Raw genomic sequence first — 144179 nt, 5'->3', positions numbered from 1 at the left:
TGACGTTAAGGCTACCCAAGGTGTTCCCATCAGAACCAAACTGCCACTAAAAATAATCAAGTGCCCCACTTTGATGCTCGGACACCATTCTCTGAGCTAGTTCCTCTAAAAGGCACTTTTCTTGAAGGGAGCAGTTACTAAAGTGGCTCCCCTCCCAACTTCCTCATTACCGGTCACGGTAGCAATGCTTTCTTAGAGTCCCGTGTTTGAAACTTGCAAGTTGAAATGCCAAGTTCCACCTCCCTACGTGCCCGTTAGACAGTTTCTATCATATGCTGTCATTTCCATCTCATGTGCATCAGGCACAAGTTCAGCCAGTTCTCCTACGACAGCTCGACTCCGGCTTGCCACACCTTGCAACTTCCTCTGTCAGCTCTGGTCTGGATCCTAAGCACCCCACTCTTCCTGCCTGCTCTCTTTCACAAGACTGCCAGATGAATCTTCCCAGCATACTGACAGCTCACAACTATGCTCCTGCTCCCAGGTCTGCCACAGCTCCCTAGTACCCACTGATCAAGTTGAAGTTGCTCACAAGTGATCTTGCCATAGCCTAGGCAGCGTGTTGTAGTAGAAAGTGCCTGAGCCCAGGTGCCAGATGGATTGGGTAAGAACCCATCTTAGGTAAACTTGATCACTAAGTGGCTGTGCGAAGCTGAGCAAATTATGAAACCTCTCTGTACTTCAGTTTCCTCATTTGTGGAATGAAGATAATAACTCCTACCTACATAGTGATTAAGGATTAAATGGGATAATATACAAAGTGGTCCGAGTGGGTTTCAATAAGAAGAGTAATTAATGCTTATGGAGAGCTTGCTACATTCCAGGCTCTGTTCTGAGGGCTGTACATGTGTTTACACAGGTATTATTATTATCCTCATTTTGCAGAAGAGGATATTGAGGCCAGAGAAAGTGAAGTCACTGAAACCACATAATGAATCAGTAGAAGAGCCAGCGTTTGACTCCAGAGCCTGCACACTCAACTCCTTGCTCCACTGCCTCCCGTTTAGGCTACTTCCCCTTTGCTCCAGCTTTCACCGGCTAACACACGTCCAGCCCATTCCTCCCCATCCATCCAGCCTTCATGCCACATTCCAATCTTCCCTGATGGATGCCATGCTGCATTTTCTCTCCAATCTCACCTGACGTCTTGAAAGGAGCAGCTACTGTATTTTCTCTATACTCAAGTATACCATCTCTCTACTCTGTTTGTCTTGCCCTCACTTATACATCAGCTTGTAATTGTTCTTCAGTTCTTTCTGTAACCTTTTTCTAGAAACTACATCAGAAAACTAGAACACATCCTCAAATTCCAGCATATTCCCAAAAAGACATGTTATTTCCACCAACACCCCAGCTGCCATTACCAAGCCAAATCTCCAGACTTCCATTCCCTTACCCAACAAACCTTTATCAAGCATCCGCCATGTTCATCTCAGTAGATGAAGATTCCATAGGCTCTGTCCTCTAGGAGCTCAGTTTAATGAGGAGATCAAAGTTTATACAGAAAATTTTAAAAAGTTGTGTTAAGTACAAAATCTATGCTGTTGATGGCATCTCCATCTTTGACTCTTCTCACTCTTGCATTTCCCACATCATGTCATTCACTAAGGCTGTCACACTGCCCCTTCCTTTTTGTCTCTGCTGCCACCCCATGGTTCACTTGCTCCCTGCCTTGTTCCTGAACTATTGCAATCACCTCCCAACTTACCTCACTGCCTCATTCTCCTGCCCCTCAAAACCAGCCCACCTGCTGCTGAATAACCTATGTTGTCACTCGCATACTCAAAAACCATAGAGGTTGATGAACTAAGTGCAAAGCCCTGAAAAGGCAAAGATGCCTGGAACTTACCTGACTTTCTATCCTTGCTTTGCTCCATTCCCTCCATATAACGTACACTTCAGCTCGCATACCACACCCAAGAGAAACTCCTTGCAGTTCTCCACAGATGATCCACCTTCCTATTTCCTATTACTCCCTTTGCCTACCCTGACCTCCCACTCTATTAGCTCATTTTTATCTCTGAAATTCAGATGCTCCTCAAAGGTTCAGTTAAGTCATCTCCTCCCTGAAGCCTTCTCTCATTCTCCCACAATGTGTGATAATTCCATTCTCTGATTTGCTCTAGTCGTGCATTTGTATCTCCTTTAGGACATTTGCATTCTATCTTGCACTACAGTCATTTGTATGTTTTATCTTATGGTCTCCACATCTTTAGGACAGTACTTTGTCTTTATCATCTTTGTTCAATACAGCACCTAGAGGATTGCCCCGAGCATAACATGTGCTGAATAAATAATGAATATGCTCTTTACTTTTTGTATGTGATACAGTAGGAGAAACATCTCTTGGGGAGCCAAGAAGAAACGTAAGTTTTTTCTTTTTTATTATCATCTAATCATTTACCCAACAAATCTTTTTTCATCCCTATGCAATATGTTAGGCACTAGGGGTACAAAAATAAAGACACAAAGGCCTGCACTCAATAAACGAACATTCTTTATCAGATAATACAAATAAATAATACAAATAAAATAATAAGACACATGCAAAATAATATCACAAAATTTGCAGAATTGCAAATTTATGGCATTTCTACCACCAACTAGATATGTGATCTTGGGCAAATCACTTACTCTCTGAGGTAAGTGTTGATAAGCATAAAATGAAAACTCATAGGCAGGTTGTGAATTTACGATTCTAACTGTTGTATAGCCTGCTTTGCTAATGGATGGCACTTCCACGTTAGTGCCAATATATTTGCAAAAATTATTAATGCTAATTAATTTTGGGGAAATCAAGTAAGCAGCAACTAAAGAAAGGTAAAAACCAGCAGCTGAAACTGCTAACTAGACAATGAGAAGAATGAATTATACGTGATTCACCAGCATCACTAGACAAATAAACCAGTGAAATTTAAGACCATGAAATGCAGGTATGTATATCTGGGCTCCTCCTCCAGCATGCGCCTGAAGGCTGCTGTGCAACGGCCCCCTCTGCCAAACCCCCAAAAATGGAAATTAGATCACCCTCCAAAGTTCATGATTTAAACTATTTAAAAATTAGTAATCAGAATAGACATGTGTTTTGTCACCTTAAAGAGTGTCAACGACGCCCAGATAAGCAGAACTTGCCGTATACAGATGGTCCCTGACTTACCATGGTTTGACTTAACAATTTTTCGACTTTAAGGTGGTGCAAAAGCAATACACATTCAGTAGAAACCATACTTCGAATTTTGAATTTTGATCTTTTCCTGAACTAGCGATATGTGATAGGATACTCTCTTGTGACGCTAGGCAGCAGCAGCAAGCCACAGCTCCCAGTCAGCCCCGCAATCACGAGGGTGAACAACCAATACACTGACAACCGTTCTGTACCCACAACTATTCTGTTTTTCACTTTCAGTACAGTTTTCAATAACTTTTTTGAGATATTCAACACTTTATTGTAAAATAGGTTTTGTGTTACATGATTTTGCCCAACTATAGGCTAATGTAAGTGTTCTGAGCATGTTTAAGGTAGGCTAGGCTAAGCTACGATGTTTGGTAGGTTAGATGTATTAAATGTATTTTCAGCTTAAGATATTTTTAACTTACAATGGGTTTATCAGGATATAACCCCATCATAAGTCAAGGAAGATCTATAATACAATTGAAAACTCATCTTTTTAAAAAATGACTCAACAACAAAAGTGGTCATCACTCGTATAATCAGAGGAAAGTGAAACTATAGGGGCAAATGTGGACAATGCTTACCCAAGCTCTCTCCAGGTGAAAGGGAGTCTTGACCAGCAGATTTTGAGTTTAACATCTCTTGGCCAAGGCTATTCCTAAAATAGAGGTGAATGTCCCACTTTACCCCAGCATAAAACATACAGGTTATTTAATGGATGCCTCTAGCTCTGATTCTGTGCTCATCAAGCCTGGGTAATGATTGACTTGCTATAAGGTTTTTCTGTTGGAATAGAATATAATGGTAAAGCTGATGAGTATTTTGCTTTCTGGAACTGTTGTCTTTGTCATTGGAAATTCCTATGTCATTCTCTCATTGACACGTCACTCTCATTAGCTGATTAATATGAGTCCTCACCTAAGAAGCAGATGTCCTCTCAGTAGGCTCACCAAGTCAAGTGTATGGACTTGAAAGGCTGAGGTCTAAATCGCAGACCTTGGAAAATTCTGCTGCAAAGGCAACTTGCAGGAGCTCCAGAAAGACAACTGGATATCCTTCTCTTAGCGACTTACTTCTCCATCACACATGCCATGTACCTTTTCCCCCTAAAACTCTTCTAGTTGGTACTTAAATTAGGTAAGGACCACGTTTCCTTTTCCATGGAGCCTAGTCGGGAACAATGCTCTGGGGGGCATGAGAGATGCTCTTCCCTGGGCTCCCATATTATGCCACAAGTATTTACCACACGAGTTTGGAAATGCATGTGTGCAAGTCAGCCTCCCCTCTGTGATGTCAGCAAGGACTTCTTTTTGCTCATCTCTGCATCCCCACGCCTGGTGCCTGACCCATCGAAAGTATTCAATAAATGCCTGGGAATGAAGCAATCGGTGAGTATCATCAAGAACTTATTGAGGATTTACACATGCTAAATTTAGCACTGCAAATAGTGTCCTTCCTATTCTCAAGCAAAATCAATAAAAAACTTAAGACCTAAACTGTGAACCATGATTTGGTCTTAGGTATGGATCATTATCAAAGGAAAAAAAGACTCAACAACCAAGAAGTAATTTTAAAACAACAAATTCTCTTTTTCCATTTCTCAAACACTGGGAAAGGGAACCCCAGTCCACAGCAACAATTCATAAAGCCCCCTTCTTTTCATATGGTAACTTCCCATCACACAAGCTCTCTCATGCACATCTCTTCTTCAGATCCTCCCACCAAAACTCCTCTCCCAAATCTAGTCCTCAAACCTCACTCCTTGAATCCCTCCACCTTTTCCCTTGATTCTGTATCACAAAGGCCCAAAAGAACTGGTCGGGCAATGTCAAACCTTGCTTGAAATGTAGAGAAGGAAAAAAATGAATAAGCAAAACCAGAGCCATTCTTCATAGGCAATGAAAGAGGAACACTTTGAAACTATCATACATTTTAAATCCTGGCCCACTCATGTGTAGATCCAATTTAAAGGTGACAAAATAAATAGTAAAACAGTACAAAGAAAAGAAAGTGTTTAAATTTTTTAAGCATCCACAATGTTTAAGAAACTTGTGACACTCAATCACAAAATATTTATTGAGCACCTACTATAAGAATTGCTATGGAAAGGATATTGTGTCAGAGGTACCCAAGACCACCCCAACGTTTGGACATTCACTAGAAGAACTCACAGAGCTCAGCTTATTATTGCACTTACAGCTAGGATTTCTTACAGCAATGTAGCAAGGAAACACAGCCACATTGTAAGGAGAAAAGACACATGGAGAGTCTGGAGGATTCCACATACAGACTTCCTTATGGTCTCTCCCTCTCATGAGAGGTCACATAGAGAACACATCCCCCGGCAACCAGAATGCAGCAACATGTGTGCAATGATTCAGCCTAGGGAAGCTCTTAGAGACTCAGTGCATGAGGTTTTTATTTGGGGCTGGTCATATAAGCACTCTCTACCTGGCACGTAAAAAAATGCCAGACACCCAAAAGGGAAGCATAAACTGTACTGTTTGCACAAAACCCTAGGCACAATGAACCACACTTATCAGTTAACTGTTGACTGAGAGCACTCTGAGAACCAAATTCCTAGTGTAGGCCTAGGGCCAACCTTGCAGGCAGGCCTTTCTAAGGGTAGCAGTCTCAGGCCTGCTATGTTAACTCTTTTCTATACAGATACAAAGACCAAGTTCTTGCCCTTGAGGCAATTAACACTTAGAGAAATAAGATTTATACATAAAACATGCACTGCAGACAATATATGTACTATGCTGGCTAACACTAAAGCAGCATTTCTCAAAATGTCCTCTAGACCACCTTTATCAGAATCACCAGGGTGCTTGTCAACCTAGTGGCTACAACTCATAGCATCCTAAGCAGTAGAAGAATGGAGCGACAGTCAAAGCCACAGGTTCAGGTGAGATTACGGAAGACCTTGAATACCATAACGAGAAATTTGAAGTTGATTGTATAGCCATGGGAAACCACTGAAGGTTTTCTTTTTTCTTCACCCGCTAACAATAAGATCAAAACAGCATTGTTTGAAGATTAATCTGACCACCTTATGTAGAACAGATTGGAAAGGGCAAAGAGAGTAGGCCAAGAAACCAGAACCTCAAAGGGAAAGAAAATGATCGTAACTAATATCTAGGGACTGATCACTAGAGGTTAGACACTGAACAAGGTGCTTCACTTGAGTCCTCACGTCACCCAAAGTAGGTGCTATTGTCCCCATTTTAGAGATGAGCTTGCCCAATGTCACACAATGAATTCAAACCTAGATAGTGTGATCCAGAGCTCGGGCACTCACTTGCTATCCAGCACACATGTGTAATAGAAAGTCAGGACAACAGAGAAGGAACAAGTGGTGAGCCAGTGCCCATGGCAAGGGAGAGGAAGTGATCGTGGGTCACTCCTACACTAATCTTGGCCTTTCCTCCCTTTGGGCACTTTATTCTAAGATGACAGGCAGAAAATCCCCTTCTAAAAATGGTAGAAGATTGAAAGAGAGAACTAAAATCAGAAATTCTCAAATTTTTCTGAATGAAATCAGAGAGGTGAAAAATAGATAGGATGTCACGGCTTCTCCTGGACCCAGATAGACAGTAAGAAACAGAGTAACGTTGCATCTCGATTTAAGAAAGGAGTGGGCAACTGGTGGCATTCTTTTATCTTTAGTATCTTAGAGAAATTGACGCTATTACAAATTCCTTCCTGTTTATTTCCCTTTGACATAATACAACAAAAATCACTTAATAACTGAGCTACTCTCAAGACTGTCATTTTTAAGACATCTAAAATTAACAGTCCAGAATCATCACCTGTCTCATCATCAAGATACATATATTGATTACTTGGTTGTATAACAAGCTTTGGACGTGCTAGACTAAGACACCGACCCCAAGGGCTTTAGAGGACACAGTGCAGTAATTTGCCTGATCAATAAATATCTATCTTGATTCTCCATAAAACCAGACTTAAGCAACAAGACATCACAAGCCACTGTTTACAGGGAGTTATCTATTGCCTCCATTGGCATTAAGTAGGCAGCCAAAAGTCATTAAAAACAAGTTGAAATCAATGTGCCAAAATAACTCAGCCCTTGGATACTGATCTTATCATGTTGGAACTGATTCTAAAATCTTTGTTAGCCATTAACATAACTCCTAAGTGAGCTGCCTGTCTCTCTCTCGTTCAGAATCCCTATTAGCCCATTGAAGCACTCAGAAGTCTGGCCAAGAAATGACAAAGAGGAACAACTTGAACAAAACCTTCAAAGCCCTTGACATCACCCCAATGGCCTGTGGAATGTACCTGCTATTGGGGAAAATTCACTCTGATTCAGGTAACTGACTCAGTTACAGCTTGCTTGAGAATTCTTTTCCCCTAAGAGGTAATGCCAGCAAAAAGTTATTTGTTCATTTATTGATACAGCACTCTGACATGATATAAAAGAATGAAAGGAGACACAACCTGCCTACCAAGAGTCTCATGAGAAAGGTGGGACAGACGCAGATAAAGCAATATGAATACGCACAGGTAAGAATTTTGAACCATGGTAAAAACGTGGGTCGTGGAAGTCGAACGGCCTCGGTTTGAACCCTGGCTCCACTAGTCACCATCGTAAGCAAGTCTTATAGCCCTAAGCCTCAGTTTCCCCTTCTGAAAACTGAGTTAATAATAACACCCACCTCATAGGTGGTTGTGAAGAGTTACTAAAACAATGAACATAGAATGCTTAGCATATAAAAAGAGTTCAACAAATGTTAGCTGCTATTATTATCATAAAATTATTATTATTATATTTTTGTTTTTACTACTATTACTACTCCTCCTACACCGTGGCTTCTCTCATCTATATTTTGCCCCATACCTTAAAGATAAGGAGGCTTCCAGGCTGCATCAAGCGGTCCAGTCCAGATGGAATAATTCATCTCAGGCAGGGAAGCTAGGAGGCTCGGGGTTTATCAGAAATGTCAGAGAAGGATATTACAGAAGGAGGAGATAGCTGTAGAGGGGAGGAAGCATAGCATGGATAAAGCAGATAAGTAAGTTTGCTCGAAATGGCTTCCTGAGCTGAGGAAGGGCACATGTTCACAGGTCATATGATTTTCAGAGCTGGAAAGTGCCTTAGAAATCCTTAAGTCCCTCAAAAAAAAAAATGCAGCTTTTGGATAGCCACGAAAATCTTATGCCTCCTTCTAGTGTTATCTGAAATTTTGAAATAAACTCAGTATCAAGGGGAAAAAAGATGGATGCAATGGTAACTTTGAAAAAGAATTTTGTTTTTGATCTTGAGAGACACGTATTTCTTCCTCGGATCATGTGGCAACAATGTGAGCGCTGAAGCTGCTTGCTCACCACTAGCTTTCGTTCCTAAGTAATGGAGAAAACAGAGCCCAGAGCAGGTTACTCTCCAAGTCAAGCTTCTTTGCTGCTTTATTGTCAAATGTCAGAGGACACCTTCCCTTTGACTCTGATGCACCCTCTATGGGGCCAGGCCCCTGATGACTCCAAATCTCTAATTTTATAGACAAAGGGAGCATGACACTCAAGTGACTGGCTCAAAGCCACCCAGCTAGTTGGCGAAGGAAAGAAACAGGAAGCCTGCTGATGGAGAGGAAGATTCAGAGGAGGAAACAGAAATGACAGCGAGGGCTTAGAATAACTTGCTGAGGGAAAGCAAATGATGTGGGCAGCTGCTTAGATCTGAGCAAGAAAGGGACTTAAGCGAAATGATTTTTTTAGGAAAAGCATTCTTGCTGCTGTACACAGAGCACAGTAAATTCACCATGTCAGATTCCTTCTCTCGGCATCTTTTGCTACCGGAACCTAAAATGATATATCAACAAAAAATATTGAAAGGTAAAATCCAGTTGTAATTTTTTTCATTTGAGAAGGTTTTCTTTTATAATCAGTGCTTAACCCATTTTAGGAATGAAGTAAAAATGAAGTTTTTTCTCAGTTGGTTATAACAAACTTAAAGGCTCAGTGGCTAAAAAAAATCTGTTTTCTTTTTTTCAAAAAAAAGAAAGTTACAAACTGAGCACACAGGAGGTTGGACTTTTCAGGGAGTTCCTCAGTTCAAAAGTCGAATTTTAGTCCTGTGTGCATTAGAGATGTTCTCTTGCTCTGGCTACTTGAAGACACTCTGAGTTCTGGTTCAGCTTAGATTTTCAATTCAAGGAACTGGAGGCAGGGCATCTTCCAGGGAGAGTCCTCATATTTGAACCTTTCCTTCCTTCCCAGTACAGCTGTGTGCATATTGACCTGGCATAGACCTGTGTTCTTGGTCAATTCTCAGCAAATGTTTGATGATGACCTTGGCTTTCAAGACTCAGCTGCCACTCTTAGTTTTCATACCCTTTTCCCAAAAGGGACAGGGAGAAAAAGGAACTTCAAGACTGGAGTTGATTCTGCTTAGCCACTTTCCCTACTACTTATCAAAGGCTTTGCTGGTGGGAGTACTCGTAAAGGGCAACATAAACACACCTGTGTTTGAGTTGCCATCTGCAACCGAAGTTCAATACACTGGTAGCATTCTATGTGCTGACCCATAAACTGCAGTGTTTTCTCAGAAGAAAAGAGAACCGACAGCCCTTTTCTCTTAGAAACGTGGGAAACTGGCAGGAATGATGTGGGGGCTCCAGAGTTTCTATATAGGAAGGGATTGGAGCAGCAATCTACCAAGAAGAGGAACCTTGGGGACTTTGCTTAAAGCTGTGTTTGCAAGCACCCTGCTGTTTATGACACTGCACGTTTATTGGATTTTATCAGGAGAGCAGTAACAGCTTCAGCTGATGGAGCTAATGGAGATGATGGGTAAGCCCCTACATTCAAGCTAACCCCTGGCCTCCAAACGAAGAGTGAACGAAGAGATGAAAGGCCAGAGTGGGGAAAATCTTGGAAAATGATGAAAATCTAATGTCAATGTGTCTACTCTAGTATGAATCTCTGAAGTCTCTCTTAAGGTGTTCAGGTCCCAGGAAGCTTCTCAACACAGGCAGTGAAGGAGTCCAGAGCCTTTCTTGGAGTGATCCAAGCAAATCACACCATACCCATCCTCAGTACATTTTACCTTATTCGTATCCAATGCTGGGTTTGAAAAAAATGAATTATTTTTTTGAAGAGATAATATCATAAGTGGTGCAAAATTCAAACGTTATATAAGAAAATACTGTGAAATATAACACTCCTCCCCACCTCTATCTCCCAGCCGCTCAACAACTGTTACAGTTTCATGAATATACTTCCAAGTATATACATACATGTATTTTTATGGAAAATTCATAAATGACATGTGGAAGAGCCGTTTTCACATTTTTTTTATTGTGATCCACAAAAAGAAATGAACTTTCTCTTCTGTGCCATTGATGTAGCTATCTGTGCCCTGGTACCAGAGTGCTTTCGTCATTCTAGCTTTATAATATGTGTTCATCAGAGTATTCATGTTTCTCATTACTATTCTGATTCAGGATTTTTTCTGATTATTCTTGCTCTTTTATTTTTCTGTATAAACTTTAGAATCAGCTTTTCTGGGCATATGGTCCTTTCTTGCATTGTATCTTGGCACCATTTGCTGTTGTTTATATGTATATCCTTTATATGTATAAAGGATATTGATTTTTATATCTAGCCACACGACTCAATTCTCTTATTATTTATTATTGTTAGCAATGATGTTTCAATTAATTTTCTTGTTTTCTAGGCGCAGAGTCATGTTATTTGAATATGATTATTTTACCTCCTGCTTTCCTATTTGTACATCTCATATTTCTTTCTCTTATCTAAAAAGTTGGCTGGTGCCTCAAGATTCATGTTCAACATTGTGATGATAGTGACATCCTTGTTCTGATTTAATGTGAATGCTTCTGTTGTTTGCCCATTAAACAGGAGCTGATTTTTGAGGTAAAATAAATATGTTGTATTAAGACAATATAAATTGAGTTCTACTTTATGAGGTGTTTTCCATAATCAGTAATGGATTTTACTTTTATAACAAACATTTTCAGCAACCATAAGTGTGAACACATGGCTTTGCTGTTTTAATTTATTAGTATGGTGAATTCTATTAATTGATAGGTTTCCTAATAGTAAACTGTCCTTCTTTTCCTGAAATAAAACTCACCTGGTCATGTTTTATTTTTCTTTCACTGTCACTCTGGATTCTGTTTGCTAATATTTTATTAAGACTTTTGCAAGTATAGTCACAAGAGACATTGCTCTGTGGTTTTTTTTATTGTTGTTGTTGTTCCGTGGTAGACTTTGGCACCAGTGTAATCTATGCTTCATAAAAAAGAAACCAGAGGCTTTTCTTCTTTTTCTGAAAGAGTTTAAAAAGCAAAGGAGTGATTGCTTAGGTTATGAATAGTTCACCCGTGAAAACATCTGAACCTGGTAGTTGGGGAAAGGGGCAGCCTTTCGACAACTTTCCTATTTTTTTCTAGTGTAATTTATCTCTTTAGATTTTCCTTAGAACTTTATTTTTTTAGAAATTACATATTTTATTCAGCTTTTTAATTTATTTGCATATGGCTGAACAAATAAGTTTCCTATAATCTCCTTTAATTTTCTCTCTCTGTGATTATTTCTCTATCCTTGCTCTCTTATTTCATCTACTTCTGCCTTCTCCCTTTCAAAAATAAATGAGCACTGGGGCCAACCCCATGGCCGAGTGGTCAAAGTTCTGTGCTCTCTGCTTCAGCAGCCCAGTTTCATGGGTTCAGATCCCAGGCACGGATCTACTCCACTCATCAGCCATGTTGTGGAGGCATCCCACATACAAAATAGAGGAAGATTGGCACAGATGTCAGCTCAGGGCTAATCTTCCTCAAGCAAAAAAAAAAAAGAGGAAGATTGCAAATGGATGTTAGCTCAAGGCGAATCTTCCTCACCAAAAAAAATAATAATAAAATAAAAAATAAAATAAACGTGTTGCATCATTTTTCAAAATAGCCAAAAAGTGGAAGCAATCCAAGTGTCCACCTACAGATATCAAATGAAATGTGGTGTATACACACAAGGAAGATTATTCAGACATAAAAGGAAATGATGTTCTGATACATGATACAATATGGATAAACCTTGAAAACATTATGCTAAGTGAAATAGGCCAGACACAAAAGGACAAATATTGTATGATTCCCCTTATATGAAATATCTAAAATAGGCAAATTCATAGAGACAGAAAGTAGATTAGAGGTTACCAGGGGCTGGGGGGAGGGGAGAATGGGGAGTTATTGCTTAATGGGAGCAGAGTTTCTGTTTAGAGCAATGAAAAAGTTTTGGAAATGGATGGTAGTGATGGTTGTACAACATTGTGAATACAATTAATGCCACTGAATTTTACACTTAAAATGGCAAGTTTATGTTTTTTATATATATATATATTTTTTACCACAATTAAAAAAATGATCATTTCAGAGTGACGTCAGCATCATGGCGGAGTGAGCATCCCCCATTGAACTCTCCCCATCTAAGGCACAACAAAAAAGACATTAATATACCAACAGAAGTTTTTCACACAACACAAGGGATGTTTAAGGGACCCACGCAGCCATACATCTGAAGATTGAGGTGCTGGAATCCCCAGAGGAAGTGGAAGGAAATAACAGGAGCTCCTCTCCTTCCCTAAGGACAACGACCGAGACCAAGACCACGCCACTCTCAGAGATGGGGAGAGGGGCAGCCCTCCTCGGGAAAACCATCACTCTCCAAGATCCCTCACAGCCCATGGGGAATTCCCCTATAGAAGGAACGGAACTGCTGTGGGGGTACCTTTGACAAGATAGCATTTCAGGAGAGCAGAAAGCAACAGGGAAGCGAGAAACCCCCGGCAGCATGGAGGCAAAAGTAAGTACCCCTCCCCACCTGCCCGCCTGGTGCTTCAGCACAGTGACCCTGCAGCCTCAGTACAGTGGCACTTCAGATCAACCCTGGCCCCAGTGCCAGCAGTGGCGGCTCCCTGGTGCCCCAGCCCCAGTGGCTCCCGCATGCCCACACCCCAGCCCCAGCTGCATCGGCTCGACCACGCCCCGGCCCCAGCTCCTTTGGCTCAACTGTGCCCTGGCTCCAGCTGCTTCAGCTTTGTTGCACTCAGGCTCCTGCTGCTTCAGCACCAGCTACTTCAGCCCAGCCATGCTCCAGCTCCAGCTTCTTCAGCTCAGCCGTGCTCCAGCTCCAGCTCCAGCTTCTTCAGCCCAGCTGTGGTCCAGCTCCAGCTGCTTCCACTCAACCACGCTGAGGCTCAGCCATGCTCCAGCTCCGGCTTCTTCTGCCCAGCCGTGCCCAAGCTCCAGCTGCTTCAGCCTAGCCGTGCTCCAGTCCCAACTGTTCCCACACTCCAGCTCCAGCTTTTCCCATGCTCCAGCCCCAGCAGCCTCCACTCGGCTGCACTTCAGCTCAGCTGCAGGCCAACCAGAGAGACAGCAGATCGAGGCAGGCACAGAATACACAGATCTTGACCCCCACCCAGTGGCGGCAGGAGGAAACTGCGACTGGATATTTTCAGTATGAGGAAAAATATGCCAACACCATCAGGCACTATGCAAATATTCATTAAATTTCCAGAACAGAAGGAAAATGACAAGCACCCAGAAATCAACCCTGAAAGCACAGAAATGTATAACCTTAATGACAGAGAAGTCAAAATAGCTATCATAAAAAAGCTCACCAAATTACAAGAAAATACAGACAGACAATTCAATGAAATCAGGAATTTCTTCACAAAAGAGATTGAAACTATAAAGAAAAAACCAATCAGAAATCTTAGAGATGAAAAACAATGGAGGCGATAAAGACAAATCTGGAAGCTTTAAGCATCAGATTTGACAATATGGAGGAGAGAATTAGCAATATTGAGGACAGCAATGCAGAAATGCTCCAGATGGAGGAGGAAAGAGAACTAAGACTAAAAAGAAATAAAGAAACTCTCCAAGAAATATCCAACTCAATTAGGAAATCCAACATAAGGATTATAGGTATTCCAGAGGGAGAAGAGAGGGAAAAAGGAGCAGAGAACTTGTTCAAAGATATAACAGCTGAGAACTTCCCAAACCTGGGGAAGGAGCTAGAAATACCAGTGAATGAAATCAATAGATCTCCTAAATATAACAACATGAAAAGACTCTCTCCAAGGCATATACTAGTAAAGCTGGCAAAAGCCAACAACAAAGAAAAAATATTAAGAGTAGCTAAATAAAAAAAAAATAATGTACAAAGGAATTCCTATCAGGCTTTCAGCCAATTTCTCGACAGAAACTTTACAGGCTAGGAGAGAGTGGAACAATATAGTTGAAATCCTGAAAGACAAAAATTTTCAGTCAAGAATACTCTATCCAGCAAAAATATCCTTCAGATATGATGGAGAAATAATAAATATCCCTGATAAACAAAAGCTAAGGGAGTTCATTGCCACAAGACCCCCACTAAAAGAATTGCTCAAGAAGGCCCTCACGCCTGAGGGAAAAAAAGAGAAAGAGGATGCAAAGTTTTGAACAAGGAGAAAAATAGGGAGACAAAGCCAGCAAAATTGCAGCTCTGTATCAGAATAGATTAGCAAACAATTAATTATGAAACCAAAGATCAAGGGAAGGAAAACACCAAAAATAAATATAACCTCATCACTTTAAAGACAAACTCACAACACAAGATGGAATAAGTTGTGACAACAATAACTCAGAAGGGGAAGAGGAAAGGGATCGAATCAACTTAGTCTAAGGAAATAAGAGGCCATCAGAAAATGGACTATCACATCCACGAGATTTTTTTATAAACCCAGTGGTAACCACTAACCAAATAACCAGAACAGAGTCACACATGATAAATAAAGACAAAACTAAGAGAATCACCATACAGAACTACCAAACTGAATTGGTAGTCCGAAACACATGGGATGAGAAACAAAAGAAATGCAAAAGAACCAGAAAATGAGCAATAAAATATCAACATTAAGGCCTCATATATCAATAATTACCCTAAATATAAATGGACTGAACTCTCCAATCGAAAGACACAGAGTGCTGGGATGGATTAAAAAACAAGACCCAAGAATACGCTGCATGAGATGAGAGATGAAATAGAGAATCTGAATAGACCAATCAGAAGTAAAGAGATTGAAACAGTAATCAAAAACCTCCCAAAAAATAAAAGTCCAGGACCAGATAGCTTCTATGGCAAATTTTACCAAACATTCAAAGAAGATTTAACACCTATCCTTCTCAAACTATTCCAAAAGATAGAGGAAGATGGGACACTACCCAACACATTCTACGAGGCCAACATCACCCTGATACCAAAGCCAGACAAGGACAATACTAAGAAGGAAAACTACAGACCGATATCCCTGATGAACTAGATGCAAAAATCCTCAACAAAAGATTGGCAAACTGAATACAGCAATACATTAAAAGGATCATACACCACGATCAAGTGGGATTTATACCAGGGACACAGGGATGGTTCACCATCTGCAAAGCAATCAATGTGATATACCACATTAACAAAATGAGGAATAAAAACCACATGATCATCTCAATAGATGCAGAGAAAGCATTTGACAAGTTCCAATATCCATTTATGATAAAAACTCTCAACAAAATGAATATAGAAGGAAAGTACCTTAACGTAATAAAGGCCACAGATGACAAACCCACGGCCAATATCACACTCAATGGTGAATAACTGAAAGCCATCCCTCTGAGAACAGGAAGAAGACAAATGTGCCCACTCTTATTCAACATAGTACTGGAGGTTCTGGCCAGAGCAACTAGGCAAGAAAAAGGAATAAAAGGAATCCAAATAGGCAAAGAAGAAACAAAATTCTCACTGTTTGCAGATGACATGATCTTATATATAGAAAACCCTAAAGAATACATTGGAAAACTATGAGAAATAATCAACAACTACAGCAAAGTTGCAGGGTACAGAATCAACTTACAGAAATCAGTTGCATTTCTATATGCCAATAATGAACTAACAGAAAGAGAACTCAAGAAGACAATCCCATTTTCAATTGCAACAAAAAGAATAAAATACCTAGCAACAAACTTAATCAAGGTGGTGAAAAATCTATACAATGAAAACTAAAAGATATTATTGAGTGAAATCAATGATGACATAAAGAAACGGAAAAATATTGCATGCACATGGATTGGAAGAATAAACATAGTTAAAATGTCCTTACTACCTAAAGCAATCTACAGATTCGATGCAATCCCTATCAGAATCCCAATAACATTCTTCATGGAAATAGAACAAAGAATACTAAAATTCACATGGGGCAAAAAGAGACTCCAAATAGCTAAAGCAATCCTGAGAAAAATGAACAAAGCTGGAGGCATCACAATCCCTGACTTCAAAACATACTACAAAGTTATAGTAATCAAAACAGCATGGTACTGGTACAAAAACCTACACACAGATCAATGGAACAGAATTGAAAGCCCAGAAATAAAACCTCACATCTACGGGCAGCTAATCTTCGACAAAGGAGCTAAGAACATACAATGGAGAAAGGAAAGTCTCTTCAGTAAATGATGCTGGGAAAACTGGACAGCCACTTGCAAAAGAATGAAAGTAGACAGTCTTCTTTTGCCATACACAAAAATTAACTCAAAATGGATCAAGACTTGAAGGTGAGACCTGAAACTATAAAACTCCTGGATGAAAATATAGGCAGTACACTATTCGTCGTCAGTCATAAAGGGATCTTTTCAAATTCCATGCCTACTCGGACAGGGGAAACAAAAGAAAAAATAAACAAGTGGGACTTCGTCAGATTAAAGAGCTTCTACAAGGAAAATGAAACCAGGATCAAAATGAATAGGCAACCCACTAGCTGGGAAAAAATATTTGCAAACCATATATCTGACAAGGGATTAATCTCCATAATATATAAAGAACTCACACAACTGAACAACAACAGAAAAACAACCTGATCAAAAAATGGGCAGAGGAAATGAACAGATACTTCTCCAAAGAAGATATCCAGATGGCCAACAAGCACATGAAATGATGTTCAACATCGCTAATCATCAGGGAAATGCAAATCAAAATTAGACTAAGTTATCATCTTACACCCATTACAATGGCTATAATCACCAAGACAAAAAACAACAAATGCTGGAGAGGACGTGGAGAAACAGGAACCCTAATTCACTGCTGGTGGGAATGCAAACTGGCACAGCTTCTATGGAAAACAGTATGGGGATTCCTCAAAAAATTAAAAATAGAAATACCTTATGATCCAGCTATCCCACTACTGGGTATCTACCCAACGAACCTGAAATCAACAATCCAAAGAGGCTCATGCCCCGCCATGTTCATTGCAGCATTATTCACTATAGCCAAGACGTGGAAGCAACCCAAGTGTCCCTCGACTGATGAGTAGATAAAGAAGATGTGGTATATATATACAATGGAATACTACTCAGCCATAAAAAAAGACAAAATCGTCCCATTTGCAACAACATGGATGGACCTGGAGAATATTATGTTAAGTGAAATAAGCCAGAAAGAGAAAGACAAACACCACATGATTTCACTCATAAGCAGGAGATAAACTAACACACAGACAGAGAGAACTGTTCGGTGGTTACCAGGGGCAAGGGAGGTGGGGGATGGGCACAAGGGGTGAAGGGATGCATATATATGGTGACTGACAAACAATAATGTACAACAAAAATTCCACAATAAGAAAAAAATGATCATTTCAAAAAAATGAGTGCATCAAACAGTTTTATATAATTTTTCTCAAATACAACTTATAGACTTAGTTGTGCCAGTTTCAAAATTTTTCTAATTCGTTAATTTCTGCTTTTATCTTTACTAATCTTTTATTCTGCTTTTTCCTTCTTATTTTATTTTATAAATTCTAGTATTGGATATTTAATTCACTTAATTTAATTCTTATTTATTGTAAGTATTTAATGATATAAATTTTCCTTTAAGCATTGCTTCGATAAGATCTCATAGTCTCCAATATGTAGTGTTTTAATTTTTGCTGTTTTCTAGATATTCTTCAAGTTCAGTGATGGTTTCCTCTTTGAGACCCAAGAATTATTTTTAAAGTGTTCTTTAATTTTCAGGAGGTAAGGTGGCTTTTTTTTTCTATCTTTATTATTAATTTCTGATTTCATTGCATTGTCATCAGAGAATACTGTCTGAACTGTTTCTATTTGGGGGGACTTACTGCAGTTTTCTGCAATATGTAGTTAATTTTTGTGACTGCCCCATTGATACTTGAAAGGAAAGTATAATATATTTTCAGAGTATACAGCTTGATGTACATCTACCAGAGCTATCTTATTATGTCATTTAGATAGTCCATATCCTTGTTTTTTTTAATCTGTCTGTAGTTAAGAGATAAGAATTAAAGTTTTCTAATATTAAAGTATTTCCATCTATTTCTACATTTCCTGTAACTTTGGCACCATGTTTTTCATGACAATTTATTTATTACATTAAATTTCATCATGAGTTACATCCTTTACTATTATCAAGTGCCCTTTTTATCTAATTTAATGCCTTTTGTTCAGAATACAACCATATAATTAAGATTGCTGCTTTCTCTCTTTCTGTCTCTCTCTTTCTCTTTCTTTACTTGCATTTGCTTCGTAGTCCAACTTCGGCTACTCTAATAAAATACCATAGACTAGGTGGCTTAAACAACAAAAATTTATTTTCTCAGCCCTCAGTTCTGGAGGCTGGAAGTCCAAGATCAGGGTCCAGCATGGTCAGGTTATGGTGAGAGCTCTCCTCCTAGCTTGCAGACTGCCTCCTTCTCGCTGTGTCCTCACATGGCAGAGAGAAAGCTTTGGTATCTTCCTTTTCTTATAAGGTCACCGGTTCTATGAGATCAGGGCCCCACCTTTATGATCTCATCTAACCTTAATCGCCTCCTACAAAACCCTGTCTCCAATAGACAATCACATGGGGGGGTGGTTAGAGCTTCAACGTAGGAATTTGGGGGGACACAGTTAAGCCTATAGCAATGTCTTTGCCCAACTCTTTATCTTCAGTCTTTCTGGGCTTTGTTGTTTTAGATGTATCTCATACATTACACATAATTGGACTTCATTCTTTTTGTAAATTTGAAAGGTGAGTTAGACAACGTAAATTTATCATTATGGTCATATGCTTGGTCAAAATTTGGTATTCACATTTTGTGTTACGATTTCTGTCTCTTGCTTCTGATATTTCGCTGTGTTGTCTGTTTTATATAATGCCAGCTTGATTTTTTTCCCTTAGAATAGTTTGATTTTCTCCTGCATGATAGAAGAATTTTTCTTGGTCATTGAGGGCCAGTAACTTCACTTGGATATGTGTCAATGTTGATCATTCTGTATCAGTTTTTCCTGGGCCACTGTGTGCCCTTTCCATTTGTAGATTCAAGTCTTAAAGTGTTTTACTGGATAATATCTCCAGCCTTCTTTTATTTATTTATTTTTTTTTGAGGTCACATTGGTTTATAACTTTATGTAAGTTTCAGGTGTACATTATTACATTTCAACTTTTGTGTAGACTACATCATGTTCACCACTAAAAGTGTGGTTTCCATCCATCCCCGTACAAATGTGCCCCTTTACCTCTTTCACCCTCCCCCGCCCTCTTTCCCCTCTGGTAACCACCAATCTGTTCTCTGTATCTATGAGTTTGTTTATTGTTATTGTTTTTTTATCTTCCACATATGAGTGAAATCATATGGTATCTGGCTTTCTCTGTCTGGCTCATTTCACTTAGCATAATGCCTTCAAGGTCCATCCACATTGTCCCCAGGCTTCTTCTTAAAGGATATAAATAATGCATATGTTGCAATTCCTTTGTCTTTCATATCTGTCATATTCTCTTGAATCCATTCTAACTTTGTTCATTTCTGGTTTACTTTGCTTGCTTTTCTCAATCTTGTCCACCTATTCTTCACTGATGTCAGCAGCATCTATTCTCCCTTGTGTTTATTCCAATATGCCTGCATTTCCATGATGGCTTTTTCTTTTCTGCTTCCTTCCTGAGTTTTAGAAGTGCTTGTTTCATGTCCTTCTGTGGCATCCCTACTATTTCCCCTGAGCTTTCAACTGCTCTGCTTTGAGCCTCCTCAGTGTTTCATTAAGATCTATTAGTTCATAGTCATTTTTTTGGTCATAATTTTCAACATCTTGGTGCCACTTGTTATTGTGAGAATTCCGTTCTGTCATATATATCCCTGCCCCCTCCCTTCTTTTGACTTGTGCTGTCTTGATATAGAGCCTATGCTGGCTGCCGTTTTATTACTCATCTTTAAATTAAGTACATTCTTCCTGGACTTTGGAGGTGGTTCACATTGGGGAGGGGATGAGCAGTTGCAGGCTAGCAGGAATTCTCCCTGGTTCATTATGGCAAAGCTGTATGTCTGACTTATTTTAGCTTTTACCTCTCTCCAGCCAACAGATATTGGCAGCTAGGGAGCAAGACACAATTCAGCCTCTCCTCTGCCACACCTCAACAAGAGACAGAACAAAGGTGGCATTTCTACATTTTTTTGTAAATTCAGCTCTGCTTTCTCCATTTCTCTGTGGGATGAAATAGGGTCCAAGGATCCAGCCCCCCCCCACACACACACACAGATGCTATTCCTGAGATTCCAAAGAAGGGATCATTGGTTTTGCCCCTCAGAGTGCCATCTACTTAAGAAAATGGTTTCCTGCCAACTTTGTCTGAGATCTATATCCACAAAAACCCCCTCTGGAAGTTTTTCTGTACCCACATTCCTGCATTGGCAGCCCTCCACATATATTTTCATTTGAGAGTTAGTCTTTGAGCTTTATCAAAGGTGAAATTCATATTTCCGTCCTCCTTTTTTTTTTTTTTTTTAACATTTTTTTTTTGATTTTTATTGATATTTTAATGGTTTCTAACATTGTGAAATTTTGGGTTGTACATTTTTGTTTGTCCATCACCCCATATATGACTCCCTTCACCCCTTGTGCCCACCCCCCACCCCCCCTTCCCGGGTAACCACAGTCCAGTTTTCTCTGTCCATGTGTTGGTTTATATTCCACATATGAGTGAGAGCATACAGTGTTTGTCTTTCTCTTTCTGGCTTATTTCACTTAACATAATACGCTCCAGGCCCATCCATGTTGTTGCAAATGGGACGATTTTGTCTTTTTTTATGGCTGAGTAGTATTCCATTGTATATATATACCACATTTTCTTAATCCAATCGTCAGTCGAGGGACACTTAGGTTGCTTCCACTTCTTGGCTATGGTGAATAATGCTGCAATGAACATAGGGGTGCATAAGCCTCTTTGGATTGTTGATTTCAGGTGCGTTGGATAGATTCCCAGTAGTGGGATGGCTGGATCATAGGGCATCTCTATTTTTAATTCTTTGAGGAATCTCCATACCGTTTTCCATAGAGGCTGCACCAATTTGCATTCCCACCAGCTGTGTATGAGGGTTCCTGTTTCTCCACATCCTCTCCAACATTTGTTGTTTTTTGTCTTGGTGATTATAGCCATTCTAACGGGCGTGAGGTGGTATCTTAGTGTAGTTTTGATTTGCATTTCCCTGATGATTAGTGATGTTGAGCATCTTTTCATGTGCCTATTGGCCATCTGTATATCTTCCTTGGAGAAGTGTCTGTTCATTTCCTCTGCCCATTTTTTGATCGGGTTGTTTGTTTTTTTGTTGTTCAATTGTGTGAGTTCTTTATATATTATGGAGATCAACCCCTTGTCAGATGTATGTTTTGCAAATATTCTCTCCCAGCTGGTTGGTTGTTTGTTCATCTTGATTCTGATTTCATTTGTCTTATAAAAGCTCTTTAGTCTGATAAAGTCCCACTTGTTTATTTTTTCTTTAGTTTCCCTAGTCTGGGTAGGCATGTCATCCGAAAAGATTCCTTTAAACCCAATGTCAAATAGTGTGTTGCCTATATTTTCTTCTATGAGTTTTATAGTTTCAGGTCTCACCTTCAGGTCTTCGATCCATTTTGAGTTAATTTTTGTGAATGGCGATAGCACATGGTCCACTTTCATTCTTTTGCATGTGGATGTCCAGTTTTCCCAACACCATTTATTGAAGAGACTTTCCTTTCTCCATTGCATGTCCTTAGCACCTTTGTCGAAAATTAGCTGTCCGTATATGTGTGGTTTTATTTCTGGGCTTTCAATTCTGTTCCATTGATCTGTGTGTCTGTTTTTGTACCAGTACCATGCTGTTTTGATTACTATTGCTTTGTAGTATGTTTTGAAGTCAGGAATTGTGATGCCTCCTGCTTTGTTCTTTTTCTTTAGGATTTCTTTAGCTATTCGGGGTCTTTTGTTGCCCCATATAAATTTTAGTATTCTTTTTTCTATTTCTGTGAAGAATGTCATTGGGATTCTGATTGGGATTGCATTGAATCTGTAGATTGCTTTAGGTAATATAGACATTTTAACTATGTTTATTCTTCCAATCCACGTGCATGGGATATCTTTCCATTTCTTTATGTCATCGTAGATTTCCCTCAATAATGTCTTGTAGTTCTCATTGTATAGGTCCTTCACCTCCTTGGTAAGATTTATTCCTAGGTATTTTATTCTTTTTGATGCAATTGTAAATGGTATTATCTTTTTGAGCTCTCTTTCTGTTAGTTCATTATTAGCATATAGAAATGCAACTGATTTTTGTAGATTGATTTTGTACCCTGCAACTTTGCTGTAGTTGTTGATTGTTTCTAACAGTTTTCCAACAGATTCTTTAGGGTTTTCTATATATACAATCATGTCAACTGCAAATAGTGAGAGTTTCACTTCTTCGTTACCTATTTGGATTCCTTTTATTCCTTTTTCTTGCCTAATTGCTCTGGCCAAAACCTCCAGTACTATGTTGAACAGGAGTGGTGAGAGTGGGCAGCCCTGCCTCGTTCCTGTTCTCAGAGGAATGGCTTTCAGTCTTTCCCCGTTGAGTATGATGTTAGCTGTGGGTTTGTCATATATGGCCTTTATTATGTTGAGGTACTTTCCTTCTATTCCCATTTTATTGAGAGTTTTTATCATAAATGGATGTTGTATCTTGTCAAATGCCTTCTCTGCGTCTATTGAGATGATCATGTGGTTTTTATTCTTTGTTTTGTTGATGTGATGTATCACGTTGATTGATTTGGGGATGTTGAACCATCCCTGCGTCTCTGGTATAAATCCCACTTGATCATGGTGTATGATCTTTTTAATATATTGTTGTATTCGGTTTGCCAATATTTTGTTGAGGATTTTTGCATCAATGTTCATCAGCGATATTGGCCTGTAATTTTCTTTCTTTGTATTGTCTTTGTCTGGTTTTGGTATCAGGGTGATGTTGGCCTCATAGAATGATTCAGGAAGTGTTCCATCTTCCTCTCTTTTTTGGAATAGTTTGAGGAGGATGGGTATTAAATCTTCTTTGAATGTTTGATAAAATTCACTGGAGAAGCCATCTGGTCCTGGACTTTTATTTTTTGGGAGGTTTTTGATTACTATTTCAATCTCTTTACTTGTGATTGGTCTATTCAGATTCTCCATTTCTTCTTGGTTCAATTTTGGGAGGTTGTATAAGTCTAAGAATTTATCCATTTCTTCTAGATTGTCCAATTTGTTGGCATATAATTTCTCATAGTATTCTCTTATAATCCTCTGTATTTCCATGGTATCCGTTGTAATTTCTCCTCTTTCATTTCTAATTTTATTTACTTGAGCCTTTTCTCTTTTTTTCTTAGTTAGCCTGGCTAAGGGTTTGTCTATTTTGTTTATCTTCTCGAAGAACCAACTCTTTGTTTCATTAATCCTTTCTACTGTTTTTTTGGTCTCAATATCATTTATTTCTGCTCTGATTTTTATTATTTCTCTCCTTCTGCTGGCTTTGGGCTTTGTTTGTTCTTCTTTTTCTAGTTCTGTTAGGTGTAATTTAAGGTTGCCTATTAGGGCTTTTTCTTGTTTGTTAAGGTGGGCTTGTATCGCTATGAGTTTCCCTCTCAGGACCGCTTTTGCTGCGTCCCATATGGTTTGATATGGCATGTTATCATTTTCGTTTGTTTCCAGATAGTTTTTGATTTCTCCTTTAATTTCATCAATGATCCATTGGTTGTTCAGTAGCATGTTGTTTAATCTCCACATTTTTGTCACTTTCCCAGTTTTTTTTTCCTGGTTCATTTCCAGTTTCATAGCCTTATGGTCTGAAAAGATGCTTGTTATGATTTCAATCTTCTTAAATTTATTGAGGCTTGCTTTGTTTCCCAACATATGGTCTATCCTAGAGAATGTTCCATGCGCGCTTGAGAAGAATGTGTAGTCAGCTGTTTTTGGGTGGAGTGCTCTGTATATGTCTACTAGGTCCATCTCGTCCAGTTTTTCATTTAAGTCTAATATTTCTTTATTAACTTTTTGTCTGGATGATCTATCCATTGCTGTAAGTGGGGTGTTAAGATCCCCTACTATTATTGTGTTGTTGTTGATTTCTCCTTTTAGGTTTGTTAATAGTTGTTTTATGTACATTGGTGCTCCTATGTTGGGTGCACATATATTTATAAGTGATATGTCTTCTTGATGGAGTGTCCCTTTTATCATTATATATTTCCCTTCTTTGTCTTTCTTAACCTGTTTTATCTTGAAGTCTACTTTGTCTGATATGAGTATGGCAACACCTGCTTTCTTTTGTTTGCCATTAGCTTGGAGTATTGTCTTCCATCCTTTCACTCTGAGCCTGTGCTTGTCTTTAGTGCTAAGATGTGTTTCCTGAAGGCAGCATATTGTTGGGTCTTGCTTTTTAATCCATCCTGCCACTCTGTATCTTTTGATTGGAGAGTTCAATCCATTTACATTTAGGGTAATTATTGAAATATGAGGGTTGAATGTTGCTGTTTTGTCACTTATTTTCTGGTTCTTTTGCATTTCCTTTGTTTCTTGTCCCATTTGTTTTGGACTGCCAATTCAGTTTGGTTGTTCTGTCTTATGATTCTTCTAGTTTTCTCTTTGTTTATCATATGTGGTTTTAATTTGATTATTTGTTTAGTGGTTACCTTGAGGTTTGGGCGAAAAATCTTCTGTATGAGATAGTCCATTATCTGATAGCCTCCTATTTCCTTATACTAAGTCAATTCAGTCACTTTCCTCTTCCCCTTCTAAGTTGCTCTTGTTATACCTTATTCTATCTTGTGTTGTGGCTGTGTGTTTACAGTGATGAGGTTAAATTTATTTTTGGTGAATTTCTTCCTTTGATCTTTGAGTTTAGTATTTAAGTGGTTGCTAACCTATTCCGGTAACGATCTACTATTTCTCTGATTTTGTCTACCTACTTTTCTCCTTACTCCAAGCTTTGTGTTCCCTTTCTCTTCTTGTTTTCAGGCCTGAGGGCCTTCTTGAGTATTTCTTGTAGTGGCGGTCTCGTGGCCATGAACTCCCTTAGCTTTTGTTTATCTGGGAGAGTTACTATTTCTCCATCATATTTGAAGGATATTTTTGCTGGATAGATTATTCTTGGCTGAAAGTTTTTGTCTTTTAGTATTTTGAATATATCATTCCAGTCTCTTCTAGCCTGAAAAGTTTCTGTTGAGAAATCCGCTGAGAGCCTGATGGGGGTTCCTTTGTACGTTATTTTTTGTTTTTGTCTAGCTGCCCTTAATATTGTTTCTTTGTCGTTGACCCTGGCTAGCCTTACCACTAGGTGTCGTGGTGAAGGCCTTTGTCTGTTAATATATATAGGAGTCCTGTTGGCTTCGCTTACTGGTATTTCCTGCTCCTTCCCCAGATTTGGGAAATTTTCAGCTATTATTTCCTTGAATAGGCTCTCTGTTCCTCTTTCCCTCTCCTCTCCCTCAGGAATACCTATAATTCTTATGTTACATTTTCTAATAGAGTCTGATATTTCTCGGAGTCTTTCTTCATTTCTTTTTAGTCTTAGTTCTCTCTCTTCTTCCATCTGGAGTATATCTGTATTCCTATCCTCTAAAGTACTAATTCTTTCCTCCATATTGTCAGCTCTGTTCTTTAAAGATTCCAGATTCTCCTTTATCTCCTCTATTGTGTTCTTCATCTCCATCAGCCCTGATAGGTTTTTCTTTATGATTTCAATCTCTTTTGTGAAGAAACTCCTAATCTCATTTAATTGTTTGTCTGTGTTGTCTCGTATTTCGTTGAGTGTTTTTATGATAGCTATTTTGAAATCTCTGTCATTTAGTTTATGGATTTCTGTGTCTTCGGGGTTGATTTCTGGGTGCTTGTCATTTTGTTTCTGGTCTGGTGATTTCATATATTTTTGCATTGTGGTTCCTGTGTTGGTTTTGATTTTCCTCATCCTGGAAGTCTCTGGTTGCAATTTCCACCTGCCGCCACTGTGTGGTGGTAAAGGGCTGTGTAGTCTAAGCCCCCTGCGCTCTGCCCCAGTTTTTCTGCTGCGATCCGCAGTTTTGTTTTGTTTTGTTTTGTTTCTTTTCCCCACTGCGATCCACGGGCCCAGTCCAGTTTATTCAGGTCTGCCTCGGACCGCTAGATCTGGTCGAGCTGCAGACTCCGGGTTGCGGGGAGGGGGGAGCTCTCTCTTTTGCCCTCTGGGTCCCTGACGTGGGAGGCTTCTCGTTTGCCCCTCTTTATCCGCTCTCTGGGTTGCTCAGATGTTGATGGTAGCCCTGTGGCTCCTCTGAGCCCTCTGTGCGGGAGTTTCCCACTGGCTGAGAGCGCCCGAAGAGCTACAGTTTCCCGCCGAGGGCCGCCCCTCCCCCCTCTCTGGGAGCCGCGCGGACCGGATCGCTGATCTGATGGGGAGGGAGCGGAGTTCTCCTTACCTCTCCCCACTTCCTCCGGGGGCCCAGCACGTTCCGCTCTCAGATGTGCGGCAGTGTGGATCCCTCCGCTCCAGCTTTTGACTGTCTGGGATTCCGTTGTTGGTCTGTGGCTGTTACTTTTGTTGTATTTTGTGGGGGAAGAGTTCACGGGAAAGCTCACTCCGCCATGATGCTGACGTCCTCCGTCCTCCTTTTTTTTTTCTGGCAAATTCTGAGGAGAAGGATAGAAGAAATATCTTTAGTCTGCCCTTTTAAATAGAAGCCCCAGTATTTACAAAAGGTAAAATGAAGTTTAAAGTAAACATAAAGAGCAACCATAAAGCAGAAAAATGTCCTGGAGGGGAACATATATCCTGAGAACTGATCATGGAAGGGAATGGAGCAATTACGTTACCAGTGCCTCAGTGCCTCAATAGGGGATTAGAAGACCAACAAGCAGACTGTGTATATGCTGGTCCCTTTCTGTGAAACTTATTTCCCTTGGACCCCACTGCTTTGCCTTACCCTCAGAATCCTTGGTCTTTAGAATGTGGTCCATGGACCAGCGGCATCAGCATCACATGGGAGATGCAGAATCTCGGGCCCCATCTCAGACTCACAATGGGAATCTGCGTGTTAACAAGATCCCCAGGTGACTCCTATGCACAGAAAGTTTGGGAAGCACCACTGTAGATCTCAGCTCAAGCATCATTTCCCTTCACTGACCCAATCACTTCAGGCTCCTTTGTTAAACACTCATAAAATGTTCCTTTTCTTCTGAGCACTCACTCTGTAATTATACATTTATTAGAATAATTTTTTCTATTCATCTGTATCTCCCCCACTGAACTAGGCTCCACAGCTATCCCACAACCAATCAATCAATATTTGCTGAATGAGTAAATGAAGGTGCACAATACTATATTTGTGTCTCCAAGCATTCTTTTTTTTTTTTTTTGTGAGGAAGATCAGCCCTGAGCTAACATCCATGCCAATCCTCCTCTTTTTGCTGAGGAAGACCGGCCCTGAGCTAACATCTATTGCCAACCCTTCTCCTCTTTTTCCCTTTTTCTCCCCAAAGCTCTAGTAGATAGTTGTATGTCATAGTTGCACATCCTTCTAGTTGCTGTATATGGGAAGCCACCTCAGCATGGCTGAACAAGGGGTGCGTCGGTGCGCGCCCAGGATCTGAACCCAGGCCGCCAGTAGCAGAGCACAGGCACTTAACCGCTAAGCCACGGGCCGGCCCCTCCGAGCATTCTTAGTGCCAGTTGGCACCTCTTCATTCTCCTACCAGCTGCCTTCCTGCATTGAACTCAGCCATGCCTGCATCAGCCTTGAACTCCTCAACCCAGCCTTCTGACTGGCCCAACCAAGTCCCCAGGCATGGCTTTGGAGAAGGCCCTGCCAGAAGAGGTGAGTGAGGAAATGAAGGAATGAATGATATCGCTGAAAAATCCAAGAAATGTAACCATTCAGAGCACAGTTCCCCAACATCTTATATACTTGTAAACAGCACAGAGATCCTGTTACCTGAGTGTTATTCCGGAAAATCTGATCACGATTCCTGTGTGGGAAGGGAAGACGTGCACTGGAGCAGACTCCTAACTCAGCCCCAGTCCACAGGAGTTAGTCCCAGTGAGAGAGGAGGGGCTGGAACAGCAAGCAGTGGGAGGACACTGAGACAGCCTTCCCCTGCTGCCGTGCCCGCACTGAGCTCCAGCGATGGGATCATTCTTCTCGGTTGCCCTCACCAGGTGTAGCTGGAATTGCCATTCTCAGCTGTGGGGGGCTCTTTTGATGAGCAAGGAATGAAAGGTGACGGCTTGAAACTAGTTTCCCTACTTGGATAATTAAACCTTCACTAAATATAGTAGGTTTAAAATGAATGTTCACAACATTGAAACAGAACATGCTGATTCTAAAAATATAGACTCCCTTGCTGTGAAAGTCCTCTCTGGAAAAGCAGACACTGAAGCAAAACAATGATTTCATCCCTCCTGCCCCCCACCCCCCACCCAGTGAGCCAATTTGTTCCAAGATGAGGGTCACTGCTTGGCACGAGGGAAGCCAGAGCTGTTGCCAGACGCTCCATGAAACTCTCAGGAAACTAGAGGTAGAAAGTCAAGGGAGGAGAGGTTATAAGGCTGAATTGCTCTCTTTGTAGGATCCTGCCCAGCACCAAGCAAAGCCAACCAGCACTTGTTATGTGTACTCAATATATACAAAACTCAAGTTCATAGGGGAAGGAATTTTCATTAGGTTGCTTTGCATTGTAGTCCAGAATGCATTTTCTGAGAAAGGAGAGACAGTCAAATGAGAGAAAGTGCCTTCCTTTGAAGAAAGTGTGAAGTTTCTAGGAAGCCACTTTCCATGGCCTCAAAAGCAATTGCATCCAGATCTGAAAGAAGGCTGTTTCCCAGTCAAAAAATTCTCCTTTGCAATTCACCTGGTGTAATAACAAATGGTCAACAGACCTTCAAAGAGTTGCCTTCACCTGGTGTCTCCACTTCTCAACTTGTTCTCTTTTGAACCCACTCCAAGCAGAGAAAAAGTTTGTATCAAGGTCACAGTGTCCCCCATGTTGCTCAATCCAGTGGTCAATCCTCAGTCACGTCAGCAGCATGTGATGTGGCTGATCACTCCCTTCTTGAAAATCTTCACCTTTCATTCATTTGGCTTTCAGCCCACCATGTCCTCTTAATTTTCTCTGACCTCAGTAGAGACAACTCAGCTGGAACAGAAATTCAGGTGTTGCTTATGTGTGACCCCATTTTCAGTGCCCATGAATTCTATTTTTGAAAGGCTTGAATTTTCAGTTATCTTTATAGCAAAACTGTGTATGTGGATATGACAGAATAACAGCCTCTTTTCTCCCAAGATGATATGTGTATCTTCAATCCTTTATACAAGTCAGATCTCTTTCCTTCTATTTTCTAAAAAATAGTAATTAGTCTGAGATGTGTATTGCTGTAAGATATTCTATGAAGCATTTTCACTTCATTTTCTTTTTTACGCAGAAAAAAATATGGTCCAATTCACGGTTTTTTAAGAACAAGAGAAAATCATGCCATGTGAAGGAAGGAGTCACATTCATGGCTCTGTGGCTCTTTGGTTGGTTCAGATATCATAGCAACCCCCTCACCTGGTCTCTTGGGACGTCTTCCTCTCTCTAGCACCCTATACCCACATGAACACTTGATGACAAAAGTTTTAGGCAAGTTTCTCCATCTTCTGGCTAAAAGTTGCCATGCAACAAATAGATTCTATAGCTCTGAATCCTTCAAATTCCCCTTTTTGGCCCTTGACTGATTCTTCCTCAGTGAATGTGAAAACCTCTAGACTGAAGACAAATGTGCTTATATTATACTTACAATTCAGTGTAGGACAAAGGCTATCTGGTACAATATTGATATATGTCTACTCTTAAGTTTTAAAAATCTTAGGACTTAAAGAAAGGCCTAATCCAGTGTCCTCAGTTCTAGATGAGGGAATGAAGGCCCAGAAAGGTTAAGTGATTTGCACAAGGTTTCACACTGGTTAATGCAGCACCAGGACCAGACCAGGCTCTCCTTCAGGGAGACAGTGCTCTTTCCTGTGTTCATCCTCTCCTACAGGGTGCTTGTCCTAGGCTTCACAGAGTTCTGTCTTCTGCTGGGGAATGCATTGTACAAAGCCCCCCATTGTTCTGCTCTTGGTGTCTTGGTTCAATTCTTAAACACTGTAGTCTCTGTTTCACATCTGGTCCGTTAGGTCTCTGTGATTATCTGTGATCCTGCCTGGACTTCTATCCCTTCTAAAGGGATCCCTTCTAAAGGGATTCCTTCTATCCCTTCTAAAGGGATCCATTCATTAACAAAACTTTCAGAAAAATATCTCTTTGGCATTTTTAGAAGTTTAAAATTTAGATTTAAAGGAAGGGAAAAAATAGTTTGACACAGTGGCTTGAAGAGCAGTGTGGGTTGTTGAATATTATGGGTTGTTGAATTTATTTTTTCCAGCTAAAGATAATCAGTGGATTATTTCCTACCATCTTCCTTGGAAAAGTTGACATTCATTTGTTTCTCTAGCACAGAACATATTAACACTCTCAACCGACATCAGTTGACTCTGGGTTAGAACTACAGAGTTGATTTTCTTCAAGGGAGCCATCGAGATTTCTGATTTCACTTTCTTCCTGAGGTAATTTATATTTTTTCTTCTAGCTATTATCTTCTGGGTTTTTTCTGAGTAATATGTTAGCAAATTCCATGAGTTTCAGAATATCAGCCTCATCTATACCAAAGTCTCTAGATTTTCATAATAAACAATCTTGCTGATTCCTTGTCTACTAAACTGCTTTTTACATGAACATGTTTTATAATGAGGAAACTGACATCGCAGATGAACAGAAATAAGATTTCTATCTATTCCCTTCCAATTCCTTGGGCCTAAACACGTCCCTTTCTCCCCATGAAACATTTCCCTCATACTCATAGAGCCTGGCAGGTAGTACCTACCTGACTAACAGAGTAGTTAGTCAGTAAACGTTTCTTATGTTAAATTATTGACTTTTCTCAACTCTTTATCAAACGTAGTCTTCTGGCCCAAGAGGGAACCTGAAATGGTCTTGCCTTGGCTATATGTGTAGAGCAAATAAAGGGAGAAGGCAGGATCTACTACTTATGCTTTTGAAACAAAAGTAATGGGTATGGATTTGTTCCACAACCCCCAAATCCACAAAATGTCATGTTTCTTTACTTTTCCAGATCTAATTCTAATTGGATAAGCACTCTCCCACAGGGTTGACAGGAAATCCAATCTCAGTCATTTTCAAGCCACTGTATACCCTGCCCGCCAATGTAAGAACACCAGGGCTTTTGTAATCCATTTGTGGAAGGGCCTCTGGTCTGGTCCTCTGTCTATCTTGGTCACAGAATCTTGAAGTGTATTTTCCAACCCAAATGGCTTATTCCATAGTGGGCAATTCCTTTATTCGCAGGATCCACCCCACCCCTGGAGTCTTTGCCTTGCTTCTGAAGGCCATAGTGTCTCTTATTCAGTTGGCAGGCACCACTGCCCCGGGTCTCAGCATTCCAACATCCTTCTGAGGTTCAACCTCCCCTTCAACTTTCTAGTCTTCCCTCAGCCTCAATCCAATGCAACAGCTCCAGGAGCACAGCTTTTGTTGTCTATGCAACAAAAGCCTCTTAACTCTCTCCTGGAGAAAGAGGAACTAAGACTTGCACATAAAACCCTCTAGCTACTTTCAACTGGTAGGGATGGAGAATGAGGATAGATGGGAAAAAATCAGAAAAAAACAGTTATTTTCTCTATCTTTTCAGGCCACCACAGAGTAAGCTATTTGCACTGCTTATCATATCCATCCTTAAAGATTTGGCACATACAACTATGAAATTATTTCAGAAGAGAAGGTAGGAAGGATTTTTTTCTTTCTTTTTGAAGAATTGGGGGCAAGTAATAAGGGAGATTTAGGGCCAGGAAAATTCCATTTCAGAGTTATGAAAGGCTGCTCTGCTTCTCCCACTCCACAATTCTCAAAATAACATAAACTATCATCTTTCTTTAAATGGGAAAATGCCACGTTCACAATAAGCTCACTTCATTTCCTCCTCCTTTAGCATTTGTTACATTCTTGACCTGTCCCCCAATTCAACATAATCAAACCAGACTGATTGGGGGAAAATAGAATAATTTTGCATATTCTGAGAGTCATCCTGCATGACATTTCAAGATCTTTCTGGTAAATTACTTAGGAAGTTAGGAAAGGAAACTCTGATTGTTTCAAGAAGTCTTTCACCTTTGTGTGTAAATTTTTTAATCTGCCTATTGTTGTGTGGCCATCTCCAAATGACCATGACTCATTTGTAATCTACAAGTTTATATAACTCAGGAATTTTTTTTTTTTAGTATAAATTACATAAAGCATATTCTTAACCTCTCAAATTTAGTGGGTGTTTTATGTTATGTTTACTTTTTCCATGGGAGCTGAGAAAGAAATCTAGCACGTCCGACACTTTTACAAGAGGTGCTTGTTCTGTATTCTGAATCCAACTCAAATGTTGAAAGTTCAAGAGAAAACACTTAAAAGGAAGTGGTTACAATGCACATTTATGCCACAGATAATGATATTTTTAATATATGTAATATATTATATAATAAATACATAATTTATAATTGCTAGAATTTAATTACTTGGTGAACTTTCAAATAGGTGGCTATTTTTAGGATCTATCAATATTTATTAAAAGGTGAGAAAAGAGTTGCGAGATATTATATTTTGTTCATTTTTTACTATACTTCCCCTTTACAAGCAGAATGTCAGCTGTTTGTTCATTGTCTTAGGAAGGGGTAAATTGAGGCAGAAAACAGACAAGGCCTATGAGATTTCCTGATATTAATTTCTGAAGAGGGGTGGTGTGAGAACTAAACCCTTAAGGCTAAGAAAATGAACTGAGGTCTTTACAAAGTGTCTGAGACAAACAAAAAAGGAAAATAATTTCCTGCCTCACCCTCCCACCACCCCAGAAGAAAAACAGGTTTCCCTGGACTAGAGGAGAGCAGAGATTGGGAGAAGGGGTGTCCTAAAAAGAGGGTCCCTGAGTGATGAGTCTCCAGAAAGAGAGTGGCTGCATCTGCATCCATGCAGGGATTCTGGATCCCTCAGCACTTCAGAGAAGCAGGCAACTGTAATGACACAGCCTCCAAAGTACGGTCCAAACATAGTGGGATGAGTGACCAGAAGTAAACATGCTGTAGAGACAGACACCAGGAATGACTCGGCAGCAACCTACGAGGCCTGAGGGCCCAGGGCCACAGGGGAAAACAGTCACTCTCAAACAACTACACAGGCCCCGATGAGTCATCTTCAACATTAGCAATATTCCCTAGAAACCAGGCTCAGAGTATGAAATGAGAGGAAATGTGGACTCAGGCCTGATTGACATTGTTTTCACTACCCTAGCAGAATGGGGGTGGATAATAAAAATTGTGATGGATTATAGGAAAACACCAATATTTGTGGACTGAGATTTATACCCACTCTGAAGGAAATATTTAATCTTCATAGCATGCTTTTCAACTAAGCAGAGAGACATTTACAGTCTTTATTTCATTGAGTTTATCTATTTTTATTGCATTATGAAACCAGTGCATTATAAGGATGCTTAAAATCTACAAATGTTTATGTAATCACAATGCCCACTTGGAGGTCAGGAGGAAAAGTTTGCTATTTTGCAGATAAAAACACCAAGATATAAAAATTAAAACAGAGCAATTTAGCAATAGAACTGAACGTAGTTTTGTTTCATTTTTTTAATGGATCTTGTGGTCCTCAGAAAGTATTCTAACCGCTATACCATAACATAAGACATCATAATGGCCAAAATAAGTATTATTTTACCATACAGCTCCAGAAAGTCCAGAGACATTTGCTTTCTCTTATTTATTGTACCCACAGGGCTGATATTGCTAAAAATTAGACACAAAATTTAGTAGCATGGGTGGTTGAAATTTCAACATCAGCTGAATTCACAATCTCACCAAGTTTCCCATATGAAACTGAGGGCACCAATTTGGAAAGAATGGAGACCTGAAGTGTGGCATGAGGACATCTGGTTGTATTGAAATGAAATTGGCAATCCTGAAACCCCAAGTCACCCTGAGTCTTCCTTACCAGTGGAAGTAGCTTGCCCTCTTTTGTCTGAAGACATTAGCCCTTCTTTGCTTGAAAAGCCTATGATAACTCACCTGGGGAAGATGACTTGAAAGAGGATGCTCATTCTCTTCAAGACCCACCACAACTACAACTACCTCCTGTAGCCACTTGAACCATAACTAGGGCTAATCCTTAGCATGCGCCAGGGAGTCAGGCACATATCATAACAAAGAAGGAAACTGCTCACTCTCCAAAGGAATTGCAAGATTTTGCTAAATATATTGGCATAAACTTGGGGAATATGTGTGGAAGTACATTCTAAGGTTTGTTAGAACAAGGAGGATGGAATACAACATTAGATTGGGCCAAATTCATTGATATGGGTAAATTTACTAGAGATTCTTGATTTAACGTGTTAGCTTGTGCAGCTAGAAGTGGCTCTAACAATTTATGTGGCTGGTTGACTGAAACTTGGTCTCAACAGTGGTCTACATTTAATGAGGTTGAGATGCCAGGGAATACAAAAGCTTAGGGAGATAAGAATGTTGGAGAAGATTTATTATGTATTACCTGCACATCCACCTCCCAATTATATTCCCCAAGAAAGCCCAGAATATACTTCCTTCATTAAGGCATTGATAAATACATAATTGGGTAGAACATCTATATCCTTGAAAAGCCCTTGATTGCTGGTTTTGTAGGCCAAGTATGACTATGAAGGAAGCTTCCATTGAAATGAGACCCTTGATTTCAATGGGATGATGGGATTCCAGAGGAACAGAAGCCATGAGGCAGCAATTTACCACCAAAGACCAGATGAACACATTTACCATAAAGGGCACCAGGGATGCAATGGTGATCTGAAAACAGGATTTAACAGGAAAAAAACTCTAAGTCTGGTGGCCAAATACCTTGCTTGAGTTGCAACAAAGAATTGGAAGAGGTATGTGGCTAGACTTCTCAGAATGAGCATAGAATAAAGATATTTGTGTTGCATGTGAATGCTTACCAACAGGCATCCACTACAGAAGAGGCTCTTTAAAATAATGCTTTCTGATGTCAGTCATACTCTTTCCCAGCTACCCCAATGCTACTCAAAGGGCCCATGAGCAAAGTAGCCAGAGTGTCAGGGACAGAGGTTCTGCGTAGGCTCAACCACAAAGATTTTTCCTCACTAAGGCTGACCTGGCTACCACTACTGCTGATTTTCCAATGAGCCAACAGCAGAGACCAACACTGAGCCCCTGATATGGCACCATTTATCCAGGGAACCAGCCAGCCACCTGGTAGCAGTTTGATTACATTGGACCTCATCTATCATGGAGGGGATGGAGATTTGTCTTCACTGTAGCAGACATATACTCTGGATATGGATTAGTCTAACTGCCCATAACGCTTCTGTCAGAACCATCATCTATGGACTCAAAGAATGCCTCATCCACCATCATGGTATTCCACACAGCATTGTTTCTGATCAAGGGATTGATTTCACAGCAAATGAAGTAAAGCAATGGGCTTAGGCCAAATAATTAACTGATTTTACCACATATCCCATCACCCAGAAGCAACTGGCTGATTGAAATGCTGAATGGCTTACTGAAGACTGTAACCACACCAAGAGGGAGACAATACTCTGAAAGGATGGGGGTTCTGTTTTATAGAATAAAGTATATGCCTTTAATCAGAGATTTATACGATGTATCTCCCCCACAGCCAGAATACATGGATCTGGGAATCAAAGGGTGGAAATAAAAGTGGCTCTTCTCACTACATAAATAAAAATCCTTTTGCAGAATTTTTCTTCCCTTCTCAGCAACTTTGAGCACTGCTGGTTTGGTTCTCAAGGAGGCAATACTTCCACCAAGAGACATAAATATAGTGCCATTGAATTGTAGGATGATTAATGCCACCAGACCATTTTGGATTCCTTATGCCACCAAAAGACAGAAAAAGAGGGCAACTCTATTGGCTCGAGTGATTGATTCTTGTTACCAAGGGGAAATTGGGGTGCTGCTACACAATCGAGGCAAGGAGGACCATATCTGCAATGCAGGGGATCCTCTGGGGCACCAATAACAAAGGTTAATGGAAAATTATAGGAATCAAAAAAAAAAACCCTGAATTATTGAGAACTCAGACCATTGGAAATGAAGTTTTGGGTCACTCCACCAGGTATAGAATCCTGACCATCTAAGGGCAATGAGAATACAGAATAGACAGTAGAAGAAGGAGGAGGAAGCCATAGATATCAACTATGGCCTCTTGGTCAATTACAGAAATGAGAACTGTAGCAGTTTTACGTATGTTTTCTTTGCATGCTATGTGTATGAGTGTATTTGTATATATTAACCATTTTCTTTTTTCTCTCCTTATTCCCGTCATTATTTTATATATAAGTTGCTGAAGGTAGACTCTGCAATTTAGCCTTTAGGAAAGAGAATACTCAATGGGACTGTGACTGAATTTGAAGAGTAAATAACATAGCCAGCTGAGGATATAAATGACTGTTGAAACTGTGTGTCTCCTCATTTGGGGGAAGTGGGGAGAACTTCTGCATGTCTGTGAAGAACAGAGTTGGCTTTGTGTTGTACAAAAGTTCATATGTGTGTAAAAGGATGCATGTCGAAGCTAAGTAGCCAAAGGAGTTGACTGCCAGTTATTGATTACCTCTCACCTCCAAATCTACCCTTCTTTACCCTAATCTGGGCTCTTCTCCAAACACTTCTCTGTCAGCTGGTGCAATGTTATGTTTTGTTGGTAGAGCGCAAGAGGGACACTGCAAGGTATAGCAGAAGAAGGAACATTCCTTCTCCATTCTTCCTGGTTCTTCTTGCTCCTATGGCATGCCACCAGACCAAATGGCATCTACCCTCCAGTGAGTTTCACCAGCTCCCAGGAAGGGACGTCCTACTGATTTTCACTGTCAACCCAGTAGGCAGTTGGCTTCCCAGCAGTATGTGGGAGACCCAGCGGTACCCACCTTCCAGCAGGTCTTGCCAGACCCTAGTAGGCACTTCCTGCTCATGATGCTGGCCCACTGGCACCCCAGCAGACAGCTCACCACTCACCAGCCCTGACCTACGGCATCTCAAGGAACTTCACTAGCCAGTGGGCCACAGCCTCTCCCTCTCCAACAAGGTCTGGATCTCAGCCTTGCAGAGTGGGTGATGCTTTTCTGAGTTTATCCCTTCCTTGAGTATTCTCCCACAGTCCTAGATGGAGTACCTGCTCCCTACATTTGCTACTCCTGTATTCTTTAGCTTTAATTTACCCCTTTTGTAGTTAATCACATTTTACTAGTTAATAATTCTTTATATCAAATTTTCCCTGTTAAAATTATGGGTGTGATTTCTGTCTCTATACAGGACACTGACTAATATAGTCCCCTTCAGGAAAGAATCCCCTTTAGAAAAGTTCTAATTTTTTCCACAGATGAATTGATAGTATTAAAAAGTTACAGCACCTCAAACAGAACCTTTTACCTAGGAGATGCTCAGTAAATAATTGAATGTTTGCCAACAAGGACTGTTAAGATTTGCCTTTTACAAGATGTGGAGAAATTGGAACATTCATACATGCTGGTGAGATTGTAAAATAGTGCAGTCACTTTGGAAAACAATCTGGCAGTTCCTCAAAATGTTAAACATACAGTTACCATATGATCCAACAATTCCACTTCTAGGTATGTGCCCAAGAGAAATGAAAACATATGCCACATAAAAACTTGTTCACAGATGTTCATAGCAGCATTCTTTATAATAGCCCAAAAGTGGAAACCATCCAAATATTCATCAACTAATGAATGGATACATAAAAGATAGTATATGTATACGATGGAATATTATTTAGCCATAAAAGGGAATGACATTTATATATGCTATAACATGGATGAACCTTGAATGTGTTAGGCAAAGTGAAAGAAACCAGAGCCAGTCACAAAAAAGCACATATTGTATGATTCCATTTGTATGAAATGTCTAGAACAGACGGAGCTATACAGACAGAAAGTTCATTAGTGGTTGCCTAGGGCTGGGGCAGGGGAGTGGGCAGGAAAGGGGACTGACTGCTAATGGACATGGGATTTCTTTTGGGGGTGATGAAAATGTCCTGAAATTAGATTGTGGTGATGGCTGCACAACTCTGTGAATATACTAAAGACAGTGAACTGTACGCTTTAAACAGATAAATTTATGTAAATTATATCTTAATAACGCTGTTTTGAAAATTTGTCTTTTAAAAGTGGCTTTAGTTCTGTAAGCTAAATGTTGCTCAAGATTTTTAATATTTAATTTTATTCCCTCAAATTTCACCTCATTTATTTTAGTATGTAAAATGTTCAGTGAATGAAAATCTTTTACCCACAAAATAAAAAGGACGTTAGACACTTAGCCTTTATCTGCATAATATAAACATAAAATGAATTAAATATAAACATGTATTTATATAAATTAATATAAAGTGAATATAAAAGTATATATAGAATTTTTGATACAGATACGTAACAGCAGATACTATTAGATACAGATATAGAATATCAGATACAAAGTGAATATTTATTTAAAATGAAAAAAGAAATTACAAAGTACAAACTCTTAAAAGGTGATAAAGATCACAAGTGTTACAAAATCTAGAAGAAAATATAATATTTTTATTAATTAGCTGCCTGACACATTTCTAGACTACTTTTATTCCTATACTTTTAGCTGAATATTCTGGTTGCCTTGTCACATGACAATGATTTTTTTTCCAAAATATTAAGAAGCATCTCTTTTGTCCATTGCATGTTCTGTTTGGTTCTCCATAACTATTAGGGGATCATGATTCTGAAAAAAGTCATTAAACACTGCTGAATGAAATATTGCTCATCATAACAACTCATAACAAAAGATGACAGTATTTGTCAAAATCAACGACTCGGTCGTAACGCAGCTATTGCCGACTTTCATGCGCCTCTGCTGACTGTACAAATTGAGCTTTTCTTTACTGTCATTTTCATCTCCCTTCTACTTTTTCACTTCCTGCTGGAGAAGGTCCTGGTTCTCATAACATCGTTACGTCTTCTGTCTTCATTTTTATTAATGATAATCTCTGGTTATCTTGATTCTTTTCCTTGTCTTCCTGATTTTGAGCATTAGAGCGTTTAGTTTACATTGTGACAATAAGAGGGGTTTTGATATTTGGGAGCTTCTGCTAGCCTTCTTTCTTTCAAGCTTTGTTCTTGGCTTCCCCTGCGAATACTTCTTTCATATTTATATTTTGGTATAGTGAATAATTCTTCAATAACATATAATATATAATTAATATGTAATATATCTTATATAACTTATACAACATAATTCATCTGAAATCAAGACATACACAAGAGCAGGAGTTGGCAAACTCTTTAGCAAAGGGTCAGATGGTAAGTACTTTTGGCACTGGGGGCCTTACAGTCTGTCTCAACTACACAACTCTGCTTTTATAGCACTAAAATAGCCCCAGACAATATGGAAATAAACAGGCATGACTGTGTCCCAGTAAAACTTATTTAGAAGTAGGGCAGCACGCTGGATTTGGTCCCCAGGACATAGCTTGCCATCCCCTGCCCAAGAGTAATTCAAGTGCGTTTTAATAAAAGTGCTGACACGTTGTACTGAGCTGCACAATTACTCTTACCACTCACTCTCGCAACAACTCTTATGCTGCCTATATTGACTTGTTAGTGGAGTCAGGAGCTTGGTCACTTGAATGCTTCCTTCCTCTGGCTATTTTAGTGCATTGTTGGTGATAGGATGAGCCATTTCATCTGGAACCACAGGATTTTAGCAGGACAAGGTGCATCTGAAATGCTAAAACTATCCAATGTTTTGGGAAGCATAAAACACATGACTTCCACACACACACTCTTTGTAGTGTGGCAACAAGTTTGGATCTTACATGGAAATTCTGATGAATTCTATTTTGCACATTTCTCACCAAAAAAGAAAATAAATATGTGGTGCATTTGTAATTGATATGTGGCGTTATTGAATATATTACTGATAGAATTTCCATTTTAACTAGAAATCAATGAAAACAATTCTACAAGTCTGGAAACTGAAATAGCTTTCCCACACTAACCTGTGGTTCTCTACATTTCAAACATTGCTACTGGACATACACGCTTCCGGTACCAGACTCCACGTAACACAGTCATATCATGATGAAACCCTGGCTCTATCCTTTCCTGTTACTCTGCTGGGTGGATTGACACAGGCAGCAGGAGGATCCTGGAAGCCATTCCAGGACCAGCACAGCTAGCAATAACTGAGCTCTCTATCTGTACCCGTTTTCTCTGGCTGCTCTGACAAATTACCACACACTTGGTGACTTAAAACAACACACATTTGTTCTCTTACAGTTCTGGAGATCAGAAATGTGAAACCAGTTTCACCGGGCCAGGATCAAGGTGGCAGCAGGGTGCACTGCCTCTGGAGACTCTAGGAGAGAGTCTGTTTCCTTGCCTTTCCCAGATGCCTTGGCTTGCAGGACCTTTCCTGCATCTTCAAGCCAGCAGTGTAGCATCTTGCTTCAGTGGTCACTTTGCCTTCTTTTTTCTATCAGATCTCCCTCTGCCTCCTTGTTATAAGGACACTTATGATTGCATTTATCCATCTATACAGACAGGATAATCTGCCCAGCTCAAGATTCTTAACTTAATCATATCTGCAGTCTCCTTTGACATATAAGGTAACATTCATAGGTTCCAGGGATTAGGACCTGGATACCACTGGGGCCATTATACAGCCTATCACACTACCTTAAATTTATGTATATATATATGTATATATATATATATATAATGTAGATGTCTCACACATAACCCAAGCTAAATGAATGTCCAATTCAACCTCCCATCAGCTTGATTCCAAAAATGCCTGTAGCCACATTACCACTATAACCCAAAGGGAAATATGACCTAGAAGTCAGAGTAGAAAGAGCAGTCTCAACTAATTGAAGTTAAAATATATTACTTTTGCAAGATTTACAAAATCTAGGACTTTGTTATATCAACCCGATTGATCCTCACGACTCTATTATGTTTTATAGATGAAGTACCGTAGTTTCAAAGACTTTGCAAAGGCCATGAACAGAAACTTAAAATGGGACCATGGAAATGAGGGACCCTCTGACTAAAGCTTCAGTAGTTTCCCGTCAATCCTCCTCTAACCCATTATTTACCTCTCCCAGGGTTTTTTGTTTCTGTTTTCTTAGTAGTAAATGAGAAAGACTGCATTTGTGGTCAAAGGCACCTCCATGCAGATTTTCCAGTATTATCTTGTTTATTTTGGTTTGTCTCATTTTTTTTAATTCAGATAAAATTCACATCACCTAAAATTAGTACAACTCCGTCACTTTTCAAACATATGCGGTGTTATGCAAACCTCTAGCTAGTTCCACAACATTTTCATCATCCCAAGAGAAAACTCCATCCTCATGAAGCAGTTACTCCCCATTCTCCCCCTTTCCCAGCCCCTGGCAACCACTAGTCTGTTGCTGTTTATGGATTTACCTATTCCGGATATTTCATATAAATGGAATCATACAATATGTGACCTTTTGTGTTTGGCTTCTTTCACTTAGCATGTTTCCAAGATTTATCCATGTTGTAGTATGTATCAGTACTTCGTTCCTTTTTTTTTTTTTGGTGAGGAAGATCAGCCCTGAACTAACATCCATGCCAATCCTCCTCTTTTTGCTGAGGAAGACTGGCCCTGAGCTAACATCCATGCCGATCTTCCTCCACTTTATGTGGGACGCTGCCACAGCATGGCCTGACAAGCTGTGCATTGGTTCACGCCCGAGATCCGAACCCGGGCCGACAGCAGCGGAGCGTGCGCACTTAACCGCTACGCCATGGGGCCAACCCCTTCATTCCTTTTCATGGCTGAAAAATATTCCATTGTATGGATATACTACATTTTGTTTATCCATTCATCAGATATTGAAGTTGTTTCCACCTTTTAGCTATTGTGAATAATGTCGCTATGAACATTTGTAAGGGTTCTTCACCCAGTTCCAATGTATGGTGTCCCCCTCCCCCCACACACACACGCACAAACACACCCCGCACACCACCAAGCAATTCTCCAACACCAGCTGGGTGTGCTACAATTCAGCTCAATTCTGACACTATCTACCTGGGGATAGCATCAGATTCCACAGATTAAGGGCTCCGTGCTACAAGACGCCCCCTCTCCCCCACTTCAGATGCCAATCACAAATTCAGATTTTCGCCTGTGCTTCTGACCAACCGACTGCAGATTGGAGGTTCCAACAAACCCCTCCTTGGGTTCAATTAATTTGCTAGAGCAGCTCACAGAACTCGGAGAAACATTTTACTTATTAGATCACCAGTTTATCATAAAAGACTATAACTCTGGAAGAGCCAGATGGAAGAGACGCATGGAGCAATGTACAGGGAAAGGGCAGGAGCTTCCATGCCCTCTCGGAGCACGCCACTCTCCCCATATCTCCACATAGTCACTGACCAGGAAGCTCTCCAAGCCCTCTCCTTTTGGGTTTTTATGGAGGCTTCATTACACAGGTGTGATTGATTAAATCATTAGCCATTAGCAATTAATTCAACCTCCAGCCCCTCTCTCCTCCCAGGCGGTCTGAGGTTCCAACCTCTAAACACATGGTTCTCCTGGCAACCCACCCTCATCCTTGGGTGCTTTCCAAAAGTCACCTCATTAACATAACAAAAGACACCTTTATCCCTCTCAACACTTAGGAAATTTCAAAGTTTTTAGGAGCTCTGTGCCACAAACAGGATGAAGATCAAATTACATTTTTTATTGTCAGTCACAATATCACATTCGTGTACAAGTTTTTGTTTGAATAGCTGTTTTCAATTCATTTGAGTATATAACTAAGAGTAGAATTGCTGGTTCATATGATAATTTTAACTTTTTGAGGAACTCCCAGGGGTGTTTGCAATTTAAGCCTTGTCTCTAAGTGTGGAATAAAAAGCAGTTTCTCTTAACACGGTCATGTGGAGTTATTTTGGGAAGAGGCTGGCCAAGAAAGTCAGAGAAGGGAAAATGAAATTCCCTGGATCAACTTCCCGGTGGCTCTCAACCCTGGCTGCACATTAGAATCACTTGGGTAATTTTTTTTCCAAATGGCAATTAAACACTTTGGGAAAACTTGATTAAAAAGAAAAAAACCCTTGGGAAACAGGTTACTCTACCAAACATCTCCCCCAAACTGTTTGAGTGAAACTGCACCAATAAGACAAAACCCTTGTATCATGGTGGTACTGGGGCAGATTCCAGTGTGTAATATCTATCCTGTGTGTCATATCTCCTCTGGCTTTGGGAAGACTGTACAGGAGACTGTCCTGAAGAAAAGTGTTTGAAACTACTCAGAACCATTTGAACTGCCCAGGTGAGCATGCCATAAACATTTGAATTAAAACTATAATTACCAAATGACATCCACATTGGGGATTTTATAATAGCAGGTGGAAGGGGATGGAAGCAGGTAGTAGGAGAACGTTGCCAAAAGGAAGGCAGAGAGGAGCCAAATACAAGCCACTTCACCACATTGTGAGTAGGAGGATATTGTTGAAAACAGGCCTAATAACCATTTGTCCACCTTCTTGGCTCACAGAACCCTATAAAGCAACTTGCCAGCCCCAGGAAGTAAACTACAATATACGTTAAGTCAGAATTTTCCAAGCTGGAAATATGACCCACTTGTGAGCCATAAAACCAATTTGGTGGGTCAAAATCAAGAACAACAAAAAACTATATTTCCTCAATTACTAGACACCAACAAATGTTAAGATACATTAATTTATCAAAGTTTTGTGAGTTAAAATAATACGACACCAAGTATACCCATAAAATTTAGATGTATGTTAATTTTTGAAAAGTAAAAATGTATATCTTAGACTCTAGGCTATAAAATCACTTAAAGACTAGAATCAGACTTTCTCATGGTCTTTGCTATACAATGAGATCAGCAGGAAAGTGAGTCCTGAAAAAGAATAGCTAAATCCATCAGTCAGAAAATTTTCATAAGATGAATCTGTAAAGTACAAATATCGTGGGTGCTTTATATATGTTGTGGATAGAAATTAGGTTTTTTTCCAACTCAAACTATAGTATAGGCAAGTAAGCTAAGTTTTCTACCTTGGACCTCTGGAGCCTAAAAAAAACAGCAATAGCTACCATTTATTGAAAATCGGCTTTGCCATATATCGTGCTGAGCATTTTGGTTACATTAGCTCATTTGGTCCTCCCAACAGTTCTATTATATTTTAAAGATAAAGAACCTTAGGCTCAAAGACATTGAATAACCTCCATATGTTTATAAAGTAAGAAACATACTTCTATATAACTCACAGGCCCAGGAAATCACAATAGAAATTAAAATACATTTCAAACTGACATAATAAAAATAATACACATCAAAACTCATTGGAGGCTACTAAAGCTGTGCTTAGAGGAAAATTTATAACTTTATATGCATATTAGAAAAGATGAAATGCTGAAAATCAATGATCTAAGCATTTATGTCACAAAGTTCAAAGAAAAATAGCAAATTAAAGTCAAAGAAACAGAGTGAAGGAAATAAAGATAAGAACACAAGGTAAAGAAATAGAAAACAAATATACAATAGAGAGGTCAACAAGCAGAGATGGGTTCTTCACAGAGGATAAATAATTTGCCTAAATGACAGAGCTGAGATACCAGCCCAAAGCTCTTTGGCTCCCAAGCCAAGCTCCTAGGCCATCATCTAAAAAGCTACACATAACCTAGCCTGGAGTCCCTTGAAGTGCATATTTCCTTTATTTTTTTTCTTCTTTTGAGGAAGATTGGCCCTGCACTAACATCTGTTGCCAATCTTCCCCTTTTTCTTTTTTCTCCCCAAAGCCCCAGTACATAGTTGTGTATTATAGTTGTAGAGTTGTTCAGCATGAGTTGATGAGCGGTGCGTAGGCCCACGCTGAGAATCTCAATCGGCCAACCCAGGGCCGCCGAGGCAGAACTCGAGAACTCAACCGCTACGCCACCCGGCTGGCCCTGAAGTGCATAATCTTAATAAAAGAAACTCTGACGATTTATAGAAGATAGGACCAAGAATGTAAGCGAAGTCTGCTTTTACAAATAGATTTCAACAGTGAAATCATTCTTGTTATTGCCATATATTTGCAAAGGTTTTTTTGAAGCCCACCTTTTCTATTTTAAAATAACTATCTCTCAAATTATTTTATAGGGGAAAAAACCTGAAAAAATAGTCAATAGCTGCTTATGTGAAGTAATATTTCATTTTTATACTGAATAAGAAACTATTAGATTACTATTTTATACAAGAGGGAGCATTTTGTTAAATAACATGATCTATGAGATTATTCAAATTACTTGGAAAACAAAAACACAGTCCTATAATTGCTATAAAGATCCTAGGTGGCAGGAATTGTATATACTGTCCTGAAATAGTCCCCAAACTCCTCACATAATACACCGAACCCTTCGATATATGACAAGCATTAATGCAATAATTCGCTGCACTGGTTTCTCCATTTCACTTAGGGTGTTTACATACCCATTTCAGCTAAAAATCCTAGTGGATCTTGGAGTGTGGTCTCAGGACCAGCAGCATCAGCATCACCTGGGAACTTGTTAGACATGCAAATTCTCAGGCTGCATCCCAGACCTAACGAATCAACCTCTCCAGGTGGAGCCCAGCAAGCTGGCTTAACAAGCCCTCCAGGTGATTCTAATGCAGGCTGAAGTTTGAGAACCACTGCTTTAAAGTAAGTCGAGAAAGCCTTCCAGAAGCGCCTCAAAATGTCATCTGCAGTAGCAGCTATAGGAAGCTCTCAGGGCTCCACACATCCACAATCGTTGGCAGTTTATACAGAGTTCTTAACAGTTCTGGCTGAGGTAGGAGGTTAATCATCAAAGACGGAGTGTCCGTGGCTCTCACAGAAGACAGGTTCCACTTTGCAAAAATGGGACGTCAACAGCACTGCCCCGCATACTGCAAAAAATGACAGGAAATTTAATGAGCTTATAACACCCAGATATACTAGCCTGAACATTTGATCATTCAGCAGGGTAGAGTTGCCCACCCCTAAAAAAGGACATTAACAGGAAAATAGAAGTAAATGAGCAAATGGAAAAAAACAGTATTTCAAGGACAGCCAATGAGAAAATGACTTGATAGAATAACACGAACCAGCACTTTATCACCAATTATCCAAAGGAGACAATGACTGCATTTACTCATTTATATTTTCCCCTGCCTTGTTCCTGCTTCTATTTTGAGAAGAAAATGAAGAAAAACGTTTCCCCTGAGTTTCTGTAAACTCACGCTTTTTCAGCTAACAATGGTCTAACAGGCTCCTCGGGAGTGGAGAACATCAGTCTCTTAACAGAGTAGAGCAGAACGCCTGCCTTTCCAGCTTTGTTTGCTGTTGTTGTTGTTCCGTTTCGTTTTTATTTTTTTTAAATGTACTTTCTCCATTCCAAATCAGAGAAAAGATTAACCTGAAGTTCTGAGTGAAGCTCCATTGATGATTGGAGGGGAATAAAACGGAATGTGTGTACATTTTGCTATCTCTCCTTCTTACCTGGTTTCTCCCACCACCTCACACTGCGTACAAGTTATTGCACCACTAGGTGGAATTTCCTAAAGGTCAAGGGAGCCTGTGGAGCAGCTAGCGGGGGCTGTAGCAGCTCCCATGTCTCCCCCATGTCAGCCCAGGTGCTAACTCTGTGCCTCGAACTTACAAGAAAAACCTCTCTCTTTTTCATAATTATTCTGTAGTCTACTTTTTTAATTTCAAAGGTAATAATGCTCATTTTAAATAATAAAAGAATCCAAAGATGTATCTATAATATCTATCATGTTTAACGTCAACAAATTTCTAATGGATTTTGTGGGGAAATCTTCTGTTGTGTGAATTTGGGTGAGAAACAGTGATCTGCTTCCTAAAGGATTCGCACATCCTCACCCACAGGTGTCTCGTGCAGGCACAGAAACGCAGCTTGCACCACCCTCCCGCCTGAGACTATGGCATCTAAAGGAAGTGATACAAGACTCCATGGCCTGCTGGTACCAGTGGGGGTAAAAGTCTGATGGTGGTCATGCTGGGAGGGACATCCTAAACCACAGGGCTTTGTGGTGTGACCTCCATTGCCAAGGTCCCTGCGCCTAGTCCTTTAGTCTTAATCTTCCCAGCAGTTCTGTGAGCCCCATTCAGCCCATTCTTTGGAACCTTCTCAATAGTGGCAAATTTTTTCCTTTAAGGGTAGATTTGAGTTTTGAAACAGCCAAAAGGCATTTGGAAACAAGTGATGATACTAATTAATATTGTATATGAACACACACACTCACACACACACAAATGAGATGTGATTACAAAGTTTCGACATTTTCCTGCCTGAAAAAGACAAAGAAAATGGTTCCAAAAATCTCTTAAACAATGGAAACATGGTTAAAATGAGTGCAAAAAGAAAAAATTAGGCTTACAGATCCATAATTTAATTACTTTAAACCTAGAAAATACATCTCTGTTCTGTTCTGCCTACTATTGTATTCTCTACACGTTGACAATAATAACAAAATAGCTTTGTCCCGACAGTACACCTACATAAAGTAACACTATTTGGAAGAGCATTTTTATGACCTTCAACGAAAGCAGATGTTTGAATTGTCTTAAGTTGCTGTGCACTTTGGATACTCACACCTACCCATTCGAGAGTTTCCAGCACGTAGTAGGAGCTGAACACACATTTTTCTTTTTAGTTCTATTCCATGAACCGGGCATTACGTTTCTTATTTTCTCCTGTGATTTTTTTTTTTGTACCAGCTTTATTGAGATATATTTCACATACCATACAATTCACCCATTTAAGTGTACAATTCAATGGTTTTTAGTACATTCAGAGAGTTGTTCAACCATCACAGCTGTGGTTTGCGTTAAGAGGCTTTAGCCAAAGGAAGAAAGGACAGAAGAGGAACTCCCTTCCCGTGTTATATACAAGGCCATATTGTGGTTATTTCATCTGATGCATTATATACAGCTTTGGGGTGGCAAATTCTTTCACTCTACATGGAGATGGCAGGCGGGGGGAGGCAAGGGAAGGCAAAGCAAAGCGATTTACTTATGAAAGCTAATCCAGTCTTCCTAACAAGCCTCCACCCTACTGGGCAATAAGTCAAGATTTGTCAATCAACAAAATTTAAATATATCAGATGCCGTCTTATGTGATGCAATCATGATGATATTTGATTTACAAGTCAGTTAAAGTGAGGAATCATAAAATATATAACAAACACCTACTATAATCATTTTCATTTAAACGATATACATAAATACATACATTTCCTACAATGAGTTCTTTTAACTTGTCAAGATGATATATGGTTTTTCACAACACAGTTCTTCCACTTTTTCATTACAGCATTTGTCAACTCTTGATTCAGTCTAGTACTTAATATATGGTAAAATTTAGGGCTTTATTGGCCACTCTTAGCTCTGGATGTGATTCTATCTCTTTACTTCTCCTCTTTTCCAAACTGAGATCAATCAGTTTAATTCAGAGTGTATATGATTTCTGCAGTACTCATGTTATGGACTGAATGTTTGTGTCCCCCAACAAAACTCATATGTTGAAATCCTAATCCCAGGGTGATTGTATTAAGAGGTAATTAATTTGGGAGGGCTCCATCCTCACGAATGAGATTAGTGCCCTTATAAGAAGAGGTCAGAAAGCTAGCTAGCTCTCTTTCTGCCATGTGAGGATACAATGAGAAGTTGGCAGTCCTCAAGCCTGGAAGTGGACACCAGACACCAGATCTGCTGGCACCTTGATCTTGGACTTTCCAGCCTCCAGAACTACGAGAAATAAATGTCTGTTGTTTACGCCACCCAGGCTATGGTCATTTGTTATAGCAGCCAAACTAAGACAATTCATAATTTTATTTTCCAATAAATCATCAAATTAAATAATCCATTATTTTACGTTTTCCTATAAGTCATTTGTATTTTTAATTGTCTGAGATCAATTAATAAACCATGTTCATGGTTATAGTCTTAAAATTCAAGATTTCTTATAGCAGGAGTTGGCAAAGTTTTTCTGTAAAAGACCAGGTAGTAAATATTTTAGGCCTTGTGGGCCATATGATCATTGTTGCAACGACTCAATTCTGCCTGCAATCAGGCAGTTTCTATGCCAGGATCTGTAATCCTGGACTCTGCACGTAAAGGCTGCTCACACTACAGTCTCTTCACTCCGATCAGGCCTATTCTGGTCCACTGGCCCTTACAGCATCTCTGAGGCTATGGAAAACTCCAGGCATGGAAAAACTACACAAACCCCTGCACACCCAGCACCGCCTTGGGGAGCCAGGAGCACACGTCAGCCTCAACCTTCCAGCTCTCTCCAGGGTTACTCCATGTCATTGCTCTCACACTACACTGGCTGTGGCCCAGAGTAAAGTCTTAAGTTGACTTAGAACTAGAGTCCCTGGCCTCCATCATGCTTCACCAGGAGCAGACCACTAGCTCAAATGTTCTCAGACTCCTGCATGCCTTTCCTGATGTTTCTAAACTCTCCCCATTTGAGGCACAGTCCTATGAAAGGGGAAAGCAAGGACCTTAAGGACAAAAATAGGGACCACTATCCCATGGGACCAGAAAGGTAGGGCCTCTACTTGTTTGAATCCAAATCGTTCTTCGTAGAGGAACCAAACCCTCTAGACTCTGAAAGAAATTCTACATCCAGATTTTTCTCCTGTTTTGGAGCCTTAAAGAAATTTAGAATTCTTCCTTCTTTTGACAAAGTCAAGCTTTCCAGGCTGCCAGCACTATTAAAAACATCCTATGGTAATTAAAAGCTGAATGGTGACTTTTTCTTTGTATTCTTGTTATAAACATCCTAATCCCACTCCTAGTCCCATAATTTCCCATTGCCCCACCCTCTGCTACAGAAAGATGCCTTGGCCTGACCAGGAATAAAATCATATACATAGAATTCAGGAGAGTAGAGTACATAGCATATTTCAAAAAATTTAACTTCTGTTAAATACTTAACTTCCACTAATTGAAGAGAATGAATAAATAAATGAACAAGTTGGAAGGTAAACTTGCATGAGGAAGATTAGGACAGAAAAGAAAGAGACTCAGAGAACACTCAGGAACGCTTCCTCAATACATAAACAAACTCACTGAGATCATGAACCATCTCTAATTATCTGTCCAATATATCCAAACGAATTGAAATCAGGATCTCAAAGAGATATCTGCACCCCCATGTTCACTGTAGCATTATTCACAATAGTCAAGCTATGGAAACAACCTAAAGGTCCATCGATAGATGAGTGGATGAAGAAAATGTGGCATATACATACAAAGAAATTGTATTCAGCCTTAAGAAAAGAAAGAAATCCTGCCATTTGTGACAACATGAATAAACCTGGAGGACATGATGCAAAGTCAAATAAGCCAGACACAGAAGGACAAATACCACATGATACCACTTATATGAGAAATCTAAATAGTCAAACTCATAGAAGCAGAGAGTAGAATGGTGGTTACCAGGCGCTGGAGGGAGGAGGCAATGGGAGGTATTAAAGGGTACAAAGTTCGGTTATGCAAGATGAATGAGCCTAGAGATCTACTGTGCAGCATAGCGCCATAGGTAACAAGAATGCGTTGTCTACTTAAATATTTGCTAAGAGGGTAGGTCTTACGTTAAGTGTTCTCTTCACATACACAAAAATAACAATAAATAAAAAGGGCAAAAGGACACTTTTGGAGGTGACAGATGTTTGTGGCATAGATGCGGTGCTGGTTTCACGGATGTACACTTATCTCCAAACTCATAAAGTTGTATACATTATAAATGTCCAGCTTTTTGTATGTCAATCATACCTCAATAAAGTGGTTAAAAAATAAACTGCCACATTTTATAAAATCTAGGACACCATTAATTTTTGTACCACTAAAAATGTTTAAATGCTGCCAACCATGACACATAATCAATTGAAAGGTGTAATCTAGTTTCAGAGATGCTGAGATATGGAGAAAAAAATGAAAATGTGTGTCTTAGAAGCAATGAAATATGGTAGTAGAGATGACTGAATCCTAAAAACAAAAATTAACTGATTATTTAAAATTATATTGGAGATACCAAAAAAAAAGCGACAAAAGTAAAAAATTGAAACAAGAATTTCTGGAATAATTAAAAAGAAATATTTTCAACACTTCTAACATACAGAATTTACTATAGAAAAATGTAACAAAGATTAGGGTTTTGAAACAAATATTCAAGTGTTCCCAAAATGTCGTAATATTTAAGTGGTGCAGTTAAGAAATGAAAAAGCATATACAACTGGAATAATGGAAATGCCACTAATATCTGAAGAGGTTGCTGAAAAACCAAAATGGCCACTACAGTAGTCCCCACTTATCTATGGGGGGTATTTTCCAAGACCCCCAGTGGATCCCTGAAACCATGGACTATACTGAACCCTATATGTGCTATGTTTTTTCCTATACATACGTACCTACGACAAAATTTAATTTATAAATTAGGCACAGTAAGAGATTAACAATAATAACTAATAATGAAATAGAACAATTATAACAATATACTGTAATAAAAGTTATGTGAATGTGGTCTCTCTCTCAAAATATTTTATTGTACTCTACTCACCCTTCTTCTCGTGATGATGCAAGATGATACAATGCCTATGTGATGAGATGAAGTGAGGTGAATGACATAGGCATTGTGATGTAGTGTTAGGCTTTGCGTCAGAAGGAGGATCATGGAGCCATGTCAATGGTTGGGGATCCAACAAAGGGATGATTCATGCCCCGGGCGGGATGGAATGGAATCTCATGAGATTTCATCATGCTACTCAGAACGGCTCCAATTTAAAACTTATAAATTGTTTATTTCCGGAATTTTCCATTTAATATTTTCAGACCATGATTGACTCAGGTAACAAACCGTGGAAAGCAAAACCGTAGATAAGGAGGGACCACTGTAATAGGAAAGCATAAGACTCTGTCTTACCGCAGAATGACTGGTTCAGGGGGTTCTCAGAAACACAGAGAGCTACTGTGAAAGATGTTTTCTGAGATGCCTACATAAGCTATTAAAAGTTTGATGATCTCTAGACCCAGTTTGTTTTTGCCTAAAGAACAGCAATACGAGTCCCGCCAATTATATCCTTTCCTACCATCTGCAAACCGATGACATGCCTAGTGATAGAAAAATTACCTTATATTGAAAGAATATAAATGAAGCATAAAAAGAACATAAGAATTTTTAAACTACATCACTTTAGACTGAGCTAGCAGAAAACAATAGCATCTAAGTATGACCAATGTTAACTGCTTATAACTCAATTTCCTACTTATATCTACTAGTGGCTATAAAAGTTGATAAAATTGGGCTTTTGATTAAGAAAATAGTCAATGTTGGTAGTGGGAATATTTTGCATCTTTCGGTGCATACGAGGGCTATCAAGTCAAGAACATTTTAATGAAATGAATAATTTAGAGATGCTTATTTAATACTCTCATTTTATATTGTGTCAGTTAAGAAAGAAAAAACACACATAACCTTGGTTTGACTTAACGATAAAACTTGAAACCAGGCATCATGACATGAGTCATTTGATCTAATAGGACAATTTGAAGCTCTGTGCCAGCTCTACCAACCAGCTTCCCAAGCTACTGAAAATTACGATGAACGTTAATAATGATATAAAAAGGGAGTCTGGTTTATATAAATGTAAATCAATACAAAGAGGGGAAAGGAGCATTTATTGTGATGGATGTGTTCACTGAATGTAAAAAGCAAATTATTAAAGATAGAGTGAACAGGAGAAATCTATAAATATCCAGGCTGCCCACAGGAGAAGAGGATTAACCACACGGAAATTAAAGAAAAGCTAAAGGAAAACTCTGAGTTCACATGCGGAGAAAATATTAAAAGGGTCTCACTGCAGGCAACAAGATTAAGGCAATGCATTTGCAGAGCCACTTCTAACATTCATTGAATGTTATGAAATGGAACAGAATAGACCCAGAGGCGTGGGATATCAGGCTGTTGATGGAAAAATAGAAACAGGCAAATAAAAAGATCACTCTTTTAAATAAAGCACAATTGAAGGTTCATCAACACCAACAATTTTTTGCAACCTTGTAAATGCATGCCCTGTGAAAACTTAGAAAGACCCGTGATGTAGCAGCAACCTAAAAAGGATCCAAAAATTAATGCTCAAGAGCACTAAGACCCGGATCCACTGGGCTGGAATAAGTAGAAAAGGAAGCCGCTTTGGAGATGTTATTTGAGAGATGCCATAAAACTCCTCGCTTAAAATAATTCCCCAGCCTGCTCTGCCACAGTTCATGAAATCCCCTTATTACTCACTCCTTTAGATAAAGCCATTTAAGACTCTATATTAAAATATTAGTATTATCTGGACAACATGGAATGGCAAATCATTTCTAGCTGCCACTAGAACCTTATTTCATGCTGGTCCTGCTGAGGAAATGCCTTCTGCCCTCACTTCCTCACTGGTGGACATGTTCTTCAGGGGTCAGCTTAAATGTTAGCTCCTCAGTGACACCTTCCAGATCCTTCCAGCCATCCCGGAAACATTGCCTTTCTGTCTTCTGTGCCCCCTGCACTCTACAGGGCTCTGCAGCACTGGTGTCACTGTCTATAGTTACATGTGGACATGTGCGTCTTCCTCACGGCACTGAGGCTCCTTCAGTTAGATCCACCTTTCCTCCTCCATGATTGCCCAGCCTAGGGCCTGGCATATTGAGGCTCTAAAAAAAATAAATGAGTGAAAGAGCTAATTATTAGCTGGATAGCTAGTTGGATAGCTAACTAGTGTTCATGAAGAAACGCAGGGCAGCCTGGAAAAGTTATGCTGAGGGCAAAGGTCGGCACTGTAGTGGTGGCCCGGAAGCGAGAGGGCAATACTATACAGCCCTGGGCTGTCTCTCAGGCTCCTACAAGGTCTTTCCTACAAAACCGATGCTCAGTAAACACATGAGCACAGCTAAGGAGGTGGAGGGGTGAAGAGAAAAGGACCCTAATAAGAAAGAAGGGACACAGAGGACACAGAAACCAAAAATAAGCCCCCTCTTGCAGAGATTTGATTGGATCAAGCCCATATACCTTGCCTGATGTGACAAGATTAGTGTGGTGACATGGAAGGATAGCAGATAATCAAAGAGGAGAGTCGAAGTTTTGCATTGTCACTGGGTACCTCTCTGAACCTCAGTTTGCTCATCTGCATCTGTCTGCCCACTGAGATTTGAAAGGATTAAGTCAGAAAATATATGTGAATTCACTGTGCTCTACGAATGAAAAGTATCGTTTGTTTTTGTCTAACCAACAAGACAATGTAGGTAAAAAGCCACTTGTTAGCAAAAATAAACATATCATATGCAGGGAGACTGAAGGCTGGCTCTAGCAATTTAGGTTGGCACAACGACTACCAAAAATTCTTGAGTATTTTATCAACAACCTTGATGACAGCTACTAACGTATGACACACAGGCACTGACACTAATGAAGGAAAGCTTTTGTTAGCTATTGTGGATTAAACCAATTGACATAATATAAACAGATGCAAATGGCAGTTCAAGTTAAGTTAGGCACATTATGACAAGCCTAAGGATGAGGACAAAATTTCTTTCAGAAACAAAACCATTTCATCGTGCATTAGCATTGACTTTAAACTTATCCTTATTGGCTTTCTTCTATTTGATACAGAACTGAGCTGCTGATACAAGTGTTCCACTCAGAAGAAAAGAAGAGAAGAGATATATATAGGACAAGAGGCACAAGGCAATAAGAGGCCAAGTGTGGAAAATGGTTAAGGAAATGTCAAAGGAAATTTAAATTTAAAAGGAAATCACAAGGGCCAGCCCCGGTGGCCTAGTGGTTAAGTTCGGCATGCTCCGCTTCAGCTACCTGGGTTGAGTTCCCGGGCATGGACCTACACCACTCGTCTGTCCATGGCCATGCTGTGGTGGCAGCTCATATACAAAATAGAGGAAGATTGGCCACAGATGTTAGCTCAGGGAGAATCTTCCTCAGGAAAAAAAGAAAAAAAATCACAAAACACTAGAATTGGAAGCAACCTTACAAATCACCTAATGCAAAGATTGTTATCTCTACACATAGGATTGGTCTGGCCAACATGGGGCATTTGACATTTTTTTTTTTTAATTCAAATACTTTGTTGTAGGATCTGCACACTCCACTGGCCCCTCTACTCTCAGCAACTTCTCATATCTCCCTGTCTCTAGAAAACATTGGAGTTTGTGACCTCTGAAATCCAATCCCTTCATTTAACTGAGAAGGAAACCAAAGCCCAGAGAGGTTGTGACCTGCTCAAGGTCACTTGCCCAACTGTTTACTGGTAGTGCTACAACTTAAAATCCAAATATTCTGATTTCTAACCAACATTGGTGCTACAAATTCTAGTAGGAAGGACCTTTGGGTAATAATTTAGTTAGACAGTAGAAACTAAGAGGTTGCATTTGCCTAGCAAATACCTGGTGTTTACTTAATTATGATGATTTGAGATGTGGAAGATGAAAGCCTCCCCAGGCCATCCCATGACATCACTGCTGTTGCTAACACACTGCTCTTTCCACCTTGCTGTTTACCTCCAGTAGAATCACTGCTCATCTCAGCAACCTCTAAGATGTTTCCTGGGCTATGCTTGTTTGACTGCTTATATAGCATGTTGTCAATAACAACTCCAAAGGCATTATTTGTAAACACATGTTTTATCCCTGATTTCCATTTCTGCATTTATTATAAAGGGCTTGGTTTGGAGATCAAAAAGATTAGCTTAGTCTGAGGAATGAAAGTAAAATAAGATTTATTTTAAGGAAAGACAGAAGACACGGTTATCCCCATATTGCAGAAGACACCTAAGGTGAGGGGCTAACTTAAAATTATCCTACCTCTGTGGGGTTTTTTTCTCAAAGTTAATTTTGCAATTTCTTTCACTTTAAAATCTAATCTGACATTTATCCCAAATTATCTGCTGCTGCATTTAGATAATTGTTCATTTTTTTACCATTTATAGCCCATTTTTGGAGTAGTTAGTAAGCAATAGAGCCTTCTGGGGCTTTGGGGAAAAATATGGTAATAGAGGAGCCAACATATTACTCACAGTGACTTTTGTTACAATAAAGATGATCGATTTTTAAGTTTCTTCTTCCCACAATTAATGGCTTACTAATTATATCAAATATACTGGACTTTTAAATAAAATCCCTAGTTTTTCCTTTATGGTACAATAATTACCAACACAAGACTGACCCCTACTGGGAACATCTGTCGTTGTTAGATAGATCATGATGTGAAAAGTCAAACAGCCTAAACCAGACACCTCCTAGGGCCTTAATAGATCATCTAATTCAATTCTTTGTGAAAAGCTGAGTGAGGAACTTTATGAAATCAAAACCTGCATCAGCTTTAAGCAGCTATTATGTGTAATTATATTTGGCATTTTGATAAGTAGAAAGTTTTAAGAAATTCACTAATGATGTCAGTATATGTTTTAATGTTAATTATTGCTTCAGATGATTATGAAGAGTTGGAACACTGAAGCAGTATTATCCAATCAGATTTGACCACCCTGTACATTCTATTTACAAAAGTCTTAAAACTTTTTTCTAAGTATCAAAAAGCTTTTAAAAGATTGGAATCTTTAGGACAAATCTGCATATGGACAAAAACCCAAGTTTAATAAAAAATTATGCAGAATCAGTAGACGAGAAGGCTGATTTCATTTGTTGTTTTCCTCTGTGCCTCAAATTATGGTCTGTTTTAAGATCTCATGTGAAGTAGCTTTCAGCCACTTGATTCTAATCTTCAAAATAGCTTTCCCATAGTTTGACTTTTGTGTTTTTTTTTTAATAACTGAGGCTAAAACACACCTGATTTTAAAATATAGATACACAGATATAGATATGAGTAACTGGAGATCAACTGAAATCATGGGCTCTCAGAGAATCACAGACTGCATTTCATCCTGGCCTAACTATTTTTAGCAGTAGACTGTTCTGCTCTCTTGGTAAATTATCACTGAAATATCTGTCACCAGGATCCTTCAAAAGGTCACAAGTTTTTACTGGAAACTGAGCAAAAGGCCCCTTAATTCCCATGTTGGATTAGCCTACGACTGATCGTAAAATAAATGGACTTCAATTTTAAATATCAATTATGGTTTACTTATTTCTTACGAAAATAAAATAAACTTTAGTCCTCTGTTTTTTTTAAAATGAAGATTTATTTGTTTTACTGGAATACTCAAGAAGACTACCTTGTTATTACTATTAGAGAGATGCTGGAAGCAACATGTAAAATTTGTGGGGGGCTGGAAGAAGAATAATTTTTGTTATATTCTCTACAAAAGGCTCTGGATACCATAAGTGTTCTCAGTTTTGAGAGAATATCCCCCAAAAGAGGTATTATAAAGTGACTAGACCTAGCCAAATACATATATTATTTTTTGTTTTGAAATAAGAACAGTTTATGGAAAATATAATTTCTTCTAGATCCTCAAATGAAACAAACAATTCACTTAACAATTCTCCAAGACAGAATCTGCAAAAACTGTAAACAGATTTTTAACAATCTTAGATTCACTAAGGAATTATGAAACTTACATAGCAACACAAATATGTGCTAAACAACTGAAAGCGACATTTTTAATTTTTTGTTGGGCTAGCGCCCTATTATCCCATTATTCTTCCCATTTTATTTCCTCAAATTGAAAGTTTGAACACTAAGGTTAAGTAGACACTAAAACACAAAATAATCCCTCAGAAGTTCCTCATTATACTGTTAAATTAGTGAATATATCCTCCACTTATCCCAGGCAGTATATTTGTTCTACAAAATTAAATAATAAATGCATTTCCAAGTTGATACAAACAAGCAAATTCTCTGTTTATTAATGTGGTACCAGATCCCAACTTTCAAATCACTTGGGTACCCAGGAGTAAATAATTTCTTTAAGGCTCGATAATCATAGTTTATGTTTTACAGTAATTTGTTTGCCTAGAAGACCCAACACACAATGATGCCAAGGTATTATGGTTTTTCGCAGGTTATGTTGTCTTAAGCAAGGAAATGCAAGAATGATTCCAAATGCCATAAAATTATAATTTCCAATGTCTCATTCTGAAGTGAATACTTCAAATTTAGGCAAAGACTATGATGATGGCTATACATACAGTTAAATTGCCTCTTAATACTGATTTTAGTTGGTAATAACACTCTTACTTTACTCCAGGCCTTTAACGTTTGTAGGTTTTTGTTCTTGAGGGTAAAAGTAGAGATGTAATTTAATATAGCCACACTCATATAGTAAAAAGCCATTTTAACTGATTCCTCTTTTAATCATGATAAAAGATTTTTGTGACATTCCAAACATAGAAATATTTAGTTTCCTCATCTTGTACATAAACAGTTCACAAACACTGGCTCTTTTTATGTTACATTTTCTATAAAAATGTACAGAAACTCTCTTCTAGATGTGGGAATCAGAATCAAGCTCCTGGATACACAAAAGCTAAGTCATGACCCATATGTCTATTACATTTGCTAGACCTCAGATATGACTTCCCTGAAGGCAGATGCAGGAATGCAAAGATGTGTGAGAAATCAGAATGAGGAATGGCTGAATTCCATACTCTGCTCACACACAAGGGATATTCAACCTTAAAAATTTGCTGTAGTGGGGCCGGCCTGGTGGCATAGTGGTTAAGTGCACATGCTCCGCTTCAGTAGCCTGGGGTTCTTGGGTTTGGATCCTGGGCGTGCACCAACACACTGCTTGTCAAGCCATGCTGTGGCAGCGTCCCATATAAAGTAGAGGAAGATGGGCACGGATGTTAACCCAGGGCCAATCTTCCTCACACACACACACAAAAAAATTTGCTGTAGTACTCTCAAATTTTCTGTATGGAACACTCGTGATAAATTCCTTATCATAGTCTCTCAGAGCAATGATAATCCTGATGATATTTTCTACTCATCATTTCTAAAAAATATAAGCAATTATACATAAAAACAAAAACTACCTTAAAAATCATACTTACAAATAAAGCAAATACATGATTGCATCCACAGAGCTTCAAAGAAATACTTTGTTTTCATCACTGTTTGTGGGAATTTGTGGGAAACTCAACGAAAAATCTTCAGCAGATATTTGTAGAAAGTGACCAGGAAAAACTGGAAATGAATTTGGCAAAGCTAGGTTAGAATAATGAAAACAGTGCAGATCAAAAAGAAGTTTGAGATCTTAAATTTTAGAAAGTACAGGCTGAAAAATAACATGTGAGCTTATACATAAGTACCTAAAAAGTGCTCACAAAAACCACAAAACAGTGCTCACTGGGAGACAATAAGACATCTTAGTCAGGAGCTCTGGAGTCACAGAGCTGGTTGTGACGGCCTACTAAGTCACTCACAAGCTGGGTAAACCCAGTCTTTCTGAGTCCCAGTTTCCTGAGCTGTAAAATGGACGTAAATTCCATAATAGTGGCTATAGGAATTTAACAGACTAGACATACCTGAAGAAAGAAGTGCTGAAATGGAAGAAAGCCTGAAGAAATTATCCAGAATGCAACACAGAAAGACAAAAATAAGGAAGCTACGTGAGAGACTGAGAAACAGAGAGGACAGAGTGAGAAGAGCTAAAATATGTTTAATTAGAGATTCAAAGGCAGAGGAGAGCTTGTAACAAAGGCAACATTTAAAGTGATAAAAGACCTCAGTCCTCTTATCTAAGAAGACCCACAAATCCCAAGCAGAAAAATCGTTTAAAAAGTGTATCACGTAAACTAGATACGTCATCATAAACTGCAGACTACCAAAGAGAAAAATCTTAAAAAGCAGCCTGCCAAAAAAAGACACATTATCTATAAAGGAGAGACAGAGTGGCAGCTGACTTCTCAACAGTAACAGTAAGAGCCAAGTAACAAAGGAAAGATACTACAATGTACTGAAATAAAATAACTACCAACCTAGAATTCAACATGCAGCCAAAATATCTTTAAAGAATGAGGACATTCTTTATACTGAATTGTACACTTAAAAATGATTAAAATGGCAAATTTTATGTTACATATATTTTACCACAACTTTAAAAAACCAAAAATGTAACACACTGAAAACCACTGACTTATGTACTTTAAATGGGTTAATTGTATGGTATGTCGATTATATCTCAATAAAGCTGTTAAAAAAAGGAATAAGGGCAAAATAAAAAAAGTTTTCAAATAAACAAAAACCAGCAAACCCTTAGTAAGATAAATTCTAAAGAATGTACTTTAATAAGAAGGAAAAAAGTGGTGAAATACCTGTGTAAGTCAAATAAACAAGAACTATATATACTAACCATATAGGTTTAAAAATAATAAAATTAAAACACATAACAATAATACCTAATTTGGGAGGATGTTCTTAGTGCTTTAAGATCCCTGAATAGTCTAAGACAAGAGTAAAAGGTTTTGACTCACTTTAAACTTCGATAAATTAGTATGCAAGATGTAATTTCCAGGGACCCAACAAGATTAGAAACAAGTGCTTAAATTTCAAATTAGTAGAAGAAAACATGAAATTATTTTTTAAATCCAAACAAAGGCAAGAAACTGGAGACAAAGAGTTAGTTAGAAAGCATCAATTAAGATTTATACCTAAATATAGAGTAATTATATTAATTTGTGTAAATGTTACAGTTAAAAATAAAGATTGTTGGGCCGGCCCTGTGGCGTAGTGGTTAAGTTCAGCGCACTCCGCTTCAGGGGCCCAGGTTCAGGGGTTCTGTTCCCTGGCCGTGGACCTACACCACTTGTCAGGCATGCTGAGGTGGCAACCCACACGCATAATAGAGGAAGGCTGGCACAAATATCAGCTCAGGGCAAATCTTCCTGACCAAAAAAATAAGAAAATAAATAAAGATCGTCAAGTTGGGTTCTTAAAAAAATAATCCAAATATACGCTGTTTATAAGGGACACAACTAAAATATAAGAATACTGAAAGATTGCAAACATGCATTATTAGAGATAAGACATTTCATAATGATAAAAAAATGAAGGAGGTAAGAAGGGAGGGAGGAAACAAGAATTGGAAAGTGTATTGTAGTTTTCATTTCATAATAAACTACCCCAGAATTAAGTGGCTTATTTATTATCACATAGCTTCTGTGGGTCAGGAATCCAGGCACAGCTTAGCTGAGTCCTCTGGCTCAGGGTCTCTCATAGGCTGCAATCAAGGTGTCAGCTAAGGCTGCCTTCATCTCAAGGCCCGACTAAGGGAGGATCTGCTTCCAAGATCCTTCACATGGCTGTTGGCAGGCCTCAGAAGATCTGCTTCCAAGCTCACTCACATGGCTGTTGGCAGGCCTCCTGTCCTAACTGGCTATTGGGCAGAGACATGAGTTCCTCACCTGATGGGCCTCTTCACAAGGCAGCTCACAACAGGGTAGCCAGCTTTCCTCAGAGCAAGCCAGAGAGAGTGAGACAGAGGGCAAGTGAGATGGAAGCCAGAATCTTTTTGTCATCTAATTAATCTCAAAGTGATATCTTGTTGCTTTTGCTGTATTCTATTTGTTAGAAGTGTGTCACTAGGTCCAACCCACACTCAAGGGGAGGAAATTACACAAGGGTACAAATACCAAGAGGCAGGGATCACTGGGGACATTTTAGATGCTGTCAACCAAAGAAATAAAAAACAAAAACTCTCATTGTTTGCTTATTATGTGATGAATGTAGAAAATCCAGAAGAACCACACTTGATGTTTAGAATTAATAGGAAAGTCTAGCAAAATTGTTGCATATAAAAATCAGTTTTATACTATATGTAGACAACAAACGGAAAATTTAAATTCTAAAATAACCTCATTTACAATAGGATCAAACACCAAAGTATTTACCAGTTGAATAATAACTGTTGAAAACTAGGGGTGGGCACTATTATCTCTACTTTTACATGTATTTGAAAATTTTGATACTCACATTTTTTTACAGTATCAAATACCTAGGAACAAATCTAACAAAGGTTTGCAAAGAATCTTTGCAGAGAAATTTAAATTTTTTCTCATTTATTCTAAATAAATGGAGGGGTAAACTATGTTTATGGACCGGAAGACTTAATATTGTAAAGCTAGCAATTCTCAATTCCTACAATCCAAATCAAAATCTCAACAGCACGTGTGTGCTAATGTGTGTGTGTGTGTGTGTGTGTAGTTTGCCGAGCTGATATCAAAATTAGAACATAAGGGAAAAAGTCAAAAAAAATATGGAAAAAATCTTCAGCCATATAAATAATGCAAAGTAAAACCATAATGAGATACCATTACACACCCACCACATTGACAATTCATGCTCTGACAATAGGAAGTTTTGGTAAGGATGTTAAGCAAAGGAACTCTTATACCCTGTTGACGAGAGAGTTAATTGGTACAACCAATTTGAAAGTTGGTATTATCCACTCATCGATTTCACACTTAGGTGGTGGTTATATTTTATGATCTCTCCATAAATACGTTATACATTAAAAAAAAAAGTAATCTTAAGAGAAAGAAAACAGTAACATATATTTCCAAAGATAAGCAATAGGAAAGGAGACTCTGTTTGGAGGGCAAATACTGCAGAAAGTAGACTTATCTCTAAACTTTGCTCTAAATAGAATTCCAAGGTCTGAGAATAAATCCTGAAATGAAAAATCTCCCATTACTTTACATATTTGAAGGTAAGGTGGTACCTAAACCAACAGGAATACTTTTATCCATTTTTAAGTAAGCAAAATCTGAGTCATTGTGGGAGGCATTCTGCTACCAAGGAACCGGGGCAGGTCTCAAGTGCAAGGAAAAACTGAGTCCAGAGAGCAGAGTAAGCTGATTAGTGAGCCTTACTCTTAGCTTTTTGGGTAATTGCTCTCAGAAGCAGCCTTCCAGATGCTCCATAATCTAAGTGTACTACAATCTGCAAAAGGGCAGATGCAAAGCAAAAGAAACAGACAAAGCACCCTCCTAAAGGCTAGGACAAAAGCCCAAATCTTGCTTCTTATTTTATCATGGAAATAAATGACTGATGTGAGAACACTGGCCAAGACAATGATGTTTAGCGTTTGAGGATGCTCTCTAACCTACCTAAATAAATGCCAAAAAAGAAACACCATTTACAGTATAAAAAACAGTATTTATTTACATTCCACTTACTTTCAAAAGGATGAGGAAGCTGTGGAAAATATATTTATAAAGGAAGTAGTCTCATTTTACTTAACCCATTTGTGTTTTCCACGAAACAACAAAGATTTGACCTAGAAATGGTATGAGAGACGCAAAGAATTTATCCAGTTCAATTTTCCACCTCTAGCCAAGACTGAAATCATACCATAGCAGGCAGACGAAAACCTACTCCACTTATAGGTAACACCAATGAATATACATGTTATAAAAGAACCAGCTTTAGTAAAATCTGTCATAGCATCCAACAAATCTGTAATAAAGACACAGCCATCATAATATAGGACATTAAGAATCTTTGTGCAACAATGAAAAACACAGAATTTACACAGGAGAAATCACAATTGGCTATTAAGTCAATAGCATCACAGTAACAGTACCCAGTGTCTTTCTTATTCAAGTATATACACTATTTTTAAGACTTGGTTATAACAAAGACATCAGTAACTAGGATGTACACCCAATTATTTTATAAACATCATGAAAAACAACAAATAAAAAAATGAAAATATCCTTAAATTTTGTAACAATTACAAACATGTTAACATTACCACTATATATTTGTCTCATAATTTTTAACTGATTTGTATACTTTAAAAATAGCATTGAGTTTTATAAAAATACTGATAATGGCTCAACATTTTGTGAAGTCAGATAATCCTCATATTTCAGTAGTCTACATTTTCTGTTCTTTCTCCCACCACCACAGTCCTTCTCTTACCACCCATTTACTCAAAACAACAGCAGAGATCTCTAACAGCTACAGAAGTACTACATCCGAAAACTTCTCGTTCTTTGAAATGGTTGGAAAGGGTTTTTCAGTGCCCACATTAGCAGCTGTGGTTTCGGTTTAGGTTTTTCAGGAAACAGAAGTGCTTCACTTTCTGGTGTAGGAAATCGTTCTTGGTAGACTTCAGGGTAGGATTTTTGAAACTAAAAAAAAAAGATCCAAGATGAATCAAAAAAACAGATAAGAGCCAATAAAATTGGGCAATCATTTTAAAATAGGAATTTCTGATCCCATTCTTTCCTGTTTTTGTTTTGTTTTAATGTTTATTGCTTTCCATCAGAAAAGGGAACAAATAAGAAAACAGATCGCAATCAGATTCACTTCAACACAAATCTATTTCTTCTTGTTGAATCATTTGATTCCAATTTCTGTAGATCTAATTCATCTTTAATTTCATCCGATCTTCAAATAAACTTCTCATTTCAGTCATATTTCTTAAAATTTTCCCCACTGCCACTATAAACAGACCTCACTTTAAAAACATTCACGGATAACTCTGACTTGAAAGCAACTTCTGCTCTACGCAGCTAGAGGCAATTCTGGCCTGCCGCATCCCCTCGTCCCCTGGCTCCTCCACCTCAGCCCCGCCAGCTTCTGCCCAGACGGAGAGGACACACCCTATACGACTTCAGGAAAAGCTAAGGGAGAAGCAATATGTTTTCCCTTTGATCTTCACCACTGACCTTCTCCAAAATTACTGAGAAAAACATGATTGAGGGTCTAGAACCCTGGTGCCCTGCGTAAAATTCTATAAGTGTGGTATGACCAAGAAGCAAGCTATGCAGGATTAAGTCTTTAAAAATAAAAACCACTCACTTAATCTTGGGTCCATACTTTAAGAATGGTCAAAGTAAACCCATTTTGAGTTGAAAACTATTCTCTGAAATTAAGCCCTCTCGTCTGACAGGAACTAAAAATTTTTAGTGACGCCTGAGGTAAGAACCCAATTTGATATCGGCTATCTAAAACCAAAGGTTTTTAAATTCTAGACATTTTATATTTGTGAATTCAGTCTGACTTCGCCTTTCAAAAAACTCAAAAGAAATCTGTCCTCATTTGATAGCTTCTCTAAATTTAAAATAACTGTTCCACTAAACCACATCATGCCACATATCAAAATAAAAGACAAATACTAGAGAACAAGCTCCATAAATGAAGAGTTCAGTAACTGTAAAAGGTTACACTGGAGAATAAAGATGTGGGAAACTGATCACAACTGTGTAAATCAATGAGAATTCTGGAATATCTGAACTGAATAATATACTTTCAAAACTGCTATGTCTCAGAAGATGAGATTCATACGAAACCTATTAAAACAGAGAATAAAAAGAAAAAACAATGTAAGAACAGTAGGGAAAAGAAGAAATGACTTATAAAGATTATCCTTTTTACCTGCTTCAGTTTTTTCTTCTTCTCTTTGTTGGAGAGTTTTGTATCCGTTATGACTTCCTCTAACAAGGCTGCTAGGGGTTCCTGGGAGCCATATGCTCTTTGGTATTCAAATTCCTCTGGACTGATTTGACGGCAAAACGATGGGGCAGATAAAGTGATATCCATATCGGCTCCCGGATATTTTATCTGAGGCAAAAGGATTAGTAGTAAAAGGAAAAAGTGTATTTTCAAATAAATTACTAAAATTAGTTCAGATCAAGTACAACATATCTCTTACTAGGAATGCCGTGTCATTCCTCAATTTAATTGGGGAAAATTCTATATTAAAAAGTAAAACTGTTTCCATAACTTCAAAAAAAAATCACTTAAAGCCACAGTTTTAAATATAACATTTTTACCTTTTTAAACCCAAGAGCCATTTTAATAAACAAAAAGCCTTGTGCCCTCTTTTAATAAGATCTGAAATTGAAATATAAACTAAACACATCGACTAAAATGATTCAAAACAGTTAAAATGTTGAACATTTTAGTCTGATGCTCCCTCCCTTGGGGATGGACAGAGGTGCACATTTAGCTCAGCTGTTATGTAGGGAGACCACTGCAACCATCTCCTAATACGGTAATAGTGAGAATCAAGGGAAAACAACAAGTGTGCAGACACTGCACAGAGCTAAAGGGAGAAGCGAGAAATAAGAAGAAAAAAGATACTAAGACCTTGGAATAAATGAGCATTCATTAAAAATCCTTAATTTCAGAGTCCAAGAGGTTCATCTTCTCAAAAATATAGCACCTACTGTTCTGTAGTGGATAAAATTGCTACTATTACATTTACTTCTCTAAGGTTTTTTTTTTCCAGAAGCTACAGTTAAAAATAGATATGTTACTGAGAGGGGTTATTGCATTAAGTACATTCCATGCCTCAACATCAGTTTATCAAGTCAATTAGTGACAATCTAAGAGAGGCAGACCAGAACCATAAGGGAAAGGGGCATACACAGGACACTTCCTTTTTTATTTGAAGCAAGGTCAGAAAAAGCAGGAAAGGGCCAGAATAAAGGGTGAGTGAGGCCCAGGTACAGTGTGACAGCCAGAGGCCTAGGACATGGGAAAACACTAGATACTATGATAAAAGAGTGCAAGAGGAAGAAGAGGGTTGCTGCCAAGACCCATAGAAGGTTGGTGTCAAAACAATGCCTTCTCACAATTTATCCATGCCAGGGTCAGCCCTGAAACTGCCCAAACCAATTCACCAGAACAGTCCAAGGGACACTGTTCATTTTCAGAGGAGCACTGCCCTAAACGTGATATGACATAGGAGCTGAGCAGCCTGTGAGAGAACAGAGATCTATAGGCTCCGAGGGCTAAAGCAAACAATTATTTGGCAATTCGACTGTAAGAAAGGAAATGTAATTGGACAATTGAGTAGTTACTGATTCTATTCAGTGCCATCCCAGTGCCTCTTTACAAGATCATGTTAATCTGCAGTTAAATTAATCATCATAGCTCAGCCTTCTGATCTGCAACTCACAGCAAAGGGCTCAGAGGTATAAGTTGCTGCAATGTATGCCTGTGCTCTGTGAATACACAACCTAGCAAGTATACAGAGCAACACAGTTATTGCTATCATTTTTCCTTGCAGAAATTCAGAGAAGTATTTCTTTTCTTTTTTACATTTTTTTTTTTTAAAGTTTGGCTCATAAAAATATCAGGGGGAGAGGGGGAGACTAAACTAAAACACTAGTGAATATTACACTTTTCACCCATTAAAATGGCAAAGGTATGTATGTATGTGTTAATGATAATACCCAAAGTAGGCTAAAGTGCAAAGAAATGAAGACTTTCTTATACCACTGATAGGAAAGTAAATTGGAACAATCATTCTAAAGGGAAATTCAGCAACATGCAATCAATATTTAAAATATGTTCATGGCCTTTGACCATGTGATGCTGCTCCTCGGAATTTATCCTTAAAAATAATCACTGATGATGGGGCCGGCCCCATGGCCTAGTGGTTAAGTTCAGCGTGCTCTGCTTCAGCAGCCAGGGCTCGGTTCCCAGGCACAGACCTACACCACTGGTCAGCGGCCATGCTGTGGCAGCAGCTCACATACAAAATAAAGGAAGACTGGCATAGATGTTAGCTCAGAGCAAATCTTCCTCAAGCAAAATAATAATAATAATAACAACAACAACAACAACAATAATAATAATCACTGATCAACAAAAAAAAAATCTAGCTATAAAAATATTTATTATTAGGGGCCAGCCCTGTGGCATAGTGGTTAAAGTTCAGCACATTCCACTTCAGTGGCCCGGGTTCATGGGTTCAGACCCCGGGCGTGGACCTACACCACTTGTCAGCGGCCATGCTGTGGTGGCAACCCACATACAAGATAGAGGAAGACTGGCAACAAACATTAGCTCAGGGCAAATCTTCCTTAACAACAACAACAACAACAATATATATATACTTACTGTTATATTGCTAGCAAAATAGGAAAGAAAAAATGGAAACAATCTAAATATCAACCAAAGAAAACCATTTAAATAAATTATGGTATATCCATATTATAGAATACTATGTTACCAACAATAATGATATTGTGGAATAATATAACAATAATGATGATAATAACAACAACAGCAGCTACCAATTGAGGACTTACTATGTGATAAACATTATTCTAAGCACTTTACATGTCTTAAGCCATTCAAGCCCCAAAACAACCCTAGGAGGTAGGTATTAACTATTATTATCCCATTTTACAGATGAGGAAAAAGAGACATCAGCGCAGACGCTGAAGCAGAGACACGTTATACAACATGTCTAAGGTCACACAGCTAATAAAGGGCACGTCAGGAATTCAAACACCATTTAGGTCCAGAGTCTGTGCTCTTGGGCACACTAGCGACGATCAAGAATATTTTATGACATGGGAAATTTTTTTTGTATTAAGTAAGAGAAAGTAACTTAAAAGAGAGAGGAGAAGGAAGGGAGGGAGGGAGGAAGGGAAGAGAAGAAAGAGAGAGAAGGAAAGAAAAGATACAGAAAAACACCTGAAAGACTGTAATTCTGACTGAACATTTGGTGTTACTCAGATAGCTTTTGGTGTGTACTTTCTGTATTTTCCAAATTCCTTCAACATATCAGTTTGATAATTACCAAAAAATAGAAATAATTTTTTTTTTTTTTGTAGGGAAGATCAGCCCTGAGCTAACATCCGTGCTAATCCTCCTCTTTTTTTGCTGAGGAGGACCGGCTCTGAGCTAACATCTATTGCCAATCCTCCTCCCTTTTTATTCCCCCCAAAGCCCCAGTAGATAGTTGTATGTCATAGGCGCACATCTTTCTAGTTGCTGTATGTGGGACGCGGCCTCAGCATGGCCGGAGAAGCGGTGCGTCGGTGCACGCCCAGGATCCGAACCCCGGCCGCCAGTAGCGGAGCACACGCACTTAACCACTAAGCCATGGGGCCAGCCCTAGAAACAATTTTTATGTTAATTTTTCAATTGCACACTGGAAACACTGAACAGTTATTGACTTTATAAGACTTTGGGAGGCAGCCGTTCACTGCCCCTATTGTGGAGCCTCAAAAAGTGCTTAAGTGAAAAGCGATCCAATCATTCAGGAGGAGCGAGCGGACCGTCGGCCTGCCTTTACCAAAAGTTTCTGCTCCCACAGGCTGACACACAAACCCCACTTTGGGGCCACATAATAGTCATATATTACATTTCTCTTGTGTTGTTTTAATATAATAACAACAACAACAACAATAATAATAGCTACCTTTCAAAGAGCACCTGCCATATGTCAGACGTTTGTGCTAGGGGTTTTACAGTACAGTATCCTACTCTTGACAACAGCTTTGTTGAGCAGGTATGGCCTATTTAACACCTGTGGAAACTGAAGTCCAGAGAGCTTAAGGGATTTGTCCAGAGCCACACAACCAGGAAAGAGGGTAGCCAGGAGTTTGGCCTAGGTCTTCATGGCTCCAAAGCGGCCTCCTTCTCCCACACCACATTTTATAGAGGCAGTATGGCGTGGTACTTACGAGCACTGATTCTGGAGACTGATTACCTCAGTTTGAATCCTGGCTCTGCGACCTTGGACAAGTTACTTAAGTTCTCTGTGCCTCAGCTTTCTCATCCAAAAAATACAAATACTAATAGTACCTCTAGGTCCCAGGGCTACTATGAATTGAGACATGTATTGTCTCATGACATAAATCATTTCCATCAGGAAGTATACGTAGATTCTGAATAAACTCATTTAAGAAATTTGCCATCAAAAGTATACGATAATGATTGACATAACAAAACCAAGTAGGCATTCCATAAATTTTCAATAATAACAGACACATGTTGTGCTTACTGTGTGCCAAGCCCTGTTGTAAGCCTTGTTTGTACACATTAATTCATTTAATCCTCATAACATAAAGTCCCAAGAAGCCTAGCAAACTTACACAGCTTTGTGCCGGCAATTTTATAGGATTGGTAATATCCCTTCCTTTACCTGGACTCTTCGTAGATGAGCCACACGCTCCTCTATGGAGGTCTGCAAGGCCATGGGGACTTTCAGAATCTCTTGGTAATTGTCCATCAGAAACGTCACCAGCCTAGCAGCTAATAACTCATCCAAGTCCACTTCATCCTTGGAACACAAGATGCAACGGGAAAATGTCTGAACCATCTAAAAGAAAAAGTGGGGGGCGGGGGGGGTAAACAAACACAGATGAGTTTTTTTTTTTCCTACTCGGAACTGAGTGCAGTCTAATTTGCAAAAAGCAAATGTGACTAGTCAGTGAGAAATGGCCCACAGCACAGGGAGCACGTCCTACCTGGCACCTGGCCACACCTGGTCATCTCAGATGGGCTGATCTTCTCGTTAAGCAGAATGAAGAGAAGGTGCATCTCCTCTCACAGAGACTTAGCAGAGATACTTGTCTGAGCAGTTTTTAAAGACACCCCCTTTACAGACAATTTTAAATATATGTTTAAACAAATTTTGAAAATTATTAACACCACCATGACTTGGATCATGTAGCACTTGCAAGTTCAAAGTACTTTATAGCCATTTAGTCTAATAATATCCTAATTCCATTATTGATTTATTTTTTGAATCTGCTGGCACAATCTATGTGCCTCAACTGTTATATTTTTTCCTAGTTAACTGTCATTTTCTCTAGGATTTCGTATGTACGTTTGATAATCACCTTTGAACAAAACCATGAGACTTTACAAGAAGCACATTAAGTGACAAAGACTCTCTTTGTGGTGAGCGGAAATATAAAAAATATTATAGCAGTTGCTTCCATAGAACACATATTAACTACTCCATTCTTAATACTAGCCTTTGGATGGATTTTCTTTTTCTTTTCCTACTAATTTTATTGCTGACGATGTTATTTCAAAACCTATAAGCACGAAATCATGTAATTCCGTTTAATAAGACTTCATTTTACCCACACAGTGCAGACGATACTTTATCTTCACTCACATCCTTGTGGACAGAGACACACACAGAGATTCTTTACCTGGAGACTATGGACCCCAGGGAATCCCCGAATGCCTTGAAATTGTATGCAAAATTTTACACATGCATTCTTTTGGGGAAAAGGTGCAAAGTTTTCTTCAGCTTTTCAAAAAGGTCCATTAGCCCCCCTACCCATCCACCAGAGGAGCACTCAGTGCTCCTCTGATCTTCCTCCACACTTCTAAACCCGGGCCAGTGGCCCCCCAGGGGTACACAGAGGTTCACCAGGATATAGAAAGGACGTACATCCCAATGAAGCAACAATTTTGCTCCAAGACTTTTTTTGAGCAAATCTAAGAAATTTTGGTAGTAATTCTAAACATAAACCCTATTTTAAAACATAGGCTGTTATTACAAAGTAGAATTCAAAATTAGCATATGTTTTTAAGCAGAATTGAGAGTATTTTAAGAAATGCCCTCAACTCATGGACCCTAGATCATACAAGTTCTCTTTCTCCTTCCAAGTAGTCTGGTCCAACTTTATACGTTACTTCTCCCCTCTTTACTCCGTTATATATGCTGCATCCCTCCCACTGGTTATGGTAACAGAGGGTCTGCAACTCTTTTTGTCCTGGAGGAGAGAATGTTGATTTCTTGAGACAACTTATCCTTTCTGTCCATCCTTCCTTCTCCTTGTGTTAACAATAGGCAGGAGGCAGCAGAGATCTCGACACTCAGAGATCAGCCCGACTCGCTCTACTTTTCAGTAGGTTCTTTAAGACACTAAAACCAAAAGCACAATACCAGTCTGGGTGGACTCCAAGCCACGGCTCTTTAAGGAAGCCTGCCTTGTACCTTCCTCTGGTTCCCAGCTACTAAACTTTACTCAGGTGAAATTTACTCAAAAAACTCAAGTCATGTTAGACGTTAGAAATCAACTTACCAGTGTTCGGGTGCCAAAGCCATCACACAGTGGCGGCATCTCCTTATTTAAGCAGATCCTTGCCATCATCCTCATCAACAGCTGTAACTTTCTCCTATTTTCAGGTGGCAGGAGGAGGCAGCAAATCTGAAATGCTTCAATGGCCATTTTCTCTTTCTGTAACAAACCTGATTTAGGAAAAAAGTTTTTAATTTTTTAAAATCTATAGCCTACTTGAATCTACTATGTTCACATATTTACAAAATATGTATTACTAAACTTATATAAAACAGGTTCACGTATTCAACTATACTGAGCCAATTGATCATAGATCCACTGTGACTCACAAATCAGCATAGAAAACGCAAACCATCAACTAGGGATGACAAATATATAGAACAAATACATTTCCTCCTTCCACACCCTTCACAGATATAACTAAATTTTCATAGCATCTTTTCCCACTGAACCAAGAGCAGTCAAGTGAAGCCTAACCTAACCCTTAACACTTACACCGACAACAGGTCCAAGATAGCATGAGAAAGAACATGACGGTGCCATCACTGCCCTGAATTCTCTCCCATTGTATTATTTCCTCATGAGGAGCTGGGTCACCATCTTGCATGACTCTCGAAGACTAAATAATAGGACTAATGCTCCTATATTCAGTCCACTGCCAAATGGCTCCATTTCTTTCTAAATAACACCTGTCAACCAACCCTTCCTCCCACTTAAGCTATTTTTTCTAGCTAAGCGTGCTGATTCAAGGGTGTTACATGCCATCCCTCCTCACCCAGGAAGATTTTGCTAAATACCAGGGTATTCTAATATTGTGGTCTCTTCAATCGTATTTGTCCCTGGACATACCCATATCCAAGCCTGCTAAAGAGATGAAACTGCTTTCACCAATTTATTGGTCTATATCCAACCTTTCCAAGTTCCCACTGGTCTCTGACTTGGAGGCAAAACCATCTTTTACATTCAATAAATATTTTCTGACGATGTATGATATGCCAGGAACTCTGTTAGGTCCTGGAAATACAGATATATACCAGGTCCCTTCCTTTGAAGAGCGTATGTACTGTGAGAAGGAGAGACCTTCTGGAAGGGCCATATTAGAGGAACTCTAAGTCATTCGATATGACTGCAGTATAGGCCATGAGGATGAGGGCTTGGTATAGAAGTGAAGCTAAAAAGGCTGGCAGAGAACAACAAAAGACCCCGAATAGTTAAAGGAATCCTGAGAAAAAAGAACAAAGCTGGAGGTATCACACTCCCTGATTTCAAAATATACTACAAAGCTATAGTAACCAAAACAGCATGGTACTGGCACAAAAACAGACACACAGATCAATGGAATAGAATCGAAAGCCCAGCAATAAACCCACACATCTATGGACAGCTAATCTTTGACAGAGGAGCCAAGAACATACAATGGGGAAAAGAAAGTCTCTTCAACAAATGGTGTTGGGAAAACTGGATAGCCACATGCAAAAAAATGAAAGTAGACCCTTACCTTACACCATACACAAAAATTAACTCCAAATCGATTAAAGACTTGAATGTAAGACCTGAAACTGTGAAACTTCTAGAAGAAAACATAGGCAGTACACTCTTCGACATCAGTCTTAGCAACATCTTTTCAAACACCATGTCTGACCGGGCAAGAGAAACAATAGAAAAAATAAACAAATGGGACTACATCAAACTAAAAAGCTTCTGCACAGCAAAGGAAACCATCAACAAAACGAAAAGACAACCTAACAATTGGGAGAAGATATTTGCAAACCATACATCTGATAAGGGCTTAATCTCCAAAATATATAAAGAACTCATGCATCTCAACAACAAAAAAACTAACAACCCAATTAAAAAATGGGCAAAAGACCTGAACAGACATTTCTGCAAAGAAGAGATACAGACGGCCAACAGACACATGAAAAGATGTTCAAAATCACTAACTATCAGGGAAATGCAAATCAAAACTACAATGAGATATCACCTCACGCCCGTCAGAATGGCTATAATTAACAGGACAGGAAACAACATGTGTTGGAGAGGATGTGGAGAGAAGGGAACTCTCATACACTGCTGGTGGGAGTGCAAACTGGTGCAGCCACTATGGAAAACTGTATGGAGCTTCCTCAAAAAATCAAGGTTAGAACTACCATATGATCCAGCTATTCCACTGTTGGGTATTTATCAAAAGAACTTGAAAACACCAATATGTAAAGGTACATGCACCCCTGTGTTCATTGCAGCGTTATTCACAATAGCCAAGACTTGGAAGCAACCTAAGTGCCCATCAAGGGACGAATGGATAAAGAAGATGTGGTATATATACACAATGGAATACTACTCAGCCATACAAAACGATGAAATCCAGCCATTTGTGACAACATGGATGGACATTGAAGGTATAATGCAAAGTGAAATAAGTCAGAGGGAGAAGGTCAAATACCATATGATTTCTTTCATTAAGTAGTAGATAATAACAACAACAAACAAACACATAGGGACAGAGATTGGATCGATGGTTGCGGGGGGGGGGGAGGCGGGTGAAGGGGATGGTTCGGTACATGTGTGTGGTGATAGGTTGTAGTTGGTGTTTTGGTGGTGAACATGATGTAATCTGTGCAGAAGTGGAGGTGTAGTGATGTACACCTGAAATTTTTACAATGTTGTAAACCAATGTTACTGCAATAAACAAAAAATTTAAATAAATAAATAAATAAATAAATAAATAAATAAATAAAATCATTATTCCATTGGAAAAAAAATAAAATAAAATAAAATACACAAATAAAAAAAATTTCTTTGTTAAGATACTGTTAAACTAATACATAAAAATTACATCCATCTTATCTTTACAAAAAAAAAACTCTATTACTAAATTCTAAACTTCCAGTTGCTTGCATGGAAAAAGCTAAACTTGGAGTTGGCCATGATTTCAGGCTTTATAAAAATTATGTGAGATGGCCCAGGTAAATCTGTCTCAGGAATTTGTCTAAACAAACCTACACACTGGGAGATGAAAGGCCACCCTGGACTTACAAATATCACAACTCACTGTCCTCCCTCCCCGAGACTCCCCTTTCCTCCCTTTGGCCACTGATCCCAGCTAAGACTCCTTGCAATTCCTTCCAATTGTCAATCTTCCCACGTCCTGTGAGAACAGAAACCATGTTACTAATCCCCTCCTCCCTTAACTAATCTCCCAAAACAGTGCCCCTGCCTCTGGCAATAGAGGAGCCACCATCAGTAGCTTGAATGGAAAGACGTCCCTGCTGCAAAATATTGAATAATATGGAAGGAGGGGGAGTTGATTACCCCCAAAGCTCAAACAGCAGCATAAAAGGATGAGGTTCCTGAGACTCCCAGCTGGAGCCTGGGAAGCATTTTACCAGAGGGAGAAAAATGCCCCGTTGTAAGGCCTGGCTAGGTCTATAATACCATTAGATTTGAACTACAGCTAAGCTACATAATGAATAAGTAGGATTCTCTAAGTTGATCTTGCAATTTAGCCATCCTTTACAGCACTGATTCTTGGGGTGGTGGGGAATTTTCATTGTTGAATTCCGGATTTTGTTGTTTTCTTGAATTTCTGCTGGATCCATTTGTGTCTTATTTTTAAAGCTATTTTTAGGGCAGCACTAGATAAGCTTGTATAGGTATTTTGGGCTCCAGATAGTCTTAACTGCTGGAGGAGAGGAGCAGAACATTGTGTGTTCCAAGCCACCTACTTTTAAAGGTTTAGAACATGACCCATAATTTTGATACAGTTTTCATATAAAATTGAAATATCAATTTGTTTCTGCCCCCCAAAAGTATAAAAATTGGACTCCAATTCCCCTTACCTACTCTATTTCTTTCCAATTATACATCATCACCTCCTAAATACTACGGAATATACTTATTGTGTTACCTACCATTGTCTCCCCTCTGCCCCACTGGAATGTAAGCTCCACAGAGGCAGGGATTCTCATCAGTTTTGTTTATTGATATACCGCCAACAGCTAGAAGGGTAGCTGTTACATCATAGGTGCTCAGTAAATACTTTCTTTGGTAAACGTATAAATGAAAGAATATATGAATGAAGGAATGAGAACAACTCATCCCTTGTTGGGATTGGAGCCAGGATATCTGGGTTAAGTCCCAGCTCCCACTAATTTTTTCTCCTTGAACAAGTCACTTAACCTCTACGAATCCCAATTAACTCAGCAGTAAAATGCTGTGAACAGTCATAAAATCAAGTCAATGTACTGCATTGGGGCTCCTTGGGCTATAATGGGGAGCCCAAGTGAATTGAAAGTTTTAATAGCACTGATCACAGCTACTACAACTACTGCATTAAAGTACTAAAACCAACGTCAGGGAGAAAATATGATTTGAATCAGATGCAACTTTGGCTAAGATTTAAGATTTTCTTAAAAACCTGCTTAAGGAAAGTACTGTGCACTGGTACACAGATGCGAGTTTGGCTCTGCGCCTCTGTGATGATAAAGCAGGTAAAATTCCACAATATCCCAACATAGCGATATTATTGAGTAATAAATCACTTAGGAATGCCTCCCTAAATCTTAATTGCCTAAACAATTGCATAACCATATTACATAATGTAAACCATATCACACTATATGTGCATAATTCCGAAAGCCTCTTACAATTATTATTCTGTGGGTCAATGGAAGATTTTCATGCCTGCATTACTATTACATGCAAAGATATTATTATATCTGGCTCCCTGATATTAGAAGGTCCTATAACAACTCTTAAACTTTTCTTGACTTCTGAGCTGAAAGAATGTCGATGTCTATGTCAGCATCAACAAGAGAACTATCACACCATGGCAGCCATATGATAGTTTACCCCTTGCTAACCTAAAGTTTATAAGTCTTTGTTGGAATTGCCTATTAATATATCATGTTGAATGCCAGTCTTAAAACCTAGGTGAAAGTTGGTATTGGTGTTTTGTTTTGTTTTGTTTTCAATCATGTTTCCCATTAAGAAACCGCTGTTGTTAAAATTTTGCCAAGTTCAGTCACTATTTAGATTTTGGAACATCTGCTCTGGTTTAGAATATGCAGAGGGCCTACTGGGCAGGTTAGCATAGCAGTTAAGACTATCTGGAGCCCAAAATACCTATACAAGCTTATCTAGGCCTGCCCTAAAAAATAGCTTTAACAATAAGACACAAATGGATCCAGCAGAAATTCAAGAAAATTAACAGCCTAACAGAACAAAGCCCATTCTGTTCAAAGGAAAACAACAAAATCCAGAATTCAACAATGAAAAATTCAGCGTTCAATCAAAATTACTAGACATGCCAAGAAGCAAAAAAGCGTGACCAATATCCAGAAGAAAAAAATCAATAGAAACAGCCCCAAAAATGATGGATAAAGGAATTAGCAGAAAAGTACATTATGAAAGGTATTCTAAATTCTATGTTCACATATTTCAAAGAGTTATGAACACAGTGAGAAGAGAAATGGAAGATACAAAAAAGAACCAAATGGAACTTCTAGAGATGAAAAATCCTGTCTCAGATGAAACATTCACTAAATAAGAACCATAACAGATTAAATACTGGCCCCCCAAAAAATCAAGAAACTTAAATACACAGTAATAAAAGCTAGCCTAAATAGAACCAAAGAGAGAAAAAAGTAGGAGAAAAGGAACAGAGAGGCAGTAACCTATGGGAAAATATCAAGTGACCTAACATATGTGTAATTAGAAAAGGGGAAGGAGGCACAGAAAAATATTTGAAGAAATTATGGCCAAAAAGTTTTCAAATTTGATGAAATCTATAAATCAACAGATCAAAGAAATTCAATGAATCAAAGCACAATAAACACAAAGAACACCATGTAAAGGCACATTATAATTAAATTCCTAAAAGTCAGTGATAAAGAAAATCTCAAAAGCTGTCAAAGAGACATATTACATACAGACGAATAAAAATAAGGAATAACCACACACTTTTCATCAGAACCTATTCAAGCCAGAAAACAAGGGATTGACATCTTTAAAGTACTGAAAGAAGAAAAACTGTTAACTTAGAATTCTATAACCATTGAAAATACCTTTCAAAATTAAGTCAAAACAAAGACTTTTCAGAGCCCCCTTCCCCCCCAAAAAATGGGAGAGAATTTGTGGCCAAGAGACCTATACTACAAAAAGTGTTAAAGGACGTTTTTCAAGCAGAAGGAAAATGACACCAGATGGAAACCTGGATCTACACAAAGGAAGGAAGAGTATCAGAAAAGATTAATATGTGGGTAAATAAAACTTGTTTTTTGTTTCTTAATTTCTTTAAAAGAAAAATGTCTGTTTAAATAAATAATAATAATGTATAGTAGGGTTTATAACATATGTTATTTAAAAAGCATAAGGCTAAAATGTACGACAATAGCACAAAGGGCAGAATGGAGAATATGAAAGAATATTGTAAGGTAAGTAACATTACATGTAAATAGTATAGTATTTAAAGGTAGGTAAAGATTTCCTGAGACACAAAAAGCATAAACCATAAAATAAAATGATAAAATGGACTTCATCAAAATGAAAAACTTCTGCTTTTTAAAAGATATTATGAAAAGGAAAAAGAAAACCACAATCTGGGAGAAAATATTTGCAATACATATCTAAACAAAAGATTTACATGCAAATAACTCTTATAGCTCAATAATAAGAGAACAAACAAGCCAATAAAAAATTGGGCAGAAGATTTCAACACTACAAAGGAAGATTATGAATTGCCATTGAGCAAATGAATAGATGCCTAACATTACTAGTCATCAGAAAAATGCAAATTAAAACCAAAAAGATACCACTATGCACCCACTAGAGTGGAGAAAATTTAAAAGACTGACAATGTTAATGTTGACAAAGATGTAGCGCTACTGGAACTCTCATGCAGCACTGATGGGAATGTAAAATTACACACCTATTTTGGAAAATAGATGGTTACTTTCGTATAAAAGTAAACATACATTTACCACATGAGGTAAATTCTCATATCATAGCATATGGTAAATTCTAGCTATTTACCCAAAAGAAGAAAGACATATGTTCATACTAAGTCTTGTACATGGATGTTCATAACAGCTTTATTCATAATAGCCCAAGACTGGAAACAATTTCACATGTCCCTCAACAGGTGAATGGATAAATAAACTGTGGTATATCCATGCAACAGAATACTCAGCAATAAAATGTAACAAACTACTGGTACAGGGCCGGCCCCATGGCATAGTGGTTAAATTAGTGTGCTCCGCTTCAGGGGCCCAGGGTTCAGATCCCAGGTGCAGACCTATGCACCACTTATCAAGCCATGCTGTGACAGGCGTCCCACATACAAAGTAGAGGAAGATGGGCACGGATGTTAGCCCAGGGCCAATCTTCCTCAGCAAAAAAAAAAGGAACAAACTACTGGTACATGCAACAACATGAACAAAATCTCAAAAACATTATGTTGAGCAAAAGAAGGCAGATACAAAGTATAATTCCACTTGTATAAAACTCTAAAAAAGAAAACCTAATCTATGTGGATAGAAGGTTTCTATTTCTGGTTGTCTGGTGCCAGTGATGGGGTTGGGGACTGGCTAGAGAGCACAAGAAAATCTTTAAGGATAATAGAAATGGTCTATATTTTAATTGTAATGGTAATTACGCTAGCATAAATTGACCAAAACTCACTGAACTGTACTTAAATGGGTGCATTTTAATTTTGTTAATTATACCTCAATAAAGCTAATTTAAAAATAAATTAAATGAATTAAGAGAAATTAGAGACCTAAACATGAAAAAAACAAAACTTAAAAATCTTACAAAACAGAATCGCTTCTGATAGTAAGATATATAAAGATTTCTTGAGACACACAAGTTAATTTGACCAAAGAAAAACATAAAAGCTCTTTGCTTTGTGATTAAAATCAAAAGACGAAGCACAGACTAGGAAATGATATTTGCAAGACTTAAAGTACAAAGGATGAGTATTCAGAATATATTTTTAGAATGACAAAAAAGAAAAAGCAAAAGAAAAATATAGGTAAAGGATAGAAAACATATTTCACCCAAGAAGAAACCTTCATGACCAATAAACAGCAATAAGATTCCTTTTCACACGCATCAGATTAGGAAAATGTAAAAACCTGATAAAACCAAGTATTGGTAAGGAAATGGTCAAATAGAAATATACTACTAATGGCTGCGTAAATTGCTGGAACCATTCTGGAAAACAATTTTCTAGAACTAGTAAATACCAAACAACCTAGCAATTCTCCTTCTAGATATAGAGAAACACATGGATGTCTTTGCAACATTACAAAAAGTGGATGAGTTAAATTAGGGTGGTGGGCACGTGGATGTCTGTTATATTACTCTCTGTTCTGCCAATTTACCATCCTCCCCCCAAATAGTACTTTTGGTGAAAATTTGGAAATCAAATTGCAGGGTTACTTTTTTAAGCGCTATTTGAGAATGTTGTTTTCTTTCTATAAACAATATCTCCAACAACGGTGAGCACATCTAGCACTAGACATTGACTTCTAAATATCATTTTCTACTAAAAGGAACCAAGTATCCTTGAAGCAATGGCTGATTCCAGGGTTGGGGAAAGAGAGTACAAGATGGTCTGTAGTGCCACAAAGTAAGAAAGTGCTCCAAGAATGATGGGGATGTGGCAAAACAATACATGAGCCAGTTTGAGGGGCCTCCTTCAGGGATTCCAATTACATGTATATTAGACTGCTTAATATTGTCCTATATGTCATTGAGACTGTGTTCAGTTTGACCCCCACCCCAGTCTTTTTTCTCTCTGTGCCTTATTCAGGCTAGCTTTTATTGCTACATATTCAAGTTTGTTGATCTTTCCTTCTGCAGTGTCTAATCTGCTCCTAATTCCATCTACTGAAATTTTCATTTGCAATATTATATTTTTTTTTTAACTCTTGAAGTCCAATTTGGTTCTTTTTCTTTTGTTCTTTTTTTATGAGATTATCTTTTTTTTTAAGTGTACAATTCAGTTGTTTCTAGTATATTCACTAAGTTATGTCCATCACCACTATCTAATTCCAGAACGTTTCTGTCACTCCAAAAAAAAAATCCCCATACCTATTAGCAGTCGCTCCCCATTCTCTCCTCCCCCCAGGCCCTGGAAACCAGTAATCTCTGTCTCTATAGATCTGCCTGTTCTCAATATTTCATATAAATGAAATCACACAATATGTGATCTTTTGTGTCTGGCTTCTTCCACTTAGAATAATGGTTTCAAGATATATCCATGTTGTACCATGTAACAGTATTTCACTCCTTTATATGGCTGAATAATATTCCATTGGATGGATATACTACATTTTATTCATTTATCATTTAATGGGCATTTCAGTTGTTTCCTCTTTGGGGCTATTCTGAGTAATGCTACTATGAACAGTCATGTACAAGTTGTTGTGTGGACATATGTTTTCAATTATCTTGGGTATATACCTAAGAATAGAATTGCTGAAGCACATGGTAACTCCATGTTTAACTTTTTAAGGAACCGCCAAACTGTTTTACAAAATGGCTGTGCCATTTTGAATTCCCACCATCAATGTATGAGGGTTCCAATTTCTCTACATCCTCACTAACACTTGTTATCTACCCTTTTTATTATAGTCATCCTAACAGTGGTATATCATTGCGGTTTTGATTTGCCCAGCTTTGAGGAATAGCACCCTAGAGATGTACAGCTTAGTATTTCTTGATCAACAGATTCAAGAGGATCCCCATGCAGATTTTTGGAGCTCTTTCTCTGTATAACTGCTTTGTATTAGTTTGCCAGGGCTGACAACAAAATATCACAGCCTGGGGCTGGCCTGGTGGCATAGTGGTTATGTTTGTGCACCCCACTTTGGCAGCCCAGGGTTCACGGGTTTGGATCCCAGATGCGGACCTACATGTCGCTCATCAAGCCACACTGTGGCAGCGTCCCACATACAAAACAGAGGAAGACTGGCACAGATGTTAGCTCAGGGACCATCTTCCTCAAGCAAAAAGAGGACTGGCAACAGATGTTAGCTCAGGGCCAATCTTCCTCACTGAAAAAAAATCACAGACTGGGTGGCTTAAACAACATAAATTTATTCTGTCACAGTTCTGGAGGCTAGAAGTCTAAGATCAAGGTATCAGCAGGGTTTGTTTCTCCTGAGACCTTTCTTCCTGGCTTGCAGATGGCCGCCTTCTTGCTCTGACACATGGTTGTCCCTCAGTCTGTGTGTTATCTGTGTCCTAATCTCCTCTTCTTAAAAGGTCTAGTCATATTGGATTAGGGCTACTCATATGATCTCATGTTACCTCAATTACCTCTTTAAAGATCCTAATACAAATACAGTCTCATTCTAGTGTACTGGGGATTAGGACTTCAACATATGAATTTTAGAAGGGACACAATTCAGCCCATAACATTCTCTGGTATTCTGAACCCAGGTCACAGACTCTTCATCTAATTTCTGTCTCTTCAACTCAGCAAGATTGATATGCTGTGCTTGGGCTCTACTTCCCTGCATCACAGTCTGAAAAGTCCCTCCAGGCAGAAAGCCAGGGCTATCGTAGGGCTCACCTCATTTGTTTCACTTCTGTCACAGATAACAGTCCTACACTGTGGTCCCACGTCTGCAAGCAGCTGCCTCATACTCTGTCCAGTTTTCTATTTGTTTTTTGATAAAAGGGTAAACCCAGTCCCAGTTTCTCCATCATGCTCAAAAGCAGAAGTTCCTCAGTTACTTTTTTAAAAATAAAAACTTGTTCAGGGCTGGCCCAGTGGCATAGCAGTTAAGTTCACGCGCTCCGCTTTGGCAGCCCAGGGTTCGCGGGTTCGGATCCCTGGCACAGACTGACACACCACTTGTCAAGCCATGCTGTGGCGGCGTCCCATATCAAGTAGAGAAAGACGGGCACAGATGTTAGCCCAGGGCCAGTCTTCCTCAGCAAAAAGAGGAGGATTGGCATTGGATGTTAGCTCAGGGCTAATCTTCCTCACCGAAAAAAAAAAAAAAAACTTATTCAGCCTTGGGTTTTCACTTGGCAGGTCAAGGATCTTCAAAAAATAATAGCTAACACAAATACAAATATTTGTTTGTTTAATCTTCATGACAATGCCAAATCACACAGCTTGTGAGTAGAAAGGCTGGAGTTTGAACCATTTTTACAGTCTGCATTCTTAACACCCATTATATTGCTACCGATAGGAAAAAAATATTCCTCATTCTCATTCCACAATGATATCAGCTCTATTTACTGTATTACAAATTAGATTTAAAATATCATAGCAACTCTTATATAAATAATTTCCTATAATACCTCTAATTTGTAAAATTTCTCCAGTTTCCAAAGAGAAATTGTAAAAAAAACATCATGTCATATACTCGACATTAGAAAAGTAGAGATACTAAGAGCATAGTAAGACAATATAGAACCAAATGACTTTGGAAAAATACTCAACCTCTTTTTCAAATCTACTGAAATTTTCTGAATCTGCAAATGGAAATATAATACTAGTATCAATCTCACAGGGGTATTCTGAAGATTATGAAAAATAATAGTTATATAACAAAATGAGCCCAGTTTTGAGCAATACCCTTTACATTCATAATGTGCAAGAGAATATCTGTATGTTTAATAAAATTAAACACAGAATTAATACAGGAAGATTTTACACATTTCAAACCTTAATTCTGCCAAGCATATATGTTTTTATTTCCTGCTCTGGTACCTATAAGACTACAGGTGAGAAATTAATGTCTTTTGAGTGACTGAAAAGACTTATGAGATCAGTAATATCACCATTTTGTTTGCTTATGAATCCAATGAGATTTTGAAAACCCTGCTCCTTCAACTTGGAAGAGTGAATAACTACTGAATGCCTTCTAGGCCCCAGTTACTATATATTAAGCAATTTTATCTGTTCACATTTAATCATTTTGACTATCCTGTAAAGAAGGAAATATTGCCCCATTTGACAAAGAAACCAAAGCTCAAAGTAGTTAAGATTTGACCCAGAAATTCAGCTGGGATTCAAATCTATGTGCGATTCCTTCTTACGCACAGCTGCATTCTTTACTTGGATTATCCCGTCAATAGGAGGATAGCTTTCTGAAACAACAATAGTTATCAACCTCAATAAACTCTACTTGGTTTTTATTTGGTGCTAAAAATGAATGGTCAGCAATTATTAATTATCAATTAAAAGACTAAACTCTTTACTTAATACCATATTCTATATGCATACTAACACTCATAGGCATATTTTTCTTGGCTACTATCCTAGATACTAGGATATTAGGCTACTGTCCTAGATAAAAATCATTTTAATTTTGAATTATGTTTAAAAAGTTCATCTACCAGCCACCTATCATCATTATATTATGTCTGAAGTAATCTTTTGGCAAAATCTCCAGGAACCTTAAAGCTCTAGAAGCCAATAAGTAAATCTATATTTTAAGACATTGAGGGCCGGCCCTGTGGCTTAGCAGTTAAGTGCGCGCGCTCCGCTGCTGGAGGCCCGGGTCGGATCCCGGGCGCACACCAATGCACTGTTTCTCCGGCCATGCTGAGGCCACGTACCACATACAGCAACTAGAAGGATGTGCAACTATGACATACAACTATCTACTGGGGCTTTGGGGGAAGAAATAAATAAATAAAATTTAAAAAAAAAATAAATCACAAAATAAAATAAAAGACATTGAACCTAGGGTGTAAAGCAGACATAAACTAATAGTATTTCTCAACCACGTGAAGGCTATAATTTGAAATTACAAAAATATTAATTGGTAGAAAATTTAGAAAACTGGCAGGGGAATACTTGATAATTTTTTTTTTAATGTTTTTGAATGTTTACAGAGGCAATAGTATAAAAAGTCACAATACTCGAATTCTCTTAGTATTAGAAACACAGATGCTACAGAGAAGAGGGGAAATTGGGTCATAGGGAAATTTAGCTGTGCCCTAGTTTATCGCATCATTATATATACCAGATACATATTTTTAAAAACAGATTAAAAATAAAATAGAAGCTATGTTTGCAGAAAGTAACGATTTGCAGCACATCCATGCTACTAATCTTGATGGGAGCAAACTGCTCTACTGCATGTAAAAGCATGTGAATTTCACAAACTATTTCAGAACTTGAGTAGAAGATCTTCCACTACAGCAAAAAAGAATGTTAAAAGTTTGATGGTGGTTTTGGAGCTTATTTCTTCTTCTTTAAAAATTAGAACTAATAATAGAAGCTAACATTTATAATGATGAAACTAATTTATAATGATGAAAACAGCTAGCATTTACTAAGCATTTTATTATGTACCTAACAGTGTGCTAAACACTTAACATTATCTCAATTAATCTTTACAACACTCTCTATAATGTAGATACTACTATTATTCCCATTTACCGATAAAGTTAAGAGATTAGGTCATTTGCCCAAACCACACAGCTAGTTAGTGGTAGAGCGGGATTGGAGCCCACACAGTCCAGGGCATGGACTCCTAAATATCATGCTGTATGACTTATTTTTCCATGTGGCCAATTAGTTCCTAAGGATAAATTCCTAGAAGTAGAAATGTTGGTTCAAAGAGTACACACAAACATTTAATAAGCAGATAGTCACATAAAATACCATTTTACATTCTTCAACTTGGGGCAAGGATTAGACACACAGTAAAAAGAACATAATTTCTCAACATAGCTAACCCTGAACTAGCTCTTTTATGCTAAGGGCACACAAAATCATATTCTTGAGAGTTCAAAATGAAAGCCAGGTGACGACTACTGCTAGTTTCCCTCTCATAAAGGAAAAATAGAATGCAGTCTATCCCCGAAAAAACTCTCAAACCACTTTAAAATGCTAATTCCACCACACGTAGGAATGAAAAACTGAATATAATTCTACAAGATATGAGTCATAGGTAAAAGATATTTTTCTCTAAGTGTAAAGGACAAACCATGTGGATGTAATATAAGCATCTTTCACAATTAACTGTTATTGCTAGTAACAGTTGAGCAATATTATACTTTCTGAGAAGCCTTCACATTCATTAAATCCTCACAATCATCTTACTATGTCAGTAGGTAGAGATGAAATTTAGGACAGGTTTTTTTTTTTTTATTATTTTACTACAACTAAGAAATACATTTTACATCACAACAATACATATGCATATACACAATAGGTATTGAACTAAAACAAAAACGTTCATAAAAATACCTACTCTTACATATACAACGCACTCTGATATTTTGTACACTATTCTATGCCTTTTTTCTTTTCTTTTAATGCTGTTCTACTACATAGAAGTCACATCTAACACACAGTTTCTGAAACAATGGATTAGGGACCAATGAGTTTGAACTGAGGCTCTTGCATAACAAACAGCCAGGAATACACAGCCAGAAGTCAGACAGATATTCTGGTCTTGAGTTCAGGAGACAGATCTGGAATGAAGACAAGAACTGAAAATCCTCAGCACACGGGTGATCCATGAAGTGGTATGGATGTGATCAAAGAGAAGATGTATGGGGAAAGGGCTGAGGTTTGATGTATCTATAATACTTAAGTCCTTCTTGGCATCCAGTCCCAAGGATGTTATTTTCAATCTGTTCAAATGTCACAGCAGGACTCACTTTTCGCTCCGCCTTTAAATCTTGGAGTGCTCCTGCTTTCCTCAGTTCAAACACATGTAGGAATACTTAGATTCTCAAAAATAGTTTAATCTGGGTTCTCTATTTCTGTTTCCTAACTTCTTTCTCATTGCTGACCATTACCTAATCTTCTTTTTTCCTTCTATAAAAGCTTACTGACAAAAGCACACTACAGGATTCAGGAAAAAATGATTTCACGAGAACTTAGCTTTATAATACACATGACGGTCTACAGTTGATCTCAAGAGACATCTTCAACAAACACTTTCAGATTCTTCAAGATCATAAAGTATTACTGATTTTAAAGAGCTTTTGGGTTTTTTAAAGGTTCTGTTTTAAGAACTTCTAAAGGACATTAGCATTCTGTTCTCATTTTATAACCGACAGGTTTCAATGTTGTAGCTATTTTATTCTTTGGATTCATTTCATTTTGCTAAACAAAAACTAAAAGTGTAACTTTTTCATCCTTTATCATTTCTACAATCTCAACATCATTATAAAAATACTGAATCTTGCCTCTCTTAAGAAAATGACAAGCACCTTCAGAAATCCCAGAGGTAACTTGTTTCTTGCATTTCAGAATGACATAATATTGCTCATCCTAATAGACTGTAAAGATCTATCACAAGTAGTTTTACATAAAAAATCTTCCTATCATTTGAGAGAAGAAATGGCTAGATAGCAACATATGATTATCCTCTTAATTTATGCATCATTCCAAGTTTTTGTATTTTTCAAAATAAAACAAAAAAAAGATACTTAGTAGGAAAATAAGTGTTACCTGTTGCCTTAAGTTTCAGTTTTTCATATCTTTAAGTATGACAAGTATAACTTTCATTTATCAATGAGAAGGGCCCAGAAAGGCAGAGCGATTTATCAAAGTGGGTACAACTAAGTCAACAAACCAAGTTACCTGAGCTTAGCAATGTTTCCATTAGTGAAATAAAAATAAAATAATGAAAAGATAATAAACAACCTGCCAAATAACTTAAGCAATTCATCGGTGAGACTTTTTTCAATCAGGGAAACATTTTGTTATTCAGCTGGATTGAGGAAGGACAAGTGAGTAAGTAATTTAATACTCAAAGAAACCCAACTGTTCCTCATGATAGGAATAAATAAAATCATAATCAGTGGAAATTTATAATAGTCTATATTATTAGAGGTCAGGTGACACTTCAGCCCTGATGACCGTGTGACAGGTTCAGGATTGTTCAGTGCTTTGTGTGACACCTACCTTTGTCATCCTCCCTCCCATTCCCCAGAAGGTTACATCAGATTTCTATTTTCAAACCATTAATAACACAAATTTTCATTTTTGAAAAGTAGACCTGGGCCGGCCCCACGGCTTAGCGGTTAAGTGCGTGCGCTCCACTGCTGGCGGCCCGGGGTTCGGATCTCGGGTGTGCACCGATGCACTGCTTCTCTGGCCATGCTGAGGCCGCGTCCCACATACAGCAACTAGAAGGATGTGCAGCTATGACATACAACTATCTACTGGGGCTTTGGGGGAGAAAAATAAATAAATAAAATTATAAAAAAAAAAAAAGAAAAGAAAAGTAGACCTGATTATTCCACTAACTTCCACAATCTTAATAATAAGCTATTCCTTACGGGAGCTTCAAAAAAGAAGAGAAATACGAAGACTTTTGAGAGGGTCTGGAGTTCCCAAAAAGGCCAGAGGGACCATGTCTGTTCAGCCAGAGAATAAGAGACTCAAGAAGGGTTCATTGTAGTTTTCGAACAACCAAAGGAATAAAAAAATATGTCACAGTTTCATTTTCACTGAGAAGAGGTATAAAAAGGTTTATACTAAGCTGAAGGAATTCAGACTACACATCAATTGGCAAGAACTCCCTGCCTAAAGAAAGACACAGCAAGAGGGACTATTTCTCCAGCGGCTTGTAAGGAAAGGAAAACAAGTCGCCTTTGTGAATTGCTTAAAAGTAGTTATAGATTCACCCACGCACAAGATGATGCCCTTTCCCACATGAAGAGTTCCAAACTGCTATAGCATTTTTATGACTTATTTTGCTTTTATGCTTAGGAAGTCCTTCACCCACTTCAACAACAGATAAATATCAAGTGTATTTTAGGTTTGCATTTTTTACATTTAATTCTCTTACCCACCTAGAATCTATCTGCTGAACGGTATGAGAAAGGTCTTAAAGTTTTTTCTCAAAAGCTTTGTCAATTATCCTAGTGATTACTGGTATACTTATAAATAGCTTTTGTATTTAGTTACAGCCAGAGACTACCTAGGCATTTCACTAAATTTCCATCTTCAAGGAGTACCTAAGTCCACTTTATTCCAACAAGCTTGACACAACAGTACTCATTAAATTTGGAGGTGATTCAGCATCCTTACCTTGGCCCATCTGCATGTTCAAAAGCTCCAGCCATAAGCCCTGGGCCCTGAGAGCAGAGAGCACCACCAGCAAGAACTGTGGACTAACATGGGAAAGAGCCCTCTGACTGGTCAAGCGCATCGACTAGGCATTCTCTGAAAAAAAGGATGGTTTTCCCTTAAGAATTACCATGGGATAGGAACCCCAAGAGAACGTGAAGAACATAAGTGCAGAGAGGTAACAAGGCAAAGATGGTGCACAGCTCCAGAGGATGTCCTAGAAGTCACTAGACAAAAGAACCAGAGAATGGAAAATCTAACCTCATGGATATTTCTAGGTTAAAAAACATAGGAGAGCAGCCGGCCCAGTGGATAGCAATTAAGTTCACGCCTTCCTCTTTGGTGGCCCAGGGTTGCCAGTTCGGATCCTGGGTGAGGACCTACTCATCACTCATCAAGCCATGCTGAGGCAGCATCCCATATAGAAGAGCTACAACTCTCCAACTATGATACACAACTATGTACTGGGGCTTTGGGGAGACAAAAGAAAAAAGAGGAAGATTGGCAAGAGACGCTAGCACGGGGCCAATCTTCCTCAAAAAAAAAAAAAACAGGAGATCTCAACCTATTGAGTTAGATGATCAGTCTAGTGAATGTCAATGTCATTTTCTAAACTTAACATTTAGGAGGAAGGGAACAGCAAAGAGCTACACTCTCAGTCTTCCCACCTACTAGCAAATAAACCAAGAGTCGCAAGCTCAACTGCCTACAGGAGGAGACAAATGGAATAAATGAGCAAAGGGGTCAAGTGAACCTGGCTTCAGAGTCTGAAAAGTGATGGGGAGCACTGGAGACCTGGTGGGTTGGAGTTCACATCCCTGAGACGCTTGCTTCTTCTCATGGAGGCCTCACTATCCAGCTACAGCAGTTTGTGCCCCTGAAGATCCAAGCCTAGAGCAACCAGATCTTCCAATTTTTCTAAAGAAGCCCAAAATATGAATTCTTGCATGAATTTCCTGTTTCTTAAAGTTTGGCAATTAATTAAATTTTCTTTTTAAAACACACAGGTCAAACCAGATGCATTTATGAGCCAGATTTGGCCCACAGATCACCAGTGTGGGGTCTCAGATTATAACATTATACAACCCGCAAGTCACCCAATTTTCCAAAACACTCTTCCCTTGCCTTTTTGTGCTTCCTATCTGCCTCCCATTTTCCTAAATATGCCAAATTATTGCAAGCTACACAGCTCAATGGATTCTAGGATGCGTGTGGAGTGTGAGTAAAGGATGCTATACTATCTCATTCACCCCATTCAAGAGTCAGCTGGACTCTGATCTTAATACAAGGAATTGCTATTTTGGATAGTTATGTTGTTAAGTCAGACTGCTGAGCCAAATTAAATCATTTTTTAAATTGTAAGTAAAGAAAATGTCTTGCATCTCCAAAAATGTCTTTTTTTTCATTTTTCTTTAAGAACTCTTAGATGTCCTGTTTCATGTATCAGTAATGACTAACTGCTCTCAGGGTCACAGTTTTGGCATCAAGCTAGCATTATTTCGTGCTAGAAGCAAAAGAATAAACCTCAAAAGAAATTGATTAACTAAACTGAAAATCATTTCCATTGAAAATTATATAGAATTTTCAGCTTCTACACAAAGGAGACTGATTACCTACTTTAAAATATTTTATCAGGGTCGGCCCCGTGGCATAGTGGTTAAGTTTGTGTGCTCTGCTTTGGCGCCCCAGGGGGTTCACAGTTTCGGATCCCAGGGGTGGACCTACACGCCACTCATCAAGCCATGCTGTGGAGGCATCCCATATACAAAATAGGGGAAGATGGGCACGGATGTTAGCCCAGGGCCAGTCTTCCTCAGCAAAAAGAGGAAGATTGGCAATGGATGTTAGCTCAGGGCCAATCTTCCTCACCAAAAAAAATATATATTTTTTTTCTAATGGCATCCTATGCCAATCAAAGTCAGTCAAATGGTTTAAGGAATGAGTCAACCCCTACTAGCATTCAACCTACGTGTCTAGCTTGTATATACCTAGATATGATACCTTTTCCCACGATTCTAACCAGATTGCTCTATTAGATAATCTTTGTTAATCATATAAACAAATTATGGTCTTCCATAATCTAGAAGACTTTCATCTTTCACTATATAAAGGATCTAAAAAATACAGTTTTTAATACAAGGTGTCTCAAATATACTCACTTGAGAAGGACTAGACCAGGGAAGGTTAATATATTGTGACCATCCACATGTATTAATCTATTGTTGCTGATACCTAAGTGCAATAAATTCTCCATTCTATCCATCCTTCTCCACTCCAAATCCTCTACAGATGATATTTTAGAGGGTGGCTGACTCTGACATCAATTTGGAAATAACTAGTTTTAATTCCTAGCTAAGACGGAAATAAACAATTGTGGTAGAATAGACCCGTGACATCATAAACATAACTGATTCAAATTGAAATTCATTTTTTAAAAAAAGTTCCAAGTTCTTTTGTTTCCAAATCAGATAATTTTACCATAGAACATTATGAAAATGGAAAATGAGATGAAAATCTAAGAAGTGATTTTTAATCCAGTCTTTAGAGTTCTTCTTTTACCAGTGGCATAATGGTAGTAAGTGGCTATAAGGAGAATCTATTCAATTAGCCCATATGCACATTAAACAACAGCAAGTATTCATCATTAGGCACAATGTTCTCAAGTACGCTAGCCCCCAATCCTCCTTGGTTGAAAACAAAATACCAAGAAGACCCAGAGGTCTCAAAACCCAGTAATAGGCCCAATCCCTTCATCGGTTCCCAATATTAGACTCTCTGAAAACAAACTCACTCTTAAGTACATAATTTTAAATTGTTGTATTTTGTTTCTTATTATCAGAAAACCTACAAAATCTTAAAATAATTTTAAATTGTTGTATTTTGTTTCTTATTATCAGAAAACCTACAAAATCTTAAAATTTAAAGTATTGTGCTATGAGATCAGGTAAATTATTTACATATTGCTGACACTTTATTAGGATACTATGGCAGCATCCATACTCTCCAAGAAGAAAATAAGATAGAAAGAAGGAGAAAGGGAAGAGAAGGGAAGGGGAAGATTGCCAAACCCGACAATACTCAAAATCAAGAGTATGCTAATTCCTGCAGATTTACATAACAGAGTATGATACCCACACAATGGTTTGATCATTAAAGCAAAACTGTTGACAAGAAAACAATAATACTTATTGAACAATCACAACAGCAACAGGAAAATCTGATTTGCAAGAAGAAAGGAACGACATCAGAAAGACCTATAGCAATAATGCTGATGTTTTTCCTTTTTACTATGTTTCTTTGACAGCGTAAATTCTGAAGTATAAATCTATGTGAGAAACAGCAACAAATTTTAGAGAATGATAAATTTACTATATTACATGCCACAAATAACAAATAGTCCTACAAAAACCTGTTCCTTCTATAAAAAGAAATTAGATTTCTAAATGAAAATACATCTCCCATACTTGACTGTTCATGAAGTCATATCCAGAGTAGCAGATTTACTCATGAACAGTAAATGTCAAATTTACATTCTTCTCTACCAATAAAGTTATACTTTTTTGTACAAAAATGACACATAACGTATTATTCTTTCTTAAGAAATAAAAACTATTGATCCTAGCTTTCAGTTTCATAATAGAGCTTAACCATTTTCTTTTCATCCTTCATAGAGCAGGACTCCAACTAGGCAAGCACCCCATCAGCTTTTATTTCAAAAACACTATGGAGGTTTGGCTTATGCAAGTCTCAAGATAGTGAAAAATGAAATGATTCAATATCAATAAAGCAGACATATGCTCACTATATTCCAACTTACCTAATACACTGACAAAGGCATCAAAAAGATGAAATGTAAGCAAAGGCTCTTTCAAGTGACCATAGTAATCTGCTATAGTTTTAAAGACATCTTTTTCAAATCCTAAGTACATAGGCTGCTTCAAATCTGAACAATTAGGCCCTGTTAAAAAAGAGAAAGAAAGAGAAACATTAATGGGCAATCTCCTCTAAGTATTAGTCTCTGGGCATATGTGTGGTGTGTATAGACATGCAAGTTCAAAAACATTTTTATAGGGAAAATTGACATTATATAAATTGATATTATACATTTTGCTTACACAAATATGCTTTATGTCTTAAGTTGAAACCTATTATAAAACAATGAGAAAAATCACTGGCTTACTTCCATTTGAAAAGAAACCCACTCTTTCTTTTATGTCCTTCTCAAAGGCATTTTTATTAGATGCAAACAATGATAATTTTCTTTGAAATATTCAGTATTTTCCTAGTCTTGATACAGTTGACCAGGATTACAATTAGCTCACATATGTAAAAGACAAGTTATAAAGCAATTTTTAAAGCTTTTCACTATTTCATCACTGATATATTATAAAACCCTAGAGTCAGAGTTGAGTGATATAATCAATTTCTGCCTCTAACTAAACTATTCCAGATTAATAAGAATTTTTACTCTTTTTCTCAAAGATATTCTGAAAAGGAGATTGTGTCTCATAATTCATTCTGATTACAAAACTCTCTATTTGATCCCCATCAACCATCAAAAGATAGTTTATCAAGCAGAGTAATATTACAAACTTGGAGTAACTATGAGAAGCCTGGAACAACCTGGTCCCAGCCATATCCTAAGCCAGCAGCAAGGCAAAGATCAACTTGTGTCTGGGACCAAAGACAAACAAGCAACACTTGGCTCTCTGTGCAGCTGGCACAAATCCCCCCAACAACTCATAACCAGACCACAGATTTACACTGAGATGAACTGGAGCTGCCTGTGCCTTGAGGGAAATGGCAAGTGGTCCCATGAGGAAGAGGTTAGCCAGCCTTCTCTATTTCCATTACAGCATGGAAGAAAGGCATGCAACTGCACTGGCCAATGTTGGGCCAGCAAAACACAAGACTAAGCCACTGACCCCAAACAGACCTCCATTCTCAGGAGGACAAAAGATGAAGCCAGTAAAAACTGACAGGAAACTCTTCCTACAGAATCTCTGTAACTAAAGAGATAGGATCAAACCAAAAAGGACAGTAAAGCATTCTAGGCCTTCACAGTTCAAGGCCTCTGGGGACATTGCGAAAATGGCTTTTTGTTGCTCTCCTTAAAAACTCTCTTAACTTTTAACTATAAGAGAATACTACAAAAAACTATATGCCAACAAAGTGGATAACCTAGAAGAAATGGATAAATTCTTACACTGGTACAACCGCCCTAAACTGAACCAAGATGAAATAGAGAATCTGAATAGACCAATCACAAGTAAAGAGATTGAAACAGTAATCAAAAACCTCCCCGGGCAGGCCCGGTGGCACAGTGGTTAAGTGTGCAGACTCCACTTCCGTGGCCCGGGGTTCACAGGCTCAGATCCCGGGTGCGCACCGACGCACCGCTTGTCAAGCCATGCTGTGGTGGCATCCCATATAAAGTAGAGGAGGATGGGCATGGATGTTAGCCCAGGGCCAGCCTTCCTCAGCAAAAAGAGGAGGATGGGCAACAGATGTTAGCTCAGGGCTAATCTTCCTCACACACAAAAAAAATAATAATAATAAAACTCCCAAAAAACAAAAGTCCAGGACCAGATGGCTTCTCTGGAGAATTCTACCAAACAGTCAAAGAAGAGTTAATACCCATCCTTCTCAAACTATTCCAAAAAACTAAAGAAGACAGAACACTTCCTAACACATTTTACGAGGCCAACATCACCCTGATGCCAAAACAAGACAAGGACAACACAAACAAGGAAAATTACAGGCCACCATCGCTGATGAACATAGATGCAAAAATTCTCAACAAAATATTGGCAAATTGAATACAGCAATACATTAAAAGGATCATACACCACGATCAAGTGGGATTTATACCAGGGACGCAGGGATGGTTCAACATCTGCAAAATCAATGAGATACTCCACATTAACAAAATGAGGAATAAAAACCACATGATCATCTCAATAGATGCAGAGAAAGCATTTGATAAGATCCCACATCCATTTATGATAAAAACTCTCACTAAAATGGGTATAGAAGGAAAGTACCTCAACATAATAAAGGCCATATATGACAAACCCACAGCCAACATCATACTCAGTAGTGAATAACTGAAAGCCATCCCTCTGAGAACAGGAACAAGACAACGGTGCCTACTCTTGCCACTCTTATTCAACATAGTACTGGAGGTTTTGGCCAGAGCAATTAGGCAAGAAAAAGAAATAAAAGGTATCCAAATTGGAAAGCAAGATGTGAAACTCTCCCTGTTTGTGGACAAACATGATTCTAGAAAACCCTAAAGAATCCACCAGAAATCTATTAGAAATAATCAACAACCACAGCAAAGTTTCAGTGTACAAAATCAACTGACAAAAATCAGTTGCATTTCTATACACTAATAACGAACTAGCAGAAAGAGAACTCAACACAATCCCATTTACAATAGCAACAAAAAGTATAAAATATTTAGGAACAAATTTAACCAAGGAGGTGAAAGACCCATACACTGAAAACTATAAGACATTATTGAAAGAAATCGAAGAAGACATAAACAAATGGAAAGATATTCCAAGCACATCGATTAGAAGAATGAACATAGTTAAAATGTCCATATTACCTAAAGCAATCTACAGATTCAATGTAATCCCTATCAGAATCCCAAAGACATTCTTTTTTTTTTTTTAAAGATTTTATTTGTTTATTTTTTCCCTCCAAAGCCCCAGTAGACAGGTGTATGTCATAGCTGCACATCCTTCTAGTTGCTGTATGTGGGACGCGGCCTCAGCATGGCGGAAGAAGCGGTGCGTCAGTGCGCGCCCGGGATCCGAACCCGGGCCGCCAGCAGCGGAGCATGCGCACTTAACCGCTAAGCCATGGGGCTGGCCCCCCAAAGACATTCTTCATGGAAATAGAACAAAGAATCCTAAAATTTATATGGAAGAACAAAGGACCCCAAATAGCTAAAGCAATCCTGAGAAAAAAGAACAAAGCTAGAGGCATCACAATCCCTGACTTCAAAATATACTACAAAGCTATAGTAACAAAAACAGCATGGTACTGGCACAAAAGCAGACACACAGATCAATAGAAAAGAATTGAAAGCCCAGACATAAAACCACACATCTATGCTAATCTTCAACAAAGGAGCAAAGAACATACAATGGAGAAAGGAAAGTCTCTTCAATAAATGATTTTGGGGAAACTGGACAGCCACATGCAAAAGAATGATAGACCATTATTTTATACCATACACAAAAAATAATTCAAAATGGATTAAAGACTGGAGGGTAAGACATGAAACCATAAAACTCCTAGAAAAAAATATAGGCAGTACACTCTTTCACAACAGTCTTAGCAGTATCTTTTCAAATACAATGTCTACTCAGCATAGGAAACAAAATAAAAAATAAACAAATGGGACTATATCAGACGAGCTTCTGCAAGGCAAAGGAAACCATGAACAAAACGAAAAGACAACCTACCAACAGGGAGGAAATAGTTGCAAATCATATATCTGACAAGGGGTTAATTTCCAAAATATACAAAGAACTCATACAACTCAAAAACAAAAAAACAAACAACCTGATCAAAAAATACACAGAGGATATGAACAGACATTTTTCCAAAGAAGGTATATAGATGTCCATCAGGCACATCAAAAGATGTTCAACGTCACTAAGTATTAGGGAAATGCAAATCAAAACTACAAGGAGATATCACTTACACACGTCAGAATGGCTATAAATACCAAGACAAAAAGCAACAAATGTTGGGGAGGATGTGGAGAAAAGGGAACCCTCAAACACTGCTGGTGGGAATGCAAACTGGTGCAGCCACTATGGAAAACAGTATGGAAATTTCTCAAAAAATTAAAAACAGAAATACCATATGATCCAGCTATCCCACTACTGGATATTTACCCAAAGAATTTGAAATCAACAATCCAATGATATTTATGTACTCCTATGTATGTTCATTGCAGCATTATTCACAATAGCCAAGATGTGGAAGCAACCCAAGTGCCCTTCTATGGACGAATGGATAAGAAAATACGGTATATAAAGATGAAATTGCCCCATTTGCAAAAACATGGATGGACCTGGAGGGTATGATGTAAAGCGAAATAAGCCAGACAGAGAAAGACAAACACCGCATGATTTCACCCATATGTGGAAGATAAACACACACGTAAAGAGAACAGATTAGCGGTAACCAGAGAGGATGGGGTTAGGGGGTGAGTGAAAGGGGTAAAGGGGCACATATATACGGTGACGGATAAAAATTAGACTACTGGTGGTGAGCACGATGCAGTCTATACAGAAACTGATAAATAATAATGTACACCTGAAATTACACAAAGTTATAAAGCACTATGACCTCAATAAAATAACTCAAAAAAAACCTCTCTTACCTTTTAATATCCTGAACACTCCTTATAAAATAACTTAATTTGATTGACTAAAATAATGAAAATTATGAAAGATCTATATGTGTGGTGCCATGTTAACCTATCAGCAAACATAGTCACCATTTTTGCTTGCTTCCTCCTCTGAAAGCTTAATTAGATGAAATAATCAGTTTAATATGTCAGAGAAAGCAATACATATTGCCTTGAAATACTCCCTCCCAGAGTAAGTATGGAGCTCATTCTAAGCAGTTGTAACCCTTTGTGGACATTTCATCATTCTTGATATAAATATGCAAAAACAAACAAAAACAGGGTTCCCTAAAAATGCCAGTGTGAGCCCTATGAGAGCAGGCCATATTTCTAAGATCTTTTGTTTCTTAATCATCTTGAACTTCAGGATATTTCTTTTAAATCTAGTTTTTTATAAACGTTATTCCTGACAGATTTTTGGAAAAAAATTGTTTATATCCATTTTTGATTGAATTCTTGCAATCTACATGCACGAAGAAGAAAAACACAGTTAACCTGGTTTTGTATTTATTTAGCATCAGTCCCTCATTCTGTGACACACAAACAAGCGTCTTTGTGGATATGCCCACCAGCCATAAAGCACTGCACTTGACACATGTGACACATGTCCCTGTGCCCAGGAATTTCCACCTAATAGAACACCACTCACACACATGCAGGACATTACTAAGTCGTTCCTCACATTTTCCCTCTCCATCAATAATTCCAGTGACTCTAACCTTTCTGCAGAAGTTTTGTGGCTTTATGTATACATCTTGCTTGAGGGACAATTACACTCTTCACTACATTTTGATCATCACTGAAAACTCAACATCGTAACCACACCTAAATATACACTTTACAAAATATAGCCAAATTTGTTATACTGGCTTTGTCTGTTCATTTCTCAGCTGATCAACTTCCAAAGCCTTAGTTTGCCAGGAATTCGGAAATGGGTAATTTAACTTTCCATTTATACCTTCTATCTTCTCATTGCCAACTCTGGCGAAAGTTATAATTTAAATTTAATTCACTTCAAATGATTGACCAAGATGAATAAAAAGCACTCCCCAAGCTAAAACCACAGTACTCTACATTTCAAAGCTTCCAAAATATTAAATAAGAAACAATGAAAATTTTAATAATTAAACACAGAGAACTTTGGGCTTCACACAAACTAATGTTGCTATTCATATTCAGAATAACAGTATATAATCATTTTCTATATATTACCACTGGGATCAGCCACAGTAAGCTGAAGTTATTTTAGTTTCATTCTATAATGAAACAAAGCTAACTTCAGTTAAATAAATAAGTCAGAGTCCACTAATTCAAGAATTTATACACCTATCTGTGTACATGCTAGTCTTGCCCAAAAGGAAAGAAACTACCTCTGAGGTGATCTGTGAGGCTCAAAAAGCCACATAGACCAAATATCACCATTATCAGTCAGCAAAAATAACTAGAATTCTTCGCATTAAAATCACTTGTTTGGATTAAGCCATTAACGATGGTTAATCAAGAATCCCTTCTTTGGGTTAAGCCTTCTGAAAATCCACAGAAAAATGGTAGTGCTAGTAAGATACTGTAATAACTCATTCCTTCACAGCGCCCGTGATAGCCAATGAGCAGATATCATGTGCCTGTGCAATGGATTTCCAATGCCTACGAAAAGCCTCAGAGGGACCACCCTGTCCAGGCCCCCTCATCTCAAAACCAAATTACTGAAACAGCCCTTCCTGTTTGCATGCAGGTTCTTCTCCTTCCCAACCATCCTGCACACCAGTTAGACTAGTCTTCTAAAACATTTCTCTCCTACTTAAACTATTGCCCTATAAAAAGCCAATAGTAGACAGGATCTACGGAGCAAAGTGATGCTGTAAATATAGAGCATATTTAGGAATATACCTTTTAGGAATAAAAATATATGTTTTAGGAATAAAAACATATAAAGTGTTAATAGGAAGCTATCTGTCACAGTATTACATTCAATATTACTAATTTTTCTTTCTTGTGATGAAGCAGTCAGAAGAAGCAGTGTGGACTTTATCTGCACTGTGATTATATCCACTAGATAATAGAAGCACAAAATTCCTTTAAAAATGTTCTATAAATCAGCCCTTTCACTAAGTCACAAATTTATCACTAAAAGCACAGTAGCCTCAAAACAATTAACTGCCAGTCTCACAGGTGTCAAATCAATGTTCAGGCCATTGGGCAAAAATATTTTCTAATTCAGGGCACTAATTTCTGTTAACCTCATAAGACTGGCAGATAATTAGTACTTACAATTTGCCAAACACGTCATAGCTGACATTACCCAATGAGGAAGCTCTTCTGCAGGAAAATGAAAATAAAAAGAAGATATGTTATTCAATTGCATGTAACTCAAGGAATTACATACATACTTGGTATCATAAGAATATATTACTTGTCCAAGTGATATGAAACATCTGCTAATCAGAAATCACCTATTTATGTAGCAGAACTTTTGAAAGACAGAAATTTTGGGGCCGGCGACATGGCTTAGCGGTTAAGTGCGCGTGCTCCGCTGCTGGCGGCCCGGGTTCGGATCCCGGGCGTGCACCGACGCACCGCTTCTCCGGCTATGCTGAGGCCGCGTCCCACGTACAGCAACTAGAAGGATGTGCATCTATGACATACAACTCTCTACTGGGGCTTTGGGGGAAATAAATAAATAAATAAATAAAATTATTTAAAAAAATAAATAAATAAAAGACAGAAATTTTTCCTTAGCAGCAGTGTTACAACATGTGCTTGTATAAATCGTGCCTGCAAATTTCTCCAAGGAAAAGATGCACTTTTTAAAGCTTTAGTGAAAAGAAGAAATATGATAGTTTGTTTCAAAGAAACAAAGGAACAAACAAATCAATTACTCTAAGAATTAGAGAAGAGAAAAAACAGAAAAAGCAAAAATATAAGTCATCAAACTCATTTGTGAAACCAGTTCACCAAACACCTAAGAAAAAAAGTAAATTCTGTATATCCAACGTCCAATGTAAGTATCATCTTACATGTTTCAATTTTCAAAATGTTTTAGGGCCGGAAAGTTCCACTAACATATTAATATAGGCCATTAGTATTAGGACAGCCTTAAAATAATAATGGTTAACATTGCCACAAAAAATCCCAGCTGAGCCATTTGGCACAGAGCCTCTTCCCTCCTGGCCCTGCCCCAGACCCCTGCTGAGACGGGTCAGCACTCGCTTCCACTTCATCTTCCCCACTGTCTGCAAAACTGCGAAGACACTAGCTGAACTGTGTTAGATCTAATGAACCTGAGCCTTGTGAGGTGCTCTCTTCTTTCTGAAAAACTTACTTAATAAAACGAAAGATGACTGGTCATCTAACTGGTAGCTAAAAGTATTAATCTTTATTGTATTCAGAGAACATAGAAGAATTTTAGATGTATTTCAAAGGCAACACTCCCCTCATTCTATGTAACTTAATTTTACATGTTGATATTATAACCTGACAACTAATGAGTGTTTCCTGATGTCCTCCATTCCTGATACAGGGGCTAAAAACAGGGAAGCGTTTCAAGTTCCAAAGACACATTCTGCTCCTGTCAGGAAACGGCCTGGAAAAACCTCTTCCCTTCTCACAACCGCTCAGGCTCCTTCTGGAACAGCTCCGTCGGCTGCCCAGGAGCCTCCAGCCCTAAATTTAACAATAATTTATAAAAACCTTAAAGTATATACCATCTTCCCATATCCAAGGTCATTCTAGTTCTAGCCAATTTCCAGGATCAAGGGTCTGAAGTAGAGAAAGAACCAAAGAGCCCTTCCAGTTCTGGTCCATCCCTTATCCAGGGGAAGAAGTCTTAAAATCAGGTTGGGGATTCCGCCCACTACAGGTACCATGACCTTATTTTTCCAAATCAAAAATCAGGATAGGTAACTGCTAACTGTATTTTTTTCCAGAATTGTAAACTGGCTTGGAGGAAAAGATATAAAAAATTAAAGCGTCATCAACGTTTAAAGAGCTACCTTCATTAAAAAGAAAAAAATGACATAAACCAAGACTATCCCAGAAAATCTGACACAGAGATACCATCACGAAAAGTCAACGAGAACCCTAAAATCAATCAGACCCCAGGACCCACTTGAAAACTGACTCAGCTCTCAGTTAGGTCTTAAACTTACTCACTTTTCAGGGATCTTCCAGGGGTGATATGGAACCACTTAACACTCAGCGTGGCTGACACTGAACGAGCCTCTGAATGGATTTTACCGAGGCTTTCACTCCTGGATATTCATCTTTCTATGACATTTCCTTAATCCAAACAATTAGTTTAAAGGTATTAGGAAGTGAGAGAGGGCTACATGTAAAAGGGGGTGAATTTATTTATGGGTTAGGGAAGGGTCAAATAGTAGCTGATGGACCTATCCAGCCAACGCAAAATGGTTTTTATGCACTTACTTGACTTGTCATCAAGGATAACGAAGCCCTGCTTGCTCACACTGTATACATTGTGGATGATGAACTTGGAGTTGACTAACTTAATGTCTAAAATTTCTTCTAGGGAATCCAAGCCAAGGATTTTCTGTAAACTAAAAAGATAAATAAAAATTAAGTTAATTAATTACTTTTAAAAAATCATTGGGCCAGCCCGGTGGCACAGCGGTTAAGTGCGCACACTCCACTTCAGCAGCCCGGTGTTCACAGGTTCGGATTCCAGGCGCACACCCACGCACCACTTGTCAAGCCATGCTGTGGTGGCTCCCATATAAAGTAGAGGAATATAGGCACAGATGTTAGCCCAGGGCCAATCTTCCTCAGCAAAAAAGAGGAGGATTGGCATCAGATGTTAGCTTAGGGCTGATCTTCCTCACCAAAAACAAAAATCATTATTTATCCAAAAACCTGGCACTGTAAAAAAATCAATCTTTAAAATGTGTTGTTTTCATACATTTCACCCAATCTTTGTGGAGCAAAAAGGCTAAAAATTGAGTATGATAAAACAAATTTAAAAGACATCCTTTTGCCATTAACATATTGCTTCACTAATTTAATAACATAACACTTGAATGCCAAGAAAATGATTTTATAAGTAAAGATATTATAAAAACAAAAGCTCACTTATCCAATGATAAGGAACTGCTACTAGTACATCTTCGTGAGAAAAAAAAAACTGGCTATAACATCATTAAATTTAATTATCTATAGTGCATCAAACATCTAGGAGACCAAATTTTCCATTATGTGTTTCATTAAGCTTAAGATTTCAGTATTACTAGAAAGTTTAAGAGCTTTTAAACTTTTACGCTTAACTATTATATAAATGACAATAGGAAAATTCCCAGAATTCAGCTAAATTATGTTTGCTAAGCAGCATAGCTGCAAATAACACAAAGTTCAGATTTTTATACATTTCAGAAAATTAAATATGCAGAGTAGCGAAAAAGCAAAACAGAAAAAAAAAAACACTAAAAGTTCTCATTAACATCAAATGCACATACTACGCTAATGTCATGGACTTCCATATCTCTTCGACGTGGGCCTCTGTCAGCTGTCTGCGGTAGACGAGACGGCACGCTGGAACCTCTCCAATAGCAATGCTGTGACGCTTGTACCACATCTCAGAATTCTAATCGGGGGGGAGGGAAGAGAGAATAAATACTTCAATAGACAGTGGTATGATTTTATGAGAAATTCTTTTGATTTGGTTATTTTTAATTAGATTTAAAATAACTAAAAATGTAAACTAACTTCCTTTGCATGGGCTGCAGAGAAGCAAAGTCTAACTCTTAAAGATTAGGTCATATTATAAATGAATATTCATGAATTACAAAAGAGCTATGGCAATAAGCATGACATTAACCAGCTATTTTTTCCTGTGGGAATTCCAACTTATCAGTGAATTTGCAGTGAAATAAAATTTTACTAATTCAAAATTAAGTCGAGGAATACCTATCCATTCACACACTGTCCAAATTGAGTGATTGTTTAAAATAAAGTTGAAGTCTATTACTTTCAGGAACTCTCTATTTTTTATAAGCAAAGATACACACAATGTTGGGTAGCAGCTCACAGATCTCAGGCATCTGCAGAAGGCGGGAGAAATAAGAGCTCCACAGACAGCTGCAGACGGCACGCAGAAAAACTGAAGCTCAGAGAGGTTACATAATCTATTCCAAGTCACACAGCTTTACCACTTCAGCATTCTTAGTATCTCCTTTCTAAAATTTAGGCTACTAGACGTTAAGTCTTAAAACTTCCTTTTGGTAATCACAGAGAGGAACTTTGATCTTTTAAAGGCAAGCAATATAAGAAATCATTTACAAAGAGTTTCCATAATAGTGTTTTGCAAAAGTATCATTATAGAAAAATCTAATTAATTTGGAAAACAGATGCTGGAAAGTTATTGTTTGATTTGGTTTTTGGTTTTATTTTTGGAGAATTACTGAATTACAAAAGAAATTCAAAGGCCACATGGATTTGTGAACTTTTTTTAAGTATATAAATCAGGTATTCATTTTTGAAGGGCAGGTATAGATGTTGTTCATTTTGCTTAGCAAATCCACTTCCAAAAGTTATCTTAAATACTCATGGATATATTCAACTATTTATCTGTAAAGATATTGCTTACTGCATTGTTCATATACTGAAAAATTGGAAACACGTACACATCTAACAGTAAAGGACTGGAAAAATAAAATATATTACTTTTGTATTAGATATGATCCAGATATTAAAAATGATATTGAATGTTTAATAAATGAAAAAATGGGCATAACACACTGTTCTAAGTGAAGAACATAGGCCACAAAACAGCTCAGCATGATCTCATTTTGATATTAAAAACATGCAGGGAAAAAAGGATACACAACAAAAATGTTAATATTAATTCCTCTGTATGATATTACAGGTAATTTTGTTTCTTTTGTCTCTGTCTATGAACAAGTCTACTAAATACAATAATAACAGCAAGAGCAGTTAACAGTTAACTGAGTACCTGTGTGCCAGGCACCATTCTAAACACTTTACAGATATGAACTCACTGGATTCTCACAACAACCCTACACCAGAGGGGTATTATCATCCCAGCTCCACCGAAAAGAAAACTGAGACACAAACACAGTGAATGAAGCAGAGAAACAAGCTCAAATAGCACGTAAATGGAGAAGCCAAGGTCAAACCCAGCAGCCTGGCTCCGGAGCCCGCCCTCCTACTGCCCACATCATACCGCCCCTCAGCAAACACAACAAATTTTTATTTCATTTCATATATTATATTATATTATATTATATTATATTATATTATATTATATTATATTTATTATATTATAAATATAATGGCTAGGCAAGAGAGAAGACAGGACAAAACAAAAGCAACAAGCGAAGTGGAGGCAGAGATAGAAAGAGGGAAAGTAAGAGAGAAGAAATGAATGATGAGCTCAAGTTCTTTAAGAAGGATGAATTGTTTCTTTATTGTCTATTAACCTCATCATTCTAAAACCTGCATCAAGGCCCCACCGGGGACACAGATCCTGCTCTGCCATCCTTCCTTTGGACAATCCTCAAAAGCAGCAGCCCAAGCTTCAGTGGAATTATAACAAGCAGTGAGCTCAAACCTGTACTACTTCATTTAAGGGGGACAGGTGAGAACAAGCAAGACAAACGGTATCAAAAGAAATAAAGATACAGATGACCAGAAAAATGATACACTCTAGGGGGAATGGTTGATGAATCAGGACATTGGTATACCACTTCAAGGCTCCTGAAAAATGTGAAACTGAAAAGAGAAGATAGAAGTCATTGTCATTGGCCCATTCAAGCATGCTAATGAGCAGCTGGTCTTCCTAGAGGTGACACTAGGAAAATCACAACATCACAGAACTAAGTAGAACAGAAAAAGGAAGTTATTATATTGACAATAGAAATACACATTCATTTAATATGGGATTTTATCTCTTTTTTTTTGTATGAACAACATTGGATAACCTTAAAATGAAAAAAATGCCTGTTGAATAACTACTCTATTGATAAAGTCATATGAGGTGTTTAAATATGAATGTTCAAAAAAATGTCCCTGATCTCATAAACTTCTATTTTAATTTTCTCTAGGACAGGAACTATCAACTAGACATTAATTAAGTACTTCTCATTTGTAATGAATTAAATAGTCTTCAAATACCCTTTGTGCTCACTCTTTCACAGAAGTTCCACCTTGTCTTCTAATAATCTATTTTTGTATTATATGCTTCACTAGACGATGAGCCCTTTTATAGCAAAAACTGTATCACTTATTACTGCATCTGTGGAGCCCGGCACAATGCGTAACACACGGCAGACACTCAACAAATTAATGACTTCCAAATATGACCTCTCCTCTAAGTCCCAGGGCCATTATCTCCATGCGCCTGTTAGACATTTCCATTTCATACAACCCACCTTTACCATCAAACATATTTAAAACCAAATTCATCACTGTCCCTGACAAATCTGCAAGCCCTTACAGAGTCCTCATGTCTGTCACTGGTGTCACTCTTTCTTGAATTATCTTTAATAAAGCCTAAGCTGCTTAACTAGTCTCTCCAAACTGAGATATAATACAACCTATTTTTTTAATTGTTTTTTCTTTTAATTACATTGCCTAAAAATGTTTACATCATATCTTTGCAAACAAAAGTATAAAGTGGACATCTAGTCCTATAAGACTAGATTAACTTAAAACATTGGTGTCAGTACAAATCTTAAAAACTGTCTAAAAGTTTTTCTCTGTATTTTATTTCCTAGCATTATCTCAATCTTGGTAATCTTCTACTGGGGATATTTTAAGGAAAGAGTACGCCCAGAAAAAGGTAGTTTATTCTACAAAGAGCTTAGGTTTTCCAAGACTAGCAGAATCTATCTTTGTTCCTACATTGTCAGGGGTCATGCCACAAGACTCCATGCCCCAATCTTCTCACTCTCAACTGGTAAAAACTATAACAAAGTTCAGGAGGAAGAGACAAAGAGGGAAAAGAGTAAATTATCAAACTGAAAGGAAAAGGAGATTATAAGGGAGTTTTAACAGAAACTTGCTCAGTCGGAACATGTGAAAACAGCTACCATATATTCAGTCAAAACATCAACAAGCAAGTATGAAAAAATGCAAAAGCCAATCTTTCTTTGTTTCTGGTCTCTCACCTCTTGACAGGTAAGACTAGTATTTTCAGACCACTGTTCATAAGGAACCGACAGAAAGAAGTAGACTAAGCCTGGTGCTTCACAGACTACTTCTGATTTCTCCCTGCCGCCAGCCCTCCGTCTTTCAGTAACGGCACTTACCATCACAACCGGCCTCACTGGGATGTTCTCTTGTGAAGTGCCTGGTGGCAGGTCATTCCATTCTGGAAATTTAATAACATCCTTTTGGTACGGGGGCTTCTTTGGATATGGTTTCAGGGGTGAGGAAGGAGGAAACCTAGAAACCAAGAAGAAAATCTCTGTTATTGCAGTCAGTGGGAGACACAAATATTTTAACAATAGTCTCCACCTCTGGAGGGGACTATTACTCAGTTAATAAATGAGTTCATACTTAATCAAATCATTACACATGACTAATTGTACACAACAATATATGATCTTTTAAAAATATTCATTTATTATGCTCATCAAATAATATTTATGAAGAAAAACAAGAATCAGGGGCCAGCCCCGTGGCATAGTGGTTAAGTGTGCATGCTCTGCTGCTGGAAGCCCGGGTTCAGATCCCGGGCGCACACCAAAGCACTGCTTGTCAGGCCACGCTGTGGCAGTATCCCACGTAAAGTGAAGGAAGATGGGCACGGATGTTAGCCCAGGGCCAGTCTTCCTCAGCAAAAAAAAAAGAGGAGGATTGGCATGGATGTTAGCTCAAAGCTGATGTTCCTCACAAAAAAAAAGAAAAACAAGAATCAAAACACGTGACATATTTTTAAATAAATAAATAAAACTTGTTCTCTTTTTTTGTGTGTGTGAGGAAGATCAGCGCTGAGCTAACATTCATGCCAATCCTCCCCTTTTTTTACTGAGGAAGATTGGCCCTGGGCTAACATCCATGCTCATCTTCCTCCACTTTATATGGGATGCCGCCACAGAACGGCCTGACAAGCAGTGCATCGGCGCGTGCCCGGGATCCGCACCCGGGCCGCCAGCAGCAGAGCGCATGCACTTAACTGCTATGCCAGGGGACCAGCCCCAAAACTTGTTCTCTTATCATCTGATTTTCATGATTAAAGATCTTCTTAATGGAATGCTAGGGTAAGCCATTTCCACCACCCAGCTCAAAATCATTACTGCCTCATAACTCCAGCTGAAATTTATAGATGGTAAGTATGCAAATAGAAATTATTGACAGATAAATCCTCAGTAATACTTGCTAAGAAAGAGTATATTAGCACAAAAATCATTTGGCCTAATATTCATTTTTATAACTATTTCTAATAAAGATTAATCCTCCTTTCCTAGAATATCCAACACTTCGCACTGAGATTGACGCCTCGGTCTAGAAATCCATCTCAGAGGAGGAAGAAAGCTGTCCAATGTCCTTATTCTGCATTTTGATACTCCTCCTCTGCTCCTATCCCTCCTAGGTACCAAGAGCATCATTCCTTGGACTAACACATAAAAGCCTAAATACAATCTAACCCTTGTTAAACTGGTCTAGACCATACCTGATAAAGAACAACAGAAAAGTAATTAAATATATATTTTTCTCAGATGATCATTTCCTGTTAGCTTGTTAGAAAAGAATACATTGCATTGCATTAAAAAAGCAATGCAAGAACTCTAGTTCTTAATGTTGACAAAGAAGTCAGTAGTTGACTTTTTATTTTGATTTTTTATTTATTTAAGCCAAAAAAAGGCTTAAAATCTTGTCCATGATATCCATAGAAAAAATAATCCAAATAAACTATAAAGATCTTATTCCTAAGGCAAATGCAGAAATAAAGAATTTTAAAATGTCTACAGTCTACAGGAAAAGTTTGTACCTAGGTGAATTAGGAGAATCACAAATAATAAGCACACTATGGAGAAACGTTTCAAAATCAGTCACAATAGACTTGAAAAAGGATGACTAACAGAGAGAAGTTGAGTTTCATCTTCTCTGAAAACAACATCCAATAACTGCACTTTATTTGAAAAGTCAGTTTTGAGTCAGAAAGAAAAAAATGAGGTCTGGAAATCATTAAATCAAGTTAAAGATAAATAAACTGAAAGATTGCTTTAATTTTTGGTAATCAAGTTACCAAGGCAGGTTATTTCCAAATGATTCCAAAATATAAATTAAATGAATTACTAAAGCCAGTGAAAGTTATCCTAGTTTGTAGGTAAAGGCTGGCTTACAGTAGTCCAATCCTATTTGTTGGAAGCCAACAATCACAACAAAAGTCCTATTTCCAGTCAAAGTATAGCATGTATGAACACACACACATACACTCACATACACACATACTCTCATACACATGCAATATTGCATATAACTCCAGGAAATTCACAGACCACCCACCTCTCGGTCCTTTAAAAAATAAACATCATCCCTATCCCCACCCCACTGTAATACCCACGGCTTACACCCTCTTCCTCCCCATTCCCTCAACTACGTGTGAACCTAAGTTCCAGCCTTGAGTCTCTCACAAACTGTCTGTGTGTCCTCTGGAAAGTAACAGTGTTTTTAAATCATAGTTTATTCATTTGTCAAATGAAGGAATTAAAGTGGATGATCTATAAATTTCCTCCTAGGTTCAAAACATATTTCTTGTATTCCCACACCCAGAAACAAGCAATATCTTCCAAAGACCGAAGCAGAATTTCTTATGTAGAGAACTGTGATTGAAAAGACACCAGAGAGTTGGTTTTTCCCTCCACCCTGAGAAGATGAGGTCTTTTCCCTAACTTCCACTATTGGGAGCTGGTATCTTCACAGCAGTCTGGCAACCTGGCCTGAGATGAAATGGAGAAGAGCTCCCTCTAGTGGATTTTTATTTTGTGCATTGAAAGTTTTCAATTGAATTCTAACATTTTAATCATGTCAACCCGGCTTGAAATCCTGTTGGAGATGATCTAATCCAAATGTCACATTTTTCACTTAGGGAAATTAAGGCCCAAAAGAGGAAAGCAAAGTTTTAAAAGCCTCACTAACTGACCAACAGAGCAAATCTCGCACAAAAGATTTGCAAGGCCTTTAATAAGAAAATTATAAAATTTTATTGAAAGACATTAAAGAACTAAATTGATAGATATATCATGTTGGTGAATAAGAAGATTCAATATCATAAAGTGTCAATTTTCCTCATAGAGATATATAGTTACAATGAAATTCCAATCAAAATATAAAGAGTTCTTCATGAAACATGATAAACTGATTCTAAAATTTATATGGAAATGCAAGGGGCCAAAAATAAGACATTCTCAAAGAAGAAAAACAAAGTGAGGTGACTTGCCCTACCAGCTATCAAGGCTAATTAAGATAGTACAGTAGGGCAATACTGATGGCATAAACCATGGTTTCTCAACCTCAGCATTATTGACTTTTGGGCTGGATAATTCTGTTGTGGGGGCTGTCTTGTGCATTGTTGGATATTTACCAGCATCCCTGGCTTCTATCCACCAGATGCTAGTAGTACCCCTTCCCAAGTGTGACAACCAAAAATGTCTCCAAATATTGTCCCCTACAAAATGGTCCCCAGTTGAAACCATGGGCCTAGACAGACAATTCAAAACAAACACACACACATATTTAGAAATCTGATTTATGACAGAACAGACATTACAGATCTGTATGGGCTGTTCAATAAAGAGTTCTGGTCCAACTGGTTATCCATTTGGGAAAAATGAAATTGCATCCCTGTGGCGGACTATACTTGCAAAGATGTTATACAACAGTACCTCCCACCCACATGCTCTTCTGCAATGTGAGCTTGCCACTACCCTGTCAAGAGAGAGAGTGTATTTCTCTACTCTTCTGAGTTCTGGGTGAGCCCCCTCTAATTGCTTTAATAAATAGAAGACAGCAGAAACGAAAGTGTGCCGGTTCTGGTAACTAGCCCTTAACTGGTCTGGAACTCTCTTCCTGCTTCTTAGAACTCTCACTGTTGTATCATTCATTCCTGCAAAGCTCCCTCTTGGAACCCAGCCATCATGTAAGAAGTGAGACTACCCTGAGACCAGCATGCTGTGAGACACATAAGTGATAGGAAGATGCCGGAGAAGATGAGACACTGCATGGAAAGAAACTGAGGTCAAGGAGCACTAAAGCTCCAGACTTGTGAATGAAGAAGTCATCTGGAGGTGGATCCTCCAGCCTCAGCAGCCCCAGCTGATGTCCAGCTAAGCTCTTCCAAATTCCCGCTCCACAAAATTATGTAAAAATTACAATGACTGTTTTAAGTCACTAAGTTTGGGCATAGTTTTGTTGCACAAGAACAGATAACCTGAACAGAAATTTGTGCATTTGCATCAGGACCAGGCATTGAGTGGAGGCCTGAAGGGCCTCAGGAAGACTTGTTAGTGGAGGCTGCAGAAACAGTGAGTTGTTATTGGAAGTTGGAGAAAAGACCCATGTTACATAGTGGCATAAAGTTCAGTTAAAACCATCCCCTGCAGTAACATGAAAAATACAAAAAGTGGATCTGGTGAAGGAGTTTTCCAGGATGAGTGTTGAAGGTGCCACCTGGTTTATCGTAGCCTCAATAACAAGGTTTGGATAGAGAGAGAAACACTCAAGAAGGAAGTGTTCAGTTTTTAAGCAGAATTTAGGGAAAATATAAAGGAGACATGACTTGATGACACAAAAACAAAACTATTTCTCATTCCCAATCTCTCCCAGTAAAAGGTTCTCAAAGTAAAAATGGCCTTATAGCAAATATCAAATTCAAGAGTTTTCTAGTAAAACAAGGTCTCAGGGCAGTCACAAGCGTGTGGTTGTAAGACCTTGCTATAACCTCAGAAAGATTTAAGGCAGTACCTTATAGACCATCTTATATAAACTAATAGTTTAAGAATCTTAAAGGTGTTATACCATAGCAGACTTATAAACAGCCCAACATAGAGAAGAGCCTGTCTCAAAGAGATTCGTGAGTGTGACTTTTGTCTAATGGAGTAAACCACAATATGATTCACAGAAAAGCCACAGCATTTTTAAGACAATAGTACTACAAGAATCACCATCCACTTGGACTAAAAAAGGAAACAGTTCAAAATGAAGAGTCAAGAATCTCAAGCTTCTATAAGCAGGAAGTATTTGAGAAAGCTATTCCATTGCAAACATGTGCCATTTCTTATGGAAAAGGAAGAACGACTCAGAATGCAGAGCCGAGTCCAAGGAGTAAAGCCAGGAACCACACAGAATCACTCCCAGGAAGCAGAACTGGATCTAATCAAAAATGGCAGACATACGTTCAATTGCATTTTAGAAGTGCTATGGGCAAGTAATTGCCATATGTGATGCCATAATGGGATAAATTTAGGGAGTCATGATGAAGGGGATGAATGTAGTTTGCAAATGAATGTTGCTGTGGCCAGACTGTATCTTCCAGGGATGACCATAACAATATCTCCCATCCTGTATGCTCTTCCACAATGCGACGCTGACATTCCCCATCAACAGGAGGAGATTATTTCTCTACCTCTTTGAATGTGAATGGGCCCTGTGATTGCCTTAACAAATAGAATACGACAGAAGTGACACTTGGCCAATTCTAGGCATAGACTTTAGCTGCCTGGCAGTTTCCTCTTCTTGACTATTGGAAATACTCACTTTCAGGATGCACACTCTTGAGACATAACCTCTTGGAAGCCAGCCACCATGTAAGGATAGTGACCACCCTAAGACCATCATGCCACAAGAAGCATAACCCATGTGGAGACGTTCTGGAGGATGACAGCATGTAGAAAGAGAGAGTAAAGAAGCACAAAGGCACCAGTTTGTGAGCAGAGAAAGAAGCCATCCTGGAAGTGAATTTTCTAGCCCAACTGATGCCTTGTGGGTAAGGGGCAAATTGCCAGATGAGCTCTTTCTAAATTCCTGACACAAAAACCATGAGCAAAATAGAATAGTTGCTTTAAGCCACTAAAGTTTGGCTGTTTCTTAGCAATAGAAAACCAGAACAATCCCAAATTCACAGCATGAATAAAACCATGAATAAAAACCATGGGCAAAACTATAAAACTTAGAGCACAATATAAGAAAATATCTCTCCGACCTTGGGTAATGAAGGGACTCTTTCAAACATGATGTAAAAACCACACAGCATAAAGAAAAAGATTGATACATTCACTTGCATAAAATTAAAAACCTTTCTGTTCATCAAGACACCATAAAGTGAAAAAAATGGAAGATTTTTGCAATCCATACAAATGACAAAGGATTAACATCCATAATTTTTTTTTTTGAGGGGGTGGTTAGGAGGATTCACTCTGAGCTAACATCTGTTGCCAAGCTTTCTCTTTTTTTTTTTTCTTTTGGCTTTAGGAAGACCAGCCGTGAACTAACATCTGTGCCAATCTTCCTCTATTTTGTATGTGGGTTGCTACCACAGCACGGCTTGATGAGTGGTGGAGGTCTGTGCCCGAGATCCAAACCCGCAAACCCAGGCCACCCAAGCGGAGCGCACTGGACTTAACCACTAGGCCACAGGGATAGCCCCCATAGTATATTTTTTTAAACTCCTAAGAATTTATTAGGAAAAAAAACCCATGGAAAAGGTCAAAGACATGAACCAGGCATTTCCAGATGCAGAATCAGGAATGATGAATAAACATATAAAAAGATACTTAATCTCATCAGTAATCAAGGAAATTCAAAATCACATCACAATGAGATAGCATTTCACATTTACCCGATCGGCAAAAATTTAAGTCAGTCAATATCAAATATTTTCTGCTGCTGGAATAAAAATTAGCATATCCACTATGGAAAACAGCTTGGCATTACCTAGTAAAGTGGAACATGCACATATCCTGTAAACTAATTTCACTCCTAGGTAACTCTGAGATCCTAAAGAAACTCTTCCACATGTGCAAAAGGAGACATGTCCACAAATATTCATGGCAGCATTGTTTATAATAGCAAAAAACTGGAAGCAACTGAAATCTCCACTGACAGAAGAATAGTAAATAGATTACGGTATATTGATATAATAGAATACAATATGGTTGAGAAAATTCCATGAACTATAATTAACCACATCAACATGGATGAATCTCAAAAATCATGAGAAATAAAAGGACAAGTCAGAGAAGAATACATACTCATTCTTGAGACACAATCTCAAGTTAAAGAAAAATATTGCAGAAACAAATCAAATATAGTTTAAGGATACAAGCGTTTAAGTGTTAAAACAATAAAGAGAAGCAAAGGAATGATTAACATAGAAGTCAGGATAGTGACGACCTCTCAGAATAAGATGATGTAAATTGTGGGTAAACAGGTGTTCACTTCATTATTCTTACATAAATTGTTCAGATACAGGCTATACACTCTTGTATGAAAGATGTTTTTCAATAAAATTGAGATTTAAAAAGAGCAGAGCTCCCTCTAGTGGGCTACATTTGTTTTTCTTTAAAAATTATAAATTTAATCCTAACATTATGATCATGGATTTCAGATTTATAAAGTCCCTGAGAAATGATCTAGTACAAACTCCACATTTGTGCACTGAAGAAGCTGAGGCCAGAAAAGGAACTGGCCACAGCTAATCCTCCTCAGAACAGCCCAGGCTCCTACTGCCACCTCTATTGCCACACACTGGTTGGCAAAAAACAATCAGAAAATAATCCATACCAGAACTACTATCCTTCCATGAATTTACTTGAAAAAAATTAGAATTTATTACCTACCCAATCAATAAAAATATGCTAGGGCATGTAAACCACAAGGAAAACATAGTTTATTAATCTTAATAAATTTGACTCATAAATGACAGAGGACACAGTGACTTAAAGTCCTTTCCAGAATATATGCTAAATTGTTCCTTTAGCATCAGCAGAAATTTGCAGCATCTACAGCTTTTGCCAGCCTGCCTCTTTGCCTTAGTAACCTAAAGCCTTCGTACAAAAAAGCCAGCTCAGTAGAGATTATTGTAGGAGCTGAGACTGCTGTTCCCCAGAAACCCACGGGTTAGGCAAACCCACAGCAATTTGCAGGATTTCATTGTGCTCTGTACCCATTCAACATACTTTTCGAGCCCAGTAGTGCTATATAGTACTGTATTACTTGAATGCTGAAGAACTGCTAATGATTACATGTCACAATACTGCTTAAAGGTGTATCAGGAACACAAAGTGTTTGAGGGAAGGAGAATGAGAGATGAAGCTGGAAAAATAAGGACATCTTTGAACTCCAAGCACATCATTCTTTATTCCATATGAATGAAGATTCCATTATGAATAAAGGATTAAATGAGTATTTTTAAGAAGGGGAGAGATGTGATCTGATCTGAAAGACACTCCTACTTTAGATTAGCAATAACTATTTAGAAAATAAATTCCAGGCCGGCCCCGTGGCTTAGCAGTTAAGTGCGCGTGTTCCGCTACTGGCGGCCCAGGTTCGGATCCCGGGTGCACACTGATGCACTGCTTCTCTGGCCATGCTGAGGCCGCGTCCCACATACAGCAACTAGAAGGATGTGCAACTATGACATACAACTATCTACTGGGGCTTTGGGGGAAAAAAAGGAGGAGGATTGGCAATAGATGTTAGCTCAGAGCCGTTCTTCCTCAGCAAAAAGAGGAGGATTAGCATGGATGTTAGCTCAGGGCTGATCTTCCTCACAAAAAATAAATAAATAAATAAATATCTCTTTGAAAAAAAAAAAAAGAAAAGAAATTCCATCTGCAACAGAAGAAAATATATAAAATACCTATGACTTTAAAATATGTGCAAGATTTACAGGGAAAACTACCACCATTTACAACAGCACCAAAAAACATGAATTACTTAGATCTAAATCTAACAAAACTTGTGCAGAGTCTATATACTTTGACCAGAGATTTTCACATATTGAGGTATATGGGGTAACTACTTGGGTTCAAAATTGATTCGGCTTGAACTAAAAAGCCTGACAGGGCCTATCAAACATGTATTGTACATCTGCTTTAACCACTAAAGAATGCACTCTCTTAAGATAAAAATGCATACTTCCCCTGGCCCTATTGGTTAACACCCAGATCAGTCCCTTATCTGACATCAGGGTCATGTTGACCTGCTAATTTGCAACTGAATACCTCTTTGAAACTTTGATGTAAATGTATCCTGGGTATGTTTAATGTATGTTCTTTGTTCTAAAGAGATATCAAGACTGTACTGAAAACCATAGTTCTCTGGACTGCTTTCTAAGGCCTTCCCAGGTTATAATCCTCACTCTGGCTCAAGTAAACTCACCTTATTTCTCGTATCTATAGAACGGTTATTGGTTATTTTGCATCGACAACTTAAAGCTACAAAACACTGCTGAGAGATTAAAGACCTAAATAAACTGAGAGACAGACCATGTTCGTGATTTGTTAATTTGTCAAATCCCCCCTAACTGATCTGTAGATTCCACACCATTTAATTTAAAATATCAATAGAAATTTTTAAAGAAATAAACAAGTTGATTCTAAAATTTATATAGAAAGGCAAAAGAACTAGAACAGCCAAAACAATTTTGAAAAAGAACAAAGTTGGAGGACTCACACTACCTGATTTCAAGATTTATTATGAACCTACAATAACGGAGACAGTGTTGTACCGGAGACAAGCTGGACATACAGGAGAATGGAGTACTATATGAATTAAGTCCCAGGACTCTATATGGTGGTGTGTCCCATATACGTACGAACATGTGGCCCAGGAACCAAGGGATGGAAGCAGGAGTAGCCCTACTTCCCAGACCTCCCAGTTAGAGGGCTCTGCAGTTAAAGGTCCTATCCCCAAAAGAGAAGGAAGTACTCTTGCCAGGAAACACAGCAAGTGCACATGGGACTCCCTGTGGCAGGGCGCAGCAGGCAGGAAGAGCAATCACTGTCACGGCAGGGGTAACTGATCCTGACAGCGGGAGGGCGGGCTGCTCTGACACCATGGGGGCAGGGAAGAACACCTGTGGCACCTCTTGGTGCTTCCTTGTCCCATTGGAACTGTGAAAGGGCATGTGCAGAAACATCAGCCTGAGAAACACATGGTTATCAAGGGTCCAGACTCTTAGGAATGAACTTTTGGGTCACACTACCAGGTAAGCCACCCAAAGCCTGCCAAGGTGATGACTGAGAGTGAGGGAATTTACAATGGAGAGTGGAGAAGGGAGAGGATGAGGACCAGCAGCAGCCATGAGACCAGCAGCAGCAGCAGGGGTTGTATTCTTCCCAATAACTTCCAGCTCCAAGATGTCGCCTCAGGAAGAAAGCCCCATGAATGTGTGTGGAGAAGCAGATCCGTGCAGCACAAGAAATGGACTGTACCGGCCAAGGAGGTGCACCCCCCTTCAAGAGACCAACAGCCTCCAGGACAGCTTCCAGCCTTTAGCTGCTGTACCTTTCATGCTTCCCCCAGGATGCTTCCAGCACATCAATGAGCACAGCAGAGGACCAGAGACAGGCCAATCCTGCTAGAAGACACAGGACTCCTCTAGCAGGCAACCTTTGTCCAAGGACTCTCTATCGGCTGGCCAAAACGTTCTCAGAACTGCACCCTGTGGTCTCAGGCTCTCCCTACCCAATTCTTCTTTCTCTCTCTGCTTTCACAGAGGTCAGACCTGCATCACAGTCTGAAGGCTCACCCCAACTCCTGTTCCCTTTGCCCTTGGGGCCCCCCCAAACCCCGCCATTGAATCGCTTGCACATCTAGTCCCATCTTGGCATCTCTTTTTCTTCTCAGAGGACCTGAACTAACAAAATCTCCCATTAATTTGTATCTATCTACGTGTGATGACTTCAGACCAATTCAAACAATTTAAGTGCCTGCTACATATCAGACCTACTAGGCAACAGAGTTACAAGAATTAATGACAGTTCTTGCCCTCAAGAATCTTAGTCTAGCGCAGGAGTAAGCAACTACGGTCTGCAGGCCAAATCCCACCACCACTTGCTTTAATAAATAAAGTTTTCCTGGAACACAGCCACGCCCGCTCCACACATATGGTCTATGGTTGCTTTCATCCTACAACAGCAGTCAGGCAGCTGCAAGCAAGGCTCTATGACCCGCAAACATTTACTATCTGGCCCTTAACAGAACAAGTCTGCTGACCCCTGGTCTAGTGGGACCAGAAAGATAAGAATATTTACCTGCCTGTTGAAAAGGCTCCACTGGGGCAAAGACCTTGTCTGTCTTGTTCCCACTGTATCTCCAACAACTGGCACATCCAATTTTCATACTAACTGTTGCAGGAAACCTGGTAAACACCTAAGTCCAGGCTAAGTGACCAGTATATCCTCAAGACAGAAATGTTAGTATCCTTACTTTGCAGATGAGGACACGGCGGTTCAGAGAAGGTAAGCAATTTCTCTAAGATCACATGGGTAGCAGGAACTGAGAGATGGGATTCAAACCCAGGCCTGCCTCATTATATGGACTCATATAGTCCTTCTATTGCTGAGCTCACGTTACCCTTAACCACAGCTCATTTGATGTGGGAAAGGACTGAGCCGCTTTAACTTAGGAATAGAGGTAGGGTGACTATTGTTTAACTCCTTCCCAGTAAAAAGGGAACACCTCACTCACTAACCTTTGAACTTCTTTCTCAATGAATACGAGGCATTGTGCTGGGTATGGGGGTCACAGATAAAAGCAAATTCTTTCACAGCCTTATCTTCCACCACTCCCCGTGTAATGACACCCAACATGTTCTTACATCCTCCAAGCTCACTTATGACGACTGCTTTTATACGCGATTCCCTCCACCTTGATCGACCCCTCCCCTTCCTTGCCTGGCAAACAGCTACTGACGCATCAAGACTCAACCCAAGTGTCACCTCTGGAGCAAAACATTCCCTGACTTACTCCAGGAGAGGTGATTCCTCAGTCCTCCCAGAGCACTGAGTTCACATCCTGAGAATGTGAACTGATTTATCTGTCTTCCTAACTAAACCGCAACTCTCTGAAGATAGGGTCATGTACCCAGTGTTTAGCGCTGTGCCTGGTAAATAGTAGGCACTCCTTAATGCTGGAGAAAGGAAAAGGAGGCGGGAAGAGAGGAGGACAGGGAGAAGCGGCATATGTGAGGATCTAATTAACACCGACCCCAAAACACACTACACAGCGCTAAGAAGAGGCCAGAACGGAAGTATTAATCAGGCAACCAGGGAAATGCTGACTGGACAACAGTTGCACAAAAATGCTTAAATAGACTATGCTCTCTGATACTCACGTAAAACATCTGTGTGGCCTTTCCTACTTGCATTTTGCAAGCTTATCAGCTCCTCAAATTCAGAGAGTGCTATGCACCACCTGTCAACGACTTTTATGTATTTAGTCTTATAACCTGTATCTCAAGGCAAGTTCCCACCCTTCTCAAAAAGTTATGGTTTAGGATTAACTGAGAAAACCTAGTTGATGACTACATGATCTTTATTATTTTGTTTCAGGGTCAACAGTATTTGAGAACTACTCATGTTAAATCCACCTTCTCTAGCCAAAAGAGCTTTCTCTTCTGTCTAAAATGGGAGCATTCACTGAGCCATGCTCCTTTGATTTTTCTGGATTCCATTGCTCCATTCCCTATTAACGAAGCTCTATTCTCTATTAATGATAATCATTAGGCATCACGAATTCATAGGAAAGAAGCCTGAGTAAGGATTAAAGAAAAAAAGAATTTTAAGTGCAAGTTGGTGAAGACCACGTGGATAAAAAATATATATATACAAAGGGAAGAGACAAAGAAACATGACAGAGAACGTTAAACACAGGAACTATAACCACAAATGAAGGGCCAAGATAGAAGGATAAATCCTGGGTTTGAAATTTTCACAAGTTAATCATCAAAAAGTCTAAAACAGGATGTTGCAAAACAAAAGATTATCAGTAACCAGGAGCTGCCTTTTGTGAGTCAGGACAGCCTATTTCAACACTCTATTTAACACACTCACATGTACTTCTACATGTATTGGCATCCTTTACATCCAAAGATGACAGTAATAATGTAACCTCAGAATCAGTTGACTTACCAGCCCAATAAAGAACTTCCAGCCCCGGGGCAGGTGTAACCAGCCTACTAATTATTAGTGGATTCTGACCCTGTGCATCAGGGACTGCCAGGATCCTGAGCGCGGATCCATCCCTGTATCTCTGATGGCTACGGGCCGGGGCCCGTCTGATCTGTTGCTGTGCTTTCAGGCAGTCCATATACACATAATAATCGTGCAACCATGTCCTACGCCCAAAATGTCGTCCCAGTTTTGCTCCCTCTACAGGCATTGCTTGTTATATCAGTCTGAGTTCTTGGAAACAGAAACCAATTCCGGTTAATTTAACCAGAAAAGAATTTGCAGATATCCAAGTAGGTCACAAAATCAATAGGAGAGCTGGAGAAGCAGGATCAGCAAGAAAAAAAAAAAGCTGGGACAATTGGGAAAAGGAGGCCACGCAGCACACAGAGCAGGAGCCACAAGTGACAGTCGGTGTGAAAGCCACTGCTGGCACCATGGCCTCTGGGTGCCTCTGCCTCGACGTACTTCTGTCCTTGCTCCCGCAGGCCACCATGCTATCACAAAAAATTCTAACTTGCCCTTCCCCAGTGCATCCCTCACTGAAGATTCACAGTGGTAGAGAGGAACATACCAACTGCCCAAAGCAGGACATGCACCTGCACCCTAACTGCTAGAGGGGTGAAGAGGGAGTGTCTCCCCAACCTAGGCTTTCATGGGGGGTGGGGGGGGCGGGCCCTGCCTCCCACCAGCTCACACCATCAGGGAATCCCACAAAATACAAAAGGAGTTTAGAATGCTTGGCAGCAAAAAAAGTCAGATGTCCACCACGTATTTTTTTCGTCATTACCCCACAACTCTGACACTGCAACCTGGACATCCATCCTTGACCCTTGTGGGAGGGATGGGTACACAGACTCTGAGACACTCACCCAGCTCCAGAGGCTCCAAACTCCTAGAGACATTAAATAGGAACAAAGCCATCCCAAAGACTCAGAAGCCCACTAAGTGCAGATGTGTCTGAAGAACTACAAGGTATTACGGACTGACAGTTGCCTTGAAAAAGACTGGAGTTACATTCCAGGCCTCAGTAACAGAAAATGCTAAACATTAATAAAGATTCTAAATGAAAATAGCAATTTTGGATTAATGAATAATACTTTTTTAAAAAATCACACTTCAGACAAATCTTAAAGCCTACAGGGGAGTTACAGGGTCTAGCCTGGAATTTGGCTATAAAATGTGGGCCCTTGCTTCCTTTTCAGCCCCACAGCTAGTGTTCTCATCCAGGCAACATCACCCCCACAATTACCCTAAAAATCTCACTAGTTTCTCTGCCTTACAGTCTATTCTGTTACTACTATTCATTCAATTCTATTCTAGAAGCCACTTCATTCCTCCTCAAAACACTGACCTTGGCTGCTTTCTCCTTTTAAAATAAAAGTTTACTCGACAGCCAGGTATTTAAGAAACTCCACCAGGGCCGGCCCCATGGCTGGCGGTCAAGGTTCGGATGCACTCCGCTGCCGGCGGCCCGGGTTCGGATCCTGGGCGCGCACCGACGCACCACTCCTCCGGCCATGCTGAGGCCGCGACCCACATACAGCAACTAGAAGGATGTGCAGCTATGACAGACAACTATCTACTGGGGCTTTGGGGGAAAAATAAATAAATAAAATCTTTAAAAAAAAAAAAAAGAAACTCCACCAAATTTATCCCTATGACTTTCTTTTTTTTTTTTTAATTTTATTTATTTATTTTTTCCCCCAAAGCCCCAGTAGATAGTTGTATGTCATAGTTGCACATCCTTCTAGTTGCTGTATGTGGGACGCGGCCTCAGCATGGCTGGAGAGGCAGTGCATCGGTGCGCGCCCGGGATCCGGGCCCAGGCCGCCAGCAGTGGAGCGCACACACTTAACCGCTAAGCCACGGGGCCGGCCCTCCCTATGACTTTCTGACCTGAAACTTCTTCTGCCGCCTGGTCAGTCTCCTCCCTCTTCTCCCTGTAGCGCTGACTTATGCATTTCTGACTGTGAGCCTTGGTCTTGTGATCCTTGTCAGCTGAAACCTCCTCCTTCTTCCCATCCCTTCTTATCATCTGTATTCTACCCCATTCTCAAGACCCAGGTTGAAGTTTTCCACCCCCTCCTCCAGGAGGTCTCAAAACCCTCCGGTCCACATCCACTGGGTCACAGACACAATTCCTGCACTGGCCAGGCAGACAGCAGAATCACGATACAGTGTGGGATCACGTAGGGAAATGGTGGGGAGTGGGGCAACTGCAGTGGGCTTGCCCCATCTCAAGACTCTCAGGTGCCATGTGCCTTATACAGTGAAATGTGTCAATTATTGCTCAATAAACTGGAAAAAAAAGACTTTCAGGTTCATAATTTTTTAAGACACTGTGTTAGAAGCTAATAACATTAGGCCCCTCTGATGGACGGATCTGGGTGGAGAGTTTGTTTTTTCTATATTCTATTCAGTTCCATATTTATTTACTCCAATTCTATTTTTACACTATTTGAATTATAGCTTTATGATATTTTAGTTTCTGAGAAAGCAAAATGTCCTGGTGTCCAAGATTTTTTGGCTACTTTTGTGCCTTCTCTCTTCCGGGTGAATTTTGACTCTCCAGAAAGCAGGAAGGATAGTGGTATAGAGGTAGAGGTGACAAAAAAGAACTCATCCTGTCATTGTAAACTTTCAAACAATACGATTTATTCACCTTTTACTGGAATGATTAAAAAATCTGAAAATGAGAACAATATATACTCGTATAAAATTAAGAGGAGAGAAAATAACTTATGCTGTTTTTTAACCCTCTACCCAGAAATAATGACTGTTAACATTGTGATTTTTCTATATTTTTTGCTTAAGATTTTACATGGGAAAAATAAGAATAAAGCATTGTCTATTCTGTTCTTCCTCCCTCTGCTCCTCACTCTCTTCTATTGTGCATGTGAAAGTTACTTGGCTTTTTCTCAAGCAGGACAAACTGGCATTTAAGATACAAAAAAGCAACATAACTTTAGAATAAAGGTAATAAAAATAAGAAAGATCCAATCCAAGTTCCAGCCCTAAACTCTCCCTGGGGGAGCGAGGTAGAAGGGAGCTTTTCATTGTATATACTCTTTTGTACTTTGTAAATTTTGAACCAGGTGAAAGTATTACCTTCACAAAATACACGAAATTGAAAAATAAACATGAGAGAAGAAAATTTTAATGACTAAAAATACTATGCCAGCCCGACAATATAGATGTGTCAACCCAAGGACTGTCAGTGTAGAACCTCTAATTTATTATTTGTTACAGGTTCATTTTGGTTAATTAAATACTGCCTTGGTTCTGCTACTTTTTCATGTATGTATACTCTCTCTCAATAGAGATAGCAAAGTTGGGAAGGAAAAGAATCATGTTATATTTCTTTTTTATCTCCTTCATTGCCTTGGATTGGGAAACACAGGTGATAAGTACTCAATATTTTGAATCATAAAAGTTTAGAATTAAAAAAGACCTTAGGGGCCAGCCCGGTGGCGTAGTGGTTAACTGCATGCTCCCCCTTGGCGGCCCGGGGTTCGCAGGTTCGGATCCCGGCGCCCACCCATGCACCGCTTGTCAGGCCATGCTGTGGCGGCGTCCCATATAAAGTGGAGGAAGATGGGCACGGATGTTAGCCCAGGGCTAATCTTCCTCACATACACACACAAAGAAAGACCTTAAAGGTCTAGTCCATTCCTACAATTTTAGATGAAAAAACTGATGCCTACAAAGGCCAAGATATTTATCCAACTATTACACACAAGAACCCAGGATTTGATGAAATGAATAAAAATGAAAATCACACTCAATTTTGAGCTTCACTATGAAAACAAAAGACATCCACTAGAGGGAGCCAATAGTCCCTTAACTTGAAGAAGTTCCTAAAAACCGTTCCCTTCAAAAGACCTAGAGGGTACTAACGAAGAATTTTTCCCAGAATCACAGAAAATAACTAAAGAGCCATCTACTTCAAATCAATGTAAATTCAGATTACCCTTGCTAGAAGTACAAATAGAGACTTTTCAAATCTCCAGTATTAAAAAAAAGTCATCAGCATATAGTAAAATTGATTTTTTTTTTTTTCTCGGTATACGTTATCCATTCACCCATTGAAGAAGTTTGGGATGTTTTCAGCTATTGGCAATTATTAACAGAGCTGCTATAAATATTCATGTACAAGTTGTTGTGTGAATGTAAGTTTTCATTTCTCTGTGGTAAATGCTTAGGAGCAGGACTACTGAGTCATATGGTAGGTATGTTTAACTTCAAAAGAATTCCCAAAAATAAAACCTGCCAAACTGTTTTCTAAAGTGACTACCTAGCAGTCTAGGCTCCCCACTAGCAACGGATGAGATTTCCAATCACTCTATATCCTCACCAGCTCTGGATGTTGTATTTTTATTTTAGCCCTTCTAATAGATATGTAGTAGTATCTCATCATGGTTTTAATTTGCATTTCCCTAATGCTAATGATGTTAAACATCTTTTCAAGTGCTTATTTGCTATCTGTATCTTTGGTGAAGTGTCTATTCAAGCCTTCTGTTCATTTTTTAATTGGATTGTTTGTTTTCTTACTGCTGAGTTTTGTAAGCTCTTTATATATTCTTAATATATAAATATAAATATATACAATATTAGTATATAATATATAAATATAAATATTAAATATACCAGTCCACTGGCATATATATGGCTTGCAAATATTTTCTCCCCATCTGTAGCTTGTCTTCTCATCCTCTTAATCGTGTCTTTCACAGGGCAAAAGTTTTTAATTTTGATAAAGTCCAATTTACCATGTTTTTCCTTTTATGAATCATGTTTTTCCTTTTATGAATCATGCTTTTGGTGTCATATCTAAGAACTTTTTGCCTATCCCCACAGCATGAAGATTTTTTCCTGTTTTTCCAAAATTTTTATAGTTTTACATTTAAATCTATAATTTCCTTTGAATTAATTTTTGTATAAAGTATGAGGTTTAGACTGAGGTTCATTTTTTGCATACAGATGGACAGATGTCCAATTAATTGTTCCAACACCATTTGCCAAAAAGACTAATCTTTTTCCTTTAAATTGCTTTTACACCTGTCAAAAATCAATTGGCCATTTTTGTGCATTTCTGGACTCTATTCTGTTCCACTGATGTAAGTGACCAGCCTTTCACCAACACCACAGTCTTCATTACTGTGGCTTTACACAGCAAGTCTTAAAACCAGGTAGCATGATTCCTCTGTTTTTTAAACTAAGAACTGTGAAAGTAACATTATTCAATAAAGCTGGCAATATCTACAGAACAAATTTTAGGTTCAAATTAAAATCAGTATTTTGGAAATAAGCCAGAAAAAAAGCAAATATAAGGGGGAAAAGACAGAAAGAAAAAGAGAGAGAAATGAAGTAGGAGGAAAAGAAAAGGAAAAAGAAGTAGGAACATGACAGTGACACGCATAAAGAGGTAGAAACAAAGAAGACAGAAAAAAAGCAACAGGGAGAGACAGGAGAATAAAGGGAAATGGTTCCCTACACATTGCATGGCAACCACCACATCTGAGCCAGTGAAGTCCTCTCTGTACACTGGAACACCACCTCTGGTACAACCACCCACCAGAGACAGCATCACTAACAAGAGAGGGCAAGGGCCAGGTGTAGGCTCCAGACTGAGGAACCCCATCCTGCTGAAGCTCTAGGACGGGCCCAACACTTCCCTCATTAAATAGCCCAAAACGAGCAATTATCAAAATACACTTCTATTTTTATATAGCCAATTACATTAGGTTTAAATAATCCTACATAATCCTACATATGTTCACATACATATATGGGCAGATTCAATGATCACTACAGAATTTCTTTAACTAGAACATGCCTGGTGTTTTGTTTAGATGCTTCAAAGAGAAAAATGTCTAGTTCTCTGAGGATGAAATACCCACCCTGTCCACTTTACAGGGTTGTCATGAAGATCCAATGAGATCATGGAAGGGAAGCTGCTTCATAAACTGAAATTTCGTGTAAAAATACAAGGTAGTGTAACTGATTCTCCTCATCAGAAGTCTAGGGCCACGAAGCTTGGTAGACACAAATGACAGCATCTGGCTCAACTACGAGGGCCTTTCCGTGAAATCTAAAACTGTCTTCACCAGCAGCACATCCAGAACTCTTTCTAGTCATCGGGATTAGTAGCAGGAAAGAAGTGGTTCCGTAAATAGCTCTGGGCACTTCTCTGCAATGTCTCCTCTGATTATTATGGACATTCAAATATTAGGATCTTGCTTTCCTTTCCTATGCAGTAAAATTCACTATCTCCTTCTATTTTCTATACTTAACTCTTTGATTCTTGAGAAAAAAATTCATGGTTAACAAATGTAAATGCAGTCACAGAACAAATACGACATACATTTTTCTAAACTAGAAATAAGATTTGACACATTCCAAAAAAAAAGCTTGACTCATCATTTCTGTTATAAAATTCTCTAATGTGTGTGTGTGTGTGTATATATATAATTTCTATCTTTAAAAAATACTGTAAGAGCCTTTATATTTCATGTAGCTTTCTCTAATTATGCCTTTCTCTAACTGCACACCCAGGAAACCACCTATTCCCTGCTGTATTTATAAATACAGGCTGATTATGTTTACCTTACCTCCTTTAGTTGAGAACTTCTTGAAGAAGACAGCTGATAATTTAATATGTATTACATAGTAATATGTTACTGGAATTCTGTGTTGACTACACCAAATGTTTCTTGTTTATTATTCTGTGTTTACTCATTCACTCACTAATTTATTTAATAAGTTAAGTCAACTTCCTGCTGTGGAAATGGAGGCAGTATGGCATACCACAGAGCACAGGCTTCAGAGAGAGACCTCAATTCAAATCCCGACTTCCACTACTAGCTGAGTGACTTTGGTGAAGTTAGTAACTTTGGCCTTATTAATTTCCTAATCTTTAAAATTAGGATAATACCACTACATCAACAGGTGTTGAGTTAAATGACAATTATGTGACGAGTCTGGCACATCACAGGTGCTGCAGACTGTTAGTTCCTTTCTTCCCAGCAAGAGCTCTCAATACCTGTTGATACTACTTATAAAGGCTCCTCTTCCATAAACCTTGATATTTAAAAGCATGTTCTGAAATTTCTGCACCTTATTGACTCTCCATCTATTTTCACATCTAACCTGCCTCCAGCTCCTGATCTCCCTCGTCTGCTTTCATTGTAATCTGGCAGTAGTACTATTCAGCTACGAAAAGCAATCAGCCCCCATTCTTCCCTGGAGCACTGGTCTGCAGCTGTGAGGACCCTGCGCACCGGTCCCAGAAGCTGCATGTGTGCAACAGCTGCTCCACACTCATCAGCTCACTCTCCATTCAAGGCACATGCCCCTTCACAAATGATTTACACGTCTACATAGATTTCATCCCAAATTAATCTGAGAAGTTGGCAAACATCAATGGTTAACTTACAGAACTTCCACTCAGGAAAACGGAAAGCTATGAGTTTTCAGGTGGTAAATAATGCAAGAAAATACTGTTCTCATTATGACTCACAAGTATTTCATAAGAGAAACTGGGCAAAAAATCGTTATTTAATGGATGAATTTAGTCTGTCTGTGCACTCTGTTTTCAAGGGGGATATATGATTACGTGGCCAGCCCCGGTGGTCTAGTGCTTAAGATTCAGCACTCTCATTGCTGCCGCCTGGGTTCAGTTCCCCATCGGGGAACCACAACACCCGTCTGTTGGGTGCCATACTGTGGCAGCTGTGTGTTGCTGTGACGCTGAAAGCTATGCCACCAGTATTTCAAATACCACCAGGGTCACCCATAGTGGACAGGTGTCAGCGGAGCCTCCAGACTAGACAGACTACAAAGAAGGACCTGGCCTCCCACTTCCGAAAAAATTGGCCATAAAAACCCTATGAACAGCAGTGGAGCACTGTCTGATATAGCACCGGAAGGCTCTGCTGTACACAGGGTCACTAGGAGTCAGAATCGATTTGATGGCACTAATAACAAACTTGAGTAAGTCTTCATATTGAAGGGAAACACACTCTAACAGTCAGTGCTGGGTGGTCGGCTCCCAGAGCAGGCTCCTATTTTACTCTCTGGAGGACTCTTAAAGCCTCACGGGGGCCAGCCCCGTGGCTTATTGGTTAAGTGCGCACACTCTGCTACTGGCGGCCCGGGTTCGGATCCCAGGCGCACACCGACGCACCACTTCTCCAGCCATGCTGAGGCGGTGTCCCACATACAGCAACTAGAAGGATGTGCAACTATCACATACAACTGTCTACTGGGGCTTTGGGGAAAAAAAGGAGGAGGATTGGCAATAGATGTTAGCTCAGAGCCGGTCTTCCTCAGCAAAAAGAGGAGGATTAACATGGATGTTAGCTCAGGGCTGATCTTCCTCACAAAAAAAAAAGCCTCATGGGACTCGATGGATAGTATCCAATTTAAGGTCACAGTAGAACAGATTGGAAGTTACTCACCCAGAGAATCTTTTAGAAGTGTTCTAGCTAAATCTTGACGGTACGGTACAAGCAATTAGAATTTCCCAAGAGAAATAATCACTTAAGAATCCCCAATGAGAAGGCATATGGAACCAGGGCTAGAGTTTCCACTGCCTGATGCTAACAAGCACTATGGGCCAGAATAAGCTAAAATCACCCAAGATCCTCATTAAAAGTTGGATCAGCAAGCCGGAAATAACTGCCAAATAGAGAGACAACTAATTGCCCAGATGACAATCTTGTTTTCTAGAAGCTGGAGACTGCTGATGAAACTCTGAGAAGTTAGATTCTAAATGTACAGCACTGTCTGTTCTTAGCCTTGCTGACCACTCTCACGCTGCTCTGTAGCCTCTCACAGCAGTTAGTCCATGAAGAAACCAAAGAAATGGTTCAGGTAGGAAACAGCCAGGTTTTCTCTGCTCACAGCCATGGGTCCCAGTGGCACCAAAACACCCTCATTAAATGTGTTATAAGAGCATTCCTGGGGCCAGCCCTGTGGCCTAGTGGTTAAATTCAGTATGCTCCGCTTCAGTGGCCCAGGTTCAGTTCCCGACCTAGGTTTGGTTCCCGGGCACAGACCTACACCACTCATTGGTGGCCATGCTGTGGCAGCCTCTCACATAACAAAATAGAGGAAGATTGGCACAGATGTTAGCTCAGGGCGAATCTTCCTCAGCAATAAATAAAAGAGCATTTCTTATTTTTCTGTTGGAGTAAGAGAAAGCAAATATTAAAGGTCCATGTTCTCCATCTCTTCTTTGAATCTCTCTCAGGTTCTTAGCGCTTTGGTAGGCCTCTCTGTAGATAACTCAACAGTTTCTCTTTTCTGGACTTGTGTGACTTCATTCCTCTTTAGTCTTCTTCCATTCCCTGAATCTTAGGTAGGTCCCCTCCACCCCCATAAATAAAAAAACCTAGTGTGCAATGAGAAGGAAAGTGCAAGCAGAGAGACATCCATTTTCCCTTGGATTATCTGGTGGTAAGTGTCCAATCATAAAATAGATGGAAACATGAACAAAAATGTTTGGGGAAATGCATTGCCAGGATTAATCTGAGACCTCAGGGAATTGGAGAACAATTCTTTGTATAGGCCCTGAGCTCTGCTCAAAGATCAGACCCACTGCGCCCCTAACCCCCTGAACACACACCTTCTCATGGCTCAGAAAGGCCCAACTCAGAGCTACTGTTTCACTCTTTCAGATTCTCTAGGAGTATTAAGCTATTGTAGCCTTCCTCCCAGGTATGCAAAAGGCATGAAAAGATTTCCTGACTGAAAAGTCACTGCAACAAGAGACTGCTGTGGGGTGCTCGATGGAGCCAAGAAACATTATAATTGGTCTTACTGTAAGGACACATTCAGTTCTCCACTCAACAAATCACAAGTAAGAGCATCACTCCAAGGGACATGGTAAATTCTTTCATCCGAGGAAGCTTCAACAGACTCTGACCAGATCCATCATCCTCCCCATCATCCTTCCTCCCCTGCAGGGTTTACTTGTCATTACCTATACAAGTGACGGTTGTCATCAAAATCTTCCTGACCCCATTTTCCCTTGATGTCTTCAATAACATGATTCTTCAGGAATTTTTTTAGCAGCTGGACCGTTTGTTTGCGAGTCACTTCAGGGCCAAAGTTCTGACTGCACCTCAGCAGCTCATGTAGCCAGTCCACAGCTTCGGCCGCCGTGAAGCAACGTTCATAACTTTTGAAACGACAGCGATGTTTCCGCAATGGCATCCTAGCGCGAAAAAGCTCAACTGTTTCATTCCACTAGGGGAAAAAAGAAAGAAAGGCATTTAGTAATCAAGGAATTTTTTTTAAAGGTTATTACATCCCAGATATTTAACACAATGAATGCAATTTTTCCATTTATAAGACTGCCTTAATAACAGATGGAGCCTTAAAAGTTTTTAATTTAGGGGCTGGCCCGGTGGCGCAAGCAGTTAAGTGCGCGCGCTCCGCTGCGGCGGCCCGGGGTTCGCTGGTTCGGATCCCGGGCGCGCACCGACGCACTGCTTGGTAAGCCATGCTGTGGCGGCGTCCCATATAAAGTGGAGGAAGATGGGCACCGATGTTAGCCCAGGGCCGTCTTCCTCAGCAAAAAAAAGAGGAGGATTGGCGGATGTTAGCTCAGGGCTGATCTCCTCACAAAAAAAAAAAAAAAAAAATTTTTAATTTATAACCTTCACACTCTAAAGAAAAAGTAACTTTAAAAAATGCATTTATTCATTCAATAAATATTTACTGGAGATATTACCATCAAGTTGTGCTATTGTGTGAACTTAAAGGATTTTTACATTAATGAGAAACATATCAAAAATAGTGGTAAAACTGAGCCTAACATGCATAATTCACTTCTTGGAGCTCTATGTTTAATATGACTTCACCTCATTCAGCAAATATTTACTGTTTATTACATGAAAGGTATTGTATGGGGAGAGGAAAAGAGAGATGCACAAGATATAGTGCCTGATGTCAAAGCATCCTTAAAAACTCTGCAGAATATTTTCCTATTTAAAAAAAAAAAAAACCTAGACACTCAGGCCTTCATCAGCCATCCCTAAAATAAACAAAATGTTCACATATGGTGTTCTTCCTACATAATTACTCTAACATCTTTTTAGGACCCTAGGCTTCCCATCAGTCCTCCTAAAAGTCCTGAAATCTCATAGTCTTACTCTCATAACCATTCTCTCTTCTCTTTCAAGTATATCACTTTACAAACCCTGAGTCTTTTATTATTCACCTCCCTTCTTATAGAAATCAGATTTTCTGATTTCACCTTTTTCTTTCAACCAGAGTTCTAATCTGAGCATATTCTTTTTATTTCGCCCAGCATTAGGTCTCTGTTTTCCCTTCTGATCAGAACTTTTCTTCCAGGCTTTTCTTCATACTTTCTACTGCCCAACCACCTCTATAACGATTGTCCCATTTCTCTTCTATGTTTGATGGCTAACTTTCTCAGTCACAGTAATAATTCCTGAGTATACAACACCAGGTGCTTAAAGGGCGGAAGTCGGATCAGTTGCAAGCATGCGCCCTGGACATGTAGTACAGTGCACCACACGCAGCAGGTATTCAATAATAAATGATTAATTGGTCTTTCACTTTTCTACTTTTTTTTTTAATCACCTTCTAACTTCAGACAATTTAATTCCACTCTGATTCTCAATCATGTCTTCCTCCTGGCCAAATTCTAACATCTTTTTGCCTTATGCATATTAATCTTTTTCTTCATTTGACACTGTTATAAGCCATGCTTCAAGTTAAGTTGGTCCAGATTTTAAAGGTTTTTTTAACTTCTTAAAAACACACACAGAGGCCGGCCCCGTGGCTTGGCGGTTCGGTGCGCACTCCACTACTGGCGGCCCGGGTTCGGATCCCAGGCATGCACCGACGCGCCACTTGTCCGGCCATGCTGAGGCCGCGTCCCACATACAGCAACTGGAAGGATGTGCAACTATGACATACAACTATCTAATGGGGCTTTGGGGGGGGGGGGAAGGGAGGAGGATTGGCAATAAATGTTAGCTCAGAGCCGGTCTTCCTCAGCAAAAAAAAAAAAAAAAAAAAAAAAAGAGGAAGATTAGCACGGATGTTAGCTCAGGGCTGATCTTCCTCACAAAAAAAAATAATAAAATAAAAAAAAATAAAAATACACACAGAAACAAGGCAAGCCACGCAGTAAGATAACATATAACCAGAAATTCAAAAACAAAACAAAACAAAAAATTCAAATCAAGAAAAAAAAGACAGACACTCCAATAGAAAAATTGAAAAAGTCGTACACAGGCACTTCACATAAAAGGATCTCCAAATTTACCATAACATAGGCAAAGATGTTTAACCTGATTAATTATCAGTGAAATGCAGGGGCCAGCCAGGTGGCGTAGTGTTTAAGTTCGTATTCTGCTTCAGCGGCCTGCAGTTTGCAGGTTCGAATCCTGGGCACTGACATACACACTGCTCATCAAGCCATGCTGTGGTGGCATCCCACATACAAAATAGAGGAAGATGGGCAGAGATGTTAGCTGAGGGCTAATCTTTCTCAGCAAAAAGAAAAAATTTTTCATTCTAATTATCAGTGAAATGCAAAAGAAATCCATAACGCGATACCACTACACACCTACAGAACAGCTAAAATGAAAAAGATAGGCAATACTAAGTGCTGGTGAGAATGTGGAGCAACTGGAAATCTCATACATTACTGGAGGGAATATAAATCGGTACAACCACTTTGAAAAACAGGTTGGCAGTATCTACAAAAGCTAAATATATGCACACCTTATAACCCAGAAATTCCATTCCTAAGTATATATCCAACAGAAATGCATATATATGTTCACCAAAAAACACACTGTTCACAGCAGCATTGTTCTTAATAGGCAAAAACAATCCAAATGTCCATCAATATAAGAACAGATAAATTGTGTTTTATTCATGCAATGGAATGCTGTACAGCAATGAAAATGAATGAACTATTACTACATGCAATAACAAAGATGATTAACAGATAAAACACAATATTGACATAAGAAAGCCAGATATGAAAAGTAAATATTATATGATTCCATTTACATAAAGTTAAAAAGCAGGCAAAATTAATCCATGATATTAGAAATCATAACAGTGGTTAATTTTTATGGAGGTAGAGACTGAGTGGGGCAGGGGGCCCTTTGGAGTGCTGGTTATGTTATATTTCTTGATCTGGGTGTTGGTTACATGGGGTGCCTCACTTTGTGAAAATTCATTGAGCTGTATATTTATAATTTGTGTACCTTTCTGTCATGTTATATTTAATAAAAAGCTAAAAACAAAACACAGACACATATATATACACACACACATGCTTATATATTAAAATCCTCCTTAAGAGCAATCACTATTTTAGATTACCAATCTGAAAGTTGATAAATATGAATTGGCTGGTTGTGGTGGTAAATTGAATGTGGAAGAGAGAGGGGAGGGAAGTGAGTGGATGAAAGAAGGAATGTATGTAAACAGAGGAAAAGCAGAGCAAATGGCTAGAACTAAGTAATGAATAATAGAAACAGAGCCCATGAAGAGTTCATGAATGGTGACTTGACTTCACTTCTGCCCACCTACCTCACCAGGTTATTGTGAGGTCAAATGCAATCCTGGCTACGTAAGGCCTTTGTAAAAGATAAGGCATTCCTTAAAGATAAGGATAACATATAAAATTTCCAAGATAATCTCAACACGAATTATGGGGTTCAATCTATTCTAGAGCTGGAAAGAACTTTGGGGCAAAATGAAGTTTGAAGGACATACAAATTGGCACATGTCACTCAGGTACTTAGTCTCAGAATAAGATCTGAAATCCTGTTCTATGGTCTCCTCCTCAAGAGATCATTTCATTATGCCAAGTACCTATGAATATTAACATAGGTTTAAACAATTTCCAGGTATTTTTAATAATTTGGTTTTTTGGGGGGATTTTTTGTGAGGAAGATTGGCCCTGAGCTAACATCCGACGCCAATCCCCGTTTTTACTGAGGAAGACCGGCCCTGGGCTAACATCATGCCCATCTTCCTCTACTTTATACGTGATGCCGCCACAGCATGGCTTGACAACCCATGCATCGGTCCACACCCCGGATCCAAACCTGCGAACCCCAGGCCGCTGAAACGGAGCGCGCGCATTTAACTGCTATGCCACCAGGCCAGCCCCTAATAATTTGTTTTTAATTCTCTGCTAACACTCAGCTTTCATTTTAGTCCTGATCAAATATGTTGGGAGGTGGGAAAAAAGAAAGGTTAATAAAAAAGACTTTCACTTATTTTATATTGATTGAATTATCATAATCACCTGAACTTAGTGCATAGTACTTTATGAATTACATAAACAAAATAAAGACAAGGCTCTCTGGGACACAATATTTTGAAATATAAATAAATATGTCTATTAATTGACTCGGCTGCTTAGCAGTTCCTCTACTCATTATTTTAATTACAGAAGTAATAATGCACATTGTAACAAATTAAGTGTATAAGTATATACAAGAGTCTGCCCTGTGTCTCTCCAATCCCACATAACTATCAAACATATACACACATATACAGAACTTTTCCCTTTGTATGTAAATGTGTTATTTATTTTTGTTGTTTGCTTCCTTTTTTAAGAAACGAGATCAATCATATTGTACAACTTGCTGTTGCATTTATCATACCATGGATATCTTTCTGTGCCAATATCCATAGATCTAGCCCATTCTTATGAATGAACGAGTTCCATAACTGACTCGGCCATTTTATTTTCTTTTTTTTTTTTCTTTTGAGGAAGATTAGTCCTGAGCTAACATCCGTTGCCAATCCTCCTCTTTTTGCTGAGGAAGATTGGCTCTGGGCTAACATCCGTGACCATCTCCCTCTCTTTACATGTGGGACACCTGCCACAGCATGGCTTGATAAGCAGTGCACAGGTCCGTGGCCAGGATCTGAACCTGTGGACCCCGGGCCACGGAAGCAGAGCACACAAACTTAACCACTACACCACCGGGCCAGCCCCTTTGCCATTTTCTAACTGAGGAGCATGCAGCCATTTCCAGTTTGTGGTTTTATAAGTATATCCTTGAATAACCTAAAGTACCAATGCTTTTATTTCTTTATTTTTGATAGAACAGATTTCTGAAGAGTATCAGCATGTTTAAACCAGTTGTAGCAATTCACACTCCTACCAACAATGTGCGAGCCTACTGCCTTATCTTTGGCCATAACCAGATGTTATTATTCTTCTCACTTCTGCCAGTCTATGTGCAAGAAATGATATCTCTATGTTTTATTTGCATTTTCCTATCTTCATCTTTTGTCATTTGTATTTCTTAGTCCAAGACTTGCCATTTTTCTATTGGGTTATCTCTTTCTTTCTTTTTTAATGAATTTTAAGAACTGTTTAAATCTAGAATTTAAATCTAAGTGCACAGAAGTCAGGAAAGTTAGTCTATTTTGCTCAGTTCAGTATCCTCACACCCAAAGACAATGTCTGGCATATAGTACTTGTGTTTAATAAATATGTATTGAATGAATAAATATGGAATATTAATCCTTTCTCAAATGTTTTAGAAATGTTTTCTCCTGGCTTATCAATTTATTTATGTGGTCTCTAGCCATATATATGAAGGTTTTGTCGTTGATGCTGTTGTTTTAAGGAAACAAATATATCTTTTTTCTTTATGGCTTTATGGTTTACTCTCTTAATAAAGTTTCCCTACCCTGAGGTATTAGAAATATTTATCAAAATTTTTTTTTAATATTTTTTTTGTGTGTGTGTAAGATCAGCCCTGTGCTAACATCTGCCAATCCTCCTCTTTTTTTCGCTGAGGAAGACTGGCCCTGGGCTAACATCCATGCCCATCTTCCTCCACTTTATGTGGGATGCCGCGGCAGTATGGCTTGACAAGCAGTGCGTTGGTGCGCGCCCGGGATCCAAACCTGCGAACCCAGGCCGCCGAAGCGGAGCGCACGCACTTAACTGCTTGCGCCACCGGGCCGGCCTCTCTTTTAATATTTTAGAGGGATTTTTTTTTAATATTTGATCCTCAACTGGAATTTTTTATGGTGGGAGGGAGGAGATCTCTAACTCTATTTTTTTCCAAATGGAGAGGCAATTATGCCATCCTTTTCTCATTGAATTGAAATATTAAGTTGAGATAGGTAGCTAGGTAGACATGAGCGAGGGATCATAGTTGGAGACCTTGCTGCATCAGCACAGCATCTTACTGGCATCCCACAAGATGCAGATAAAGGGGAACTGAGACCCACCTGGCACCACCACCGGAGTCTGAGGCCATCAACCTCAACGATAAAATAAGGGGTGCACAAACAGCACATACAAAGCCGTCTGCTCTACACCTCTAGAGGACACTGACCTTTCTTTAATTTACATACAAATTCCATATGCATTAGCCCCCCTTCCACGGGGGATGACTGCCATGAGGGTTCCGGAGATTCCCCTAGAAGATCAAGAACTCCTCCCCCTAACGTGTGGCTGGAGGAAAAATCACTACTGGCAGATAACCAGATAATGCTAATTCCCTTCTAAACAGCCCAAATAAAAATAAAACTAACTCAAGACACAGGGCAGATGTGTTGTCTGGCACTGCCTGCTCCTCACCTGGAGCGTATCTGACCTTTCCTCTAATAAATCTTTGCTTGCTTGCTGTTGCCGTTGTGTCAGTGTCTGAATTCCTCTCTTACACTGACCAAGAACTGGAGCGATGGGACTCTTCGGGCCTGTTACAGTTACCTTGCATATTACCTTTCCTGACTCTGTTTCTGAACTCTCTTCCCTATCCCACTGAGCTGTTTCTCTATTCCCGAGCAATACTATACCATTGTGATCACAGTCAATCAATACTAATGTTAAATCTCTGATAGACCACCTATAAGTTTTCTTTTAAAAAAATTTTTTGCATTATCACACTTTTACTCTTCTATATGAGCTTTCAACTGAACACATCTCCCACATAGGAAAAAAATCTATTAGGATTCCGACTGGATTTTCAGCTGTTCTGTTGACAGCTAGTTTTCATTTCACACTGGAAACTTTCTAATAGAATCCTTACCAAAGGTCCATATCTCTTTTTTAAAAAAAGGGAATTTAGGGGCCGGCCCCGTGGCGTAGCCGTTAAGTCCCCAAGCTCCGTTGCAGGGGCCCAGGGTTTGCAGGTTCAGATCCCGGATGCAGACCGACCTGCCGCTTGTCAAGCCATGCTGTGGCAGGCGTCCCATATAAAGTAGAGGTAGAGGGGCACAGATGTTAGCCCAGGGCCAGTCATCCTCAGCAAAAAGAGGAGGATTGGCCAAGATGAACAGACAACCCACCAGCTGGGAGAGAATATTTGCAAAACATACATCTGACAAGGGGTTGATCTCCATAATATATAAAGAACTCACACAACTGAACAACAAAAAAACAAACAACCCGATCAAAAAATGGGCAGAGGAAATGAACAGACACTTCTCCAAAGAAGATATACAGATGGCCAATAGGCACATGAAAATCTTCAACATCACCAATCATCAGGGAAATGCAAATCAAAACAACACTAAGATATCACCTCACGCCCGCCCGTTAGAATGGCTATAATTACCAAGACAAAAAACAACAAGTGTTGGAGAGGATGTGGAGAAACAGGAACCCTCGTACACAGCTGGTGGGAATGCAAACTGGTGCAGCCTCTATGGAAAACGGTACGGAGATTCCTCAAAGAATTAAAAATAGAGATGCCCTATGACCCAGCCATCCCACTACTGGGAATCTACCCGAAGAACCTGAAATCAACAATCCAAAGAGGCTTATGCACCCCTATGTTCATTGCAGCATTATTCACCATAGCCAAGAAGTGGAAGCAACCTAAGTGTCCCTCGAATGACGACTGGATTAAGAAAATGTGATATATATACACAATGGAATACTACTCAGCCATAAAAAAAGACAAAATCGTCCCATTTGCAACAACATGGAGGGGCCTGGAGCGTATTATGTTAAGTGAAATAAGCCAGAGAAAGACAAACACTGTATGATCTCACTTATATGTGGAATATAAACCCACACATGGACAGAGAAAACTGTATTGTGGTTACCAGGGGCAAGGGGGGTGGGGGGTGGGCACAAGGGGTGAAGGGAGTCATATATACGGTGATGGACAAACAAAAATGTACAACCCAAAAATTCACAATGTTAAAACTAGTAAAACATCAATAAAAAAAAAAAAGAGGAGGATTGGCAACAGATGTTAGCTCAGGGCTAATCTTCCTCACCAAAAAAAAAAAATTTTTTTAAGAGAATTTATAAAAAGAATTTCGAATTTATTTATTTTGATTTTTAATGGCATTTGTCATTATGAATTATAGTTACTCAGTCCATGAAATACTTTAGACTTTCAAAACTTAGTGAGGACCGTGGTGTCTGCTCCCACTTATTTCCAAATACAATTAGGGGGTTATTTAACTACTCTGCCAAGAACTAAAAAGAATTAAGTTATCTTTAAAACAACTCACCATTTTCAGTCACATTTAGAAAAAAAAAATCCTCCGTCAACACAGAACAAGACAGAGTTTGAGAAAGTGATGTTTTTACATGACATATTACATTAAAAGAGATAATCTTTATTGCAAAGGGGACAAAACAGATTTGTCTTATTATTAAGACATCTTTTGTTGTACTTATTTATTTCAGACCCCTATTTTAAAGAATAAAGAATCATACAACACAACTGGTTTTGCTTAACATCATGAGCAAAACTACAAAACACAACACTGAGTGTTGAAATGTGCTCCCTATTCTCCCCAGAATATTCATTCCATTTCCTTTCTTCTCAGTACCAAAAGTACTACGATAGTGGTGCTATAATAATATAGCACCCGGGGCCGGCCCCGTGCCTTAGTGGTTAAGTGCTTGAGCTCTGCTACCAGGTTCGGATCCCGGTCGCACATCGACACACCAGTTGTCCGGCCATGCTGAGGCGGCGTCCCACACACAGTAACTAGAAAGGATGTGCAACTATGACATACAACTATCTACGGGGGCCTTGGGGAGAAAAAGGGGAAAAAAAAAATACACCTACGTAAAAAAAAAATAATAATAATAATATAGCACCTGGCCAGGGAGTTTGGAGACAACCAAATTCTAGATCTAGTTTGCCTTGCCACATACTAGCAGTGTAAACCTGACCAAGTCAGTTCACCCCTTTAGGCTTCAATAAAATGAGGGAATTGGACTAGACAATCTTTAGAGTCCATTCTAGCTCTCAGATTTAATGACGGCTAGAAGTTTTTTAAAGTTGACCAGTTGCATCAGGTGATATAGATAACACAGAATTAAGTTCAAAGAAAGGATTAATAGATTTAAGCAATTTTCAGAAAAAGCAATTTTCTTTCTCTTGATCGTTTCTTTTAAAATAATAAATTAGGGGCCAGCCCCATCGCTTGGCGGTTAAGTGCGCGTGCTCCACTACTGGCCGCCCGGGGTTCGGATCCTGGGCACGCACCAATGCACTGCTTCTCAGGCCATGCTGAGGCTGCGTCCCACATACAGCAACTAGGATGTGCAACTATGACGTACGACTATCTATTGGGGCTTTGGGAGAGAAAGGGGGGAAAAAAGAAGAAGGATTGGCAATAGATGTTAGCTCAGGGCCGGTCTTCCTCAGCAAAAAGAGGAGGATTGGCATGGATGTTAGCTCAGGGCTGATCTTCCTCACAAAAAATAAAATAAAATAAAACAATAAATTATTTGTGGGTTACAAAAATGAAAGCTATTTCAGTGAAGATGAGCAAGTTGCTAATTAGCTTCCATATTCATCATGAATTGACTTATAGAGTCTGTCATTTGACTTTTGGCATAAAAATTTACCTAGTCCATAAAATGTTATTTTCAGATGAGACTTTGGTGCTTTAGAAAATGAAGCTGTACATGGTTTGAGAAAATATAATAAGCCATGAAAGGAGGAAGTAAAGTCCTGCTCTTTGTACACCAAGAGATTTTCCCAAGCTTTTCCTGAAGATTAGGATGAGGGTGATGTTGGGAGAAGGGGAAATGGTCAGCAGAGGGGGGACATAGTGAGGAAAGGTGAGCTGGGGCAGATAAGTAAAAAGACTAGTCACAAACTTCACGATTTACCTGCTAAAAGCTTTAAGGCACAACTGAATGATTATGCTTGGGGAAATATTTATGGATTTTACAATGGGGGAAAAGCACCTGTAATAAGAACCAAGATCACTAATAAATCAGGAATTCTCACTTTAAAAAAAAATGGCTATTGTTTTCCGTGTTTTCAAAATCTTAGCTGAAGATCAAGTTTCTCAAGTAGAATAGAGTTGAGAATTGAATTGACTACCTGGGAAATTCTGGTGAAATTGAGGTATTTTCATTATTATTCATGTAATTTAATTTTCTGCTTAACTTGATCAGTCTTGCTTAACTTGATTTGAATTATCACTTCCTGGGGACTGAAGACTTCTAGAGAACAGAGAGCTTTTCTTTATAAATTCCTTTGGTAATATTTTAGTGTGACTCAGAATCAAGCAGTGTCTTATACACGGGCACTCTGCATCTATGAAAAGTGGTATTTCATACAATTCTGTGAATATGAGATGAAAAACAGTTCCACTATGATGTAATTTCTTAAGTCGAAAGCAGGAGGAATGAGAACTAGTTACCCCAATATCCAGAGCCTCCCTCTGTTTCCTTTGGTTAAGTGCTGAGAATAAACGGGGCGGGGGTGGGGAGGGTCTCCACAAAGGAGAGTAAAGTTTTTGAAAATCCCTAATAAAGCACAATCTCTGTCTCATCCCTAAAGTTGGACCTACCAATAGCCCTAATCCCAGATGGCTTCAAATGGTAGAGGCAATTGTGAAGTGGAAACAGATATGAAAACACTATTTTTTAAAAACCCCATTTGTTCCCTGCCACCGCCATCCATACCTCTTAGAGGCTAGCCCAAAGGAAAACCTAAATTTATATTTGTGGAATTTTTTTTTTAATGAATGAATCATCTGAGTGTCTGTAGTAGATTGTTTGCAGAGATGAGTGCAATAACTCCTCCCACCCTGTTTCTATCTTTTCTTGGCTATCCATTAGAGTGCAAAGAACAATGACACTAATTCCCAAGGTAGATGTGGCCAGACGTGGTGACAGACTAAGGAGAGAGGTCCCTTCCACCCAAATTACCATTAAGCTTCTATAAAAAGCCATGTAAGAGGCTGGCCTGGTGGGGTAGCAGTTAAGTTCGCCACAGGTTCGGATCCCGGGAGGGGACCGACGCACCGCTTGTCAAGCCATGCTGTGGCAGTGTCCCATATAAAGCAGAGAAAGATGGGCACGGATCTTAGCCCAGGGCCAATCTTCCTGGGCAAAAAGAGGAGGATTGGCAACAGATGTTAGCTCAGGGCTAAGCTTCCTCACCAAAAAAAAAAAAAAGCCGTTTACAAACCTGCCATGGACACTACCAAATTGTCATCATTGGTTCTATTACGGTAATCCTTTGAAACAGAAATCACTAAAATTACTTGCTCCAGGTCACAAAGAAATCAAGTACGCCTCAGAACTCTGAATACCAAAGCTCTTCTCCCAGGAGAAAAGCCAGCACCCTGGACCGTCAGGGTCTGCAAAGGCTCTTTCAGACCATCCCTCCGGGCCAACCCCTCATTCAGGTCGGTGCTGACAGAAACACAAACGCCAGGAGCCGGAAACGTGACCAGGGAGATCCGCCTTTGCTCTAGGCACCGTTAGAAAGAATCTCAAGGGTCACCACATGCGACACTCAGGAGGGAGACACGCCCCGCCCGCACTGCCGTGAAGGGAGAGCGTGGGGGGGTGGCCTGCGGTCACGGACGGGGTCTTTCCTCTCCGGGTGTAGGCGCTGGATTCCCCAGGACGAAGCGCGCGGGGGTGGGGAGTGTCACCCTGGTCTTCCGGGGGCTTTAAATCGGGAGGCGCCGTTGATACTCGAGAACCCAGTCAACGTCTCGGGATCGAAGCTGCGCCCACCCCCAGCAGGCTGGGCTCCAAGCCCCGTTAGCCTTTCTTGGAGCATCTTCCAGAAAACGGCCACCCCAGCCGAAACACGTCCCGCCTCCAGCCCCAGGCCCGGCCTGCCCTGGAGAAGCGAGGACTGACAACCGCTAGGCGGTCGGCGCCCCGGCCGGGGAATCCCGGGGGCCGGCGGCTTCGCCCAGGCCCCCGCACGCTCACTCACCAGCTTGGTGGCCCGGTACGGCCCGGGCCCCACGATGCGGTGCTCCATGGCCCGCTCGCCGGGGCGGCTGCGGCCGCGCCGGCGCCGATCCCCGAGAGCCGGCGGCGCCGCAGTTTGAATCGCGAGCCTGCGCGCTGCGGGCGCTGATTGGCCGGTGCGGCGTCACGTGACGGGAACTGCGGGGCGGGGCCGCCGGGCTCGGGTGCGGGCGGTGGGCTGAGGGGCCGGCCTCCGGTCCACGACCTCCTGCCGCGGAGAGTTCTGTGGCCTCACGCCCGGCCCGGCGCAGAGTCGGCCGCCCTCCCTGGCCCGCCGCGCGCGCACAGCAGGGGCGGGTGCGGACTGGCCGCGCGGCGTGCCTCCGCTGGGGCCCCGCTCAGGCTTCCCCGCCACCCGCCCGCCCCGCGCACACACGCTTTCTCTGCAAAAGGGTCCATGAAGGAGCGTAATTCAGAGACCGGAACCTGGCTGGACTAGATAGACAAGTCCCTGTCGGCCCTTCCAAGTGCACCGTGAATCTGGAGGTGCTGCTAAGATTGGGAGAAGTGGGTCGTGACGTGAAGCGAGTGGACAGCCTCTACAAGTGGAGAGACATTTAAAAACTAGATAAGTGCCCTTGGCCACAGAGAGTGTCGACAGCGTGGAAGAACAATAAAGAGCTGGGAGCGAGCCCAGATTCAGCTTCCTGTACTGTTCTTTTGGTTGAGTAGTCTTTCCCTTGAATTTGAGTTCTCTGTTTTGTATCAGACTGAAAATTTGAGTCCTTTGCCATAGGGCCAAGTTCTTTTGCTGCTCAGAATTTTCCCCCTGGAAATTGGTGGTCTGCTTTGCAATTGTTCAAAGGGACAAATGAGGTCATCACTCTATACCTATGACTCGAATTCAAAGTTCAAAGCTAGTCACCTCAGTGAGTACCCAAGATAAGACGTCGTTAAGACAGAGCTGAGTAAAGGATCAGATTCCCGCCTTATCCCACGTACATAACCCTCTCCTTCCTTTACTGGTTTAGGTATGTATTTAGCTGCAGTTTTAGAAAGCCCAAAAATTCCTTGTATGATACGTATGTGTTACTTCTGTAATCAGAAAGAGCAATAAAGATCATTTTTACTTCCAATGAGTGAATCCTTCTCAGAACTTCTTTTTTTTTTTTTTTTTTTTTTTTGTACCTCCGAACTCCATGGAAGAGATCTGCTTGTCCTTAGCAAGTGATACCAATTGGGCACGAGAGACAGAAGGAGGAAAGGAATTTCAGAGCCTCGGTGATCTGAGACCTGCCACCACCTGCCGTGGTGGTGGAACTGACATCTGATACAAAACATCATGCCCTGCTGCCTGAGCCTTTTCCCAAGAATCCATCATGAGCCATAGACAAGATAATTCCTTTTACTGGAAAGGCATATCTCCAAATGATCTACATATCAGAGGCCATAAAGACAGCCTTGGTGATTGTAGTTTAAATTGGGCTGAGGATCATCAGTCTTTCAGTATCACATAAAAACAACTTAGAAATTTCTCACCCTCTCTGTGCCCTGAAAAGCCAGTGTTTTCTACTTTTCTGGCCTAGCTCCAGCCGTGCTGGTCTTCTTTCTGTTCCTTCAACATACTAAGTTTGTTCCCACCTCACAGCCTTTGCTCTGTGCCCCTGCTAGGAATGTTCTTGCCCCAACTCTTTGCAAGCCCTTCTCCATTTCATCATTAGGTCTCAGTTCAAATGCTGCCACCCTAGAAAAGTCTTCCCTAACCTTCCTGTGTAGACAAGTCTCACCCCCCCAACACTACTCTTGCACTGTTTTCTCTCTCTTGCTCTGAGAGCACTTATCTGTATCTGGAATTGTTTTTCATCTTCTACTTCTACAGTAATGGTTA

The 144179-nt window shown here is 39.1% G+C and overlaps 1 protein-coding gene across 2 annotated transcripts; it reads right to left on the bottom strand.

The window, feature by feature from the left end:
- Nucleotides 1-63798: 63798 nt before the first annotated feature.
- On the bottom strand, nucleotides 63799-142395 carry DEPDC1B (DEP domain containing 1B). Of its 2 annotated transcripts, XM_058564037.1 has the most exons (11): nucleotides 142314-142395; nucleotides 130097-130362; nucleotides 107239-107374; nucleotides 103426-103553; nucleotides 102386-102516; nucleotides 100232-100279; nucleotides 93347-93487; nucleotides 72465-72631; nucleotides 70562-70738; nucleotides 66049-66234; nucleotides 63799-64799 (listed from the first exon to the last, which is right to left on the bottom strand). In XM_058564037.1, exons 1-11 carry the CDS (start codon nucleotides 142359-142361, stop codon nucleotides 64638-64640), a joined length of 1590 nt encoding a protein of 529 aa, XP_058420020.1. In that variant the 5' UTR covers nucleotides 142362-142395; the 3' UTR covers nucleotides 63799-64637. The 2 variants fall into 2 exon arrangements, with proteins under 2 accessions (XP_058420020.1, XP_058420021.1); XM_058564038.1 differs by lacking the exon at nucleotides 100232-100279.
- Nucleotides 142396-144179: the final 1784 nt, after the last annotated feature.

The sequence above is a fragment of the Diceros bicornis genome, chromosome 20, assembly GCF_020826845.1.
Source record: "Diceros bicornis minor isolate mBicDic1 chromosome 20, mDicBic1.mat.cur, whole genome shotgun sequence".
NCBI classification, from domain to species: Eukaryota; Metazoa; Chordata; class Mammalia; order Perissodactyla; family Rhinocerotidae; genus Diceros; species Diceros bicornis.
Note: the sequence above shows the minus strand (reverse complement) of the source record. Positions and strands in the feature narration are given on the sequence as shown.

What these genes read in the sequence shown, in the direction of transcription:
- DEPDC1B (XM_058564037.1), bottom strand. Translation starts at nt 142,361, where the DNA reads ATGGAGCACCGCATCGTGGGGCCCGGGCCGTACCGGGCCACCAAGCTG. An exon ending in CAGTGAGGCCGGTTGTGATG is followed by an intron (nt 103,554 to 107,238) that starts GTAAGTGCCGTT and finishes CCCCCCGATTAG; the next exon opens with AATTCTGAGATGTGGTACAA. An exon ending in AGAAGAAAAAACTGAAGCAG is followed by an intron (nt 64,800 to 66,048) that starts GTAAAAAGGATA and finishes TTTTTTTTTTAG; the next exon opens with TTTCAAAAATCCTACCCTGA.